Source organism: Hoplias malabaricus, chromosome 1 (genome assembly GCF_029633855.1).
Source record: "Hoplias malabaricus isolate fHopMal1 chromosome 1, fHopMal1.hap1, whole genome shotgun sequence".
In the NCBI taxonomy this organism is placed as follows: Eukaryota; Metazoa; Chordata; class Actinopteri; order Characiformes; family Erythrinidae; genus Hoplias; species Hoplias malabaricus.
Window position 1 is genome coordinate 48,584,034 of NC_089800.1, and position 142,779 is coordinate 48,726,812.

At 38.0% G+C, this 142,779-nt stretch overlaps 13 protein-coding genes and 1 long non-coding RNA gene across 18 annotated transcripts in view; 11 read left to right on the forward strand and 3 right to left on the reverse strand.

Moving 5' to 3' along the window:
* Positions 1–799: 799 nt before the first annotated feature.
* On the reverse strand, positions 800–4,985 carry nudt8 (nudix hydrolase 8). 2 transcript variants are annotated; one of them, XM_066665543.1, is made up of 5 exons: positions 4,834–4,985; positions 2,224–3,105; positions 1,942–2,074; positions 1,533–1,610; positions 800–1,443 (listed from the first exon to the last, which is right to left on the reverse strand). In XM_066665543.1, exons 2-5 carry the CDS (start codon positions 3,102–3,104, stop codon positions 1,258–1,260), a joined length of 1,278 nt encoding a protein of 425 aa, XP_066521640.1. In that variant the 5' UTR covers position 3,105; positions 4,834–4,985; the 3' UTR covers positions 800–1,257. The 2 variants fall into 2 exon arrangements, with proteins under 2 accessions (XP_066521640.1, XP_066521631.1); XM_066665534.1 differs by lacking the exon at positions 4,834–4,985 and adding an exon at positions 3,811–3,949.
* Positions 4,454–9,481, forward strand: ftr86 (finTRIM family, member 86). Its single transcript, XM_066665521.1, has 9 exons — positions 4,454–5,093; positions 5,210–5,305; positions 5,540–5,773; positions 5,970–6,129; positions 6,610–6,705; positions 7,070–7,168; positions 7,259–7,324; positions 7,736–7,938; positions 9,013–9,481. Exons 1-9 carry the CDS (start codon positions 4,569–4,571, stop codon positions 9,346–9,348), a joined length of 1,815 nt encoding a protein of 604 aa, XP_066521618.1. The 5' UTR covers positions 4,454–4,568; the 3' UTR covers positions 9,349–9,481.
* Positions 9,482–9,662: 181 nt separating this feature from the next.
* Positions 9,663–13,707, forward strand: cbln20 (cerebellin 20). Its single transcript, XM_066665555.1, has 5 exons — positions 9,663–10,156; positions 11,430–11,585; positions 12,060–12,170; positions 12,382–12,522; positions 13,044–13,707. Exons 2-5 carry the CDS (start codon positions 11,579–11,581, stop codon positions 13,469–13,471), a joined length of 687 nt encoding a protein of 228 aa, XP_066521652.1. The 5' UTR covers positions 9,663–10,156; positions 11,430–11,578; the 3' UTR covers positions 13,472–13,707.
* A 3,488-nt stretch (positions 13,708–17,195) lies between these two features.
* Positions 17,196–21,799, forward strand: cbln18 (cerebellin 18). Its single transcript, XM_066646870.1, has 4 exons — positions 17,196–17,298; positions 18,160–18,339; positions 20,709–20,840; positions 21,153–21,799. Exons 1-4 carry the CDS (start codon positions 17,196–17,198, stop codon positions 21,455–21,457), a joined length of 720 nt encoding a protein of 239 aa, XP_066502967.1. The 3' UTR covers positions 21,458–21,799.
* Positions 21,800–25,677: 3,878 nt separating this feature from the next.
* Positions 25,678–44,523, forward strand: ano7 (anoctamin 7). Its single transcript, XM_066680122.1, has 24 exons — positions 25,678–25,719; positions 31,013–31,163; positions 31,716–31,764; positions 32,134–32,276; positions 32,827–32,934; positions 33,463–33,599; positions 33,866–33,923; positions 34,085–34,195; positions 34,534–34,699; positions 35,102–35,192; positions 35,295–35,391; positions 35,516–35,659; positions 37,177–37,314; positions 37,412–37,510; positions 39,066–39,168; positions 39,251–39,362; positions 39,435–39,489; positions 39,591–39,688; positions 39,888–40,033; positions 40,472–40,677; positions 41,478–41,617; positions 41,786–41,876; positions 42,986–43,105; positions 43,504–44,523. The coding sequence occupies exons 2-24, from the start codon at positions 31,068–31,070 to the stop codon at positions 43,639–43,641; spliced, it is 2,646 nt and encodes an 881-aa protein (XP_066536219.1). The 5' UTR covers positions 25,678–25,719; positions 31,013–31,067; the 3' UTR covers positions 43,642–44,523.
* Positions 44,524–44,932: 409 nt separating this feature from the next.
* rnf168 (ring finger protein 168) lies at positions 44,933–48,635 on the forward strand. 2 transcript variants are annotated; one of them, XM_066680805.1, is made up of 7 exons: positions 44,933–45,021; positions 45,722–46,093; positions 46,678–46,748; positions 46,971–47,141; positions 47,313–47,407; positions 47,539–47,611; positions 47,755–48,635. In XM_066680805.1, exons 2-7 carry the CDS (start codon positions 45,757–45,759, stop codon positions 48,421–48,423), a joined length of 1,416 nt encoding a protein of 471 aa, XP_066536902.1. In that variant the 5' UTR covers positions 44,933–45,021; positions 45,722–45,756; the 3' UTR covers positions 48,424–48,635. The 2 variants fall into 2 exon arrangements, with proteins under 2 accessions (XP_066536902.1, XP_066536912.1); XM_066680815.1 differs by having other exon boundaries at positions 44,965–45,087.
* A 2,321-nt stretch (positions 48,636–50,956) lies between these two features.
* Positions 50,957–58,067, forward strand: LOC136692310 (transmembrane 4 L6 family member 19). Of its 2 annotated transcripts, none has more exons than XM_066665615.1 (6): positions 50,957–51,019; positions 53,124–53,277; positions 53,807–53,875; positions 54,252–54,406; positions 55,779–55,971; positions 57,129–58,067. In XM_066665615.1, the coding sequence occupies exons 2-6, from the start codon at positions 53,140–53,142 to the stop codon at positions 57,141–57,143; spliced, it is 570 nt and encodes a 189-aa protein (XP_066521712.1). In that variant the 5' UTR covers positions 50,957–51,019; positions 53,124–53,139; the 3' UTR covers positions 57,144–58,067. The 2 variants fall into 2 exon arrangements, with proteins under 2 accessions (XP_066521712.1, XP_066521704.1); XM_066665607.1 differs by having other exon boundaries at positions 50,964–51,019; positions 53,101–53,277.
* Positions 58,068–65,913: 7,846 nt separating this feature from the next.
* Positions 65,914–80,859, forward strand: LOC136664740 (P2Y purinoceptor 14). 2 transcript variants are annotated; one of them, XM_066642120.1, is made up of 2 exons: positions 65,914–66,008; positions 78,861–80,859. In XM_066642120.1, exon 2 carries the CDS (start codon positions 78,863–78,865, stop codon positions 79,919–79,921), a length of 1,059 nt encoding a protein of 352 aa, XP_066498217.1. In that variant the 5' UTR covers positions 65,914–66,008; positions 78,861–78,862; the 3' UTR covers positions 79,922–80,859. The 2 variants fall into 2 exon arrangements, with proteins under 2 accessions (XP_066498217.1, XP_066498207.1); XM_066642110.1 differs by lacking the exon at positions 65,914–66,008 and adding an exon at positions 72,454–72,552.
* Positions 80,860–87,223: 6,364 nt separating this feature from the next.
* On the forward strand, positions 87,224–92,914 carry LOC136710795 (P2Y purinoceptor 14-like). Its single transcript, XM_066686622.1, has 3 exons — positions 87,224–87,332; positions 88,680–89,084; positions 89,989–92,914. The coding sequence occupies exons 1-3, from the start codon at positions 87,319–87,321 to the stop codon at positions 90,677–90,679; spliced, it is 1,110 nt and encodes a 369-aa protein (XP_066542719.1). The 5' UTR covers positions 87,224–87,318; the 3' UTR covers positions 90,680–92,914.
* A 502-nt stretch (positions 92,915–93,416) lies between these two features.
* Positions 93,417–99,627, forward strand: gpr171 (G protein-coupled receptor 171). The gene is made up of 2 exons (XM_066665581.1): positions 93,417–93,552; positions 95,511–99,627. Exon 2 carries the CDS (start codon positions 95,665–95,667, stop codon positions 96,706–96,708), a length of 1,044 nt encoding a protein of 347 aa, XP_066521678.1. The 5' UTR covers positions 93,417–93,552; positions 95,511–95,664; the 3' UTR covers positions 96,709–99,627.
* Positions 99,628–103,652: 4,025 nt separating this feature from the next.
* clrn1 (clarin 1) lies at positions 103,653–109,938 on the forward strand. The gene is made up of 4 exons (XM_066665594.1): positions 103,653–103,743; positions 103,867–104,104; positions 107,479–107,658; positions 108,801–109,938. Exons 1-4 carry the CDS (start codon positions 103,693–103,695, stop codon positions 109,064–109,066), a joined length of 735 nt encoding a protein of 244 aa, XP_066521691.1. The 5' UTR covers positions 103,653–103,692; the 3' UTR covers positions 109,067–109,938.
* Positions 104,023–113,219, reverse strand: LOC136692323 (uncharacterized). The gene is made up of 3 exons (XR_010801934.1): positions 113,054–113,219; positions 107,490–107,639; positions 104,023–104,113 (listed from the first exon to the last, which is right to left on the reverse strand). It is a non-coding gene; the product is annotated as an uncharacterized lncRNA (long non-coding RNA).
* Positions 113,220–117,335: 4,116 nt separating this feature from the next.
* On the forward strand, positions 117,336–126,601 carry mindy4b (MINDY family member 4B). Its single transcript, XM_066665567.1, has 13 exons — positions 117,336–117,950; positions 118,169–118,275; positions 118,395–118,422; positions 119,484–119,660; positions 119,915–120,034; positions 121,453–121,550; positions 122,244–122,409; positions 122,548–122,613; positions 122,725–122,795; positions 124,084–124,156; positions 124,350–124,526; positions 124,665–124,845; positions 126,181–126,601. Exons 1-13 carry the CDS (start codon positions 117,834–117,836, stop codon positions 126,321–126,323), a joined length of 1,524 nt encoding a protein of 507 aa, XP_066521664.1. The 5' UTR covers positions 117,336–117,833; the 3' UTR covers positions 126,324–126,601.
* Positions 126,602–126,822: 221 nt separating this feature from the next.
* zmp:0000001236 (mastermind-like protein 2) overlaps positions 126,823–142,779 on the reverse strand; it is a 54,024-nt gene continuing 38,067 nt past the window's right edge. Inside the window, exons 2-5 of the mRNA XM_066678787.1 lie at positions 141,377–142,606; positions 129,857–130,012; positions 129,539–129,647; positions 126,823–128,963 (exon numbers count right to left, since the gene is read on the reverse strand). Of these exons, the coding sequence (XP_066534884.1) occupies positions 128,125–128,963; positions 129,539–129,647; positions 129,857–130,012; positions 141,377–142,606 (2,334 nt within the window). The 3' untranslated portion in view covers positions 126,823–128,124. The remainder of the gene's footprint in view (positions 128,964–129,538; positions 129,648–129,856; positions 130,013–141,376; positions 142,607–142,779) is intronic.

The window sequence follows — 142,779 nt, forward strand, 5'->3', positions numbered from 1 at the left end:
CAACTATAGTATTTGGTATATTTGAGTGTGACCCTGCCACCCTCCATGCAGCAAACTAGGACTTGATTTCCTGTTCAGTGTTGTACCAATGTAACACATTGGGCAATCCTAAAACTACATATGCCTACCTCTGTAACACTATTAAAACTGAGTAAGATATATTTTAAACTAAAGTTTCTCTCATACAATGTTCCTGCAGTGCTGCAATAATTTAAATTTTTTCACATAATAAAACCTCCGTATTTTGTAGAACAGGACACAGGATGTTGGCCTTAGACTGGGACAAGATTCCCAGTCACAGAAAAAAGCAGTTTCTTTTAATAGCCTTTCTGTATTAAAATGTATAGTGTAAAGTACTCTGTAAATATGCTGTAAACTAAAAATAATAATAATAATAATAATACAAATATATAAATGAACCTACTGCAATATCCAACTCCCTAAACATTAAAACATTCAATGGTGCTAAACAAATTTATTTTATAAAGAAATAAAACGGATTAGAAGTTTTAAATTGTGTTGTCTACATATCACCAAAACAAATCCATTGACAATCTACTCTAAACAACATGTTTTCTGATGTTGCATGCTCAGTATTTTCCTAATTGCGAGGCAGGCTTTGTTTTGTTATGATTTAACAATCTTTAAACAAAATTTGAAAGAAATTAGTTCATTGAAACTGACACAAAAACTATTTATGATTGATAATAATAATAGTAACAATAAAAGTAATTTAAAACAAACCTTTCACTTGAAGTGATGTATGAATTGAAAGTAACAAAAGATTTATTTAACACAGCTTTATTGCATTGTCAGGTAAAAAGCACCATTTCTTTAAGGTAGTACTTTTCCCACAAGTTTCTGGAAAAGTATTAAACCTCTGCAAATTCATTGCATTTGCAATGCATATCACCAATCAGCACTGTTTTTATTATTATATTTTGCCTCCTAAATACTTTAACTATATACTGGTCATTAAAAGCATTATTCGTTACACAGAAAGGAACAATTACAATTTCAGAAATTATGTTCTTAGCACAGAGACACAAATTGCATAGTGTGAGATGTATTCTGCCATTTTTGTGTGCATGATTAGATTCAAATGGAGACATCCAGTCTCAATCCTGACAACAGTTTAAATTACATTATTTTTTTTTATCTCATTCCTGGGGGAGGGGGGTTTACAGACTTCATCAAAGCCAAATAAATAAATCTCTATTATAGAACACATTGTAGTTGAATTAGATTGTGGAACTGCTAAACTGGAATAATGAGTTTCAGTGTGTGATCCAAGGCAACTGCAGTCAAGCCCCAGATTCTGTACTTAGCATTGTGAAACACAGGAAGTGTGTAGCCGTAACGATCGCCTGTGCGAAAGTGAGTGTAACCCCGGTTCCGTGGGTCATATACATGTGCTACAGTCAGGGTAAAGATCTCCTCCACCTTTGGGGCACACAGAATAACAAATAAATAAATAAACAAACAAACAAACAACTTCATTTGAGAATAAGCCTTTCAACAATAATCCTTACCTCTGTTGGGTTGGGACAGAATGTTAGAGCCTCCAGAGGTCCGAGGTTGGCTAAAACAGGTGCTATCAACATTCCTGACTAGAAGAAAAAACAAAGGAAAAGAAATGGATGCCTCTGTATTAAACCAAATCACTGATCTTTGTAGGAAATAACATTGGATTTAAATTAAGATTCATCCAAAATATACAGAAGGATTTCATGTGGTTACAGGCTCTCTAATGTGAGAAATGTTATATATCTCAATGTATAACAGATGTTTTGTTGTGCAGTTTCTAATTGCCTATTATTTTACAACAATTCTTACACTGCCTAGTTTTAAACTTCAAAATCTCAAGAGAAAGGACCGTTTAAGAAAGAAAAAAAAATAATAATAAAATAAAATAAAAAAAAACTTGAATGCAACACTCACTGAATCTTGCAGTGGCTTTAGCACACCCCATACTTCGTTTTCATTCACTGCAATCCCAAGTTCTTCCCTGGCTTCCCGCAGTGCTGTGTCCACAACATTCCTGTCTGAGGGGTCCCGTTTTCCCCCTGCAAAACTGCACAGAGAACAAACAGTTTCTGTGGACATAGTCAATTCAAATATTAACATTATATTACACCTCCCTAAAGCTTTTTTTTAAGGTATAGAGATGTAAAAATAATTAAAAAGGTCTTGATTTTGCCTGTTACTACACAGAAGTTGTACCTGACGTCTCCTTTGTGTCTTCCTCTCAGTTTACTGGACCTAAGGGTGAAGAGGAATGAAGGCTCTCCCCCAACTGTGCATAGAGACACCAGCACAGCTGCCCAGCTCTTTCCCTTCTCCTTCTCATACAGCACAGTGTTGGGCCGCAGGTGGATTCTACATCGCTCCATATTCTCAATTGTAAGACAGTCTTCTAGAGTTGGTTTTTGTGGGACTCTCTTCTCCACATCTTGTGTTTTGGTTGTCACATGTCCACAGTGGCTCCATCCTAATGGGCTTGAGGTCAGGAGGCTTTTGCTCCATTTATTCGGACAATAGAAGTTGCCTTTAAATGACGTGAAACTGGTGGCAGAGTGACAACTTCTCTGGCTTATAATACTTGTGTTTGTGTGTGTCACGCATATATTGTCTGCTCTTCTGAGCTTGCCTGCTTGCTTTTCAAGTAGAAGGCACTTACAAAGAACAGGGTCCCTAAAGGAGAAATGTGATATAGAAATGTGTGATAAAATTAAGCTTGAAGGGTATAGTTTAGAGGTATTTCTGAGGAACTTAGTAGTGCCACCTTTGAGTACCCTTGTCTCATGAGCCACATTGTTGGAGGGATGTGTGTTGACAGGACACCCTGAGTCAATCAGTCTTGAGAAAGGACTGTGAATCATTTCTTGTGAAGCAGAATTGCTGTTCCCCTGCCCATGCTTACAGTGATGTTTCCTCTGATGCCCTTTCTCTTTATAAACTGCGCAATTTAACTGTAATGAGAAGGAGCTATTGCATACTGTCCTTCCATGAATAGGCTTTTGTAAGTCTTTAACTGTCATAAGCAGTGATCTATAGGTCCCCAGGCAGCTTGCTGAAGACACAAACTGAGGACTCCTAAACATCCTGCAATAAGAACAAGAGCAAGATTCAAAGCAAAGATGGTTTGTACATAGCTATACAGATTTCAGGGGTGAACTTCAGCAATATCTTTCGGCCTGCTGAGGTTAACGGTTATCTAGATGTTCCTTTATCACACCGTATAGTATCAACGTAACTACTTTTTTTATATATTAAAAGGCAAACTGTGGAAAGGGTTAGAGTCTCGACTAGACGTTACACACATAAGCTAGCTATTTCTCCCTATATTCTTTTAATAATTCTCCTCCAGATATATATTACTAAAAACATGACTTCAAAAGCCCGCTGTTATTTATGATTCTAACGTGGGCTCATTTAACAGCGAGGAATCAACATGTCGAGTTGAGAAAATAATTGCGAACAAAAAATAAAGTGTCTCATTCCCAGAGAGAATGCCTCCAATATGCTGTACAATCTATATATGTCCAGCCTCATTAACATAATACACTTGCTGTAATACTAAGATTAAACCATCTATCAAAAGTACCTCACAGCTGTATTTAGCATTAGCAAGTGCACTGCTAACCGTCTAACCATCAACACCAAGAAAACGGTGTTTTGACAGCGATTACATTCGCTGTTTTCGGAGCCGAGGATACGACTGAATATACACCTTCAGAAGAACAACAACCAAGCACAAGCATACAATAATTACAAGAGCAGGAGGGTGTTATTAAATAAGACTCTCACCTTGAACAAGGCTGAAATACATAAAGCTTTTCCGGCACTGCTCGGGTTGCCAGTTGCGTAAAAAACCCTCATTCGGCTGAAAGAGCTTTGATACGACTGTTTACCCGTTTAACCCTAGTGCTTTTTTTTTTTTTTTTTTTTTTTTTTTTTTTTTTTTTAATCCGCTGAAATAAAACCACCAGTGGGCGTTCGAGCATATCTGCATTCAAATAGCATGTGTTTAAATTACTATATATCTACAGTAATAAATAATAGGTTATATTATTGTTTAAACTCAATGCTAAAAGCATTCTCTTGAACATAATAAAATACACTTTGAAAAAATATTCCAGTTGTTTCCATTTGTCTGATAGTGTGATAAAACTTCGTAGTGGAATTTCCCTATAACCATAATGACTCTGTCAGGATTTCCCCACTAAAAAGATCCCACCTTCCAAAACTACTCATAGTTATAAGCCCTGATTGTTATGGCTGGTCAACGCCATTATTATACATTCTTGGTATATTGTTAGATCATGGGTAACCAGTCGGTCTGCCTTTTTTGAATTCCTTTCAGCTGACATGTTTAAGCACAAGGCCTTCTCCTCCTGAAACTGTTGAGTCTTTTAACACCCAATCACGGTGATACATCTGGAAAGTTTTTCAGGACTTGTTATACCAGTCATTAACTCCACCTACTGCAGTTTAAAAAGAGAGGCTTTTGTGTTTGTACTACTCAGACGATTTCAAAACCATCTCCTTTTCAGATTTTTCCAGTCATGGCTTCATTCAGCTGCCCTCCGGAGGAGTTCTCATGCTCCATTTGTTTGGAGAATTTGTGTGACCCTGCTACAATTCCTTGTGGTCATTCCTATTGCCTTCAATGCATCCAGAAGCATTGGGACAAAGCTGCACCAAAGGGAATCTACTTGTGCCCACAGTGCAGGCGGGACTTCAAACCCAGGCCTTCTCTGGGTAGAAATAACATGCTAATGGAAGCTATAAAGAAGCTGAGGACACAGAAGCAGGATAAGCCTTCCTCACCTGTTCACCACTCTCTTACTCCATCTACTTCTGTAACTGTGGATACTTCTTCTTCAGCTCTAGGGATGGATGGAGCTGAAGGTGCCGCATTTCTGGGATCGTTATATCCTCAGCTCCCTTCCACCTCCCCAAAGCTGTGTTCACTGCACCAAGCGGTCCTAGAGTTGTACTGCTGTGATGATAGAGTGTGTGTGTGTGAAGAGTGTTGTCTCCTGGAGCATAAAGGCCACCGGGTGATCCACCCAGAGTTGGACAAGGAGGTATAGAAATGACCTTCCTATTTGATTTTATTTATTCAATATGTCTTATCTGTTTAGTGTGTAGGATCAGATATCTGGTTCATAAGTCCTGAACTGTGTTTTACCTTTTTTAACAGCAAGAGCTGGAGCAAAAGAAAGAAAAGATAAAAAGTAGTATTCAAGACAGAGAGAAGATTATTCAGACATTATCACAGGATTTTCGTGCTCATGAGGTAAGATTAAGATGTTTAATCTTCCTCTTACTAAGTGAATTAAGAAAAATGTTCTTGCTGCACATTGAAATACTTGGTGTTGAAATGTGTCCGTATCATTGATGTAAAAAAAAGTCATTGAACTGTGTAGAAATATTAAACATTTTAGAATATGTCTTTAAAATTTTTGTTTCATTTAACAAATGACCTGTGTCATCAGGGCAATGTCTTATACATTATTTATTTATTTTAAAGAATGTGGTTCAGGGGCTTCAGAGGGACAGTCTGGAGATGTTTGCTGATTTGCTGAAGAGTGTGGAATCAATGAAATCCCAGGTTTTGGAACTCCTTCAGACCTATGAAGCCTCTGCTTGCAATCACATAGAAGCCCACCACTTAAGACTACAGCAAGAGATCAGCCAGCTCCGCAAACAACAAGATGAACTGAACAGATTAGCTCACATACAGGACTCTATTCAGTTCCTAAATGTAAGTAATGCAACTGCCCATTGTGAGATTCCACTAGACTTTCTTGGTCAGTGAACAGCAGCTATAGTGTAGGAAGCTACAGAATATATTTTGTCAAAACCTATGTTAAAGGTTTTAACACAAACATACCTGTGGAAGGTACAGTGTGCTTTTTATCTGTAAATAATTCACTAATGTTTTCTTTTGCCATTTACAGGCCCTGGTTACTGTTGGTGATGTAGGCCAGGATCAGAATATCCACTTGCAAATTTCCTGCCCAGACACAGTGGAAACTGGGGTCAGATCTGCTCTTGAGACTTTCAGAGATGGGCTGAATAATCTTTACAAAGAAAGCCTGGCTAGTATTTTCAGATGTGGTGAGGCAATGTCCAATTTGACATTATTTAATCATAGTGATAACTGGAATTGTAAAAGTCATTTGGAGTGGGTTTAATATGAAACAGCTAATTGTTAAGAAATGTAGCTGTCTTAACATTTGTGATTAGAGGCAGGTCGCAAAGCCTTCAACAAAAATATTATTTTTTTTTAACGATAGAAAAAAATCCACAGAATTTTATAAAAAAAAACAAAAAAAAAAACATATGTAATACTCATAACGTGGCATTATATATCCATACACACTCTAAAGCTCTCAGACATAAGGCAGAGTATTAGTAAACATTTAATGTAATAAAGTAGCTGATGGAGCCATTTTAAATTCCCCAGTGTTCCCCCAAATTCCTCTACCCACAGATGTATGTTTCTGAGTCTCTATAAAAACATCACATTGCTTTAATGTTTTCCATTTTGTTTTGAAGAAAACAGAAGTGTTTTTTGTCTCTCTTTTTCTATTATAGTAAATGATATAGCAACACCAGCACCATCGACTAATGATCAGGCATCAGAGGCAGGCCCTGTCTCTAGCGATATACAAGCTGCTTCACAGCAGACAGGTTTGTTTATATGTTTCAGAGCCCAAATTATACTAATAATGATGGGAGGGGACTTGATGCTCTTATGGTGTTTGTTTCAATGAACAGGATGATAATTTTCAGCACAACACACAAATTACATGTAACCTAAAATAAAGCAATTTGCAACATGCAACAAAAGTACTTAGAATATGACAAGAACTAGGTATTGAAATAAAATTTTGTTGTGGTACAGACCATGTTTACCACTACCAGGTATTAAATGTTTTATTAAACTATTTTTTATCTGTGTCAAAATATTAAGTACAACCATCAACCCTAAATCTGACTAAAATGGCCTTTACTAGAGCATTGTTTTAAGTTGTTTAGCTCCTTTTTTGTTTAGCTCCTGAGATGACCCTTTCATCCAGGAACAGTACACCTGAAGACATAAGACTTCATTCAGCAACACATCAGCATCCTCCAGCTCCTGCTGCACAACCAGGTAACTGTACAAAATATATGTAAACTGTAAAAGAAGGACAGTTCATCCTGTTTTCTGCTTTGAGTCACTTGGATACTTTTTATTTTGCAGTGAAGGAAGAGGAAACCCTTAGTACAGAAAACCAGGCGCCTAAAACCAGAGAGGAAATGCTTAAATGTAAGTGCATATTTTGTTTTAATATTGAAAAAGTAATGGTGTCACGAGGGAGGTATTTGTCTAATATTTACCAGTTCACCTGCTCCACATCAGGAGCTTCATATTGAAAAATGGCAGAATAATTTAATTTTCTTCTTCCCAATTTGATCTTGATGTGGTTTTCCAGTGTAAAATTTGACTAAAAGGTTCTTGGTTGCCATTATTTCATTCTCAATTTTGTTCCTCAGTATGTTTATTTGTTACGAAAAAAATGTGATTTTGTTTTTCCACAATATCTTGCTGCAGTTATTACGTGAATAGTATGTAACAAATTCCCCATTTAGCTGCATATTGTATTAAAGGTATGCATCTCAGAGAGACCCGTTTTTATTAATAATGCAAGTAGATATAATGAATAACCTTTTGTTTTAGTCCGCTGCGAGCCCACGCTGGATCAGAACAGTGCTTACCGTCACATCCGTTTGTCTGAAGGAGATTGCAAGGCCACACTACGAGCAGAGAATCAGAACTACCCTGAGCACCCTGATCGCTTCCTCTACTGGAGACAGGTCATGTGCCAACAAGATTTGGCTGGAGGTCCTTACTACTGGGAGGTGGAATGGACAGGACAGAAGGTACTGTAGGACAAATTATCCATCATAAATCAACATGTTTACACACTGCAGTACTTTCAGGTGATTTCTTGCCAAGTAGTTTAAAATCTGATTTTTAGGCACTTATTATATGGAACAACAGTGGTAAAAGGACATTAATTAAAACAGATTTCTTTTTTATAACTTGGAATTCTTGAGATGTACAAATTGGACAGATCGTTTATTTAAAGTCCTCATTAAAAACATACATTCATATGTAAAGTAAAAATGAAAGGTGTATATAACTAAGAGTTAAACAATTTAATTGAATTTCAAAATGCCTTATACACTTCTTGATGAAGATGAATTTGAAATCCTCATACTTGTGGCATCAAAACCATGACCGTATTTCTATATAATCATTCACTGAGCTGGCAAATGTGCAAGTGCAGTGAATCTGAAAGATTCAAACATCAGAAATGGGCTTGAGTTCATGTTTTCCCCAATTTCCCAGTGGATTTCAGTCATAACTTAAGTTTGTTCCAGCAATGACTGCTTTTTGAATGAGGCAAAGTGTGTGCATGGCAGCCAATAAGGACAGAGGTCACTTACATAAGTATAAAAGACACTGCAGAAAAAATGTGATGCTTAACTATATAGAATAAGAGAAGCTGGAAAATGGTTCCAAATAAATGTTGTTTTGCTACATAGGACATCAAAGCATAAAGTTTATTTCAGGGATAAAATAAAATGGAAATTGGATACAATTTAGTATTTGGGCAATCTAAACTAAAAGTGTGATTCTAATTGGAGTCCACTGGATTTAATTCCTTAGCAAAGTCCTTATTTAAACAGCAAATCTCATTTGTTTTTGTATTAAATGCCATATAACTTTCTCTGGTGGACTGGTTGTGCAACAAGTCACTGTCATACTGCTCTAGGATTCCAAGAAAGTGGGTTCAAACCCAGTCTAGGGTCACTTTTTTGTGAGGAGTTTGGTGTGTTCTCCCTCTGTTTGGATGGGTTTCCTCCAATAGTCTCCAGGTATGCTCCAGACCCACCCGAACTTGGTAAAGCAGTCACAGATAATGATAGAGTGAATAACTTTCATTTCAGGTGACCATTGGTGTGGCTTATAAAAATATGCTGCGCTCTACGACAGATGACAGCTCAAGACTGGGCCACAATGAACACTCCTGGACACTGTACTGGTCAGGCACTGCCTTCTCTTTCTGGCACGCAGGGAAGGAAACCGCAGTGGCAGGTCTTAAAGCTCGGCGGATTGGAGTCTACCTGGACCAGCATGCAGGTGTATTGGCCTTCTACAGAGTCTCTAACAACCAGGCCCATCAGATCTACTGTGTAAAAGCAGAATTTAGCAGACCACTGTGTCCTGGCTTTCGCTTCTGGTCTGGAGTGGGTTCCACAATTACCATCTGTGATCTGGATTAAGAACAGCAGGAGGAGGACTAAAATGAGCTGGCAATGTGTATTTTAGTGGTTGATATGTCAGTTCGTGATGATCACTTGTTTTGTGAAATTTGATTCATGTGAACATAAAATATTTATGCAACATTTTCCTAACGTTATAATAAAAATAATTATAGAAAGCATCTTCAGTGAGTAAACTGCATGTCTGTCCAAAACTAAATTTAACCACTAGGGTGTGCTGTGAGCAAACTTCTTATGTTTGTCTATAGGGGATTTTGTCATACTCCAAGTATGTACCAAGAAATGAATCACTTACAGACTCTGGTTTACACCAGCTGCTGATGTCAGTGCTGGCTTCCTCAAAGGGCAGGACAGACACCGTAAAATGGCCAACCTTATTAGAAATAATTCCCAGATCGCAGACACATTTGGCCCCAGAAACAAACCAATCGTCGCCCTTTCTTGCTATTTTTTTTTTACAAATAAAAACGGGGCTTTTCAAAATTAAAATGGAATCCCAGCATATATATAACGTTATCCGTGGGTTGGCGGTTGGAGAAGCGAGCTTGAGGCTGGAGGGTCGACGGATCTATTCCCGGGACCGTCAAGAGAAAACTCATTCAAAGGCTACAACTGCCCTTGTGTGTGATGAGTTGCTCACTACGTGTGTGTTTGTGTTCACTACCACGGCTAGGTCAAATGAAGTGTTCAGACAAAACTCTGTCAGGCTGTAACAGCTGTTCAAGCATTTGATAACCGCTGACAACGCAGCCTCCCGTTTTCAGTGTTGGGGACACATTAGCATTTCCGAGGTCATTGTCGATAAAAGGTAGCACTTATATTCCTTCTCCACAGAACACTAGTTCTGTTATTTGAAGTGGTGATTAAAGACTACAAAGTGTATTAATTTGGTTTTGTCTGGTTGTATTGACTTGTAATAAGTCATGCTTTTGGATTTTTTTTTTTCAAATTTCTCAAAACTAATAAAGCAGATCCAGTACGAAACAAAAAACAACAAATAAACAAAACTGCTCTTTAATGAAATCTACCACTTCTCAGAATGCTACAAATTGGCGAGATTAGAGTTAGCATGAGCTTCCAAGCCCATCTGCAGCAAGTCCCTGATGACTTCCCTGCTTCAATCTCTCACAAGAATATATAATTTAAAAAAAAGTAAATAAAAATATCAGTTTGCATATCCATATCACATTTCATTTCTTTCTCTGCACTCTTGGGCATTGGCCTACTTTAGCTTTTTTTTTTCTCTCAGTGGCATTTCCTCAGTACGGGTTTTGTCATAGTACATTGGGAACAGGTTAACATATTACAAAGAAGACTTTTTTTCAGAGTAGAGTGGTGTATAGCCAAGTACTCGTCAGTAAACATCTGTTGTCATCAAGCTGACAGCATGCCTGAGTCAACTAATGAAAGTTTACTAAATGTTTCTATGGATCAATATTTTTACATTTTAAGCTGTATTTAATCACGAATACTTTATCCACCAGAATAACCAACATCTGATCTACTGACTCATACAATACTTTATTAGGAAAGTAATAACAAGCCAACCTGTAATATATAACTCATCCAATTTTTGATAATTTTACTATTCTATATATCCAACAGTCTTAAACACAACATTCTATAGTGACAAATATTTCTTAAATATATATTTAGTCTTAAGTGCAGCATAAAGAGATGTTCACTGTTCTGAGTTTATACGTATGTTCTGTGTCTGTGCTCCAAAGAGGGAAATGTTTAGGATAAGCTGCCAGTAAGGATAGGAGACTATATAAATTTCTTTCTCTCTCTCTCTCTCTCTCTCTCTCTCTCTCTCTCTCTCAAGAACCCAAAAGACACTGTTTCTGTAAATAAAGATGTATTTATATCTTTAAATGTGTCTGCAGAGATTCTTTTCCATCACCTGTCTTCACAATACAGTAAATAAACAACAAAAGCATCCTTTACATTCATAAAACAATTTCCCAGTGGAATACCCATCGGAACACTGATACCTGTACCTATTGAGGGGAGTGCACCATGGAGTAACATGTATGAGATTCCACACAACACAAATCCTGCTTATCTCTCGTTATCTGTAGGACAAAAGCACAGAGGATCTGCCCTTTCTCTCACCTAGAGGAAACAAAGAGGTGGAGTCAGCTAGACAGTTATAACCATGTCTCCCCTACCTGTTTTACCAAACGCCTTCTACACAGAGAATGGTCTATGAACATCCACACACAGCAGAATGAGAGGTAGGACTGACCACAGCCCTGTGAAATTTTGTAAGGAAAACTGTCTGATTCAGTATTAGATCAAAAGAAAGTGACCGAGAATTATTTCTGTGTTTTGTTGAAATTAGAAAATTTACTCAATAAACATTTCATGATATCATATGCAATGTTACAAATAAAAGTCTAACGTCAGGTTTATAGTTTATATTTCTGTATGTTATCGAAGAATAATTTTGTTGTCAGACAAAAACTCATGTCTCCAAAATGGTAAAGTTACAGGAGACAAAACATTGTGAACTTTCAGTGGAATTTAATATAAAATGATTGAGCAATGATTTGAGACAATGTATAGTGCCGCTGGGGTTTTCAAAGTATGTCAAACTTTAAAAACCCTCAAAAATGGACATTTGAGATTTTGATTGAACAGCAGAGACAAGTATGACAGAGGCTATATTTATTAACCCACCATTCCATATTTTTTCTTTCCTGACCCAGGCACGGTGTTACTTTTCTTTTGTTTGCTGGGATACTCCATTGCGCAGAATGTGCCATACTCTTGGAATGGCCCTGGAAATCCCAGCCAAACAGACCCCTCAAATGAAAATGGTGAAGTATACGAAAGAATTCTTAAAAACAAATTTCTTGGTGAACGTGCATTGAATCATTGTGAAGTAGACTTGAGCTGAATACAAAAATATGTTAAAGCCAAGATGTCTTAAACAGATCCATTTGTTTATTTACTGACTCAAGGAACTAATTGTACTATGCCATCTTAAAGACTAAATTTAAATCTGACCGTGTGACTTTCGATCTGCAGCATGCCTGACTGACTCAGCGACTTGTGGCTGCTGCCTGATGCAGAAACAAGCATGGAGGATGGAGACTTACTTCAACATGACCATGACTGAACTGCAGAGGGGTTTGGAGCGAGCTCAAGGAGTTCTAAACAACATGCGCTGTGAGCAAACTAGCTTTCCAAACCTATCCATATAATTTATAGCAAGTAACTTGTCTAAACAGCACAGCATTTTTATAAAAAATCTGTCCACTGCTAAAAGAGCTTATAAGAACAGTCCATTATTTCACTTCAAGAAGTAGCAAAAATATTTATCAATGTAATTATTATTATTTTGACATTCTGTTCACCAATAGTTAAATTACTTTGTAGTCTCTGAACGATGGTAATTATGCTCTGCAGAGAGGGTTCCATTAGGCAGTCAGCCATGTTTTAAATAAGCTCAGTATCTCAGTAGAATCTCTTGAACTTTCAGGCTACTGCCTGTCAGTATAATGGCTGTTGGATAACTTTAGAAGAATCAGAGAAGGAAATTAATGAATACATTTTTGAGCAGCTAATAATTTTGGACTTTATCACTTTTAAAATACACAGGTTTCCATTCTTTGTTATCAATATTGTTGCTAAACAAGAAGCCGGTCAGTATTCCTAAGTTACTGACCACATGTTCTCTTTCTGCTCAGCGAGCCGCAGTGCCTTCTCAGTGGCTCTGACAGACACTCGCCGATGTTTTGGTCCTAAGGACGTGGAAGCTGTGGTAAAGTACCAGGTCGTGTTCATTAACATGGGTGATGGCTACAATATAAACACAGGGGTCTTCACGGTCCCACGCTCAGGGGTCTATGTCCTGGCCCTGACCGCATACAGTGATTCAGGGGCCCCAGGGGCCCTTCTGGCTGCATGTGTTCGACTGCGGAGGAACGGTATTGTGATTGCAGCGCTTAGCGAGAACAACGCTCAGGACCAGGAAGACAGTGCCACTCTCGTTCTTACCACACAGATGCAAGCTGGAGACAGTGTAGATGTGGTTCTTCCTATAACCTGCTTCCTGTGTGATGATAACAGTCATTACAACACCTTCACTGGGTTCCTGCTCTATGCTACTGACTAAATCCTGAAATTAGGGTTTAAAATCAGTAGCATATGTCTACTCTTTGTTCCTTTAATAGTAAGACCATCTCCTCGGCATCCTCCATACGAAGGGCTACTTGTGCTATTCTGTTATTCCTAGGCTCCAGGACCAACAATGTATAGCTGTAAATGTGCATCTGTCTAAGCATTGGATTTTTTTTGTTTTAGCCCTCAAGTGCATATCTGAATATATACCTTGTTTGTAAAACCCACAAAATATGTTTATTGAAGTGAATCAATCAATAAAACTGAATGAACAACAGAAATGTGTGTTTTTGCATTTGCAAAAGTGGACAAATAAAATAAAGTGCATAAAACTCCCATGCAATTCAAACTAGTGACGTCGTCATTTTAGAAAAAGCATCGTAAAAAGTCTCTGATAAACCAATGAAAATTAATCATCAAAAAGTTACACATTAAAAACAACAAATGAGACAAAATTTTAAGAACAGATAAAATAATGAAGCAAATATTTAATACTTAAAGGTTTGTCCAATTATATGCAAAAAAGTGAGAAACTAAAACAAACAAACAAACAACCCCTCCTCCCAATCTATCTGAAATACTACAGGGAGTACCTCCATTCATTTGGACATATATGGATGCACTGCACATTTAGAAAACTTAGCAGATACTTATGCAGAGCAACAGATTTTAAAGGAATCTTACCCATGGACTTTTAAATGTTTAATATAGTGAGATTACCTGAGCATGGATTCAAACTCTACTACTGCACTGAGGCAGTGTTATTGCCCAATACACTACAACACACGGTACATCAGTCCTTCACAGGTTTTCTTGCTTTTTTGTTGTTAGAGTATTATAAGACATAAAGCTGATAATAATAAACATGACGATCAGCTTCCAAACAGATCTCAGCTCCCCCCAATCTCCAGTTTATTCACATTATACAATATTTGCTTTCCTGCACACACATAATGAATGGGGATGAATTGTTTGAGAATCATATTTTACAGTGAGAGCCAGGGATATTGTTGCCTATATACTAGGCAAGGCAGGTTTATTTATAGAGTACATGGCATACACTGTGGTCATTTAAAATGTTTTACAAATAAAAAATCTAATTAAAATGTAGAAACATTCATTATCTGTAAGCGCTTATCCAATTCAGGGTCGCGGTGGGTCCAGAGCCCACCTGGAATCATTGGGCACAAGGTGGGGAAATACACCCTGGAGGGGGTGCCAGTCCTTCACAGGGCAACACACACACACTTTTGGGTTGCCAATCCACCTACCAATGTGTGTTTTTGGACTGTGGGAGGAAACCAGAGCACCTGGAGGAAACCCATGCGGAAATCAAACCCACAACCTCCAGGTCCCTGGAGCTGTGTGACTGCGACACTACCTGCTGCGCCACCGTGCCGCCATGTAGAAACATGTAGGAGAATAAACATGAGTAAAATATAATTGAGAGAGAGAGAGAGAGAGAGAGAGAGAGAGAGTTTGCGTCACCCTGCAAAGGACATTAGACATAATTATTTGGGAGTTAAAATTGCCTGTGGCACCAGAGCTAGTTAGCATCAAGGTACATTATCAGATAGTGCTTATGTAGACAACGCATTATGTATTGAGATACAGTCAAAGAACCGTAGCTCTTTTATAGGCTGTTGCTTGAATGCTCTTTCTTCTTCAGTCATGTCTACAGCATTCATGGCTATTCTGAGTTGTACTAAAACACGTCTGAAAATATTGCAACGCCTCTGGGTGCTAAAGTTTGAGTTGTCTCTTTGCTTCTGTGACAGCCTCTGCTCTTCTGGAAGGGCATTACAGATGTTGGTGTGAGTTTTTAAGTGCATTAATCCACAGAATCATTAGTGTACAGATGTGAAGGTTTACTATTAAACCACAAATACCACTCCATTTCAGATGTAGTGGATGAGGGTCTGTCACTCAAGAGCTCACAGACCACACTGAGCATGGTGAACACAAACATGTGTGGCTCATAAACCGCTGAGTCTGCTCAGTTCCGCTCCGTCATATAACAAACTGGAGAACATTTCTTTATACTTCATGTTCTTTCAAACAATAACAAAACCCTGTAACCAATCTCAGTGGTGATTATAACTTCTTCAGTTCATTGCTCTGTCCCTCTTTTTGTAAATGGCTTTCACTTTTTACACAAGAACTTGTTGATCTTTGTGAATTCATTCTCTTGAGGGAGCTACTCTAGACCCCCAGGGAAAAAAGTACACACCCTGGTACAAAATCAAATCCTCAACCTACTTCAGAACTGCGTCTTCTGACCAAAGATAGAGCTGATCAATGTATCAGCAATAAAGGATGATGCTCAAGTTCCCACACAACAATGGCTGCCATCAAAAGCACACCCAGCCTGTGTTCCACACCAGGAACAAGATACTGACCTGATAAAGCATATTATATTTAAGAATAACAAAAGACAATTATGGTAAAAGCATCCTGCACTCCCAGTGGCCTCCATGGGTCAGACGAGAGGCATGGCAATGTGCAGGAAGTTTCAACCGTCCTACTTTCCCCTTTCTATTGTTCTCACTAGTCCACACAAAAAGCTAAACAATTCTGCCATTAAAACCACTGAATGCATAAGACAGAGTGCACCTCATTCCAGATAAAACTCATACACTCAGCTACTGCACTTTCCTCAGTTCATCTGCTACAGCAGGTTTCCAGATCACAGTGAGTATGAGGATAACACTCACAGACATGAGGTCAATATTATCACTGTCTGAACAAAATATTCTATCTCCATTTTTTTAAATTATATTTTATACCATTGAAAATCTTCAGCTGCACTAAATGCAGTGTCACAATTTCATGACGCATTGACCAAAAGAAATGGCCCAAAATGGTTTGCAATGCAGTCAGTTTAATTGAACATACATTGAAGGTTACGAAAGTATTTCTGTTCCTGAAGTTACCATTTTGGAGATAAGAGGTGTTTGTTCAACAGCGATGTTTATGCAGAATTAAATGTTTCAGTTATAGTCTCATAATGAATGCTGCACACATTTGGTCCATTTGCTTTGAGCATCATGATTATTCAGATGTGGGCATCACTACTGAATAGATCAAATATATTATATCAGTATATTTTCTCTTTCAATTTGTTAACAGATTTTACTTACTAATTTATTATTATTGGGATGTCATGTACACATTTGAACCTATTATTACTTTAAAGGATTAATGCATGTCTTCCCTCAGTGATACAATTTTATATGTAATAATACATGCTGCATTGATATATCTTGATAAAATTGAGTTTAAAAATTGGTTTATAAATGATATTACATAAATCTAATGTAGTCTGATCTAATCTAATCTAATCTAATAATGCTTATTTAATAATATTTAATTCTGGCATTAAATTATATGTGCAGATGTATTTTAATTATTTTGTGGAAATTAAAATGCATTCAATTCAATAATTACAATAGAAATTTAAACTTCTCAGAACTTTAATTAAGGGACCCAATTAGATGCAGATTTATGCAAAATTAAATGATGATGTTTATTGAATGAAGGTGTACAGATCAAATACCTAGTTGTAGTTATAGAACTTATCCAAAGAACAAATGCTTTTAATAACTTAAATGAATGCATGAATGCAGCGTATGTCCTTATAAAATCATGTAATATTAATGGAAAATATTAAAATGTATTTCTTGCACCACGAACAGAGGGATTCTGTTCATAAAAAGAGGATGAAGAGGCCTGCAGTAGCTGTGGTGGTCCTGTGGGGGGCTCTGTGTCTGTGCTTTAGGACAGAGGCAACCACTGCCTGGGATACACTACGCCAATCTGCAGGTGAAATACTACTCACTACATCGTTAACTTCCATATTATTACTAAGGGACAAAGAAATTATACAAACAATTGAAAAATTGTATGAAAACTATATATCGTCCAGTTAATTGTTTGGACGGAGAGTGAAATTAGCCAAAAAATATATATAATAATATAATATAATAATATAATAATTTCTTCTATTTTTTATTTTTATTTTTTACATTTTACTTGATGCACATGTATGGAAGCCTGTTTCCGCCACATAAAATAATACAAAATGGCACCCGTTTTTATTTTTCATTAATATGCAATTTGCTATCTCAATATTTCGAGATACTATCTCATTATTTTGTGATATTAAGTCAATATACTGTGATACTATCTCATTATTTTGAGATAATAAGTCAATGTATTGAGATTGTATACTATCTCAATATATCAAAATAATGAGATACTATCTCAATATATTAACTTATTATCTCAAAATAATGAGATAGTATAACAGTATATTGACTTAGTATCACAAAATAATGAGATAGTATCTCGAAATTTTGAGATAGCAACTTGCATATTAATGAAAAATAAAAATATGTGCTTTTTTAAAAAATTATTTTATCTGGCGGAAACTGGCTTCCATACACATGAGATGAACTGTTGTGTAGTCCCTGAATGAACCTCTTTATGCTTCACTGTGTAGGCCCCCAGCTTAGGGAACCAAGTATTATTTAGGTGCAGTACCAATTCTCTGACACATTCCAGCCATTAGGTGTCAGTGTAATGTCTGTTCAATAACTTGAAGAACGGTTAGAGAAAAATGACTCAAAAGAACATTAGCGTGTCGCTCTGCTCTACATTATGCTTACTTTGCTCTTCTCTCAGCAAACTGGACAAGCAGTCTGCCATGTGGAGACTGGGACTGTGACTGTGAGTTCAAACAGCCAAGAGGCTGCTGCTGCGTGGCTGGGCCATTGTTCCAGCTGGAGGAGGCCACTTTCAAACGGATGGTGAGCTTGTGGGAAGGCTTGTCCAATCTCAATGAGCAGATTGGTGAGGTCACAGGTACCAGTCATTTTTTTTCTCACCAGTCCATATACATATCCTTAGGATGGCCAGGCCCTTAAATTATTGACACTCAAGGAACTGGGTAAAATAATCTGGAATGATACAAATACAACCCTTGATGTTTTTAATGGTTTGAATTTATATTAATCAATCAACAATCATATATATATATATAAATTGTTAATTCATTCTTTTTTCCAGTCTCAGCAACAAAGAAAATTCCATTTAACAGAACATTACAACATTACACATAAGTCTCAACAAGAAAATATGATTTTTTTTTATTTCTGTCTATTACATTTAATTTGTCCTAAACATTTACTACAGATTCAATGATTTCAAAAGCAAGCATCTATCAAGTACTCTCTATCTGATTGTAGTATATTAGGTCTACATTTAATAATATTTTTTCCCTTCCTTCCCTTTTTAATTGGGTCTCAGATTCTGCCCGGTACACTAAATGATGACAATCTGTAGACAGCATTCAAGTAGAGGTAACAAAAACAAACGATCATTCAAACCTTATTCCGATGTGGTGAGACACATATGACCATATTTTTCTTGTAGTGTGAAAGCCAAAGTGCTGTGTCTTAATGCGTCTCTGACAAAAATAAGCACTGCTTGCATCAACTGTGTCACTGCCCCCAGCCAGGGTTTTCAGAATTAATTATGACATTTCAAGCTTTGAGGTGTGTATAGGTGGACTGGTTACTCAAGATATGTGTGTGAGCGAATATGTGAGTGTGTGTTGCCCTGTGAAGGACTGGCGCCCCCTCCAGGGTGTGTTCCCACCTTGCACCCAGTGATTCTGATAGGCTCCAGACCCACCGTGACCCTGATCTGTATAGGCGGTTACAGACATGAATGTTTTGTCCCGCCTGCTGGAGCACCAATTTCACAATGCCCTTCTTCAAGCAGAGATGATGTGAGAAATCAGATCACAAGTGGTCAGAAGAGGTGCATTTAAAAGGCTATGTGTGAACAACGATGCATTTTGGCAGTCGTTTGTTATCGGATCACCCGAGAGTGTCAGGTGTGAACGGGGCCTAAAATAAGTATTAAGTTATGTAACACTGAAACCCAGTCCATCACAGGGCACCACATAACACTTTTGAACAGACAATCCACCTACCAACATGTTTTTGGACTGTGGGAGGAAAACAGGAGCCTAGAATTGTGTGAAAGGAACACTACATGTGGTGCCATATAGCTGCCATTTTTTGTTGGATTATTGACAGACAATCAGGCTGCATGTACATGGGTCTAGCATATGGCTCCCCTGTCTCTTCAGGCAAAAGCCCAAGTGCCTGATCGGAAAGATTGACAACCTCCAGCCCTCATTGAGAGGCAGGCTCAAGTTTAATGTCAGTTGGGGGTACATCATGTAGTGGCTGGTGGGCAACAAACAGAGCCAGTGTAGTGTAGTTCTACATGTATCTGGCAAAAGGGACCTGAGAAAGCAAGGCCTGTTTTTGTGCCCCTATTACGACTGCCATGAGACACCCCAGTTTCTGGGTAATAAACCTCAGGACACATAATACTACCTCGAATGCATTTCAAAATATTGTATACATGTGCTTGCAGGCTTTGCTTGGGTAATGTAGCTGAGAGCTCAGAGAGGTGAAGCAGCCCTGGCATCATTTCCTGAGATGAACAGAGGATCAGTAACTGCAGTTGAGACTGCATCATCATTAAGAAAGTCCACCCCAAGGAAATAGATATCATTAGAGTCAGAGCAGTCGCAGTGGGTGGTGAGCTAACCAGGAGCTGTGCCTGCTGAGGCTGGAGCTGCATAGACAATGACTCTGTGTGAGCCATAGGTCTGTACAGGTGCTCTGCCTTTTTATGTATCTTCAATCTGTACTTAGACTCCTTTTTTGTGCATGCATGGGAATCTGGCGTGGAACTGTGTATTTCATTCTGCTCACAGTGCCTGGTGCTCCCAAAAGGAGGTGGGGGGAGGGGGGCAAAGCTATGAGTGGTCATTGATGGGTAGCTGGGGGCATGACTTGACAGTGCAGGCATGGGTCGTGTCAGAGTCTAGTGAAGGTGGCCGTCAATTGAAGCAGGATGGACCTTTAATGTAGCTGCAGAGGTGCTAGACAAAAGTTGCAATCACGGTTAACCATAGCAGCAACCCTGTGCCAGACAGATGATCATAAACAGAATAAGGACGTCTAGTGTGTATTGTGCTTTTTATAGAGTGGACTTGTTACACATGACTGGGTACAAATCTCAATCCACGCTATGCACAAGGGAACCACCCATCCGTAGGCAGAAGGCGCCCTCTGGCGGTCAGGAAGCATGTAATACAACAGCCTTCTAACGCCTTACTGATTTGTTTCCCTCCTTCTGTTCTCTACCAGGCGGACGTCACATAGCGTTTGCTGCTTCAATGTTTCCAATGTCTATATGTTTTGGACCTTTCACCAGGAACGTGTCCATTCCTTACCAGAACATCTCAATCAACCAGGGCAATGGGTATAATCCCGCACTAGGTGAGCAGATTATCAATTTATCAAAAAAAATGCAGCGCTCTGCACCAAAGTTGTGTAGGAAGGAGCACATCATGTGTTTTTAAATCACACTTATCAGAGCGCTTTATCATATTCTATTCCAAGCCCTTTTTAACATAGGGCATGCCAGAGGCCCTGTTGGTGCACTTCTTAGTTCTACAATTAGAGTGTAGTCTATGTGTTGCTCAGCATGCTGTGGTAGTCCATTTTTCAATGACATGGCAAGTTAATGTGTGTTCCACATATGGTATTAGTGTATAATAACCTGGTATTTGATACTGTGGATCTGCACAGGTGCTTTCACAGCTCCTCGAGCAGGACTCTACTCCTTCAGCTATTCTGTGTACAGCAACATGGGTCCAGAAGGTCAACGCATCAACCACAGGATCCAGCTGATGAAGGACGGCCAAGTGATTGCCTCATCCTGGGAGGACAACCGTGAGGACTCTGAGGACAGTGCCACACAGACAGTGCTACTGCAGCTTAGACAAGGCAACCAAGTGTATGTGGAGCTGATGTTGGGAAAGTACATTTGTGGAGACACAAAGGGCTACAACTCCTTCAGTGGGTTCCTGGTTTATCCACTCACTGAGCCATGAGGCAGGGAAGCGCCCAACACCTTTCACAGTCAATAATGAGAGCAGAGTTGTCACAAAACTGGCACCACCATCCCTAGAGAAATTAAAGTGTATGTTATATATATAAATATATAGGCCAACTTAATGTAAAAGATGGGGGGAAGGGGTGTATTCGTCACCTCTCAAAGAACTTTATGAATCTTAAATTTCTTTAGAACATGTATCACCAACTTCTGCATAAATCAATACTGACATTACCATAAAACCCATCCATAACACATTAGGATTAAATTATGGTTCTTCTCTCACTGTTTTCCAGTGGCAGTACATTGGACAGGTCTAGAACATCTTGCAATAACTCGTCAGTTTGTAAAATTGTAATGGCATGTATTAAAATGAGTGAATATATCTGACAGCAGGAATAAAACCTTTCTTTGGAACAAGCGATATTATGTAAATTATTTGTCATTTTAGAGTGGTTTAAGAGATTTATTGAAATACTGTTGTAGTATTTAAAGAGGCTACAGAAAATCAAGGTATCAAGCCACTACATCATGTTACCTCAAGCATGAAACATCACAAATGTTCTGCCGGTATCTTGGACTTTCCAGTTCCACCATAAAGAGCAAAAAACATTTACATCCTAGCACCTATGGCTACTGCAGAATTTAAGGTGGAACCGTTTCAAACCAAAAGACGCAGAATAAGCAGCTGAATTAAGCTTCAGATTAAAGTCCAGAAGCTCTGATTACACTGCAGAGTCGCAGCAGAGTAATATGCTTAAACAATTTTTTTGGTGTTACGATGACATATAAGGCCCTTGAGGGGTCGTCCCATTTTGTAAAAGGCACATTCTAAACATTAGAGCTTGTAAATCAGTTCCAACTAGCAAGATAACACTCAAAAACAAGGGGAAGGGTAAAATTAGGAAATAATATTCACCCATAGTCCAGCAATTCACCATCTAATGTAACTGCTCTAGTGGTTAGTCTTGATTCTTTTATCCAATTTATTTTTCATGAAAAATCATGAACCCAATATCATGAATCAAATGGACCAATTGCTTGAGTATATCCATAAACCTCTAACTGCTGCATAATCTAAACCAGTGCACTAATATATAAAAATATATATTTTAATGTCCATTTTTCTTGCTCTTAGCAAGCAGGAGATCCATGTATGCACCCTCAATCAGGTCCTCTGTCTTCACACCCAAATCCAGCATCAGTTGTTTGGCAATAGTAGCTCCTTCTTCTGTGCTCTGGTTTTCCTTCATAACTACCTGCAAAAACAGCATAACCCTGCATAAGTCAGAGTTTGAGATTCAGTAAGGTGCTATGTAAAAATAAACCTTAACTTGCCCTCATACCTCAAGCTCCATGAAGTCTCCTAGTCCTTCCACACAGTCCACATGCACTCGTGTCTGTCCCACCATATAGAGCCGTCTCTCTTTCTTTACCTCTCCAATTCTCCCTAGAGCGTCAGATAGGACCCTCTACATACAGCATAAAACACAGGACCCAGTAAGAAAGACTTCAAGTATAGTTTTGGCTGATTAATACAATAAAAAAATAAACAGTATATTAATTACTATTTACTGATCATTTATATAGTTTACAGAGGTATTTTAGAAATATATCAATGATTGTTTGTCTTTTCCCCCCCCAAAATACTAATAAAATGACTGACATCAAAGCGGCCGTTGTATTTTTTAAGTCCGTTTATGATCATGGTCACGTTAAACACACTTAAACACATAATTTAATAAACGTTTTTTCTGCTGATGTCTTCCATCAAAATATAAATGCTATTGTCAAAATAACATTAAATCTAGGTTGTGCTTACTCTCAGTCCTTCTGGATCTGTTGTGTGAGAGATTGAATAGTTGGACAGTTTGGGTCCATCCATGTCTGGTCTCTCATAGAATATGAGCTGCCCACTCCCATCCTGAAAAGCGTGATACAAGTGAATCTTCACAATCAGGCAAACAATTAGAAAAGTATGCCTAGCAACACTTATATAATTATGATACAAACTGCTACACTTCATCCACTGGGGTCATTTTACCATGAAATCCCTCAGTTTCAGCCTTCCCTTGGCCACATTAAAGAAAGTGTCCTGTTGTCTGATGACCACTCCGTCAGAACCACTCAGATCCTTTGCACGCTCAGTAAGAGACACCAGGTCACACACACGAGCCTTCACCTCCACGTTGGATGGCATTCCTGCAACAGAGTGTTTTAAATACCATTTTTTTGAAATACCAAGTGCCAAAAAAAGTTGAAGACATTGAAGAACAGATGGATGGTTCTTCAAAATACATTTTGTAAATGATAGAGACCTATGCTATTTAAATGAGCAACAAGTCATGTTTATGAATTAGTTTTCTTTAGGTTATGGCACAAGTTTAAACCTATTTTGCTCACGGCTGCCTCCATGTGTGTGTGTTGGGGGGCTTTTTTTTCCATGTGAGAGCATTTAAAAGAGAAAATGTAAAGTTATTAATTGCTAATTTTGATCAATATTATGTTAAAATAATTCCCTGCTCCTTTAAATAATGCAATGTATCAGAGTTACAGTAATCAACTGACACTACCAGTTTTGGTTTACCCATCTAACTGCTGATTACACCACTCCTACTGAAATTACACAAAGGTTCTATTCACTTTCATCTATTTTATATTGATATTAAATATTTAAACTTGAATTTCCACACTTTCATCAGTTAATATCGGTCACTAAAGTCAGTCGGGATGTGAAGGGATGGAATGAATGTTGTGCTGATGTCTCACTGCTCTGCTCTCTTAGTTTAGATGATGAAGCCTCTCACATACCGAAGACGAACAGTGTAAAACAGAAGTTAATCTAGACTCCGAGAAGCGCAGGGGTTTTTCAGAACAGACACAATTTCATTAGGAGTACTTCTGTATCCAGCGTCTCAGAAGATGACTTTGGCGCGTTTCTGCACTTCGACAAAAACAATCCTGCCTCCTTCGCTTTCATAATAAAAGTCTCTTTCATATATTGATATATTTGGGAAAACACCTTCTGGTAATATTAACTTTTCAACTTTGCTACATGTCCATGTGAAATATCGTGACACTAAACATTCTCTAAAAGGAAGTTTTCCAAAATCCCATACCTACATATTAAGACAGCCAGGTTTTCTTACATCATAAACCTAAGAGACCAATCAAAGTTTGGGTGGGATCTCAAGCAGCAGGCGAGTGGTGTAGAGGAAGCAGAGATAAAAGTGGGGACTAATTGCAGATTCATATATTCATATAGCCAACAGCCAACCATGTTGATTGAATGTGATATATATATATATATATATATATATATATATATATCACACATATGGACACTTTTGAGTCGCCAATCCACCTGCAACATGTGTTTTTGGACCGTGGGAGGAAACCGGAGCACGTGGAGGAAACCCACGCGGACACGGGGAGAACACACCACACTCCTCACAGACAGTCACCCGGAGCGGGAAACGAACCCACAACCTCCAGGCCCCTGGAGCTGTGTGACTGCGACACTACCTGCTGCGCCACCTATATATATAATTAACTTAATATTTTTATGATACAAACTTCTAAATATGTAGGCTTTATAGAAGTAATATTAATCCATAATACCTCATTTAATATATGAAATATTATTTCTGATGCATGGAATGAAAGTCTTTGTGGAACATAGTATCCAATGTACAGATCACTTGAAATTCAGGTTGGGAATATTAAATGTTCCATGACAACCACTTAACATTTGCTGGTTTTGCTAGTGGTTAGCATTGTTGGTCCTGACGTCTTGTTAGGTTGCTTTAACATTTGCTCACACCTATTTGCTAGGATAGTGTTCCATCACTGAAATAATCAAACTGGTTACAAGGCCCTCAGGACCCCTCAGGATGGAATGGAAACCCCCTGGTATAGAGTGTAACTGTAAATATTTTTTATTCTGCAATAGCAGTCTACTACATTATTTCACAATTAACACACTTTTCGTCATTCATTTGGCCTATGTTAGTGGAACTGGAACACTCCTCCTTAAGAGCAAACAGGAGGAACATTCTCCCCCTCCATTTTCATCACTAGTATTCCCTCCCTCCTTATCTCTCCTATGGGGAAGTGCTAGTCTGAGTTATATCCTGGAGAGAGAGAGAGAGAGAGAGAGAGAGAGAGAGAGAGAGAGAGTCTTGTAAAAATTCAGTTGGGAAACTGACTCACGAAAGACCTGAACATGTTGAGCTGAGGAAAGAAGGAAGTCAGCAACAGGTGAGCACTAAACAATTGCTCTTCTTTTTCACAGTGTTTAAGTGTATTTGAAGCAGTAAATCTCTTTTTGGAAAGAGCAGGAAATGTATGTAGAAAAAGGACTTTTGTGCCTTTGGTTCACATCCCTGGAATATAAAACGTATACAATCAAACAACAGCTGCACAAATACAGAGTTGTACAGTGAGATTAATACTACTATTTGTTCTGGGTGATTTCTGAAGAGACCAGCTGTGACCTGGGTGGCCAGTGTATGGGTAAATTCTGCCAAAAATAAAAATGTAAATGAAAACCATTAAAAGAAAATGCAAGTACCTTTTTGCCATTTCTTTTCAACAAACGTGTGCGCAAATATATAGGAATGATATATTGAATTGCAATTTAATTTTTCACTCAAACATGGGTCAGCACTATGCTGGTATTTCATGGTCAAATACAAATAAAAAAGTAAGTTAATTGGGAAAAGAATCTTAACATCACTTTGGCTTTTCTTATCCTTCATGAACTGAATATTAAGTGTCAAAATTTAAATGTAACTACAGAATGTAGCTTTTCTTTTCAACTTCAGTATGCAACAGATAGGACAAAATTAAAATGAAAGACTGTAAAATTAAAGTCAGTGCCCGTTCATGATTCTGTTTTCAGTCCTGAAAGTATTTGAGTGACAAAATGAAAAATACCATACTGTAATTTTCCACTTTTTCATTTTTCACTTTGTCATTTTCAGGCTCAACATGAAAATATATGTAGGTTAGCAGTGGGCACCAATAAACTGTAAATTCATAATTTCAGCAGTAGAGAGTCTTTATAAGCAGTAGTATATAAGATAATTTTATAGGTTATTGTTTGTTTTTTGAATATGAAGTCACTTTATGTATTTCAGAATGACCCTACAGTGCCCTATGCACAGTCTCCTTTGCTGTAGATTTGCTTTAGATTTCACTTGCAGACCCCCCAGGGTTGACTACTGCTTCCCACAATGGACTTAGCCTTTTAGTTCTGCCACACACCCACCGGTCCTGCCCAAGTGTAACCAAAATACTTTTGCATGTTCAGCCTGAAAATGAAAGAGTGGAAAATGAAAAAAGAAATTGTCAGTAGGTGATGCTTTTTCGTTTTCATTTTCTTTTTGTCACGGAAAGTGCGTTCAGGCCTGAGAACGGAATCTTAAACAATCCCTTCCACTTTAATTTACCAATCTTGCATTTCATTTTAATTTTAACACTTAATATAAAGTAAAAGCAAGTGGTGTGTGTTTTTTCAATTCCCAATTAGCCTTTTCATTATAGATTTGACCATGAAATACCAGCATATTTTTGAAAATTAAATGAAATAATGTGTTTACATTTTGTCAGTGCAGACTCATGCTTAAGTGAAAAATGAAATTATTCATTTGATTTTTCATAATGTACAAACGTTTGGAAAAAGAAATGGCTAAAGATATTTATGGTTTTCATTTCAATTATAACAATATTTAGCAGGATATACTCCCATATTCAACGTGCCTCAGACAAGTCACAACAATGTAATCACACTACATTTACACGTATAACCACACACTGCTGCCTAGGAATTTGAGTAAATCATCAATATGGAAATCACAGAGAGAAGCTCTTACACGGAGGATGCATAAATACTAACTGAAATCGCTTATCAGTTCACGTATTTATTCCTGGCATTTTCTTATTTAAACATGAGACAGTAAATAATTCATTGTAGTCCATTCTATTGTCCACACTAGTCTTCTCAGATCTATTTTGTCCCCTACTGTAAAAATGTAGGTGATGCTGGTGTAACCAGACATCAGTGGCCTATTGGGATTAAGTTCCAGTTATATCAAGAAAACACTCCAGAGGTAAATGTAAAATTTATGCCAAATAAATGCACAGGGACTCAGTAGAATAAGTAATTCAGAGTGGTCTCATGTGAATTCACCCATTGTCATAATCTTATGGTCAAATACTTTTCATTAGTTGCAGTTAAAAAAGAAGCATTGGCTGGAAGGTGTTCCGCAGAAAAAACTGCATTCTAGCCTATAACCTCCTGAAGTCCCTGAGGTTTGAATAACTTTAAAAATGTGAAATTTTCTTTGGGCCCCTATCTTGAAATGCCTGATTTTATTAACTTATGAAATAATACTGAGAAAAATTATCTAAATGGTGTAACCATAAAAATGCAGCACCAAGAATATAAAATGTTGAACAAATGTGTAATGATGTTCTAAACAGCCTTTGAAATACAGTGGCATAATCTTAAACAAGTAGTTTTAATACCAAATAATAATAGAGAAACATGGCAGTTCTGAACATTGCCATTAACATGTCTGCCAAGTCAAACCTCTGGTATGTCTGCTGGTATAACCACCCATTTTGGAGCAAATTTGAAAATTTTGAGCCAGAAGGTCAGGTGAAAGGATGTGATGTCAAACAGGACGTCTGAAGACCCCAACTGCCACAAGTCAAGGTTAGTAACTCTCTCTAGTATTTGACAAAATAAAGCATTTTCAGGTCATAGTCAGGTATGTTTAGAATGCATGTCAAATAGTATGACTTCAGTAAAATATTATTAAACACCATTTTAATCATCATAAAATAAGTGTTTGCATTGCCATTATTGTCGTCCACAATAATGGCTGCATATTCTGGTTTCAATTTGAAATGTCCAGTGGTGTACCTTTACTTCCTTTATGAAGTACACTTCTACTTTTGTAATGTTTATTATAATTATTATTATTGTTGTTGTTGTTGTTGTTGTTAATAATAATAATAATAATAATAAAGTGATTACAATGATTGTTGTTGTTGTTATTAAAATGTTAATATACTACAATGTGCAGCTTGAAATGTAGTCTAAAAAGAACTTTAAAATCTATAAATGAAATCTGTTTTTTTAATTACAAATTTCTATGGGATAATGCACGCAAGCAAGCAGTATGTAGGTGGAAACTTGTGTATGCAAAGAACAAACTCTCTCCTCTTCTCCTAACAGATGCCTCTTACAAGTAAAGAAAAAGTGGCTTAACACAGAGCACGGGTTAATATGGATCCTGCTGCAAGGGCAAATTACCTGGCTAAAAGAAGGCAGAGGCACACCACACACACACACACACACACACACACACACACACACACACACACACACACACACACACACACACTCTAGTGCTTCATGAGAAAGTAAAATCAGTGATGCTGATCTAAAAGTGTAGTTTTAGTGAGAGATGTGATGTTAAAATGGAAAATGAATTAAGGCTCTGGACGTAAGACTAACAGTTTTAGTCATCTTCATTATCCTTATTTATTTTTATTTTATTTTATTTTATTTACATTTACACTTATATAGTGCCTTTCTAGATGCCCAAGGACGCTTTACAATCAACATTGCTCAGAACACCATTCCATTCAACACTCAATCCACACACACACACTGGCAAGAAGTGGCAGCCAAATGTGCACAGCGTACTCTCGACCAGGAACGACCGTCCACCTGGAGGACTGCATCTAAAAAATCTATCAGAGTGTGTTCACAGTTATTGAAATATCGAAATAATTTTACTCCATGACTTTTCATTCAATTTCATGTGCCAATAACTTGTTGTTCTCTGTACAGATAGCATGGTCAGTTGGTGTAACCGATAAATGTCAATTGGTATAATCAATGTTTCTCCTAAAAGTTTGATATTGCACAAAAGGTTACTATGACTATGATTTTAGCACTCTACTACACTGTAAAAATGAAATTTAAAATTATTTTAAACCAACTGACCCAAGAATAAAGAGAAAACATTGTCTACGGCACTCTGACTTGCTCAGTACAACAAAATCCTATATTATCTAAGTTTAGAAATAAAATATTTTAAATATACTTTGAGATGGCGTTTCATAATAAATAACTTATTTTCATCAGTACACTTACATAACTTCTAGGAGGGTGAATTATTTAATACTGGCCATGCTTTTGTGGTTACACCATTTGACAATTTAATTGGTTAAAAATTGTAGGAATGTCACCAAAAATTGTACAATGACACCAACAGAAATGGAAACTATACATTGAAACAAACATCTTACATGTTGTTTTAACAAGTTTGGACATCATAACAGCCTTTATTTGTCACTGACCCCTTAAGTTAATTTCTAATAACAAACTTTCAAAACATGTATCGGTGCCTTCTACTCTCTCAACATATTATTACAAGTTCTATGAAGTTTTCCATTCCCCTTAAATTCCTCTTTATTAACTTAAACAATTTTAATAGATGAAATTGTGAATATGTTTGACATTACAGTTAACTGCTGCTAATGTGAAAGACAAAAATCAGTAGAATTTACTGTACATTGACTGTGTTTTTTAGGTTTACAGTGCACACACAGATTGGTGGTAACTTTTTGGGTTACTTTAAATATTGAACAATGTTTTTTAAATGTCTTTTGGGTTGTACAGGCATGATTATTTTCAGATGTGATATGCATAGCTCAAATTTACCTTTTTATGGGATGTCAGTATCAATGGATATTCAGACTTACGTGTTCCTCTGCTTTGTGTTAACAACTTTATGTAGTAAAAATGATGTAGACCAGGATCTTATAATGCAAGAACGTCTCCTTGTTTTACCAATAGGTCTGTCACATTTTTAACTTACAGTGCCGCACTGACACTAAGGTGAGTCATGGAGGGTTCACATGGACATATATAGACCTGAGAGAGAGAGAGAGAGAGAGAGAGAGAGAGAGAGAGAGAATCATGTCTGGGACTAGGGTTTTCTCTGTATAGGGAATAGTGTGTGATTGTGTGCTAAGTGGTGTTTCCTTTAGGGATATCTTTTTATTTGTTATGCCATCAGCGTTGCTAATTGAGTCATTTGGTCCAAGGTGTTGACTCAAATAGCACTGTACATATCATAATTACTCCCCTTATCGACAACTGCTATTTACTGTTACATTATTCCATCAGATTTTACATCCAGTGGTTCTTCTTCATGTTATGAAACAGCTGTTTTAATGACCTGTAGTTGCCAGCATGTGTCAGATATTCAAAGGTATAAACCTTCAATCTGTGGAGCATAGACTGCACAGAAATAAGTTTGTTTGTTTATTATACAGGGAAAAATTATAAAGAAATATAAAAATATACACGTACAATTTTCATAACATTTGGTGGTGAAACAGCATCAGTGATCAGTGATTCTGGTTGTAGGGCTACCACATTGAGAGGTGTCATTGGGTTCAGTTTGATTCACCTGAGTTAATTCTTACTTTACTGTAAGTTTGCTCTTCATCTCAATGTGTTATAAAGGCAGTAGTGAGGGCTCTCTGTGTCAGAGGTAAAGTGAAATAGAAGCAGGGGGACAATGATGAAGAAGAAAAGCGAAGTGGAGGACAGCACAACACTGATCACTCTGTCTGAGGTCCATGACCCCAACTACGGAACCATGGATACAGGCTTGGTAAGTGTGTTAAAAATATAAAATAATAAAAAAAAGTAAAATTAAAACTGGGCAGGACTGTGTCACAGCAGGTAGTGTTGCAGTCACACAACTCCAGGGACCTGAAGGTTGTGGGTTCTAGTCCTGCTCCAGGTGACTGTCTGTGAGGAGTGTGGTGTGTTCTCCATGTGTCTGCATGGGTTTCCTCCGGGTAACAGTTTCCCACAGTCCAAAAACACACGGTGGATTGGCGACTCAAAAGTGTACAACAGTGTGAGTGTATGAGTGAATGTGTGAGTGTGTGTCACCCTGTGAGGGACTGCCGCCCGATTCCAGGTAGGCTCCGGACCCACCGCAACCCTGAATTGGAAAAGTGGTTACAGAGAATGAATGAATGAAAAATTTAAACCTAAATTCCATAAGCATATATTGTCCCCTACCCACTTCCCTATTTTCTCACCAAACTGTTGATAATATTAATAGTACTTATTCCCCTTTTGGCTGAGTGATAATATAAAATATTATAATATCTTTTGTATTTTGTATATAAACATGTGTACATATTCCCCACAGTCCCCTGAGAAGAACAGAAATGTGTTTTGTGATGGGGTCACACGAATTGGTAAGTGAGTTTGTCTTTGAAGTAAACCAAAGGATTTTCAAGTTTTTACTGTCTGTGTTATCTTAGAGTATATGCATTTTTTTATACTTTATTACTTTGTATACAAAAAAAACAAAACTCCAGAAGGTAATTTATTTTAAGAAAATGTGGCTTACTTCTACTTCATTAGTGTTAATATTACTATCAAAAGCTTTACTAAAGAATGCAGCACAGTGTTTTCTCAGCTATTAATATTTTTTACTTATCTTCTGGCAGAGGTAAAAACTAATAATATGATATAATGCCAGAGTTTGTAATATTAAACTTTTTAACCTGTATGATATGTGTTTATTAATATAATTTACAGAGTGCAATATACATTTTTTGTAGATTTTGTCTTAGTGTGGGATGAGTCTGTAAATCTGCTCAAGCCAAGTGAAGAAGAAGAAGAAACTTCCACTCAGGCCACACAGAGGACGTGGAGGACAAATTTCCTATCTAAACTTCAGAAAGTGGGCCTCCATCAGGAAACGGTCAGTGCCCTTATGTTAAAGGGTCTGTGAGGAGTTTGGTGTGTTCTCCCTGTGTCTGTGTGGGTTTCCTCCGGTTTCCTCCCACATTCCAAAAACACAGGTTGATGGGTGGACTGGCTGCTCAAAACTGTCCTTAGGTGGAGGGTTTCCACAGAAACTAGAATTTATACACCCTCAACAGCTACACACTGTAAATAAAGGCTTTTACCTTTTAACTAGGCAAACATAAGTTTAAACTTCCAGCATACATCGTCTGCTTGCTATCACAAACAAATGGGTGTTTTTGGTCCAGAGGTCAAATATTTAGTGAAGTCAGGTGGCTGAGAACAAGCATTCTGCACAGCCTTTTATATATATATATATATATTGGGAATTATTAAAAACAAACAGTGCCATAAATATACATTGGGAACCTCTGGCCTAGAGTTACTTGAACCTTAGAATCAAGACATTATTAATTAATAATGAGCAGCAAAACCACTTGAGAGAGGGAAAAGAAAGCTCTACACATTTACTATTAAATTCTTATTTCTCATGACTCTTTTTCTAGAAAGAAGTTGTTCAAGGCAACACAAAAACCACATATGTGCTTCTGAGCGCCCCCTGGAGTCTGCTGTGTTATTATGCAGAGGAGCTTGGTCTTAGAGTTCCACTACAGGTGAAGTGCCACACATCTCAACACACTGAATACATTCCAAATATGAAATTACACTCTGGGAAGTCACGGCCTAATGTTTCCTGTGACATTAGAGGGTATTAATACTGAGTTTGTCCTCAATGCTGAAGTAGCAGCTTTCAATGTTCTAGGCTTATACTAGATGTTTTTGTAAAGACTTGATGGTATATATCCAACTTCTGTGTGATCAGATACTAATGTTGTTCGATTAGTTTTGGATCACATAAGTTACTCCAGCTCAACCCATATGTGCTGGAAGATGCTCTGTCACTCTAAAGGATGCCATTCCAGTGATGTGGGGTTTATACCTGTGTGGAGTACCTCAGTTCATTCCATGTTTTATATATAGATTAAACAAGCTGTGTGACCACAGATAAACACCTTTGTCCACAGTGGATGCAGAGTATATTGCTGAACTCACTCATTATAAGGGATGTCCACAAACTTTGGAACATAGAGTGTATTTATAGTGTATATAGAGTATATAAATAATGTGAATCTGCTTCACAGGTCGAGACAAATCAAGAATCCAACTGGTCAGAGAATGTGCTGCAGCAGTTACATATCCCCAATATTCTTGCTCAGCAAGTACCTAACCCTCCACCAGACTACTACACCTGCCAGTTCCGGAATAACAAACTGGAGAGGTGCAGTATGACCCCTGTATATTTGTGCATATTAATGTATGAGTCGGATGAAGCTGGCGATAGATGATAGAGATTACTATATTTGTTGAGCTAATTGTTGGACTTTAAAATGAAAAATTGTAGACAGGTAGTAATGAATTAACATCTAAGGCACTGTTCACACAGAGCATGTTGACATAGAGCAAACTGGTCTCCTCAAAGACAAACACGTACACACACTCACACATATTCAAATGCGGTTATCACATTCACATATCTGCTGGCAGGTTTCTTGGCCATGAAAACAAGGACACTTTCTTCAATGCCACACAAAGGCATCAAATCGTGAGTTTGGATGTTTTGTACTGAGTATTTTCAAATCTGTTAAAATTTGATATGCTTATGTCAATGTGACTGAGTAAAAATGCCTAGTAACTACAGCCTCTGCAAATGGGGTTAAGCCAACTCTGCAACATTTTGATATAAACGTCGCAACTGTCCCACAGCTGTATGAGATCTTATCTAGGACGCAGTATGGAGCATTGAAGAGGGGAGAGGTTGGAATAGCTAGGCTGGTCAGAGAAAAAGTATTCACTGCTGCTTATCCCTTACATGAGGTGAGTGTTTATTTTACTAAGGTGACAAAGGAAACAGTGAAAACAATCCTAATTCACATAACTATTATGTGTTTCTTGCAATGACTATCATAAATGTAAAGATTTATGAAAATCTACAGCTACTAATGGCTTAGAACTGTTATAAATGTAAATAATAACAATAATAAAAATTGAACATGCCTTCTTAAGTATCCCTGTGTATGTATATTTTTAGGAATCATCAGTAAGATCTCTATTAGAATCAATTTTTATATTGGCCCTTTAGCATTTCTGCACTTTCCAGCTAGGAGCTATGAAAAACTTACTAACCCCTTAGGCCATATACACTGTTCTGTAAGGGTCCATATCAAATACCCAGAGTTCCTGTTGATCCTGAATCTCTGAGCCTGAGACAGATTCTGTATCAGTACTGGGCGAGGTGGGCGTGCTGGAAGAAGTACCAGCCCCTTGACCACATTCGTGAATATTTTGGAGAGAAGGTGGCCCTCTACTTCGCCTGGCTGGGTAAGAACTGAGTTTATTCTCTCTGAACAAGCAGTAGCAAATAACATCCAAGTAGAAACAACACCACACGCCCCCTCCCCCCACCTTTTTTTGGTTTTGTGTCACAATCTCTTCAATAATGACCCCCAAAAAATGCATTACAAGCGTTATGGTTTTACATGTAATCAGCTTGACAGCAAAATTTTGAAATTAGATTTTTTCACACAACAATAGCTTTATGTTTGACTAAAACACAGGGGAGGCACCGATCTTTGTAAGGTGTGCCCGTTACATTTATAACCCTTATCTAGCTGTAAATATTGTTTGACAAGTTTTACACCACCCAAATTGAGCTCAGGCTTTTGTCATCTATATCTGCAAACATCCTAAGTCTCTCTCTCCCTCTCTCTCTTTCTCTCTCAGGGTTCTACACAGGGTGGTTACTTCCTGCTGCAGTTGTAGGCTTCCTCCTCTCTTTATTTGGAATCTGGCTTATGGTCACTGATGTCCCAGCGTGAGTAGCATGGATGCGTTTGAAGTGGTCTGAAAGATGTGGTCTATTTGTCCTGTTTAGGACCCTCAACATTTCTGATCCGTGTTAATATTTATCCCTCAGGAATGAGGTTTGTAAAAATGGGGAAAACATTGTCATGTGTCCACTCTGTGACATCTGCAGCTACTGGAACCTCTCCAGCATCTGCTACACATATAAAGTGAGTTTAAAGGTTGTCAGAAAAAAGAGTGGGCGATATGATATGATGAAACAACCCACATTTTCAAATATTCTGATTTAAAAAAAAAGTTATGGAAACATAAGGTGTTGTAAATTTTTCACAGGCTGGTTTACTGTTTGACAATGGAGGGACAGTGTTCTTCAGTATTTTTATGTCTCTGTGGGCGGTCACATTCCTGGAGTATTGGAAGCGTACCTGTGCTGTTCTGGCCCACAAATGGGACTGTTCTGAGTTTGAGGAGAATGAGGTACGAAAGACACGAAGGTTGTGGATAATTCTACAGTTCTATAGGATGTTGATATATAGATAATTACATATTAATATTTCTACACTGTGTTCTTTGTAGTTTGTTCTGGATTCAGCTAAAAACATAGTCTAAACTGAATCCGATCTGTGCTGGTATAACAATGTAGGCACATGACTGTGGCACTTGGATGTGGTTCTGAAAGATTGGGAGTGAAGAAAAGTGCTGTCCATCAAACATTGTTTAAGTGCTTCCGTGGTTTCGGAGCAATGTTTTCTTTATGATCAAAACAATAAAAGAAAAGGCCATGCTGTTATATAAATATCTTTTAAATTGACGTAGTTCTTTATAGCTTTCAAATACATCGTGACCGGAATCCTGTTTTCCTTTTGAGGATGAAGTATGTTGCTATTAATGTATTATGGTGTCAGTCTATGACAGATTGGTTTCATTATTAATCTTTGGAGGTTTTTTTCAGGTTTCAGTTTTTATTTTTAGGACATTGCAGATTTAGATCATTTAGTTCCTTTCTGACTGTTCAGTTTTATGGATCTGGTGAATTAATGGAAACAGTCTTGTTTCCATTTGTTAGTGTTTTAAGGAACTATAAGAACACTCATGGGCGGCACGGTGGTGCAGCAGGTAGTGTCGCAGTCACACAGCTTCAGGGGCCTGGAGGTTGTGGGTTCCATTCCTGCTCCGGGTGACTGTCTGTGAGGAGTGTGGTATGTTCTCCCTGTGTCTGCATGGGTTTCCTCCGGGTGACTGTCTGTGAGGAGTTGGTGTGTTCTCCCCGTGTCAGCGTGGGTTTCCTCCTCTGCATGGGTTTCCTCCGGGTGACTGTCTGTGAGGAGTTGGTGTGTTCTCCCCGTGTCAGCGTGGGTTTCCTCCAGGTGCTCCGGTTTCCTCCCACAGTCCAAAAACACATGTTGGTAGGTGGATTGGTGACTCAAAAGTGTCCGTAGGTGTGTAACTGTTCCCTTTTAAGTTTTACCAGTACCAGAAGGTACATCCATCCTATCTGTACACCCATATCTGTAAGCTCTTATCCAGTTCAGGGTCGTGGTGGGTTCAGAGCCTACATGGAATCATTGGGCCCAAGGCAGGAATACACCCAGGAGGGGGTGCCAGTCCTTCACAGGGCAACACACTCACAGTCACTTTTGAGTCGCCAATCAACCTACCAACGTGTGTTTTTGGATTGTGGGAGGAAACCAGAGCACCCCGAGGAAACCCACGCGGACACGGGGAGAACACACCAACTCCTCACAGACAGTCACCCGGAGAGGGAATCGAACCCACAACCTCTAGGTCCCTGGAGTGAGCTGTGTGACTGCGACACTACCTGTTGTGCCACCGTGCCACCCCCCAGAAGGTACATTCCTTTACTTATTCATTTTGTATTGAGGAGTATCTCACCTTCTATGCTTTGTTGTCTCATAAGGCTTTATAGGAGAAGACTCACTGCTGATACATTGAAGTTTCATCTTATTTTCATTTCATATGCTCTTGATTTCTAGGAAAGGCCTAGGCCGGAGTTCACTGCCATGGCCCCCACAACTGTCCGCAATCCTGTGACTGGAGCCGAAGAACCTCACTTCCCAGAAACTAGCCGCTGTCATCGCATTCTGACCGGCAACATGGTCATCATTTTAATGGTAGATCACAAAATGACATAGAACTGAACTTCCTTAATTCAACTTGTGGTAAAACACACATCACTTGTTTTTCTCAAACTGATCATTATCTCTGCAGGTTGCTGTTGTGCTGATATTTCTAATAGCAATCATCCTCTACAGAAGCATCCTGAGCATTATCATCTACAAGTCTCAGAATGCATTTTTCATATTCTCTGTAAGTTTGTTGAGGGCCGTAACTTTGTCTATATCATGATATTAAGGGGGCGATACAGTGGTGCAGCAGGTAGTGTTGCAGTCACACAGCTCCAGGGACCTGGAGGTTGTGGGTTCAATTCCCACTCCGGGTGACTGTCGGTGAGGAATTGGTGTGTTCTCCCTGTGTCCGCGTGGGTTTCCTCCGGGTGCTCCGGTTTCCTCCCACAGTCCAAAAACACACATTGGTAGATGTGGATTGGCGACTCAAGAGTGTCCATAGGTGTGAGTGTGTGAGTGAATGTGTGTTTGTGTGTCTGTGTCTGTGTTGCCCTGTGAAGGACTGGCGCCCCCTTCAGGGTGTATTCCCCCCTTGCGCCCAATGATTCCAGGTAGGCTCTGGACCCACCGTGACCCTGAATGAATGAATGAATGATATTAAGGAAACTGAACGTACAAGGAAACCCACCCAAACACTAGGCATGGATTGAACCCACAACCTCCAGTACCTTGGCGCTCTATGACAGCAACACTACTTGCCACCATGCTGCCCAAGACAACATTTATTTGTCAGTAAATTCAAGGAAATCCGTATGATTATTGCAAATATCTCCAAGCTAAGAGTGTCTGAAACATGTTAATTTTAGTAGTTGTCAGGTTTATGTTTTCAGAAGAAATCCTTTTATTTCTCTATTTTTGTTGATTTTTAATGCCTTTTTCAGAATATGAATATGCCTCTCAGCCTTTACATTGTGTCACTTTTTCATAATAAATTGATTAATAAAAACGCTCCTAAATTCCACTGAATAAAATTCTTGTTTTCTTAAGATATATTTAACGTTAAACTGGGTTTCACATGAGCGCTTCACCAGAGTGCTTTGTTATTGTAGTACACCTACCTAGCCACTAGATGTCCCACACCAATGTCCCTGACCACTAGTCTGGAGTGCAGTCTCCCAAAGCTGATTTCGTCAGGCACGGAGGGAACTTGTGCTAATGGCTTTGATAAATATTTTTTGTCATGTTCCTCACATTTTAAAGTATATTTGTACTAGCTAGGGTGGCACAGTGGTGCAGCAGGTAGTGTCGCAGTCAGTGGGTTCGATTCTCGCTCCGGGTGACTGTCTGTGAGGAGTTGGTGTGTTCTCCTCGTGTCCGTGTGGGTTTCCTCCGGGTGGTCCGGTTTCCTCCCACAGTCCAAAAACACACGTTAGTAGGTGGATTGGCAACTCAAAAAAGTGTCCGTAGGTGTGAGTGTGTGAGTGAATGTGTGTGTGTGTCTGTGTTGCCCTGTGAAGGACTGGCGCCCCCTCCTGGGTGTTTTCCTGCCTTGTGCCCAATGATTCCAGGTAGGCTCTGGACCCACCGCAACCCTGAACTGGATAAGCGCTTACAGATAATGAATGAATGTACTAGCTAGGAAATGAAAATCGTGCTCCTTTAAGAATCCTTTGCTCTGAAAACAACAAAACAACCTGTAGTAGTTACTGAATATGTCTCAAGTCTAATAGATAAATAAGCCTGCAGATTTATATATATATATATATCTCAAGTTCTTTCTCCTTATCTCTTCTTAGGCTGGGAGAATAGCAAGTCTTACCGGCTCTGTGCTAAATCTGGTGGTGATTCTGTTGCTGTCTAAGGTCTACACATATCTTGCGCAAATTCTGACACAATGGGGTGAGAAAGCATGGCATCACGAATCAGTCTTAATTGTTTTTGATAATACAAAGCTCATGTTTCTTTACATTTCTGCCAACAGAGATGCACCGTACTCAGACTAAATATGAGGATGCATTCATCCTCAAAGTGTTTATCTTCCAGTTTGTCAACTTCTACTCTTCTCCTGTTTACATTGCCTTTTTCAAAGGCAGGTGAGTGTTCAACAAATAATGTTTAGTGCATCGGTAAATAACACACAGTTGATTTGATCTGCTGTTTTTAAGGTTTGTCGGATACCCTGGAAACTACTACACCCTTTTTGGAATTCGAAATGAGGATGTGAGTAGGCACTAATTTATCTGTGTGCTTGTCTCTCTACCTTTTACTTTGTATAATTTTGCTGTTTCATTGTTTTTATTGTATTTATTTATTCCCCCTAGTGTGGGGCTTCAGGATGTCTCATTGAGCTAGCTCAAGAATTATTGGTTATCATGGTAGGCAAACAAGTCATCAACAACATTCAAGAATTTGTTCTTCCGTAAGTCTTCTACTTTTTTTTTTTTTTTACTGTGAAAACATTTTAAAAAAAAATCTAATCCACACTGGAAATGAAAATTTAATCATTTTATATCCAAGCCTTTCTTTTTCCCATCTATTTTACAGTTTTGAAAATAAAAAAAGAAAGAAAATGTATGCAAATATTTGTCTCAGAATATCCCCATTTTGTTCCTATGCAGTAAGATAAAGACATGGTGGCACAAGCGGAAGCTTCGTCCTGCGAACAGAGAGAAGGGGGCAGATGAGCAGCAGTGCGCGTCTCCTTGGGAAACGGATTATGGGCTGTTAGTGTGTGAAGGGCTGTTTGATGAATATCTGGAAATGGGTGCGTCTTCAAATATCATTATTAGAAATCACATTTTTAATATCTATATATATTAAGTGTCCATGTGAAATGTCATATTGCTTTAATTATCTTTAATTATTGCATAACTGTGAATAAATAGAACCAGTTTCTTAATTTAAGTGACTTATCTACATTCTGAGTCATGGGCCTCAGAACAGAAATAGTTGAATAAACAATGTCACATGTCATGAATGGTTAAAATAGGTGAGCTAAATTTGCCACGTGGTTGTAATACATATTTCATCACATTTGAAAATAGGTTAAGGGCTCAGGATGTATTCATTCCTTCTGGCCTGCCTTTGGCCATTGCTATAAAGTAAAGAGGTCTACGGCACTTGGACTCAGCTTGATTTAGTTGTAATTCAAATCAAACATACAAACCTTTTTTTCAGCCTCACTAACCATTTCTTTTCACAGTCCTGCAGTTTGGTTTCATCACTATCTTTGTAGCTGCTTGTCCCCTGGCTCCACTCTTTGCTCTGGTGAATAACTGGGTAGAAGTCCGTCTGGATGCTCAGAAGTTTGTATGTGAATATCGCAGGCCTGTGGCTGAGAGAGCACAGGACATTGGAATATGGTTCACCATCCTGCAGGTCATCACCTATCTGGCGGTTATCAGCAATGTAAGCATTTCTGCTTCAGCTGTCCTACAGATAATGTTTTTTTTATTTATGCATGGTCTTATGCAAAATATGGGTGACTACTGTTTAATTCATTCATTCATTAAATGTAAGCGTTATTCAGCTCAGGGCCTCAGTGGGTCTGGAGCCTACCTGGAATCATTGGGCGCAAAGCGGGAACACACCCTGGAGGGGACACCAGTCCTTCACAGGGCGACACACACTCACACAATCACTCACACCTACAGACACTTTTGAGGAGCCAGTCCACCAACTAATGTGTGTTTTTGGACCGTGGGAGGAAACCGGAGCACCTGGAGGAAACCCACACAGACACAGGGAGAACACACCAAACTCCTCCTCCTCCTGTTTAATGTTAATTTTTATACTTTGGAATGTTGCAGTGGAAAAACATAAAATGTAACTTGTGCAAAAATTTTTCTACAAACTTAGCAAATCAATAGAAATGTTACGCTAAAAAATCTTAATTTTGTTATTTAATTTTGGTTAACGTATTTTCTCACAAAATATCAGTAAAATATCTAATATACCCAGGAATGTTAAACAGTCAACAGTCATCAAAAATCCCCCATTGTTCTGTTTCTGATTGCAGAATGAGTCACCATGGTTTATTCTACAATGCTTTGTCAGTTTTATGAAGTTTCTCATGACATGACAGACAGGCTTATTTTAGAAAGTGTTTGTTGTGACATTAAAAAAGGTAAACATAATCAGTGTAGTGGCTAATGAGAAGTTTATGTGTCACTTGCTTGGCCATGTTTATCTTCCTGTTCCTGTGCTAGGCTTTCTTGATTGCTTTCACCTCAGACTTCCTACCACGCATTTACTACCGCTACACCACTGAGGGCAGTCTACAAGGCTACATCAATTTCACCCTCTCTGCTGCCCCCAACAACTTTACTGAAAGCAATTTGCAGTGCAGGTAAAGAATATCTTCAGTGTCCCACCTCCTCGTTTGGTAACGGTACAGGAGAAACAAAATAACATTAACTTTAATTGCAGCATTGGTGATGTAACGATAAGCTGTATAATATGCTGTAAATGATAAATGGGAATAAATGGTGATTTCTAAAATTATTGTCATCTTCAGATATCGAGGTTTTAGAGATGAAAAAGGGCATTTCACTCCTGAATACTATAACCTGCTGGCCATTCGTCTGGGGTTCATCATTATATTTGAGGTATTTTCATATAAGACAGTAAGCTATAAGACAGCATTTCTGAAACTGGGACATTAATTAGAATTTTAATTTAGTTTGAGATTTTTGAGGCTTTAGAAGTCTATGTTTGGTAACTCCATATGTTTAAAAAGATATTTTTGATGCTAAATTAAACTGGGCTTATTTGATGAATACATAAAGTTTTTTTACTTCTTATAAATTAATTCCAATGTTTGTATTTTTTATTTTTATTTTTTGCAGAATATCTAAAATGTGTGACATGCAGTATACACAAATCCCATGCTATTACATATCATAATAAATACAGTATTGACTAATATGAACTTGCCTTTAACTCTTACTTTGACTGTATTTTATGATATTTAACTCTATAAGAATACATGGTGCTTTTTCACTGCATGGGATCTTCTTGACTATACTCGCATTTAACTGGTCACTTTTCCACTAGCACATCTCTCCTGCAAAATGGAGCCAGTAATATTGCAAAACCTCTCTAATGGGAACCATGAGCTTTGAAATCCACAACAATGCCAGTGGTATTCACTGAACACGGCCACACCCCAGTTCTCACAGATCAGTTTTCCTTGTTGCGTGTTCAGCTTTGGCTGGAGACTCTGCATTTCTTGGTGATTGGCAGGCCTCTCTGGCTAATCCGCGCTATTCCGGGTTATACGTCATGGTTTAATACCTGCTTGGTTTCGTTGGAATTGTAAGTGATCAGGAACTAAAAATATACCCAGTTCTAGGCACTAGGTACAAGATTTGGCCAGTGGAAAAGCAAAAGAGCCAAGCGGAGTCGTCGTGTAGGTTATATGCAGTGGAATGCGTCTTTAGTTACAACAAATTAACTTTCATTTACAACCTGTAAAAAGTGTAACTTGGTATACTTGAAAATCATTCAATGGAGCAGATGAGCAAGAAACCATTGTTCACCTGCTTCATTTACATTTTCTTTGATTTACATTTAAGTAATTTGACCTTCATAGTGGGGTAATTGGGTAGTAAATAGTATATGCAAGGTCCATAAACCAATGTTTCTTATCACTGAATGCAAAAGTGAGTTCTCTAATATGGAATAATCATATGGTCATGTTTTGTCTATATTGTAGCATGTGGTATTCCTGATTGGTCAAATGATTGACTGGATGGTGCCAGATATCCCAGAGGAAGTGGAGATAAAAATCAAGAGAGAGCAGTACATGGCTAAACAAGCTCTGGCTGAAAACCAGGTAAGATTATTTATATGGTTAGGTTTAGAGCAACTAGAGTAACTGGGGTACGGATTGAAAACAAGTATGTAAGGTTAAGGAACTGTGATTGATTTGGAATTAAAAAGTATTTTGTCAATTTCCTTTCAGAATAGATTTGAAGCAATAAAAAAAAAGTTTTTTTTATTCAGAATAATGTAGATCAGGGGTATCCTGATCCTGGAGATCAACCATGTCTGTCAACTCCAACCCTGATTTAAACCTAGTACACTAAGGTCACCTGAATTTTAGAGCCATTTCTGTCATCCCTGGATTAAGCACCCATGGTTCAGAGTTTTTATAAGTCCTTTGGTCTGCCAAACTTAAACCATAAGGAGAAAACAATGTATGTTACATGTTTTTTTTTCTTTTACTTAAAGTCTTTAGAACAAGCAGTTCTGGAAGAGTCGTCAAGTCCTACCTCTGACTTGCGATACAGAGGAAGATCCATAGTCTCACCACGTGACTCTGACTCCCCTCCTCCAAGTCTGACACCTGTACCTGAGGACAACACTTAGACTGTTTAGAAAGAGAGAGACTACTTACCTACTTTTTGGGTTGTTGTTGTTGGTTTTTTTTTTTTTTATCAAAATCATGACTTATCAATTTCATTCAATCTAATACGTTTCTAGATACTGCAGGAACCTTCTTTCATTTTGGGAAGCAGAAGGATGTATTACATAGCTGAATAAACTTACCAGTATCTTCTTATCTCTCTATAGCAGGTATTGGATAGCAGGAAAATAATATTAATGTGGTCTGCATCAATATTATGAATATAAAAGTTGCTTACTAGAGTTGAAAATAGAGGCAGTGACACTAGTAATGAAAATGTGTACTATTCTGTCTCAAGATTAAAAAACATATTTTGTCTTGTGTCAATGTTAAGGGACTATTTTTTAATTGACTATTTACAAATTATAAAGCTCTTAGAACCCCATTTTTGGAATCTCTTGTGAGCACTTTTTACCACAGCGACCCAGAATGGATCACAGAGTGGAAGCTCTCCACATCTAGTGTTTGAACATTAATCAGAAAATGGAGAAAGAAATTAGTAGATTTATCAATTACACTAAGAGACAGGTAAATGTGTGACACTTTAAAAATGTGATGATCTACAATTTCAAAATGCCTGGGTCAACTGTAATCGCTAAAGCTCTTATACTGGCCTTTGTATTCTCAAAGCAGAATGAGCTTCACAAATGTCTAGTGATGAATATTCCAGAATAATTAAGCTGTTGCTGTAAATAGTATTATGAATATTGACTATTGTAAAGCAATGGATTGAGAGTGTCTGTCCAATAAAATGCAAGGGTCATAGAATAATGTAATTTTTGCATGACTCAACATTTAAATTATTCAGTCATATTGATTACCTACACAGTAAATATAATTTAAATAAACATTTGCAGAATAAAAATCTTTGTTTTTGTCTTTGTGTGTAAGTTAACTCTTGTGTTCATTTTCATGAAACACACAGTATTGCAGCTATCCTGGAAAATGCAAATTATATATTAATCAATTTTGTGATGGTGGTTAACTTACTCATACAAGTTACATTCATACTGGTGTCAGAACATAATCCAAGATCAGAACTTTACAGACCCACACACTCCCTTCTTCACTCCCTCCATTTAAATTGTTATTTTTCTCACAATAAATTATTTTAGGAAATAAATAAACTTGTCAGTAAATAGACTTAAGTGGAACACAAAAATATGACATAGCGCCAGTTTGTAGTTTGAAGCTGGTATTCAGGGATTTTTTTTCTGTTTAAGTGTCAGGACTTTTATTATGCAAACGTCTGTAGCCACCGCCATTGCGCTTCAATTTTCACCAATGGGAGAAGGGGCAGCTCCACAGATTTTCCCGGGGCTTCAGGCTCTGTCTTATTTCAGGTATTCAGCGAAAAGGATTTGTCTTTTTTTCACTTGTGTATAGTGCACTGTACGTTAATTATTGAGGTATGCAATTTTTTTGTCGAGTCTTTGTTTAAAAAACAGCTTTATAAACAGTTTTAGCGAACAGATATACCCCGGGCCTAAAGTTGACGGAGGTTTTGTAGCTAAGGACTGTTAAGACCCTTACATTTTATGCTATTTACTTGAGCAAACATTTTCACATTAATCAGTTTGACATTTTGGTACAGTGTCATGTTCTTAAAAAAAAGCTGTCGGGCTAAAATTGGCAGACATAAGTTAGCATCTCATTAGAATTTTCCGTTCCACCTTAAATAAAACAGCAGGTACATCTGGGCTCTTTGGCTGTTAAGGTGGAAGCATGGCCACGATGAGTGAGGCTTAAGCGTAATGCATATACATTGCGAAATATAATAAATTACATCCCTTTTTACAAACAACTAAATGTTACTGTGGGTTTCTAGTAAGTTTGTAATAAAGTTTGTCTCCCCCTTAAGGATTGATATCAAACAATATATCCTGGCGTTTTAACAAAAGTACCGTTAATGATTCTAGATATATTTCATGTTTTTCTAATGGGCTCTATCAAATGTTGTCCAGGAAAATATTAGCCTTTTTTTAGACAGCAAACTAAATTCCCCACAGCTCTGGTTGACTTACTTTTCCTTCACCTTAACAGGTTCCTGCCCTGGAGACTAAAATTATAGTACAGGGATGCCACCGGTGTCAGAAACGGAGCCAGAGCTAATGAAAGAGGGCTCTGGAAAACTCACTCGAGCAGATTGCTTGTGTCCTGTCTGCCTGGAGATATACCTGGAACCAGTCACTCTACCGTGTACTCACACTTTTTGCAAACCTTGCTTTCTGGAGACAGTGGATAAGGCTAATATCTGCTGTCCACTTTGTCGAAAGAGAGTGTCGTCTTGGGCCAGGCTTAATGGAAGGAACAAGACACTGGTCAATGTTGAACTTTGGAAACGTATCCAAGATGCCTTTCCCGCACAGTGTCAGCGGAGATTAAATGGAATTGATGATGAGGAGGATATGTACAGTATGTGTATATTTATTTCCTATATTAAGTTCATTGAAAAATAATGTAATGTTGTTTAATCTGCTGTGAGGTGTTTGGTGTGTTCTCCCTGTGTCTGTGTGGTTTTCCGCTGGGTGCTCTGGTTTCTTCCCACAGTGCAAAACCACAGCTTTGTAGGTGGATTGACTATTCAAAAAGTGCCCATAGGTGTGAATGTGTGAGTGTTTTGTGCCCTGCGATGGACTGGCACCCAGAGATTCTGTGTAGGCTTCACACCCACCATGACCCTGAACTGGATAGGAACTGACCCTGAACATTTTTTCCTCCATAGTATAGATCATGTTGACCAGTTAAATTTGTCTACCAAAACGTTGCCCATACTCTCACATTCCTACATGAGAGCACACAATGATATTTTAGTTTTCATTAGATGTATATGGAAATCATTAATCCACACCCCTAACTATGAAAACAATCTATAATACTTCAACTAATTAATTATTTCAGGAAAAATAAAATACTTTCTGTAAAGGCCAGATTCAGAAAACGGAGCAAAACGGAGCTTCAAATTTGGTTTAAATACTTATTATTCTGTGTTCTCACAGCATTGATTCCAAAACCCAAGGTAAGTCAACCAGGAGAGCTCAGACGAGAGTACGAGGACCAGGTTAGCAAGGTAAGAGATTTTGACTTTTAATTTTTTCAAGCATGCGGGGGTGTGTGTGTGTGTGTGTATGTATGCACACAAAATATGAGCCAATACATTTGCCAAAAAACTAATCTAGAGTGGTTTGCAGAGTTTTGCTGTATTGTGGATAGTTTTGACTAAAGACACACAGTGCACCAAATTTGGGAAATTGTCATCTACCATGAGTTCTTCTTTCCATTTTTAACACAGCTTGTAGAAGAGAAGCGAGCCTTGGAAGAAGCAGAGAGGAGGGCCAGTGAAGAATACATACAGCGGCTCTTGGCTGAGGAAGAGGAGCGTATAGCAGAAGAAAGGAGAATGGAAGAAAAGAAACAGCTAGAAGAAGATGAGAGATTGGCCAGAATGCTCAGCTTGGAGATAGTAAGGGCCACTGTAATATTTTACTGCAGAACAGAAGTAATACATTTGCATAACCCTTTGTGAGTAATGATACACCTGTGCTCAGCAGAGCGTAGCCTCCACTGTTCATTGGTCTGTTTCATGAACACAACCTTCATATTATACATCAATATTATGTTTCTGTTTGAGCAGAATTCTTCTCCAGTTGTGGAATCCCAGACAAATGTCAAACCTAATGATGCCACTTCTGTCAAGAAAAAGAAATCCTGTGTTGGACACATTGAGAAGTGATTAATTCTTGTTTTTCCTCCTGTTTAAGTATTTGCTTATATGAATACACTTGTTTGCTTATTACTGTTTCATTCATATTGAAAGTGTAAAGTAGTGGTTGATTAAGAGGAACTCTATCATTTTTTAGGTTTCTGTGCCCAGTGCCTTGTCGAAACCCAAGTGCTGAGACCATTCCAACTGCTAGGCTTTTGGACAATAAGGTACATTTATATGTAAAATATCTTGAAAATACTGCAGGAGGATGTTTTCTTCATTGAAATTCTTACAGTGGCATTGTTATTTGTGGAAAAAAATCATTGTCAATCTACCTGGCCTTTTTCTGTTTTTCTTTTAACTGTTACAGGAAAACATTTTGAATACCCAAACCACCTTCTGGCCTTGCTCTGTGGAGCACACCAGCCTTGAAATGCCTGTTCTGGACTACTGTAACAAACCTTCAACCTCAGACTCAGACCTGGACTGTTCTAAACATCCCTATGGCATTTCTGGCAGAACCAACACCTCCAAGAGGAAGACTATGGACAATGAGTTAGATGATTCGGACCTCAGTAAGAGACCTTGTGGGTCTGTATTGCCCAGTTCACCTAAACGAGAGGGACTTCTGCAGGAGCTGGCCCAGCAGGAGGAAGCTTTGTGGAGCCGTTCTCAGCAGGAAGAAGAGGACAGACTGCTGGCACTAAAGCTTCAGAAGGAGCTGGACCGGGAGATTTCCGTGGATCGAAGGAAGGGCTCTGTTGACGAATATTTACTAAGGCAGAAAAGCAACCGTTCTTCAACCAGCACAATACCAGGCGAGGATATACAGAGAGGTAAATCCAGTGATTCAGTAAGATCTAAGGCTGATGGAGCTAAAGGTGCCAAGAGAGTCTCCAGGACCATCTCACAGCCTGTAGGACAATTTTCTAAGACAAGCTCTGTCTCCACACTGGGGTCAAATTCCTCAGCCTCCCTGGTACAGAGGAGTTCTAAGCAGACCACCCTCACTGAGATGTTTCCAGGCACGGGGAGCTGACCTTTATGGTTTACTTGACTCTGCTGAACACACCTAATAATTTGTGCAAAATCAAACCTTAACCCTGAGTTGAGAAAAGGTGTGTGGAGTCTAATAGTCCAGCTGTCCTCACACTAGTCCATTTCAAAGGTGTAAAAGTGTAAAGAAAATGTTATTTTTATGCATGTTCCTAAGTTTTACTAGACATATTCCACTATATTCTTTTGAATAAAAACAGTAATGGAAAGCTTGCTTTGTGTTGTCAGGTCTTGTGCAGTTGGTCATTAAAGCAAGTAGAATTATAAAAGCACACTCAAACTACTGTTAATTTTGGCCGAACTGGTATTTAAATATCATCTTACAAACATTTAACACAATATTAATCACCATTTTTGGTATTAAAACAGATTGTATAATGCAAGAGAAGAAGATAAAAAAAAAATTAGGATGCATTCAAATTGTGGTATAATCACTGTACAGTGCTTATACATTTTATAAAAAAAAAATCTACTCTGGCATTCGTAAGTTCTCAGTATAGGTATGAAGTAAAGTGTGTGTGTGCTTTTCAAATTTCTGAGGAAATAAAATATTTCAGCATTTAGAAAATTTACCACTTTCATCAGAAAATCTCTTTCCACAGAAATCATTCTTAAAATCTGGGAAAAGTCTCTTTAGAAATGACTAATTTTTTGGTCCCCACTCATGCAAAGTGCAGTGCTCAATATTTGTCAATACACTTGCTACTAATAATGCTTTCGTTTTTGTAATTCTCAAAATGAGTGGGATTCTTTATATGCCCTCAAGTGTTCACACGCTAGAGCTGTTATGGAATTTCCTTCAGGATTAGCAGAATATGTAGTTACAGAGAACTTACTGAACATCTCTTGTAAATAATGAGAAAGTCCCTTTGAAGCAAGGTAGTTCTCCTTCTTTGGACTTGGTTTCCTTTTATGGAATTTAGTTTCTAATCTTGTAGGACAGTGCCTGTCAGCGCACTTGTGATCTTGTGCCTCTTCTAAAGTGAGTAATAGACCTTTTTTCAGCATTGTCCTAATAACCTTGTGACTGAAATACTTGATTCCACAAAGAATGGCAGTAATTGCAGTAATCACATAGACATGTAGATTTAATTTTGAACACCATAAACGTCCTGTGTTATTGTGTTTTGCCAGTGATCTGGAACAGGGGTGAAGCTTTGCATTCAGAATAAATCTTACATTTGTTCATATCCACAAACTAATGTTTCTCACATGAGCTCTGTCACTGAATCAACACAACAAATGAGATGTAAATAGAAGTTAAAACTAACATGAGATGATGCAGAATGCTGTTTTATATTCTGTTTAACAATTTTGCAGTGTTGACTGGTTCCCCCAAAAGCACTGCTAGATCCTGCACCATCAGCAAATCAAGTAGTAGCTCGGATATTTACTCTGTGCTGAATATAGTCAACTAAGTGTATTTCATTATACAAATGCAGTGGTATATAAACTGATACAGTTTGACTATTTCCTGATACATACAGGTTCACTGGGATGACAGTCTTACAGATTAAGTGGTTTGTTTTACTTTGTTCAGTGCCTCGTGGGAAGCGTGATTGAGTCATCACAACTCATTAAGAACCATGGACCAAATGGTTTTGTGAAGAAACAGCACTGTGCTCCATGGCTGAGGTACCCTTGAGTGGTTTGTGGCTTATCTTGTGGTTAATGGAGCATTGCAGCGATGTGGGGTGTTACATGTAGAGTTAAAAGACCCAGAGCTCTTATATTCTACATCTCTCTTGTTCAGTCAAATTTCTTTAGTCATTATTAGGTATTAGCAGGTAGTGTTGCAGCTCCAGGGACCTGAAGGTTGTGGCTTCGAGTCCTGCTCCGGGTGACAGACTCTGAGGAATTTGGTGTGTTCTCCGTGTATCCGTGTGGGTTTCCTCCGGGTGCTTCGCTTTCCTCACACAGTCCAAAAACATACGTTAGGTGGATTAGCAACTCAACTTGCACCCACTGAATCCGGGTAGGACCCACCGCAACCCTGAACTGGCCGACAATGAATGAAAGAATAAATTATTAACTTGTGTGAATAATAACATCAGGGTTTTTCTTGACACTGAAATAACACTATATATTAGATATAATATATATATATGTATGCATTAATGTGTTTGTGATATATATATATATATATATATATTAATGCATCTTAAGAGACACCAGGCATGCTTGCTTTCCCACAGCTTTAAAACATGTTTCTAACACTTATTATTTCCTTTCTGAGGTAACTTAATTTTTCCTGATTCAATCACGGATAAGCTTAAATCTTTGTACTTGTGCTCATCTGTATATAAGCTGCTGTAACACAAATGTCCATATAGGGGTTAATAAATTATGGTCATATTATACATTTCATGGACCACAGTAGTTCCTTCAGATTGTTTTGTGTGTCAGCATGTGTCAGAGCAGCAGAGGAAGGAAGATATTTGCTGTGCCTTCTCCATTTCCTCATCTTGAGATATATAACGTGTCTGTTTCCCCTTGAACGCTCACAAACTCTTGAGGAGATAAATCCCACAGCATCTTTATATCTGATAAACAGCATTCACCGTATCCCTCTTACACGGGTAAGCTTTTTTTCTTTCTGCTTTTCCTCATATTAGAGAAAAGGCTAAATAAGACTTATAGCTTATTTTTATATACAAAGAATTCCAGTATTTTCCAGGGAATTAATATAAAAAAATAGACAAGGCTAAGCCCACATTTAAATTTAAAATGCACTTTTATTTTTATAAAAAAAAATTTGAATACCACTACTGTAAATTAATGATTAATAGCTAATTAAAAGCTTAAATGAAGTCCATTCCTGTCTTGTTTGCTTTATTACTAATGACCCAAATAATCATTCTGTTACAAATTATTACTAATAATCTAAGGCCTTAGAAGCTAATAATCAAGAATTTACTGGGTTTGTTTAGAGCCTGTGTTTATCACAGTTCCTTAAATTTCTGTCAAGAATTGTTATTTAATGACAAATGCACAAAATGTAGATGCACATTTTAATGTAAAGTTTAAGTGCACATGATTCAGATCACACACCTGTTTATGTCACAACATTACACCTATTTTATTATATACTCTGGTTTCCTATAAAGCATCACTTTTAAACTCTTAAAAACATGGGTGCTACGAGAGGTTCTTTGTGCAATGCTATACAAGAACCTCTTTTGGTTCATTCATTCATTATCTGTAAGTGCATCCAGTTCAGGGTCGCGGTGGGTCCGGAGCCTACCTGGAATCATTGGGCGCAAGGTAGGGACACACCTTGGAGGAGGTGCCAGTCCTTCACAGGGCGAAACGCACACTCACACCTATGGACACTTTTGTTTGAGTCAGCAATCCACCTACCAACATGTGTTTTTGGACTGTGGGAGGAAACCGGAGCACCCGGAGGAAACCCACACAGACACAGGGAGAACACATTAATCTCCTCACTGACAGTCACTCGGAGGAAACCCACGCAGACACAGGGAGAACACACCACACTCCTCACAGACAGTCACCCGGAGGAAACCCACGCAGACACAGGGAGAACACACCACACTCCTCACAGACAGTCACCTGTAGCGGGACTTGAATCCACAACCTCCAGGTCCCTGGAGCTGTGTGACTGCGACACTAACCTGCTGCACCCCCATTCTGCCCTACTTTTGGTTCAATGACAAACAATTTTTTTACTGATACTTATAAATGAGTAAAGAATCTGAATCTGAGTGATGGATTCTAATACATTAAAAATGCCCCCCCACACCTCTTTAAAGTACCTTTATTTTTAAGAGTTCTTCTGCTCACATACCTTACAACCTTGCACCTTACCTTTATGATCTTTACAAACTACCTACATCCTCAGTTCTTCTTCAGCTGAATTATTCACTGTGCCTTCATCCAACTGCAATAGCTTTCATGATCGAGTATTCTCTAGATTTTCACCTCACCTCTGGAACACTCTCCCATCACATGTTCAACAGTCTAACAGTCGCTCCACATTCACATTCTACTTTAAATTATCTACTATTTGTCTCACATTCAGCTGTACCCCACCCTGATTCAGTCAAATATTTGTCATCGTCATTGTTGTAATATATGTATTATTAGGTTTCATGGTCAATGTTTTTTGAACTGCAAAAGTTGCTTATCGAAAAGTGTGGTAACACATTATAAGTAGCCGGTGTTTAAGAGTGTATTTTCACTGTACTTACATACAGCATGTAACTTCTCTATAAGAATCAGTGCATATTACTAAGTGGTTCCTACTTGTGCTAAAATGAATGTACAGTGAGCAAGATGAGAGTAACAGCTGGGGGCTTAATGTCTACCATTTAATTGCCCACCCACTAAACACCAGATGTCATCAGAAAATTTTTTTTTGTTGCTAAATCTGCTTGGTCTGTCACAGTCTTTATGTAACCCATATGTTGAAATATGTAAATAGATGTTGAAATTTGTTGAAACAGTTCAGAATTAGAGCACAATGAATCAGTGTTGGTGTCTGAAACCAACCGAGTGACCGATAAGCCTTTTTTCAGGTGAATCACAGCTAAGAAGAGGCGAATAATGAATGCTGCTGATGTTGCATGTACATCTTAATCAATTTGTTTATTTGTGATTGTCATTTTACATTGTCATGTTATTTCGCTGTCCTTTACAGATGTATTCTATCTGCTGCGCAAGGTTTTTGGGTTTTGCAATGGTTCCCATGGCAGTGGTCAGCATACTGGCCAATCTACTCCTGCTTTTCCCTGACCTAAAGCACAGCTACCTGACTGAAGGCCATGTGACACCAGAGGCTCGGTGGTGCACAGGAATATGGCTTTCTGGAGTCGTGGTGAGTGTTGTTTTTGGGGTTTTGGAAGTATGATTGTGATATATTCAAGGCATTTGGAATTTGACCAATGCCTCTAACTGGTATAGTGTGGTTTTCCTGCTCAAGGTTGGAACCGAACTCTACTCTGTTTTGTGGAAGATATTTTATCTTATAATTTACAACAGAAAGATTTTTCTTTTCTGAAATGTGCAGCATATGTCACATGAACCTGTTTGTTTGTACCCTCTGGTGCAATATGCACATGTTTAGGTTTGTGAAGTATCGGTTCCTTAATTGTTAATTTGCTGTTATCAGTAAGAACTGCCACATCCCCTTTGAAGATAAAAAAATCACCATATATGGATATTACCAGTGCTGTTAATTAGCCAGTATTGTTTCCTATGTTTTTGGACATACAGTCATCTGTTTGGTGGCTCTCTGGTTTGGTGGTTTATTGACATATTTTGTCATGTGGAGAGTCATGGGCTGCTGATTTTTCAAATTTTATTTATTTGTGTGTGTGTGTGTGTGTGTACATATGTTTTATCAGGTGCTTGTGGCTGCTCGTGGATTTGCCTCACGCTATACAAAAGAAGGCTGCTGTCTTTTCAGAGCTGATGTATGAGTGTTTTAATTTTGTTTCAGTCCTAATTTGATAGCACCAAAATGCCCCATTTAAATTTGGTAAATCCACCATTCTGGATCTATTATAATATAATAATTCCCAAAGTTAATGCATATAACATTAAAAATGCATATTGTTACTGTCTGACAATTTCTGTAATTCTGCTTGTCATGAAAGACCAAGTGGTATATATAAGTCATGCTAAAAAAATTGATAAATGGAGATAGAAGGTTTTGAGAGTGACAGTATGTATGATAATGTCCTTACTCTAGCTGTATTATGTCAGCATTACACAGCAGTGTGTAGGTGAATAATCATGTTGGCTTGGGAAAAAAAAAAAAATACTGACTTGACATTTTCTCTTGGTCAGATGCTGTGTCGGACCGCATACTCGTGTGTGGCCTTGTGCGCGGCTGCATTATGCTTTTTGTTCAATACTGCCGGACTGGCCAACGGACCACTGTGTTACTACAATGGAACTGACGGTCTCGAGTGGGGCCGGCCTCTGAAACTTCAGAATGTGAAGTAAGTCTTAAGCAACTCTCATATGTGTGAATCACACAGATAATGAACTGGTTCCGGTTACTGTTATGATCAGGTCAATCAGTATAAGCACAGGCCTCAGGGGCAGCTGGGCTCTCTGTCAAAATGCAGCCTTTCAACTTTTAATAAACAAACTCCATTAATCATTTAAAAAACAAAACCTTTACATTGCATAACAGCAGTGGGGGATGAGGCATAGGCTCACGTAGGTTCCCAAGCCACTAAAGCATTCTACTCTTGTGTCATGATGAGCAATGTGATCATGCACAGGAATGTGGCATATGTTTGAGCTGTGAAAAAGGAATGTGTCACTGTGACTGTGGGCCAAAAATGTTCAGACACCTGTTTGTTTTATTTTTATTTTTGCAGAAGTCAAGGATTTTAATAAAATAATTGGTCCCCACTTTTCTGCAGTTTTACAGTTGTGAGAGGACTTTCTCCTACATTTACAGATTGTCACTATTTCTGAATTGGTAACTTTACATTAAAGTAACGCTGTGTCATATGTAAACCTTAAAATTACAGCTTAAATATCATTGTGATGCTTCACTGAGCTGTAATAGCACACAGCACTGCAGAAACTACACTATGCACATTTCGGAGGATAGTAGTCCCCAATCCCTCCCCCCTGTCTATTGATTTCAATGCAGTGCTATAAAATGAATTACAATAGGGGGAGCCCAAGGAACATAAACCCCACTTTTACCTAGTGTTCCTTTAAAAGGCTAAATGCTATTTGAATGGAAGGTAATGAAATCAGATATTCAGAGGATTTCTGTTCATGCAATCATAATATGTTCACAACATAAAAATAAGCTGGTGTTAACAATTGAGGTAAAAGGAAGAAAAAAAAGGCACTGCATATAATGTTGCTTCCACACAGCTCAGGGGTCCTGAATCCAGTCTACTACTGGTCTATTACTCACTGAATCCTGAATTCTTTTTCAGTCTTCACATTAGGTCTCACTCTGTGTTCTCACTGTGTCTGCTTAGGTTTCTTCCAGGTGCCCAGTTTCCTCCTACAGTCCAAAAACACATTTGTAAGTGGTTTGGTTGTGTGAAACTTTTCACAGGTGTGAGTTAAAGTAAAGTAAAGTTTAAGTGTGTGCTGCCTTGTAATAGACTGCTGTTTATGACTTGTGTCCCAGGGATTCTGAGTAGGCTTCAGAATCAACACAACACGGATCAGGATGAAGTGGTTACAGAAGATGAATTAACAATTAAATAAAAACAATATCTCAGACATCAGGCAATGAAGGCAATGAACCAGAAATGCTATGTGGTGCTGCTCTACATGTTGGGATGCTGATGCTCTTGAATAAATAGCCATGTGTTTTGTGTGTTTCTGTTGTAGTGCGGTGAATTATATACATGATCCTCAGCGGTGGAACTCTGCCTGTCTGAAACCCCATGGTGTGGTAATGTGGAACATGGTTCTCTTTTCTACAATCATGGCTGCCAGTGGTCTTCAGGGTGTTATCTGCCTGGTGCAGATCATACACGCTATATTGGGTGCGATTTTTGGACCTGGCTTTTGTAAGAACAAGGTAAGAGTGTTACCCTGCCCTTTTCTATTAGTACAAAGCAGATGAACAGAAATGTTACTGTAAACTGCTATTAAGAGTTATTTGTATCTGTCTCAGAAAGTAAGGATCAAAAATTACAGGTAAATGTCTAATTACTGGCACAATGTCTGTGTAAATTAGAGATCAGAATCATTGTAACCTTACCATCATCATCAGGCATCATACCAAACACTGCAGAATAATCTAGCACAAATAAACCAAACAAAATCCTATTCTGTGGCCTTAAAAGGATAGGAGTCATTTTGAATATAACTCCAGTGTTAGTAGTATTTCACAATTAATAATTAAGGCTAGGGCTTCCGCATGGCACAACCATCTAATTATCATTTTATCATTGACATACAACAAGTTTAATCAATGAATAAAACATCTGTGGCCAGGACTGCTGGCCTCAGACGACAAATTTCCAGTGGTGTCCAATGGTGTTTAGTTTATTCATTCAGTTCAGGGTCGCGGTGGGTCCGGAGCCTACCTGGAAGCATTGGGTGCAAGGCAGGAACACACCCTGGAGGGTGCGACAGTCCTTCACAGGGCAACACACACTCACACATTCACTCACACACTCACACCTACGGTCACTTTTGAGTCGCCAATCCACCTACCAACGTGTGTTTTTGGACCGTGGGAGGAAACCCACGCAGACACGGGGAGAACACACCAAACTCCTCACAGACAGTCACCCAGAGCAGGATTTGAACCCACAACCTCCAGGTCCCTGGAGCTGTGTGACTACGACACTACACTACACATGATGTTTAGTGCCAGTTTAAAAAAAAAAAATAGAAAGTTTCACTGGAAACATCTGTTGGTCTATATACTTATTGCTCATCCTCCAAGCACCATGTGACTGGGGGGTACATAGCAAATGAATAAGTTAAGTAATGGTTCAGGATTAGGAAGAGAAAACAAATTCAGTTTGACCTAGGCTTAGACTTAGTCTGCATCTTGAAAATATACACTTTTTGTCTTCTTAGACAAACTATTATATTCCAGACTTGTTTTCTGCATCCTAATGATGGCAGATAAATCTGGATTAAATGTGTAGTTGATATTACAGCTGCTACTTAAGTGAGTAGCACAATCAGAGACGTTGCCCTAAACACTTTCATGTTTTATAGGTTGCTCCAGCTTGAAGAAATCAAAGACGTTTGGCTCCTTAAAAGGTGGTGTGGGCATTTCTTTATTGCAAGTTTGTCTTTGCTATTATAAAGCTACAGATCCAGCTTAAAGAATTTTGTAGGGTTGATATGCTGTAGTGCTGCATCAGGTGAAAATAGGATTTACGGTGCAATACAAAACCACTGCGTCATTCTTCCTCTTTGTTATTTAATAATTTCTTGCACAATTTGCACATATAAAATCTTTCCTAGAGAAAACAGGCTGTTTCTGTAGCAAAAGGGGAAGAACTGTTTTTAATTTAAACTTTTTTTTCATCAGAAATGACAGTTATTATATAAATGGCACATTTTATTTAATTCTTGTGTCCTTGTTGGTTATGAAGGTGATCAAATTCAGCATCCAGAACAAAGCACATCTAAATGTGTTTGTAGTAAATTCTGCAGAACAGGCAAAAATTAGCTTAATTACGTCCAACATACAAGGCCTAACATCTAAGGATTAGAAGACAATACACATGTTTTGCTCAGACACCAGGTCAGTGACTCATTAATGAAAATGCTCTTTTAGGTCAAGCTAGGCTTAATGTGGTGTAGGAAAATGGCCAAATTTATACTACTTCCTTAGTATCACATATCATGTTATTGTTAAACAGGGCACTAGAGGTCCCTGTAGCCACGTTTTCTTGTTAACTGTTTTTTTCTTTAGCAGTCTAGTTCTCAGGGAACAAGTGGATCTGTTGTCTGCACTTAACTGTGAATTTAGCAATTTTATTTAACTTTCTTTTTCTATTTTATGACGGTTTTAATCCTGACTGGTCTGTTCTTCCCTTAACAGTTCCAGTAGCTTCAGTATATTTTTATCCGTTACAGTGAATTTTGGTAATTCCCTATTTACCTGAGGTATTTGTGAACATGTTGTATTTATACAAACTATTCTATTGCATTTCTTATGTACTTTATGTTGTAGTGTGCAAAAACATGAATAAATCTAGTCGGTTACAGAATTTTTATTATGTGTCCTGCCTTTTGAACTTTCTTTAAAGCAATGGCCTTTTAGTTTTGGGGATTTGGGGAGATTAGGGTGTTTTCACACCTACCCCCTTTTGTCTGGTCCGTCAGATTTTGTGTTTGGTCCGAGCAAATATGAAAGGTGCCTCCAAAAAGACCTAAATTTGGTCAAAATGAAAGAGGTGGTCTTGGTGCAGATCAAACAGCTGTTTTTATTTGGGATGGTTCAGACTTTTGGACCAATTACAGGACCAATTGAGGCAGGCTATCACCCAATGAACAACAACATTGTTTTCTTCCACACTTCCATATAAATCTTAAACCGCGTTTGAATGGGACTAGTTTTGGGGAAGTAGGGTAATGTTATTTTACCCCAGGGCACCTGTAATGTTTATAACTGATAATACACGATAAGAAGTCTCAGTATAGTTATTTAAATTTTATTTAAATGTGTTTAAACCTTTTTAAAGAAACATTAATTTGACTGTAAATTGGTTACCTAATCATACCAAACAGTGCATAATCAGTGAGCTGTGAACTTTGTTTATCAAATAATGTTCATGAGTGTTTTATCATTCAGAGGTGTACACGAGGGGAAATAGCATATCTCTCCCTTCTCTCACATCCGACCACACACTTTCATCAGATGCATGCCTCTCTATAATCAATGTTCATAGAAAAGCGCAGTTCTTTAGTGTGCTCCTTAAATTGCAGGGTGAAACTAAAACATACCACTACAAATACATACAATGTAACACAATTATTTTCAGGTGTGAGAACACATTAAAAGCTGTGCATAACCAAGTACGTAAAACTTGTCCAGAAAAACCTTCCATTTTAAAAGAGCAATTGTGCAAAAGCACTCTGCAAAATGGTTCTGGAGGCAGTGCTGCCTTTGAGGCAGAAGGAATGTAACGACTTACCAGCCACTAGGGCAGAGATTTTCACATAACGTGCCATTAACAGGTAAAGCTCTGCCTAGACCCTCTTGGTTTGCCCTCTTTGACTGCCAGAAATTATTTTAAAATAAATGCACATAATACTGTACTCTTAGTTTTGTTTTATAATTTGTTAGAAGTGTTGTTGTAATTGGTAAATTTGCAAAAAATAAGTACTTTCCTGCACATTTGTGTTACACCTGCTGCCTCAGAGCAAGCTGCAGAACGTTATACAATAAAATGTGGTTGCCTATAAGCTGGATTCTAATCAAAAATACATTTTGCACACTTGATTTAAGACTGCTGCATCTGAGGAAGCTGCAGAATGACAAACAATACTGCTCTGCTTCCTCAGAGGCAGCAATCATATGCTACTCTACTTTGCTGCCTCTGAAGGAGTTACTAAATGTTATACAACAATGCTCTGCTCTGCCTCCTTTGTAAAGGAAAGTATTTCTTTAGAATCTGCCTCAGAGTCAGTAAAGCATTTGAACATTTTGCTGCTTCCTCTGAGACTTATGAGACCCATTTAACTTATTATCCATTTAATTAAAACAATATAGCAAGATTTATGCAGCACTTCCAACAAATTATGAAACAGATCCAAGTCTACAGTAATGAAAAAGAAAATTATGTTGTACATTTATTACTTCTTAAGTCATTTCTAGCTGTTAGAGCAGGCAAACACAAGGGTGTAGGCCAGGGGTCGGCAACCTTTACCACTCAAAGAGCCATTTGGACCCGTTTCACACAGTAAAGAAAACACTGGGAGCCACAAAACCCTTTTGAAATTCTAAATGAAATAACACTGTGCATAACAGGTTTTTTTTTTGTCTTTGTGCTATGTACAAACAAACTATACTGTGTTACATTTATGAAATCAATGAACGACTGCAGAGAAAATGAAATAACATTTCTGCATGCAACAAAACATTTTTAACTCCAAAAAAAGACGTTGTGTTGACGGTTAAGTAAAATACTCAATGTTTATTTGAGTCCTTGTAGTAATGGAAGAAACACCGAACTTAAATTATCCACTGGCAGCAAACAAAAATGCTGTCCTCTCTCTGCGTGCTGTCATTATTTTACTGGCACCGTGCAGTCAGCTGTCAAAAAGTTCAAGAAACGCTCTAAAATAAAGTACATTTTAATTAAATACTCATTAATTATTTTCAAAAGCCGCATCAGAGGGATCAAAGAGCTGGGGGATTGCCGACCCCTGGTGTAGGCAGAGCCTTACCGGTTTAAGGCACAGTATTTGAAAATCTCTGCCCAATCCATTTTAACCAGTCAAATTCATCCCTAAAAGAAATTACTTTTACTTTTAAAAGTGGTTTTAATAAAGGATACTTTGTACTCTCAATGCAGTCCATCTGTGAGGAAAAAATTTACATTACATTCTTCTGTTAGCGTCAGGTTTGTAAATGAGCATACTCAGCTAATTCTCCTGAAGTTAAAACACAAATGAACTGTTCTGAAATCCTGATATTTGTTTATTGAGATCATAATTACTGTACTTGGAGCTGGAGTAGGAAAAAAGCCAAAAGAACATCAGATGTCATTGATTTGCAGTAAACAACATCCACATTTAGAGCTGTAAAATGTCTTGGGTTAGTAACCTGATGTCCAGACCAGCTTTGAATTGGCCTCGTCATTTGTATGAATTTAATGGGGAAACATTTGGCTGTTGATGTTTTGGAGCTGTAAAAACATCTTCAGAACACTTTATTACTTTTACTAAAGTAACAAGGTACATGACACTGTTACTGCTACAGTATTTATACTTTTAAAGCAATAGCAGAAGTGCTTGAGTAGTTTTTGGCTGCTCCACCATGTATAACATTGTCTCCTACCAAATCAAACCTAGTCTCTGATTTCTGAACGATTTCAGGATTTACAGTGTGATCATATTTCTTTTTATCCCTTTGATCCCCCTTCTTTCAGTTTCACTAAAGTCTTATACTGAGCAGCTTGAAAAGTGTTGTATACTTTTGGCAGTGTAGTAGAATTCTTTTTCTGTATTTGGAATGGACCCATAAATGCCTTCATAATCATAACTCAACTAAAATCATAACTAAAACTGAGTGTTGTTTTATGAACAAGTATCAAGGTTTGTCCAGCTGTTTGAAGAAGGTGAATCCCCAAGTGCTGTGTTGTCAGGATGCAGCTCATAAATTTAGTCTCTTTGATTAGTCTTTTTTTCACTTCCGCTTGTTTTTAAAAGTTTGTTTTCCCTCTTTTCCCCCAAGGACTCCTTTGTCATGTTTCTCCTCTCTTTCCTTCCTTGACTATCCTTTATTTGAAGTGAACATAAACACACATAAAAAGACACGCGCACTCCACTTGTCACAACACATATGCCTCAAACTTGACTTATTTTTACTTTTTACATTTCCTAGGCCTAGTTCATACCCACTTGGGTAAATCTGAGATTTGTGTCCTTTCTATTTATGAAAAAGCAATTGTCAAGGAAATGTCCAATTTATGTATATTTGCATATTTACATGAATATGTCAATCTGTGTTTGCAATAGGGGATGTAGTTTTTACATCAATCAGTGACATTAAAATGGTCTTAAATGTGTGTACACAACACTTTTGAAACTTGGATTTATAAAGAGTTACTTAGCTGGAATATAAGAGTAAATTTGTTTAACTTTGTTGGAGAAAATTTATTCTCTGTAAAACAGAGAATTGCACCTGAATACACAAACCATCCTTACGTGTTTGATGGTGAAGCCAGCACTGAGGTCATCAAACAACAATTTGTTTTGCCACAACCTCAGAACAAGATCTTCCACATTCTCAAATTTCTCTTTTTTAGTCTTTTGTTCCTCTATTGTCGCCACTATTCCACTCAACACTGAACGGGACCACCCATAATTAAGGGTTCATATCCTTCAGGTCATTTGAATGGACCCTTTATGGGTGTGTGAGCGGTAAGGAGGTGTGCAACATGAGGTATGTTCACCTGCGCATATTTATAAAACTGTGATTTATGAAGAGGAAACTGTGCTGAGGTGTGTGTAAACAACTTTATGTTAACCAGAATTATTTTGGGTGCATGTCCTCTACTGTTTTCTGTGCGCATGCACAATTCACTCCAGACCCCAAGCAGAGTTCTATAAAGTTCCACTCACTATATAGGTGCATTTCCAAGTTCTACACTTAGACAGTAGTCTGCATATGTTTTTTGCCTCTTTCACCCCGTTGTGACACTGACGTGGTGGGGATATGGTACAAGTGGTTCAGACACAGAAGTGCTGCTAGAGTTTGGAACACAGTACCCACGCAGCAGTCAGACTTAGACTACTTTGTAGGTAAAGCTTTATCCAGAGCACTCACATTTATATAGATGGTTATTACAGATGGATATAGACAAAAAAATATGCAAATGCAAATAATATTATTCACATGTCCATCACGTAATATTACAGTTAAAAGAATTATTAAGAACTAGAGAGAGATAAAGTCAGACACTGACACAGGAAAGCCAAGATGCTATGTTTATATATTATGAAACAGGAAGTGCTTAGGGTCCTCAGTTATGGGAAAACCCAAAGCTGTCATCTAGATGTGTTTTAAAGTGAGATGGAATGTTAAACACTAAGTTGAGTGGTCACCCTCCAATTTTTCGAAATGTGTGATGCCCCAGATAGCGTTTACTACAGTTAATCTACAGTCTTTGCACCAAATTGATTGACAATGTATTCTTACCCAAAAACCTGTTGTGCCGATGTACTTTGCATCAAATCCAACGCATATGCCATATCAATCATGACATGTCTAAACCCAGCAGATCCTTGTCCAACGCACTTGTGTTTGTCCACACCTTTCTCAAAACAGCAGAGAACCTGCTCTTCTAGAGACAAAGATGATCACTGGATTAGGAACACCTGTCAGGTGGCACTGATAAAGTTCACCCAATAGGTAGTTACAACCCAGTTGGTTGTAACTGGACAGCAGAAGGCAACATTTACCAGCTGGGGGTAAATGGAGCAACTTTGATAGTGGACAGAGAGTTGGAGCGTGGAGATGTGGCACCATCGTTCCATCAGCAGCTGGGTACCACACTGTAAACCCTAGTATTCAATTTAATTAACTGGATTGAGTGATTCTAACTTAAAATATATTGAAAAGTTGCACTCAATTTAACATTTCAATTATTTTCAACAATTTCCTCTTTCTGAGTTTGTGAAAGTTTTTGATTGAGCAGAGTCCTGTTTGTGCTTTTAAGTAAAAATAGCTGTATATGATTGAATTAACTGAACTTAAATGTTATGAGTTTATGCAGCATGACGTCTGAAGTCACAGACATAGGGCCAGTGCGGTAATTTTCAGTTGAGATGGTGGATGGGCTGGGGTTCACTGCTTTAAGGGAATGTGGACAGGTTCATGTGTTAATTTCAGTGCAAGGGGCAGTGGCACAACAGGTAGAATCACTGTCACATAATTTCAGAGTCCTGGGGTCGTGGGTTCAAGTCCCACATCAGGTCACTGACCTGAGGAGTTTGGTGTGTTCCCCCACAGTGCAGAAACACACGTTGGTGAGTGTGTAATGGACTGGCACCTTGAGTATAGAAAATGAATGAATGTATTTTTAGATTACTTAATAGTATTGAGTACCAGAAATGCATATTTCTTGAGTGGTAATAAGCAATAAATGAAGTTGTAGACATTAATTCATTCATTATCTGTAACCGCTTATCCAATTCAGGGTCGCAGTGGGTCCAGAGCCTACCTGGAATCATTGGGCGCAAGGCGGGAATACACCCTGGAGGGGGCGCCAGTCCTTCCTAGGGCAACACAGACACACACACACATTCACACTTTTGAGTTGCCAATCCACCTACCAATGTGTGTTTTTGGACAGTGGGAGGAAACCGGAGCACACGGACACAGGGAGAACACACAAACTCCTCACAGACAGTCATCTGGAGCGGGAATCGAACCCACAACCTCCAGGCCCCTGGAGCTGTGTGGCTGCACCACCGTGCCGCCCCAAGTTGTAGACACTTAAAGTAAATGTGTGTGCATACTTCTGACATTTGAGTTTATGAACTTAAAGAATTTATGTCAACTGCTTACCTTACCTCTTTTTGAGTTCTGCACTTATTCAGGTTTACAGTGCACTGTATCACAGGTGTGCCATAAATGAAGCAACCATCAAAAAACTCCCAGCCAAAGGTCACACAGCATGAGACAAGTGTGGCATGTCATAACTGGTACTGCAGTAATGATGTGCCACTGTGGAGCAGCTCACCCACAAGTGCAACAGTGGGTAAGCACAACCAATTTTAGTGATGACCATGGAATGGTCACAACAGCTGTAGACCACCCATCTTTGCATCCAGTGCCTCATACTGGGCAAAGAAAGGCATTAATGGACCTTGGACACATGGAAGACGGTTTCCTGTTGAGTCTCCCTCATGGACAGATGCGCATCTGTCAGAAACTTCACAGCTTTTTTAGTGTAAGGGCATTTTGAAGTCCGTCCAAAATCTGTAAAACAACTTTTTTTTGATGCCAAAACATAGCATTTACTAAACTCTGCATATACACATACATAGAATGTTATAATATAGGCATTAAAATAAAAATAAAAACTAAATATAATGTTTTATGCTAATATTTTTACAAACTTTTAATGCATTTCATCTTCATAAATATATTACAAGACTAGTTTTTAGCAACCTACCTAACCTAGGCTCAACACCCCACGGAGCTTACAGAAACTAAAATATGAATTTTACGTCATTTAAGCAGGTATTTTATGTAATGGAGGAATCTAGTGGTTTAGATTATTAGTTCTTCATCATGATCATCATATATCACAAAGAACTGAGAAATTCCCATTAGGCGAGTTACAACCTAAGGTTTACTCCGAATGACTATAGTCTTTAGATACTGGAGAATTGACGCTTGATGGGATATTGACCTTTAAAATCTACTAATGCTTGTTATATATTATGACTTTACGGAACAAGCCCATTGTGGTGACTCATTCTGTCATGCTGACCATCTTGACAATGTAATAATTATGCTGTTGGTATGGTTAGTAAGCTATTAGGAACGTACTAATCCATGAATAATGTCTCTCTTCTGTTCATGTCTTTCGGAGGATTGCACTTTGCCTGAGTGGTATAGTGTAGTGGGTAACTAGGCCTGCACACCACGTGGGAAACAGCTTTACTGTTTTAAACGAAAAAGGTAGATGATGTAATAATTTATAAAGATCAAGATTTGACCAAGGATGACCATATTGTGCATATGGTTTTATCATAAAATAAAGCTGATACGGATAATAGCAGGGTGTCTGACTTAAGTTTTATCCTGTAGTGAAACTGCATTAATGGAGAGGAATTAATTTTATGTGCCTGACGTACACAACTTCCAATTCTAATTGTGCAAGTAAAGAACCTCTTCTTGGAAAAGGAAGGATAAAAAAGGAAATAATCTAATTGTTCTTACAGTGATCCTCCTCCGCATAAACCCAACAATGAGCTCTGCAGGAAGGGGGAGGGGGTGGAGAGAGAGAGAGAGTGAGAGAGCGTGTAGAGGACTAGTTTAAAACTAAATGAAACAACACAGCAGAGCAGCTGGCGTGAGAGAGAAATGAGAATGTTTATGTTGCTCTGTTGGACAAAAAAGCGCACACCAGGGATTTTGGAGGAGGAAGGAGAGTTATAACAGGAGCTCACAGACTGTTCCTGTATGTCAGTATCAGTGCAAACATCACCATGCTCAGTGCTCACTACTACAGAGTCCAACCCACAAAGAAGACACTGCAATCTTCCTGTCCTGCTGCATCCTGTCTTTTAGAGTCTTCAGTGAGACAGTCAGAGACAGAACCAGTCTCTTAACCCCATCACACTCACCTGCAGACAATCACTTTCATATCTGGACTCACTCCTGAAGGTATCCCAGCTCTCAAGGTTAGTCCTGATTTTATTGACATTTATCCTGTTTATAATTTTCATCCAATGTAGGAATAATGATTTACAGAATTATTTTATTGTAAAACAAATCCTTTTTTTGGTATTTGTTCCATTTAGTCTTCAAAACATCTAATAGATATTATATTTAAGACATAATACACAAGGGGAAGTGCTATAACATGAGATATTGGCAGTGGTGCTCTATGCTTATGTAAACACAAGGCGGCAGGCAATTATACCACAGTTCAATTATCTCAATTATATCTATTTTTGGTAGATATTAAGTTAAAATTGCAGAAAATATATTTGTTTGTTTATCAACTGTCTGCACGGTAATTGCTTTTGAATCTATCAGGCCTCCACTGCTGTGTTGTAAAGTGTCTTTTATTTTCCTCAAAAGTTAAAAAAAAACGTTTTCAAATGTCTTCTCTGATCAATTTAATTGTACGTTCTAAAATACAAACAAATGTAGCAACTGATGCCTGTCACACACTCCAGAAAGGCTGGATGGGAGGTGTGTTCACCTTTTCCTTTTCCTTACAATTTTATTCATTTGATGAATGATGATACAAATTGTGATGAGTACAAATTGTTTGCAAGTGAAATTGTTTTGTCCATTCTTGTTTGATATAAGACTTAACCTGCTGTAGTCACTGTTGTTAGATTCCCTACATAATGATGTACAACACAAGACAGATCTGGACAGTAGGCAGAATGAGGCCTGCCATTGACTTGCTGAAATATTAACAGTCATTTCAGGAATAGATGTCACCTGGATGGCAGTATATATCTCTGTAAAATACCAAATAGACCTCCACATCAATGGCACAAACTGTAAATATCTACATAAGCAAGTCACAGATGCTTTTGACACTGATGCATCCCCAAAGCAAGACAGATGTGAGTGTTTGGCACATTTTGCTGTTAAGAGTCTGGATGGTCCTTGACCTTGACATTCTTTTATTCCCAAAACATGCTGAAACATGAACTGACCACAGCACATATATCCACGATGAGCTTGGGCTCAGAGAGCTCAACAGAATTTCTGCATACCATTGCTGTTTGGCTTCCTCTATTTCAACATTGCATAATAGTTTCAGTTTGCTGTGATAATGACAACAGTTTCCAAAACTATGAGGCTATATTTATCATAGAATAATGGTTTCTTATGAAGGGCCATTTGAGGGCTTGAAAATACACGTACATATTCAACAGTGTTTTCTGGGCTTGCTCCAAACAAAATGACATTTCTCCAGATTCCCTGCACCTTTTCACAATATTATATATACTAGGTGGTGAAAGACCTAAACATCGTGAGAGAATTGTCAAAATGTCCCAAAAGAGAATTCTGAAATATCTTTCATAAAGTGAAACTAATTTTGGTTTGTGACTTAGTTTTTTGTGGATGCTTGTTTTATTCACTTCAAATTCACCTGTTTACATTCTTATAGAGGAATGTTTAAAAATGTTTTGGACAATTGTATACTTCCAACCTTGTGGGAACATTTAGAGGAAGGTGCTTTATTTTCCAGCATAAAAGTGCCCAAGTGCACAAACAGGATCCATAAATGTATGAAAGAGCTTAAGAAGCCTGTACGGAGCCCTTACCTCAGTGTCATCAAACACATTTGGGATGAAAGTAAAATGAGACTGGAGGTCATACACTCTCCCCCAACATCAGTGTCTAACTTCACAAATGCTCTTCTGGATAAATGGGCAAAAATTCTATGTGTATGCACCCCAGTACTTTTATTCATACAGTGCATAATTCTTAGTCATACAACACCTGAAAGCAAAACTGACATCTGGTTATTTCTGACCTTTTCAGTTGCAGTTCCACATTGTGGTTTTCAGTGATCTGTTGACAGAGCAGTCTTGTTTATAAGACTACATCACTAGACAAGAGTTTATAGGTCAACTGTGGAAGATTACAATCTTTCAGAGTGTCTGACTGTGTTATACCTTGTCCCTGGCAGGCCAAAGTTCTGCAGATCTAAAAAAAGTTCTGCAGATTTATGTGTAATCAGCAGGACAAAATAAATTAAATTAAATTAATTAAATTAAATATATGAATCATTCTGAACAGCGTTCCTGCTCAAAGTCTGGAATAGCCTGTGGTTCACCCTAGGCAAATCTGACACATATGGTCTGAAGGGGATTTAAGAATGTACACCCACTAATGATGTCAGTCTAGATAAAGGGGGTTTCGTTGAGTAGTAGCTGAGGTCAACCAAAGCATAAAGTTTAGTGGGAACAGCTTCAACTTTTAGTGATCGGAAGCTTGATTCACTGACCCAGTTCTTCGAAAAAGTCTATTTTAATAAATCACAATAGGTTGTCTCTCAATTTCATCTCCACAGATAGACAGATAAATCACCCTTTAAATGTGGTTGTTATTGTTATATTAGAATTTCTGCTTATCTTCTTATTGGGTTGGAAGGTAATTTAATTTTGTCCAATTGATTTTCATGAAACAAACAAAATAATCTGTATTATTATTATTCATTTATTCACCTTCTGTAAAGCATTTCATCCAGATCAGGGGTGCGATGGGTTATGGACTCTACTGAAAATCACTGGGCACAAGGCACTACACACATTAGACAAGACATCTTCTATTTTTTAATTATATTTAGCAATAGAATAAGACAGTATATAAACTAAAGGGGGAAAGTTGTGAAAAAACTTTGAATTTTGCTTGTCACCTATTGCTATCATTGTTGCAACATTAGCATATATACTACTTAATAGCTATAACGTTAAATTTGTAAAGCAATCAATCCAATACCACATTTAAAATACAGCCAGCTTAAAAGACTGCCAATATATCTTGACCACCACCTTAACTGTCACTCGGGACTGCCGAGTCAATGAATCACTGGCCGCTGGGCAGGGCACCAATCCTTCACAGGGATTCTTCACACATTCACTCACACCTAGGGATAATTTTGAGTCGCCAGTCCACGTACCAACGGTCGTTCCTGGTCGAGAGTACCCTGTGCACGTTTGGCTGCCGCTTCTCACCAGTGTGTGTGGATTGAGTGTTCTGAGCGTTCTGAGCAGTCTGGATTGTAAAGCGTCCTTGTGTGTCTAGAAAGGTGTTATAAGACAGTGCTATATAAGTGTAAAGATACAACACACCAAACTCCTCACAGACAGTCACCTGGAGCAGGGCTTGAACCTGGGACTGCGACACTATCTGCTGCGCCACTGTGCTGCCCTTGATAAAAATTTCACCTTTAAAACATTTGACCATTTTATTTAGACTTCTACATTAAATAAATGACCACTTAAAATAAACCTTTAATACATAAAAAAGCCAATATATTTTAAATGCCATCTTAAAAAATGTTCACATTAAAATATACTTAGGCTTCCACCTAAAATAAATGACCACTTCAAATAATCCTTAAAACCTTTAAATGACTGCCAATATATTTTTAGACTACCACCTTAAAGTTCCACATTAAAACATAATAACCTTAATTAAATGACCACCTTAAAACACATGCCACCTTAAGAATACAGCCATTTTATTTAGACTCTGACCTTAAAGAAACTTCCAGCTTAAATAAATGACCAACTTTAAAAGATTGCAATTATATTTAGTCTGCCACCTTAAAATCAATTCCACATTAAATTCACTGGTCTTATGTACCTGTCCACCTTAAATTTTCTGCTAAATGTACTGATCAGGGGCTGGATGGCCCATAAGCTTCTACATGTACAGACAGTACTGCAGGACTGAAGGAGAAGAAGGGAGCCGGGCACATTCTCTCCCTGGTGTGTGTGAAAGGTGCCCACTGTGACATCATTATCCGAACATTCCACAATGCTTTTCTGAGTGGGAACCGAACCTCGGGTTGTTCCGAAATGTGACATGGTGGGACACAGTGTACCCAGGTATCACTATCTGAAATCACGGGGCTGTAGCATGAAAATTGACCAAGTTAGAGTAGTTGGCGCAATGAGTTCTTTGGGGGAAAATTCCCACTTTGGAAAGTAGGCTCACTCCAAAAAGCACAGGCAACCCGAGCTGGCATAGGTCCTATGATTCTGTAGGAGGAGTAGTATTTTATATTTTCAGCATACAATAATAATAATAATAATAATAATAATAGTAATAATAATAATAATAATAATAATAATAATAAAAATATGATCTCATAGAACAGTAATTTGGTTTTGAAGTATTATGAAAACTCCTACGGAGAACTGTTTAATATAATGAATGTGTTAAAGAATTTGCTCTTAAAACAGCACGATGTCGCAGCAGGTAGTGTCGCAGTCACATAGCTCCAGGGACCTGGACGTTGTGGTTTCAAGCTCCGGGTGACTGTCGGTGAGGAGTGTTCTCCCCATGTCTGTGTGGGTTTTCTCCGGGTGCTCTGGTTTCCTCACACAGTCCAAAAACACACATTGGTAGGTGGATTGGTGACTCTAAAGTATCCGTATGTGTGTGTGTGTGTGTTGCCCTGTGAAGGCCTGGTGTGTTCCAATGATTCCGACTATGGTCTTACCCCACCGTGACCCTGAACTGGATAAGTGTTTACAGACAATGAATGAATAAGTTATAATTTTGCTTTATGTGATTCATCCATGTATTCATAATACAGCATAGGGTACAAAGATGAAGTGTACTGAAACACAGTGTTGCACATTAACATGGTTTGTTTGTTTCACTATTTAAGCATTATTCAGATATATTTTGCTTAACTTTGGATTAGTTATGACTGAACAGGATATAAGTGGGCAGTTTGCTTCCATACTTCACACCATGATTTTACATGTGTCACTTTACCACATTAGGCACTGCTCAGTTTGAGGCAACTTGCAACACAAATGACACTGTGGTTTGAGGGGTGCTTTTTTCATATACTACCTATCTCTACAAGCTCAGTGTTCATCATCACAACTAAGTGTTTGACATAATGAAAGAAATGATATATTGCCCAACTAACTCCAACACTTCAGTACACCACTGATATTCATATCTCCAGTTTTGTGGATTTTAAATTTTATTACATTTGAACACTACAGCAGTCCTTCACATTGTGTGATTTTTTTTTACATTGAATTCCATTGAAATATAAGAATGTTTTCCCTTCTCATGTAAAGTTACTATTTTGAATGTTTAAATTGGAGAGCGATGACATGTTTAGTATTATTTGTTTAAAATGATCAAATTACATATTAATGCATGCTAGCTACCAATATTTGTGAGCATATTGTCACTGTTGAAACAAAACCAAAATAGTAACAGAGAAGAAAAAAAATCTTTTATTCTTTTTTAAATTGCATGCTCTCCCGAACATTTTGCTTTCAGTGCACATTTGTACAGCAAATATACTTGGAAGAGAACGCTATGACCAGTTCTCTTTTTTATCTAATGGCTTCAGCATTAACTAGCATTGTGCTGAGTAATTGGGAGAGGGTGCAGCCTACTCACCCAAAAACAGCAAAGTCAATTTGGTTCTCTTGGACTTCCAACCAGGGACGTCTGAAGCAAAAAATAATAAAGGGGATAAAAGGTTCTGACAATGTTCCACCTGGTGATGGGGATGAGTAAACTATCAGAAAATGAACTCTACAGAACTGTAGACAAATGTCACATTTATAAAATCTTCATGAAATCTGGGTAATGTAATGTCTGATCTACACACAACCACTGCCAAATTTCCTGACATATTTAATGACTTTCAGATCTCTGAAGTTAATATTGAGTGCACAGCTGTTCTCTCTATAATCCACCTGACAGCATTGAACAGCATTTACACATATCCTGTTTACATCATGGTTACATCCAATTACCGTTTACAGCACAAATACACTTTAAATTGCAGTATCTCTCTCCCTCAGCCCAACGTACTTATGGTTTTTGTATTGTCTTGTATTATATGTATATTGTTTTGTATTTCCTTAGCCATGTCTTCTGCACTTTAATGTGTGTGCACTGTTTTATGTTTGCACTAGTTGCACTTTATGTTGTGTTTTGTTTTATGTTTTATGTCTTTTGCACTTTAATGTGTGTGCAGTTTTATGTTTGCACTAGCTTTGCACTAGTTGCACTTTAATGTTGTGTATTGTTTTATGTAGCACCTTGGTCCTGGAGGAACGCTATTTCGTTCCACTGTGTACTGTAAACACTGTATACTGCTGAAATGACAATAAACTTCTTGAACTTGAACTTGACAAATCTGAAAAAGAATATTACATTGATATGACAGCTTCAATGTTACATACCACTTAACAAAGTTTGCTTTGCTGTGTGTTTTTGTTTCATTATCTATCAATAGTTTCCTTTCCTTATTAAATTCTTATTAAATACACAAATGCCGTTTCAAACAGAATTAGTCAAATTATATTACAACAGTAATTGCTATAATGCACTTTAGACCAGAACTAACTATGACTTTCTTTGTTTGGTATGTTGTTATTCAGCAGAAGCTGGATGACTGAATGTGAGAAGTTTCATTTCTGCTGCATGGTTTCCCTTGAAGCTTTTAAAGGAAGTCAACAGGACTGTCTTAAAAACCAATGGGTAAAGTGATTTCAATAAATAGGGGCACACTTGATAAAAAATAGGGGGAAAAAGGTCATGAAAACTCACTGAATATTATAACATCAGTGTCAGAGGCTCTGAAATATTTGATGACTGTGGAGTACACCTGACATAGAGGGATTGTTTAGTTCAAAACTCTGTGGTCATTTAACCAGTTTGTTTGGATTTGAAAGTATGGTTTGTGTTATTCCACCGCGAGTGCTCTCTATGAACCAATTTTAGTTTTTTTGTTTTTTTTTTTCCTTTAAAATATCCTAGTATTTTATTCTACAAAAGTCAAAATTCAAGCTCACTGTTGTTTATTTTTTAAATATCTCTTCTGTTAATAAACTTGGACATGGAAACTGCAACCAATGACACCTTTTATTTATAAATACACAAGCAGGAAGTACAGGTGACCACAAGTGCTCCCATACACTCAGGCAGACTTTAAAAACGGAACTATACGTGACACTGTGATTCAGTTATCTTAAAGGACTTTTAAAGTTGAAATGAATATTCTTGTAATGACTCAGTGAATTTGTGCTAAATAAGCATAACCTCTCATGACCATTTCACCCTTCCTTCTGTTTTTCAATGGATAATTTCAGTTATTAAACTTTAGCTATATGAACATTTAAAAAATACATTTTAAATTGGTAAACCCAACAGCAGTTTTCTGTTAAATTAGCATAATCATACCGCTAATAAAGCACGGTGGCGCAGCAGGTAGTGTCGCAGTCACACAGCTCCAGGGACCTGGAGGTTGTGGGTTCGATTCCAGCTCCGGGTGACTGTCTGTGAGGAGTTGGTGTGTTCTCCCCGTGTCCGCGTGGGTTTCCTCCGGGTGCTCCGGTTTCCTCCCACAGTCCAAAAACACACGTTGCAGGTGGATTGGCGACTCCAAAGTGTCCGTAGGTGTGAGTGAATGTGTGTGTGTCTGTGTTGCCCTGTGAAGGACTGGCGTCCCCTCCACGGTGTATTCCCGCCTTGCGCCCGATGATTCCAGGTAGGCTCTGGACCCCCTGCGACCCTAAATTGGATAAGCGCTTACAGATAATGGATACCGCTAATAAACTAATACATTCAGTAAAATGTACATACTGTTGTTGCTTATTTTACAATTAATTCCTTCCAAATACATGGAAAAATACAAATGTAACAACATTGTTTTACTGTAAAAGTCTCATTATACAACTGTCTTTTCACAAAATATTTGTGCAAATTTCACTTAATTATTTTATATTTTTTATTGTCTTTTACAGTATTAATAAACACATTTACAGTAAAACAATTTAAATACTGCAACTGAATTTCTTATATTCTTTAGCATTTAAAAGCATATAACCTGTTCAATGACTCTATTGACTAATATCAAATTAATTTAAACTGCAATAGCTTCGTATAGTTCCTGACCAGAAATGCTAAAGCATTTATAATTGGAAAAAAAGCAATGCTAAATAAACTGTACAGTAAGAAAAAGAAAATCCAATAATATGCCTTTCCAAGGATTTATTAACCTAAAAGTAATTAACAAAACAAACACATATATATATATACACACACACACACACACACACACACACATACATACTTAATAAACATTAGAATACAGAGCATGTGACATTATGATCATCTTACTGGAACAAAATGACAAAAGGATAAAGAATGAAAGAAAGAAATATAAAGCAGGAAAGGAATTTTTAAGCATTACTGTATTTTCGTAATAGACTAGACAGTACAAAATGTACCATTAACTTAAAACTAGCATACTAAATTGAGCCATGTAAATAAAAATGAATACAAAAGCAACTACAGAAAAGAATTTTGTAAAAAAGTGTTTGAAACCAAGGTTTTGCTAAGGTATCGTAGGGCTAAATGCAAGGCTAAGGCTGTTGCTAGTGTATTGAAGCTGTTTTCTAAGGTATTGCTGTGCCTGTGTGGTATTCCAAGTGGTTGCTCAAGTTTGATAGGTTGTTGGTGGTTCATAGTTGCTTATTTTGGTACTCCATCTTTGTTACTATGGTATTGTGGGAGAGTCTGAATGTGGGGTCGGAATGTTTGTGCAGTCTGTGATAATCTGTGTAGTATAGAAGTCAGTGTCTGTGGATGAGTGTATAATAATAATACATTTTAGTCTATAGGCGCCTTTCTGTCACTCAAGGACACCTTACAAAGAGTATAAAGAAAACAATCACATAAATAATACCGAAAAACACACAAGTATACAGTATTGGGGGAAAAAAATACATAAATAAATAAAATGAACAATGTAACTGAGTCTTTTTTAAGGAAAGGCAATCTTGAACAGGTGGGTTTTGAGTGAAGACTTGAATTGTGTGAGTGAGTTTATGTTCCGTATGTCGGGGGGTAGAGTGTTCCAAAGCTGGGGAGCAGAGCGGCTGAAAGCTCTACTTCCCATGGAAGTGAGACGGGCAGGGGGAACAGTCAAGTGAATGGAGGAGGAGGATCTGAGGGTGCGAGAGGGAGTTACAACATGGAGGAGATTGGAAAGATACGGTGGAGACAGATTGTGGATGGCCTTGAATGTTAACTGAAGGATCTTGTAATCAATGCTTAACCTGACTGGAAGCCAGTGGAGCTGTTGCAAGACAGGAGTGATGTGGTGGATGGAGGGGGTTCTAGTGATAATACGGGCAGCTGAGTTCTGGACCAGTTGAAGCTTATGGAGAGATTTGTGGGTGATACCAAAAAGGAGAGAGTTGCAGTAATCAAGGCGGGAGGTGACAAGACTGTGGACAAGGATGGCAGTGGTCTGGGGAGTAAGGGAGGGTCGGAGACGGTTGATGTTACGGAGATGAAAATCCGGGTTATAGACCGGGTAATGTTATTGATGTGAGATTGAAAAGAGAGAGTACTGTTGAGGATGACACCCAGACTCTTTACTTGTGAGGAAGGGTGAACAGAACAATGGTCAATGTTGAGAGAAAAGCTGTCAGTTTTGGATAATGTTGATTTAGTACCAATGAGAAGAATCTCAGTTTTATCGCTGTTGAGTTTAAGTAAGTTTGAGGAAACCAAGATTTTATTTCCGATAAGCAGTCAGTAAGAGAGGGGGGAGGTTGGAAGTGGGCTTACAGGCAAGGTAGAGCTGGGTGTCATCCGCGTAACAGTGGAAATTGATGTTATACTTACGAAAAATATGGCCAAGGGGAAGAAGATAAATGATGAAGAGGAGGGGCCCCAGGACAGAGTCCTGGGGCACACCTGAAGTGACAGAAGAAGGCTGGGACATGAAAGTTTTAAGCTGGATGTACGGAGTGCGGCTGGAGAGGTATGATTTGAACCAGTTTAGAGGGATTGGAGGATAGTCTAATGAGGAGGGTGGTGTGACAGATAGTGTCAAATGCTGCACTCAGATCAAGGAGGATGAGGATGGAGAGTAAACCAGAATCAGTTGCCATTAGGAGGTCATTGGTGATTTTTATGAGAGCAGTTTCAGTGCTATGGAGAGGGCAGAAGCCAGATTGGAACAGTTCATACAGTTTGTTTTGAGAAAGATGAATATGAAGTTGAGACGCTACTATTTTCTCAAAAATTTTGGAAATGAAGGGTAAATTTTAGATTGGACAGAAGTTATTGAAATTGGTAGGATCAGCACCAGGTTTTTTTTAGAATTGGAGTAATTACAGCAGTTTTAAAGGATGGAGGAACAGTTCCAGTGGAAAGAGAGGAGTGGATGATGGCAGAGATGAGAGAGACTAGAGAAGAAAGACAGGCTTTAACCAAAACTGTGGGGAGAGGGTCCAGCTGACATGTGGATGGCTTTGACTTACGGATGACATCAGAGATTTCTGAAGTGGAAGGAAGCTGAAAGAAGGAGAAAGAATGAGCAGGAGGAGGAAGTTCAGAGTTGATACAGGAGATGGGTAGTAAACTGAGATGCTGGTGAATCTTCTGGATCTTATCAACAAAGAATGTCATGAGTGAATTACAAAAAGCAGTAGAACACAGATGAGATGGTAGAGAGTCCGGAGCTTGGGTGATATTCTTATACAGAGAAAAGAGTGATTTGGTGTTCATGTGTGGCATGTAAATGGTGTGAGAAATAAGTGAGTGTCTGGTGTATGTAGTATGTGTGTGGTGTAGGCTGTATGCATTTTGTGCTGTGAGTGTGTTTAATTTAATGTGTGTGGTGTGAATTTATGTAAAAGCCTGTCTGTAGTGTTTGTTGTCTATATTTGTTTGCCAATGCATATGTATGGCTTGTGAGATGAGTGTGTGGTGTACATGGTTTGAGATGAATGCAAGAGTCTGGCTGTAATTTATGTAGTGTGTGAGAATGTGATATGTGGTCCGAGTTTCTTTAAGTGGGGCTTGAGGTGTGCGAATGCCTGTGTTGTGTCTGTCTGTCTGATTTGGAATGCTCTTGAATGTGTGTGGTTTATGCAGTGTGTGCGAGTGTCTGTTGCGAGTGGCCTAAAGCTGTGTGTGTGTATTTATATGAGGTAAGTTTGAAATCTGTTTTTAGTATATAACTATCCATCCATCCATTATCTGTAACCGCTTATCCAATTTAGGGTCGCGGGGGGTCCAGAGCCTACCTGGAATCATCGGGCGCAAGGCGGGAATACACCCTGGAGGGGACGCCAGTCCTTCACAGGGCAACACAGACACACACACATTCACTCACACCTACGGACACTTTGGAGTCGCCAATCCACCTGCAACGTGTGTTTTTGGACTGTGGGAGGAAACCGGAGTACCCGGAGGAAACCCACACGGACACGGGGAGAACACACCAACTCCTCACAGGCAGTCACCCGAAGCTGGAATCGAACCCACAACCTCCAGGCCCCTGGAGCTGTGTGACTGCGACACTACCTGCTGCGCCACCGTGCCGCCTAGTATATAACTAGAAATAGCTAACTAAAAAAAAAACTAAAAAAGGAGCAGTCTTCAGGATGTTAAGTATAAAATAGTTATACTAACAAATTACTGTTTGCAAAGTTAATAAAACCGAGAAACAATTTCAGAAGAGTTAAGCAGATAATCAACAGAAACTGTGAGTAGAGCACATCAATTGCCATAAACCTTACAGAGTTTAGTCCATAATCAGACATCAAGCCACTCGTGATCTGAAAGCTCCTGGATCAAGGTAAGGAATCTGGAAATGGAAATGTGTTTTATACTGGTGAAGTCCTAATATTTATGGACCTAATTAAATCTGTAATAATCTCTTTTTCATCTATGTATCTATCTATCTATCTATCTATCTATCTATCTATAATTTCTTTTATTTAAACACATTAAAGCTACCTGCTTTTGTTTGTACACTTATTGTCCACTTCATCATTTCCATTAAAAACATGTATTTTGTAAATTTACACTGTAGTCTGTTTGTTGCTTTGCATACCTCCACCCACTTTTTCAATGTTCAGAACCCACTCACAACATGACTTGGGTGGTGGATCATTCTGAGCACTGCAGTGACACTGGTGGTGTGTTACTGTGTGTTGCTGGTACAAGTGGATCAGACACAGCAGTGCTGCTGGAGTTATTAAACACTGTGTCCACTCTGTTAGGCACGCCTACCTTGTCTGGCCACCTTGTAAATATAAAATCAGAGATCGTAATTATCTTGCTCCTTGGTTTGTTTTGGCTGTCCTCCAGTCCATTCATTACTGCCTGTAGGATGCTTTTGGCTGGTTATTTGTGGTTGGTGGACTATGCTAGCAGCACTGCTTTTTCTGATCCACATTAAGACACCACCACCACCACCACACTGTACTGTTATGATCCACCTGCTCTGTTGTGGTCCTGAGTATTGAAGAACAGGGTGAAAGGAAGCAGAAAAAAAAATTATACAGAGCAAAAAAAAGAAAAAAATGTTATGGCAGATCAGTGTAAATCAGTGTTTTTTGTACAACCTGAAAATTAACATAATACATCTGTAAAATGTAATACAGATTTTTTCTGTATAAAATAAAAATTACCTATGAAAAGTATTATTTTAATACCACCATGCTGTAATTTTTACTGTAGTTTATTGTATACATGATTACACTTTTTCTATGTTTAAACAACAGTAAACTCTAAATTCAACAAAAGTTTGTGATTGGTTTAACATATATTTATAGTAAAATTAACAGTTTTGTTTGCTTAATCAATTTACTACATATTACTGTCAATCATACATTGCATCCTTGTTTTCGACTTTTCATTGTTTTTTTGTCATGACTTTACATCATTTCACTGTTAATTTCACTGACATTTTTTACAGTGTGTTTATAAACATGCATTACAGTCTTTTCTTCAAATTAATTCCTTTTATTTATGTTCCTTAGGAATGAATTACGTCAATGTTACCCCAACCCCTGGCTGTGGAAGCCAGCAAGCTACCAACAGAACAGATTTCCATAGTATGTTCACGCGGCAGGTCCTTCCAGTGCTCTACGCTTTGATCTGTGTGGCTGGTCTGGTTTTAAATGCATTGGCTGCTTGGATCTTCTTCCAACTGCCCAGTACTTCAGGCCTGGTGGTCTACCTAAAGAACATGGTGGTGGCCGATCTCCTGATGCTGTTATCTTTCCCATGGCGTGTGGCCAGTGACCTGGGCTTAGGTGGCTGGCAGATGAGGATGATTGTATGCCGGTACACAGCCGTGCTCTTCTACCTCAGCATGTACACAGGTATTGCGTTCATGAGCCTCATTAGCCTGGATCGCTATTTCAAAATTGTACGGACCTCCACCACATCCTCATCCTCATCCTCCTTGTCTTGTCTTGGCTATTCCCACAACTACTCCTCCCTTCTACAGCATGTGCCCAAGGCCAGGGCTTTGGCCTTCCTGGTCTGGGCCTTGCTGCTGTTATGCATGTTACCCAACACCCTGCTGACAAACCGCCCCGCGGCTGAGGGCTGCTCCTGCATGGAGCTGAAGAGTGAACTGGGCCGCCGCTGGCATGAGGTCTCGGCTCATCTCATTGTGGCCATCTTCTGGTTGACTCTCGCTCTTATGGCCTTCTGCTACACATCCATCGCTTGCCATGTGTACCGCTCCTACAAGAGGGTGCACCGGGATGGCAGCGAGGCGGGTCGCAAGTCCAACCGCAGCATCTTCAGCCTTCTGGCAGTGTTCTTCCTCTGCTTCGTGCCTTATCACGTGTGCCGCGTGCCCTACACAATGAGTCAGCAGTCAGTCTTTGAGTTCAGCAAGCAAACACGTTTCCAGCTCTTCCAAGCCAAGGAGGTCACACTGTTCCTGTCAGCCCTCAATGTGTGTCTGGACCCCATTATATACTTCCTCATGTGTAGGACGTTCCGAGAGTCACTGCTGCGTAAGCTGTCTACTACAGACAGCAGGAGGCCCTCTGTAACCAATGGACTTAGTGTCAGTAATTTGTAGAGGAGAACTGACTAATCTGTGCTAGATTCACAAAAATATTCTTTTGTAGCAACCATTGTTAGTTTGGGACAACAACTGATTCAGCCGACATCGTGTCCTGTTGTTTTGGAAAGTGTCTGAAAGCCTGCAGGATGTCTCCACTGGAAATGTCAAGTCTGCGTATCATCTGAAATGTTCTAAATTAATATCTAATATCTAATTTAGCAAATACTAGCTTGCTAAATTATTATTACCCTAGTTCATAGAAATGCAGTAATTAATGCTAATTAAGGACCATGGACCTCTATTACGTTTGGTAAATGTATATAAGGAATATATCCTACTTAGATGTAATTAGTAGTCTTAACTCACAGATAGTATAGTTTAACATTATACCACACTGCTTTGTTTTAATTGCTAGACAACAATGTCACTTGGCAAGCTGGACAGATATCCAACTGCACCATTAATTAAATGCAATTCTCTTAGCACACACTTTCAGAACTGCAGTGAATTACTTCAGTAAGGAGATGAAGTGACTGATAATGAGGCACTGATACTGTGATCTCACACCCTTGGACCCAAAATGCGGGGTAAAAAGCACAACTTATTTTCTTAGCTTTATATCTCATTAATGCCTGAAGGTATCTGTGTGCTCCATATACCGTTAGAAACCGCAGATCCTACCGTTTCTAAAAATAGCGGCCTCATCCAGTGTGAAAAAAATACCTAAAAAACAAGGCGCTCCTACAAATTCTATGTTTTTATTTTGCTCTCATAAAGGATTCTAATCTAATCCTAAATGATCTCCCTTCATTTTGACTCACATGACGTCAACCCACGCTGTCTCCAGGCAGAAAAATATCAGTCATCAGCAAAAACATACTCCTAATATTGATTTACAGTTTTTAAAAGTTTTTGTAGGTTTCACATCAAAATATGCATTAGATCACCAAATATAAACTAAAAAGCTTAAATAATACTTCATTGTGTATATTATAAATAAAACATATTATTTCATCATATTTTTAAAAGATTATAATAATAATAATAAATGTTACTATTATAAGCAGCTGAGAAAACTGCCAATGTACAAAAACAATTTTTATTTCTCGGGATAATGTCCATATTTGCCCTGAGCTAAATTCCTGAAAGTCTGGGCCTGCTGTGACTGTCAGAGCTTTCTCAGTCATACATCCCAGAACTTAGAATATCAAGAAAAATAAGTCCGTCTGATGCTAATAATTCGTTTTGTCAGTAATATGCCATGTAATAAATTAAAAAATGATTATGTTTTCAACTAACAGACACCTCAGACTAACAATCTGTGCAAAGATATCTCAGGTGGGAACATGTTTTGAAGGCTGTACATTGAGAAATATGCAGAAAAAAAAAAAAACATGGTCAACACATGGCCAGTTTCAAGAAAATATCAAATGTCAATCAGCATGTAAACCTCAAATGATTACATATTTGAGTAGCCAAGGGTCTTTAGAAAAGAAAATAACATATTCCATATAGCTATGTCACATAATTACTGTTTAAATGCTGAAAGTGGCACTGACAAAAAAACGGAATAGCAAAATAGCTATATAGATAGGGTCCAAGGAGTTCAAATAAGTGTTTTCTTTAAACGTTAAGTGAAATATCTATTTTTCTAATATATGAATATGAATATGAAATGTGAAAATCTATTGTAGCAAACTGTCTAACCCTTACTCTAACCCTAAACACACCCAACCTTTCATGTTCTCATCTGAAACTGCCATAACTTCCAATGGGAAGATCGACACAATGTGTATAAACATAAATTAGTCCAAACCTGTAATATATCTGGAGATCAGCTGGAAGTAAAGTACTCATTCATTAATTCTTTTCTGTAACTGCTTTCTCCCATGGTGGGTCCACAGCCTACTTGGAATTATTTTGGCGTAAGGCAGAAACACACCCAGGACAGGGTATCACTCACTCACACATTCCCCCACACACTCACACCTATGGAGCTAATCTGAATTGCCAATCTATCTACCAGCATGTTTTGTCCCACTGTGGCAAAAAACAGGAACATCCAAAGAGAACTGTACACGGACAAGGGGAGAAGACATCAAACCCCTCACAGACAGTGACCTGAGGTGGGGTTTGAACAGACAATCCCAGGAGCTGTGTGACTGCTACACTACCTGCTGTGTCACTGTGCCACACAGGGGTAAAATATGAGATGATTCAAATTAAATTCCTGGTCTAGGACAAAGCATGATTTGTAAAGATGTGATTTACAGCTCTTCACAAAAAACAGAAAATCACCAAGGATATGACTGGCATTGATAGATTAGATTTATTTTTATAATTTTTTCATTAGTCAGGGACTGTTTGACGTCAGAGTCTCTGAGTTTCAGCCCAGCTGTGTTGACAGCTGTGTAGACTAAGGCAGAGGTGGCCAAGCGAGCCACATGGGGCTTTTTTCCTGTGCAGTTCTTCAATTCATAAAAACAAATATAGCTGTTGGGTCCCTGTACAATTGGGCCCAAGGATGCAGAATAGAGTAAAGATGATAGGGACACGTTCCTACCAATATTCAGCAACTACTCAACTACTGAATTGTCCTTAGCAATAATTCAGAATTGCAATGCAGCAGTCAATGTCTAGTGAATGTATTTGTTTCACAAATGGTAAAGATGTCCTTCTCTACTACGAGTCCTGCCTTGCAAACCCACACTGTTAACAGGATTTCTCTTTAACATGTGAGAGACTGTGGCTTCAAGGAGCTCCAAAGCCCTGGAAACACAAGGCTGTGTGAGAGACACCATCCAAAATGCATTTCATATCGTCTGAGAAAGGGGCAGTGTATTTTATTTTTAAATGTGAAATTATACAGTCTATCAAATTAAAGATGGATATTATAGTACGAAAACTGATGCTCCAACCCCAAATCTCCTCACAGACTCACACACACTGTTCAAGCCCAAGTCTGAAGCTGCACTGTCTTAAAGTGAGACTCCACTCAAATGGATCGTACATAATACAAACAATGCACACCATACATCTATTGCACTTCACAAACTCTTTGGCTCAAACAGCATATTTATTTAACGGTAAATGCCGATTGTAATGTGTAATGTAAAATATGTTAATAAACTATTGAATTGTCAGCATTTACCAGTCCTGTCTTAAGGTTATTTATTTATTCCTGACTTGTCATTGATTTCCCAATAAAGCCATATTTGTTTAAATGCATTGTTTGTGGCTCCTGTTTGTTTTTCTGCCATTTTGTTTCTGATGGGCTGGCCACCCGTGATCTAGGGTGTTGTCCATGACACAATATTATGCTATAATGATGCATACAGTGCATAATATGCTAAGGACTGTGCTGCCAATATTAGTTTGCACAGCATAGGTCTTTTCAAAACTGTCATGGACTCAAAAGTGTCCGTAGGTGTGAGTGTGTGAGTGAATGTGTGTGTGTCTGTGTTGCCCTGTGAAGGACTGGCACCCCCTCCAGGGTGTATTCCCGCCTTGCGCCCAATGATTCCAGGTAGGCTCTGGACCCACCGCGACCCTGAACTGGATAAGCGGTTACAGATAATGAATGAATGAATGAAAACTGTCATGACTCTGCCACCTTTAGCTTCCTCATTAGAACGAAATCTAAGGTTATGTGTTAAGCTGCTTTGTGGGTATGGGTCAGTGGCGATTGCTCTAAAACTGCAAGGGAAGCTCAGCTTCCCCTAAAATGTAAAAAAATAAGGATCAAATATATATTGTTGTGTGTACATGTCATTGTATAAATATGTACTACAACACGCTCAACATTTGTTCAGAATCAGCTTCTTATTCCACAGAGTTCAATAGAGAAGCAGCGAAGTGCAGCGAAACGAGACGAGCCATTGGATAAATGCTGGGCTTTGTCCCGCCCATCGAACGCTCAGTGTCTCTGGGGGTCTATGGGGCAGTGGGCTGGCCTCAGCTGGCCCGGACGCTCAGCTTCTGCCTGATGATTGGATGATCTGTCTGAGGCTGAATCCCTATTTGATTGACAGTGAAATGAGGGAATCAGCGATCCTTTGGTGTAGAGATCCGTGGGAGCACAGGCAGACACACTTCACATGGGCCAAGGCCGTTTAAGCAGCCTAGCTCTGCTGGCCATTGAGAGGACACTAGTCAAGTCCCTGGAAAAGACGCCTTGTTGGTACGACAGGGTCACAGATCATTTTCTTGAAAAGGAACGGAGGGTAGAATTTACGTATAAATAAACCGAAACATTTTATGATGTAGGCCGAAATTGAGCTTCCCCTCCTTGAAAGACCAGCATCCGCCACTGATATGGGTTGTTAGTTTGTGACTGAATTGTGCCTCTTAAAACAAGTATCCAACTCAGATGGTCAAATTCAAGACTGCTGGAGTGGATCAGTCACCAGTGATGCTGGCCTGGAGTGGACAGTTAGTAATATGGCAGAAAATGAGAATGAAGCACAACACTGCTGTGTGTGCAGCTTTCTGTCATGTGCAAAGCTGCTCTCACACAAAAAGGAGAAGCCAACCTCTTAATGAAAAACCACAGAAGCCAACAAGGAAACTCGTCACCTTGCTGTTCTCAAGACTTGTATAATAGTCATCACTGTACAGAAATGAAAAACTTTGTAGCAAGTCTCATCTAAAAAGTCAAAACAGATAAGTAACATTTGTGGTACAGCTGGTGATTGAGCTCCTTATATTTTTATCTAATCAGCTCACATTTATCCACTGGAGACTGATGTATTGAGATATACTCAAACCCTAACCCTACTAGAAGAAGAATAATAATAGGAAAAAAAGAAACACCTTTATTGATCCCCTTAGATCGTAGTGAACACACACACACATCCAGAGCAGGGGTGCTGCCAACCACCTCCGCGCCTGGGGAGCAGTATGGGGGTCGCTCGAGGCCAATTAAGCCGTGAATACATTTTTCCTTGCCGGTCCCAGGAATTGAGCCAGCGACCCTCCGGCCTCAAGCTTGCTTCTCAACCCCAAGGCCACAGCTGCCTCTACTACTTGCCTAAATTTAACATTTCCCCTAAACCTAATATAAGAACAAGTCTCCATGTTAGAACTGAAGGATTTGGGTTCCCAGAAGGAAACAGACCCCCACTGTGAGAGTGTAAACAGACTTTGGTCCCTGCAGTCAGGGTACAATCATATTTTATACTTGATACACACCATATATTACAATTGAAATGATCTGTTTTTTCATATAATAGTATCTAGTGCTTACACAACAGTCCTTAACCAGCATTATATTAATGTGTATTCCACAGTGATGAATAACTTGTATTTTTATCGGTTGTAAGTCCATTAATGATGACAACAATGACATCTTGCGTCCTAGGGCGTAAGTGCTATTGAAAACCAGATTTTTTTTTTCAGATTAGATCGCATTCCACAAGGGGGCACTATTTAGACACATGAAGGAATGTTTGTTCAATGTTGTACAGCTCAATAAAATATGTTTACCTAATCTGTTCTAATTTTAATCAGTTGCATATATGCTTTTTATAAGCTGGCATTCTGCTGGAACCTGGATGAGTGATTTGTTTGTGTTTATAAGTTAGTGGTCAAAGAACAAAATTCAGACCTAAAGGATTCATAGTGGTTTTTATTATTATTATTATTATTATTATTATTATTATTATTATTATTATTATTGAAAATGTACAATTAAAAACACTCAAGGGTGTTAAGTGACTCAGTTCAATAGAAGTCCAATAGGACTTGATTTCTCATTAGGACTCACACTATAGGTTTGGTTTCAGTCCCAAGGTGAAATATTTAATAAAGCTCCAATTTACTATAATTTTTTAGTTGAATATTTGTGTTATTTCACATCATCAAATTAAACTATGCTGTGCCCAAAGGAAAAAGCAGGCTTCCATCCAAAATATGTAAGCAGGAGCAGGTCCACCAAGTGGAAGAAATTCTGAAAATAGTAGTCATTGATTATTATTTATTAACAATAATACTCTATGCAACTTACTTCAACTCTACTTTTTTTATCTGTTTGTTGCAACATTAATCAGATTCATGTTTCAGCAACATTGCAAATGTAATAGATAAATAAATAATTAAATAAATAAATAAAGGTCCACCCAAGTGTTGCAAAAGATAAAAAGCTACAGCTTGCCTGAGCTATATATAGCAACCTGGGTTTTACCAGAGGAAAAAACCAGAAAGCTTCATTGCGTCTTGTCAGCATACATTCGCAGCACATAGACCACATAGACCTAACATAGCCACATTACCTTATTATTACTACATATATTTCAGCACAATTCTGTAGTTTTAACTGAATCTATTCATTATACATCACCGCATATTGTACAAAGACATTTCAAATAATAACCGGAAAAAAAAAACCCTGAGAATGCGTTTTCTGAAAAATATTCTTAAGATTTGGGAACTGCAGAGACAAGTTGCTGAAGATGTGAAAGTGAAAAGATTTCTGATTCTTGCTTGATACAGGATTTTTGTTGCTCAAGAATTTGGTTCTCTGTGATAGTATTGTTCAATTTATAATGTGATTTTTAGTTTAGTGCATCATGTAAACACAGCAGCTGTCCTTCACACCATGTAAAAAGTTCACCATGAATGGACCAATAGAAGTGCTCCAAAATCCTTTTACATTCACATCCACTGAAAGATATAAAGGCTATTTCCTTCTCCTGTAAAGTTACTGTTTTGTGAAATACACGTGTTTAATTGCACAGTAACAATATATTGTTCTGGACTAATTGGACCGTCACAGATTTGCAAGTCACCCATGCCATGTGCACTAATGCACTCCATATCATTACTGGTATTTGAATGATGAACTTATAACAAGTCTCTCAAGTGTCTAAGCCCATGCAGTGATTTTCACTACAGAACCAAGTGTAATCTTAATGCCGTGCCACCTGAGAGCACAAAGCCCATATCACAGAAAAAGTAATGCAAACTTCTCCATATTCTAACAGTAAACCTGGTCTGGACCTTTTTAAACAAGGACCTTAGGCCCAATAAAGATTTGCATGCATTTGATTCTCCAGTATGCAAATATTGTTGTGTGGACATACTGTTTCCGACTTAGAGAAGTACACATGTACTTTGGCAATATAAAGCATACACAGACTTCCCAATGTGTGTTTACATTCTGGTCAGAAAAAAAGGGAAAGGGCACCATCACTCACACGTGGCATACATTTTGACTTGCAAATTGTGTATGTCACCAGTGACAACAACAAATGTACACCACAGTTTGTCTACACACCACAATATCTTACTCTAAGAGAATGTTTTTTTCTTCTCCACAAACACATATAGAAACCCCTTTCTTCCTTGTGTGAGTGCACAGAAGGAAGCAGGTCTGAATAAGACACTGTTAAGTGGTGATATTGCTCTACACGTCAATGACTAAGCCTGGGTAAGTCGACCTAAATACTCTCTAGAATTATGAACAAAGTTAAAATATTATAGACATTTTTTAGATAAATTAGAGATGTTAGAAAAATACTTTGCACTTTTTTAAAGGTTCTGGCCTTTTTGTTTACATGTAAAACCCTGGATTAATTTAGAGACACAAGAGTGTGGACTTCACTGAATGTCAGAAACAAAGGATGCCATTTAAAGTGGTGTGTAACGGACTTTGAGTTGATACTTGCTTTCTTGGTCCAAGGTATTAGCTGAAGATCTACAGACCAGTGGTTCTAGTACATTATTTTCTAGGACCTATTTTGGGGGGAGGGGGGAAACTATATAAATAAATGCTGTGATAATTTAACCTAACTTGTCTTCTACACTACTGAACACAAATGGATTATAAAGTCGTGTAAAAGTCACTTTTACCTCCAAAGAATTGTATTTGAAAAAAGGTGCTAGTACTATAAATATTTTAGTAATTATTATTGTGTCTCCAAACACTTACAACAACTACTACATAACTATTAAATAACTAATAGCTCCATTAGTTTTAAGCCAAATAACAACTATGGCCAATTAGCCCACTCATGCAGCTGTCTTTTCATCGACAGATAGATGTGACTTGCTGGCTGTAAATTAAAAAGGCCGGATGGGTACACTTTAGTCAGTGTAGTCAGAGCAAATATAGGACAATTTTAATTACTTAAAATACACAATAAATCGGTTAATCTATGAATCCCAAGATGTCCAGGTTGTTACAATAAATATTACATAGAAGACGCTGTAATGCCCATGTAGACCATAAAGCACTGTAATCATATAAACGGTTAAAATAGGTTTTATGTGCATTTGCTGAACAGACAGTATAGGTTTCAGTACATCTTTTTCATCTACAGTATGTTCAGTACAGTCTGACTCTGACTAGTTGTGAGTCATATATTATTTTTAACTGTCTTTGTTCAACTTGCAATTAAATTGTGCATTTGCATTTTGTCCATCTGTGGCAAAACCCACACACACATACACATACACACACAAGTGCAATCGAGATGGTAAGCACACACAAACCCAGAATAGGCAGTTAACCCATGAGGAGAACTTGGGGTTAAATGCCGTGTTCAAGTGCATGCCAGTTCTGTTAAGTGAATAGAGCCTTTGTCCTTCCAGTCCCAAGCTCCTTTCACTAAGCATTAGGGCAGTAAATATTAATTTTGTCTTTAAACTATACAAGCCTTAGCTTTTCCACTCTGTGATCATATTACGCTCAGTTAAAGGCATGTAATCCTTGATTGCATAAGTGTAGTTTAGTGAACACTGCCTTATTCTGATTTCTCTGTCATTTATGATATAGGTGGATGTCCACAATGGAAGCCACCAATCTGACCACTGCTTTGAATGGCAGCTGGATGTCAAACACAACTAATGCAACATCATCTTGCGTCCGCAAAGAAGTGCCATCCCATCCTTTCTTTATTGCTGTGTATTGCCTGGTGTGTCTTGTTAGTCTGGCTCTAAATGCCGTCACCATGCGAGTGTATTTCTGCTCTTCACAACGGCTCCAGTCCAGTGTCACTGTGTACCTGAAGAACTTGGCTGCAGCAGATTTCTTCCTGTGCCTCTGTTTGCCTTTACGTATAGCCAACTATGCCAGCAAATCTATAACAATGCGGCGCATTTACTGCAGTTTTGGTGCCACAGCTTTCTACTACAACATGTATGCCAGCATTCTCTTTATGGATTACATTGCTGCAAACAGGTAATGTACAGTGGAAGGCTTTGTGAAAGCATCTGCCACAAACTCAGTTTCTGTGACTTAAAAATATAGGTCAAGCTTGGTTTAGTCACATGCTTCAAAACCACGTTTTGTAACTGCTAATAGGTCAGTGATTGTGTGCCCTTAAAATGAGTTTCTTTTACAGTTCTTGATATATATACACAACTATGGCAATCCAAAAAAACATACAAATTGCCTAAATTATTTGCATGGTTATGGAATGTTATTTCCATAACATTCAAAGGACCCTTTTAGAGTGCTTTTTGCTAAATAAATTTTGTTATTATTCAGTCATTATTAAAACAATTATGAATCACTAAGTTTGTGATGTTAAGGAGCTGATGTCTATGTGTATGCAAAGTACAGAGACAAAAGTTCATCTACAATATATCTGCATTATGTTTAAGTCAGAATGCATTATGCATTATGTTTAAGTCAAATGTTTAAATTGTGCAGCTTTTGTCAGTACTGTTTCTGACTGCAGCACCAGTTTTGGGTAGAAGTCTTTCACTTGTGAACTATTCTTAGCTCAGCAGTGATATTATAGTGTATAAAACCTCAGCGCTATGGCTGATACTATAGTTGCCACACAACAGTTGCCAGCAAACAACTACCAAGTCAGTGTGATGGCTGTGTTGTATGAATGGTGTGTAGCAGCAGATATACAGAGTGATAATGTTATCATGTTACTATTTTAGTTCTGAGAATTTTATTTGAATAGTCTCATTATGCTTTCCCAATCAGACACTATGTATTATATAAATAGTGGAATAAATATACATACTGTGCATCAACACTTGTGCTAGAAGATTTAATATACTCTATATATAATATAACATAATATAATAAAATAACATCAATGTGACTACTGTCCATGTTTCTGTAGGTATCTGAAAATCGTCCGTCCATTGGAGACTCACACCCTGCAGACACCACGTGCTGCACATTACATCTCTATACTGACGTGGGTTTCTTTGTCTGGAATGGCTATTATTTACCTTGTTGTCTTCCTCTGTACAGCTTGGAGTATTGAACCAAAGCCAGACGTCATTGGCTGTGAGGCCTTACATAGCTCACATATCAACACAATCTACAAAGTTATTCATAGCTTTTCTTTTGTCATCTTCATTTTTGTTTTGGTGTCTTTAGTCCTGTTGTATTGGGGAACTGTCCGAAGTCTCCAGCAAGCTCAACATAGCCAGAACAAGCAAAGTGACCCTAAGCTCAATAAATCTAAGCGCAACATGCTAGTGTTAATGGTGGTATTTTGCGTGTGCTTTGTGCCTTATCACTTGGTGAGGCTGCCTTATGCTTTCCTGAAACCACTGCTGAAGCACTGCAGTACAGCTCAGGCATTTTACACTGTGAAGGAACTTACAGTTTTGCTTTCGGTGCTCAACGCTTGCTTGGATCCACTGATATATTTTATCTTCTGCAAGGCCTTTAGGGCCCAACTTGGCCTCGGAAAAAGCTCAGTCTCATCAAGCAGAAAGCAGAGTGAAATTCCAACTGATTTGAGAAGACAAAGCCACTCAGACAGCAGGGTTTCTACACTGAGACGTCAAAGTGTCATTTAACTCAATAATACTTACTTGGGCCAGTGCATTTTGGCCTATAATTTGATGATAATTAATTTAATTTCAGACATAATCCCACAACAATGATGACTTGAGAGTCAACCCTAGAGATTTATAACTTTCAGACGCATGTACAGAATATAGTGTCATGCAGCAAATATAAAAGCAATATGCTTAAAACTATCAATAAGGTAAAAACGACGGTGTGCATTATAATGTGACAGTTTTTTGTCTACTGCCGTAGATCAAGAAATTTGTGATGTTATTCTACATTCCTTGTAACATTAAGGGCTCTATTTTCGTGGTGAAGTTGGCAAGTGCAGAAATAATTAATAAGACTCGTAGGAGAATGGAGAACGTGTTAATTGGTCTTTTGGTATGTGAACACAGATAAAAAAAATTTCAATGCAGAGCAATGCAATTCCAGATAATGGCTGATTTCATACTGAGAACCACATTGAGTCTGTGCAGGCTTTAACCAGATTCAGTCATCTCATCCGCTTTAAAGGGTGAGGGGCACCAGCAATATATCCTCTTGGAAGCATGTGCAAACGATCAAAACAATTCACAACTATATACATGTTCAATTTTGCTTACTGACTGCTTACTACTACTGCACAATAATAATAACAGAGTACCAGAATTTACAGTTACTGTAGTATCTTATATAACTTACCTAAGCATTTATTTAGTCCCATGACCAACTGCATGTGACATAAGTGCATAACTGCACCTGCATTAAAAAAAACAACAACAACACAGTGAAGCTAAATTTTGATCTTTAGGAGATGGGGACAACTTCTTTGCTCCTTGACAGTTGAGTACTTAGTGCACAGAGAGAGTTGATCCCACGTCCCACCATGGCACTAGCACCATATTTCTGTACACCAAACTAACAAATGACTTAAACAATTCGCTAGAGCATACATTTGATCTCAACATTGGAAGGGACTCAAAAAAAATAAATAAATAAATAAAAAAAGAGGACTTATAATGCTGATCATTAATAGTTTATTAACATACTTTACATTAAGATCTGTATATACATTTAATATACATTTAATTAAACAGTGTCTGAGCCAAGGTTTTTGTGAAGTGTGACGTGTGAGTCGTATGTTTGTAGTTTGTATTTGTTTGTATTATGTACTGTCCATGGAATTTTTTATAAATGTCATTGCAATTTCTTTTTTTATTATTATTTTTTTTGTGATTTTTGAGTGTAACGTCAATTTAAGGCTGTGATATGGACTGTTTTCTTAATATCTACCTATCTTTTTTTTTGTATGCCATCCAGACCAATGCGCACACACACATTTTCTGTTGCCGCCATTTTCGTATAAAAGCCTATGGAATTGTTTTAAAAAATATTTTAAATTAAATGCACTGTCTCTTACTCAGAAAATACAAGATGAGATTTGCATGGCGTCTCTCACTCAGTCTTATGTTTACAGCTTTAGAGCTATTTAAAGCCATGTTAGTGAGAAATGGCACAACCTTCATTTAAAGGAAAGGCAAGGCAAGTTTATTAATAAAGCTTTCATGCATGACGCCCATTCAGTGTGATTTACAGAAACACAGGGAACGTAGAGCAATTTAAAAGCAATAAATAAAATGAATCAGTAAAACAATTAAAAATGTAAAAGATAATAAAATATATAAATTGTCAACAATACTGGACTTGCCACCCCAGCCACTGAACTTCTCTCACAGTTATAAAGTACAAATCGTCCCTTACAGTTATAAAATATGAGACTTCACTCACCTGATGGGATAAGAGTAAACAGTTATAAAATAAGGGTCTTTTCTCACTACTGGTCTTCCCTCCCTCGAGGAGACAACAAGAATAATAAGCCAATCCTTTTTCACAGTATAAACTACAAAAGACAATAAAACAATTAACATTAAAGCATTTTGTTTTAACCTGTCTAAAAAAAGGCCCATCTTGTTTGCCAAATTGTATTCTCTGGGTATGTGTCTAATTGCAGTGTGTTTAGTTTAGTTTGTGGACTGAAAAGCTTGTTTCATGGCAATGACAGATTCAGAATTTGATGTAGTGCTATTGTCACACTTGAAGAATATGAATGGGTTACATGTCAAATGTTAAAGTTGTGTAATGCATTTGTTTCTGTTTTTATTTTCATGTGCTAAAGCAGGAAATAACTTATTATTGCAATATTAAGGCTGCACTATAAAGTGATTTGTTGCTTAGCAACTGGGTTAAAAAAAATAAAAACATGCAGAATGTGTCAATTAATAAATAAAGTTTCCACATTTTTATTTCATGTACTTTTTTGAAGAAACTCTTCACTGATTTTGTTCTTCACTGTACTTACTGACAGTGGCTTCATTGCAAGAAATATGAATAACCAGGTAATGACAACATGGGTTTGAAATGAAACAAGCCAATAATTGAGGTGATTTCCCCAGAACAGCTTTGTTTGCTTCCCCAAGTTCAGTTAGATCAAAGCAACTTCCTTTCCTGATCGACCACAGTGTGAACAGAGCATACTTTATATTCACACTGACTTTAAAAGTCAAATAGAGCTAAAATGATCTTTTTTGTTCTTGAGTGTATGGTGTAAGAGTTTTAAGAAAAGAGCGACAGGTGGTTTGTGGGCTTCCTCTTGTGAGACAGTCTGGAAAGTTTAGTTTTTCCGCAACGTCACTGCACCACTCTGGGGAACAAGTGACTGACACCCGCTTCGTAGAATGTCATTACAGCCAGACTCAAGGAAGTTAGGTTAATCTGTACAGATAATCAAGGCACGGAAAAGGTAGGGTCATATCTGCCTGGGTGGGATACATGGGCCGAAAACCACTTCATGTAAAGACTTTTGTTTAGAAGATGATGTCCTAAGAACAGCTAAAATGTGGTGAGTCTCTTTCTACAAAAAGTTCTTAGCCTGAAGAGCACGTGTGTGTGTGTGTGTGTGTATATGTGTGTGCGTATGTATGCATGTGTCTGTCTGTGTGCATGGGTCTGTTTGCTTCCTGCTTTAGCGTTTATATAATTAACAGCCTGATGGTCGCTTTGAAACTTCAAGATCTACTTTACGGTTTTAGCTTTTTAAAAAAAACCATGGTGTCCATGGGTACATCCATGTTGTAAAGAGGTTCTAAGGCAGACTCAAAAGAGATGTGGGAAGTAAAAGTGTCTGGAGGGAACAGAATCCTGATCTAAATCTTCATATCACATTCTCGATTAGGATTCATCCTTGTACATTAGACTGTGAGATCAAGCTCCTGCTCTTTTCTAACCTTCAAAAAATATCATCTGTCAAACAAAGAATACACAGTCTTCCACAGAGCACTGTTTAAAAACAGACTGCCCATAAACTGAGGTAAGTTTATATAGTCATCTCTTTTCTACAAGTCATTATGATTTATTTATTTATTTATTTTGAAGGAAACCTGGCTCTCACATCCACGTGGAAGTAAAACTGAGACTCTGGGCAAACCACATTAAATTAGACCACCACCATTAAAGTATTTTCAGTACTGTATTTCTTAAAATATGAAGCAGATCTCTTTAAATCAAAAATATTATTTATTCTCACTGAGGATAGAGAAGGTTTGTCTCACTGAATCTCAGGCTGAATAAAGTCAGAAACATAACGTTTAGCTATTAACGTGTTGTGAATATAAACTGAAGCCTGAGAGACCAACTAACTAACAAGGAAATGAGATACAGGAGAGATAAGGAATTCTAAAGAAGCTTACTCAGAGCACACTGTAGATATAGATATACAAAATCACTCACATATATTCTAAATTAAGCTTATATGATGTATTATACAAATTGCTGGTTTCCATAAACATATGCAATGCGGTGTTTACTGATTACTTCTTCAACCCTTACATATTAACTAAATTGTTCTGTATTCCTACACAAATGAAACAATAAAACACGAGGTTATAACCCACATCAGTTCAGATTCTATTTTACATCTATAAGGTATGTATCATGCAGAAATCACTATGCATTATTAGTTGCATTATTAGTCATTGCAAAAGAAAACCTCTTGACTAGATTGCAGTTGTGGTTTTCACCTGGAGTTTGTTGTTGTTTTCTCTCCATATGAGGAACAATGAAGCATCAATGGTAATACATCAGACCATCACATGGCTTGAAAAATCTGAATAAACCAATCAGAGACATAAACAACAACTTCAAAAGAACTATGGTTCCCTGTTTATTCTTTCATGCATACGATTTCAAAATGTTTCTAGCAACAGATGTGACACAAATTATAGAAGCAGGTTTTCATTACTTGTTAGCTATATTTACTTAATATTTTTAACACTAAACTAAAAAGGTACAGTTTGTAAAAAGAACATGTCTGTGTGTGTGTATAAGTTGTATAAACATGATGATTAATTTAATTAAAAAGCAAGAGCATACAGGAAATGTTGCTTTAGAAAACATCCAGTCAGATCACAGGTTAACAGAGCAGCAAAATGACTGAAGTACACCTTTAAATCCTGATACAGACAAAGGTAAATATATCAAATACACTACCCAGGGTGTAAACTTAGCTGTGTCGATAAATATTTTAAAGATTTCAAAGCATGCAACCTCACATTTTCACAATATAGCAGATGTTTCTTTTGGCTCACGCAAGTGTATGTGTGAATGTACGTGTGTGTGTGTGTGTGTGTGTGTGTGTGTGTGAGGGGGTGGTGAATGACCTAAGTGCGTGACTAAAGCTACATATTTAAAGGTAATTACTTGAGAGCAAACCTTCTATACTTTAACTTTGTACCTCAAATCCTATGTGTTCGAAGCCAATAATATGAGTGTGTTTAATATATGATTTCTTTGTCTTTGCAGTGGTTCCTGCCTGATGTATCAACAGATCTGTCAGCTGGCTGGTCTGAATGAATAGAAAATCCTAGGTAGAAAAAGTTCATAGGAGGGGAAATACTGCTTTTCTAAAGACCTTCTCAAGAACTTGTTCTGGAAGTAGTTGATCTAAGGGCATTCTATGGACGGAACTACATCATTTGCCGTGATGATAAATAACCAGTCTGCAACAACACCCAACATGGAGCAGAAGGAATGCATTGTCAATGACAAAATGATACCCTTTGCTTCATTTTACATCATCATCTTTCTGATTGGCTTGGCTGGCAGCCTGGTGGCACTCTGGGCCTTCATCTACAGCAAGAACTCTAAGCAGTGCATGAATGTGTATCTGATCAACCTCCTGACCTCTGACTTCCTGCTCACATTGGCTCTGCCATTTAAGATAGCCAAAGACCTGGGGGTGCAATCTGAGAGATTAACCATTTTCCACTGTCAGGTCAGCGGACCACTCATCTACATCAACATGTATGCCTCCATCACTTTCCTAGCCTTCGTCAGCGTCCACCGCTACCTCCAGATCACCCACAGCTCCAAACTGTTTCGTCTGCAGGAGGTGGGCTTTGCTTTAATGATGTCAGCTGTGGTGTGGATGCTGGTGCTCTTCATTAACGTCCCAAATATGGCCATCCCAATCAAGGAGGAGATTCCTAGTCGCACTTCACTAACCTGCTCTGACTTGAAGCAGGAGATTGGTCAGCACTGGCACACACTATCCATCTTTCTGGGTACAGCCATCTTCCTAAATGCCTCAGTGGCTGTACTCCTCTCTAATGGCTTGGTGCTTAAGCAGTTGTGGGGCAAACGTGGAGGAGACCCCAAAGAACAGGCCAGCGCCCACCATGCCACTTTAAACATTTCTATGGTCACGGTGGCTTATGTGGTGTGTTTTGTGCCATACCATGCAGTACGTATGCCTTACACATTCACACAGAATCAGATCATCACTGACTGTGGTGTAAAGAAGCACCTCTTCTTAGCCAAAGAATCCACTTTGCTTCTGGCCATTCTAAACCTGTGCTTTGACCCGGTGCTCTACTATTTTTTCTGCCGCTCATTCAGGAACCAAATCACTCAGGTGTTCTCTAAAAGGACCATATCAGCTGCAGATGCCACTTATGAGCCAGAACAAGACATACAGCTACAGCCAGCAGAGAGTATTTAAAATACAAAAATATATAATGAAAAACAGGAAGTCACATTTATTAACTTGACATTACACTTGATGCTGTACTGTATGCAGTGGGATTGTCATATAAATATAAATATGCTTGTAATTCAAGCATCACTTTGCACATATTAGATGCCTTGTTCACACGTACATGGGTATTTTTAAAAACACAACTATTTTCTATGTGGTTTGACCTTCGTCCAGATGCAGACTGTATTTTAGGTCACTGAAAATAGACCTTTGGAAAATGTTAGAGTGAAGAAATTCAGAATCTACATGTTAAATTTCTTAATGTAGACAGGAAAAGAGAATGTAACGTCCTATCCACAGGAATCTAGATGATATGCAGAAAATAATATTCTGTGTCTCCTGAACACAAGAAAACACAAAATTCACCAAAAACAATCAGCAAAAACAAAGCTTTTTGAAAATGCCTTTAACGGCAGAGATATTATTAAACCCAGTTTTCAGCCTAGACGTGTGTTCGAGAAAACCTGGCTTTTTAATATAGACACCACGTGCATGTTGGTTTCTGTATTTATTAACTGTGCATGCATCTAAACCAACAAAGCAAGCCACAGGTTTGCCTGTGTGCTCTAAGATAAAGTGATTAATTACATGTTTGCAGCTGGATTTCACTCACTATCACATTGCACTGTAGAGCAGAGATGCCAGATAGCACAGCTTAGCAGTTTTACACAGGCCCAGTCAAACTAGCAGCTGGGGGAACAATTTTAAGAAAAACATGTTACTGCCAAGTGGTGAATATAAATTCAAAACAATGCCAAGGGCATCATTCATGTCTTTGCTCTGGTGAACTCATGTGAGCGGTATATGATCTTTTTTGCATATTTATAGGGTTTAGTGTGTTTTTTCAAAAAATTCCGACGGTGTGGATGAACATGTTTTTGAAAACGGAGAAAAAAGTAAAAAAGTAAAAATATCCAGGTACGTGAGGACAGTGCTTAAGACACTGAGAATGTTCAAATAATAAAACATAAAAATACTTGAAATAAACACAGACCAAAAAAAACTGGTGATCAAAAACCATTTACATGTGATAATAACCAACATGTATTGTTACATAATGATAATTGAATGCATCTTATTGTTTGTACAGTTTGTAGGTAAAAATCATTTCATTTCCAGTAGAAACCTGTGTATTTACCTAAATATAAATGTTAATATCTTGTGTTATTACATCACCTCCCACTCAAACAAACTGAAATGCACGTGAGTTTATCTATTAGTTTTAAACATAACTCATTTGAATCATTATTTGGTATAATAAAGCTATAATAATAAACAAAATGTCAAGAAACTTTACACACAGAAGAGTACTGTTTATTTATTTCATTTCTAGGATTAAGTGCAACTTTGTCATGTACAAGCAGAGGAGAGGTAACATGACAACCGTGCTCTCAGTATATCAAATATACAGTGCTCAAGACTTTAAGAAACAGGAGAAAATCAAGATGTACTCTTGCTTTAGATTTGAAAATATCCAAAAAACATATACTGGCCCCACAGAGACCAGAACTCAATAAGGCTTAATGTGTTAAAACAACTGTACTTAGGTTGTGGGAAGTAGGAAACCTCTAAGACTAAACTGTAAAAGTGTGAAAGAAAATGTCCTTTCATGCAAAATAAGTTAGGAATATTGAACCTGACCTTCACAGGTCTAAGTGTTTAACTTTACAATGTTCTCATAGTTGAAAACTGCTTTCAAATTCATTCTGCTCTCAATGCTACTGCTTCATGCACAAATATGTAAATATTTAAATATATAGAGCATCTATATAAATGCACTTTTGCACTGAATAAAATATCTCTTTATGTATTGCAGCTTATATGATCTTGATATGACATTAGCCTTGTTGGAATAGTAACATATACCACTACTTACTGCTTGCAAAAGTAAAATGACTGATACCAGCCTTAGATAAGAGTGAGACTGAATAAATGAAACAGGAAAAAGTTATGGGTTTTGGTTAGAGTTACATCCTGTGTGCTGTTTTTTTTTTTTCGAAGCCTCTTTATCTTAATGTCTGTGCTTTGTTTCTCTTTGTTTTTAGTCTTAACAGTCTCTTTAGTATTTCCAGTAAAATGTAATGTAAATTGAGCTGTGGGCAACCTTAAAAAAACAGACAGTGACAAATCAAAGACTTGTCTGTGAGTCATGCTCATTTACGCATCAGATGTTGGAGTTTGTGATAATAACCGCTGCTTATTTTCCCAGCAATGGTCTAGATGAATTATGATTGGTTAAAAAAGGTCAGTGAGTTATTTTAGCCGTAACATGGGCTTTCCCATTTCATAATCTGAACTGGTTTTTATTTTCATTTCCAAAGAAGTGCTGTTGCAAAATCATAAATTGTGACACATCCTTAAAAAATTCCCATCCTATGTTCATCAGCACAAATGACTGGGCTTTAATCAACATCATTAAACATATGGGACCTCCCCAGCTGTCAGCGCATCAAAACAACCTCTGTGATCTCAAACATTGCTAGATTAGTTAGATTTTAAGCAGCCATATTTGGCAATGAAACATCCTTAGAATATCTTGTCGTAATCACGCCTGAGGGGTGACCTGTGTGTGAGGATACATGTGATCGTCGGTGTTTTATGCTTCTCAGTCAGAGCTTTGTGGAGCCATGTGGAGTGGATTGATGGCATGTGTCAAAATAATACACACTCATCCATTAACTTTTAAATTTAGTTTGTACTGAAAGCAAGATGCAGTAATAACATGAAATAACGTGTGCCACACATAACTTTACAGTGCAATGTTTAATACAACCGTTATTTTGTATTGCTTGATACCTCTATGCTATTTCTGCTACAGTATATATGAGTTTTAAAATGGTATGTTGGATTGTAAAAGGACATGCTCTTGTCACAGTTTATTAAAAGTGGAAATGCAGTGTCTCTGTTTTGTTAGTTTGCTCCCTGTATTGACAAACAGTACACATTAGCATCTGAAGACGAAATGTTTTAACTACAAAGCGGTGGGAACATCTTGCAAATATAAATATATATATATATTCCTTCCTTCTTCCTCTTTTATACAATTTTTATATTATATATAAAATTATTATATATATTAAATTATATAGAGAAATATATAATTTATATATATTAAAGAGCCATTATATAACAAAAGGTGTAATTAAATACATTTATTTGCCAAAAAAGGGCATAATTAATTAAAAATTTTGAGTGTATTTCTACATTCCCATACATTATATACATTGTTTCTTTAGTGTAAAATTTTCTTTTTCCACCTTACACACATTTCACATTTCTGCATACATATTATTTGTGAATTTTAATATTTCTACATTATATATACACATTTTTTACTGTTATATTTCTAAATGTCTACGTCTATAAGTAAACAGGGTCGGTGGTCTCAACTTCCCCTTAAAGCAGGATTTGTAAACTTGGCAAATCAGTTAACAACCCAGTGCTCTTGTGTGAAGGCATTAACAAAGGCACAATGGGTCTACACAGCAGAGATGTGCACCACCGTGCTTCCTATTCTGTCCCCGCAGCACTTGGCTGTATTTAACAAGTAAAAACTCTATTCATGCTTTTAGATTTTTACAGTTTTCAGTCTTTACTTCTGACTCTTGCTGGTGCACAAAGGTAAGTGAAACAAGCATGCCTGGTTTGACATAGGTACCAATATTAATGTGTTTTGAACAGTTTAATACAGCCATGTATCAATGTGCTACTGAGATGGAACAAAAAGCAAGACAAGGACAAGGTCACCATGTCAGTATTACTGCTCAGGCACAAACCACTGAGGCTGTTTACTCGTCTGTTAAACTGAGCAATCCAGCTTCTGAGTGAGACTGTGTACCCGATGTACATAGGCCGATAATCGCAGAAATGTAAAATTGTGGAAATACAGAAAAAATAAACATGGAAATTAATAAATGTGGTAATGCAGAAATTGCCCAAATAATAGTTAATATTAAAAACATTAATAGTAAATATAAATATTAAAAGTAAGTACTAATATATGGGAATATAGAGATAAATCCAAACCACTTACTTATGCCTTTATTACTAAAATTAATGTTCTTATTTAATTCATGTATTTATTTATTTATCAATTAATTTATGCTTATTTGTTAATTAAATAACATATATATTTCCTTTATTTTTTTATATTCATGTCATTTTTACATCTTCCATAGTGTGTTTCTGTGTGTGAGAGTGACATGTGAGAGATAAGAGATCTGAGAGATACTGACACAAACTAATTTGAGCCTTTTCTTTCAAAACTACAATAAGTAGTACAGCCAAGGAACCACACACAAAATGACACATGAAATTGTTGAGTATCCTGACAGTAAAGAAGATATATTACCACTATATGCTGCAGTTTTAATCTGATTTTTATTTATGAGAAATTTTATGTTTATAGATCTAGTGTGAAACCACAAGCCACCACAGCTCATACTCTACAGCACTGTTGAAACTGGAACACACTTTGTGCACTTTGGCCCTTCCTTGTTTATGAAGCTTGACACTCTAACCAGTATGCATTGCTCCTATTGACGCTGGTCGTACACGGCAGACCACCAGATGCTAAGTAGAATATTGTCACTATATCATGCACCCAATATTAAACCCTGTAATAAACAACAAAAGTTGTTTCCTTTTGAAATAAAAGACCAATTGTTCTACTTTTGTTTGTAAAAGATTTTGGAAAAATGTATAAGTGGGTGAATGATGACACAAATCTAATTGTCATTTGAGACCATATCACTGGAATAAAAACAGATAATACAGAGTAGACTTTGTGCTGAATGTACTGATTACTCGAGCCACAGAAACTAAAGAACAATTCCCCATGACAACACATTTCATATTTAAACTGATTTTCTTCAGTTCTTTAACATTTGTGCGAAATGCCTTCACTCTGTTGGGATGGTGTGCTCTAACTGTCTTCATGTTTGATTTACTAAAGCACTGACTGGACTGTGATAAACGTGTGATCATATGTCAAATATCAGCTATAAATGAGATAAGGTCATGCCTAAACATGCCATTTATTTGCTACAAATAAAAGTATTCTTTCTCAAACCAACACCCATGACAACAATAAAAAAAAATTCTTCAGAATACTGCACTACCTATCCTTTTATTCTCCTGTGATGCTATCCTGTTGGTATTAATGCTGTCCTGAGGGCTGTGCAAGGCCAAAGAAAGCTTTTTCATGGAATAGCCCTTCAGGATTCATAAGATTAACTATTTAACTACCAACAACCAAATAAATATACTCAGCGCCCCTGTGTGACTAATCACAGACCTGTATACTCTGCAACAAATACCAAACAGAATGGCCAATTAGGTTTATGTTTATCTTATGGGCATGGCTTGGATATTAAAAGGTGAATACGAATGCATTTAATAACTGACGTTTTCGCTGAGATTGATTATATCTGTAATTTAAATTGAGCCACTGTAGACAACTAAATTAGTTTGTTTAAAAATAAGTACAAAAAGGAACCTGTAAAGCCCGCAAATCGCACCAGTCCTACACTCTAAAAAGAACCAACTTAATTGAATTGCTTCAATTGGTAACAAGCAATTCAATTAAGTTTATCCAACTTAATTTTTTAAGTTTTTGAAGGTTGAACTTAAAAAATTAAGTTGGATAAACTTAATTGAATTACTTGTTACCAATTGAAGCAATTCAATTAAGTTGGATCAACTCTTCTCTTTTTAGAGTGTATAGTAAGCAGCTGTGCATGCTGATTTCACCAAAACGTCGACATTGAAGAGGACCATGTGGTTTAGGGCTCTATTTGGCAATAAGACCCTAAATGGCAGCAGAGGAACGCATATAATGTATTTGATGAATTGGGGCACAGAACAACTATGAGGAAGAATCCAGTCCAATTAAACCACGGTATGTGGGGAGATGAATCAGGTTTGACTACACCCACTGGGATTTCTGTTCTCACATGCTTTACTCTAATTCACTCAGAGTGTAAGCTTGACATTTACGATTCTAATAGACCAATGAAATGAGGTAGCCGCTAACATCTCTATCTTATAATTAACTGGATTTATAAGGTCACAGAAGGAGAGGCGTTCTCATTTCGCTGTTGCATTGATCTGCCATGTCTACTTGATCTACACTTCTCATCCATTTTTCTACTGAATTGGTGAGGTGGGCAGATCAGTACTGATGTATTGATACTTTATATATGATGTCACATCCTGAAAATTTTGCCCCTCATGCTGGAAACACACTACAGCAGTGTTATAAACAGATGGCGGAAATGTTGGAAAAAAAGTATTACAGGAAATAGACCTATAGTATAAGAATCATATTCTTTCCACTCTATTTTATACACATTAGCACAGACAGCCAAATCAGAAGATCTGAAATCTGTAATGTCAATGTTGTGAGGTATTTCCTTTTTAATTTACACCAAGGCAAATGCTGTCAAACAACATTTTGATGACCAGATTGTAGCTTTATTTATTCTAGCTGTAGCCAATTCTAACATAACTATACAGAATAACGAAAATGAAATAGCCAATGTCTCACACTAATATTATGTGAGGGAAGCCAAATATGTGCAAATATTTTTTTAGTCAACGTTAAATGTTCCTTTTTTTTGTTAGGTTTAATCTAAAGTTGGATACTGGAACAATAAATTAGTGATAATTCATACGCGAGAGAGTACTACTCATAAAGAATATAAAACAATCAATTTAATCAACGGGTAGGTTTTCTAGCCAATCACAGCGCAGTATTGAGAGATAACAACAGCATGTTGCAGGCCAATTAAAGCTGAGGTCTCTGTAAAACAGAACCAGTGGAAAGCGTGGACCGCCAACCAATCACAGCGCGCAGCGCGTGTATGAAAACGGGTGTGAAAAGACAACCTAATTTAACGGTCGCCCTGGAGACGAAGACGCGGAGCCGTAACTTTATCCGGAGTGGACATGATACACCACAATCGACGAACTCTCACTTTGAGGATTAATCACGTTTCGGTTAGGCTGTTTTAATTATATTATGGGAAACTGTATATTACCTGCTGCGGGGCGACTCTCTGTGGATAGCAAGTTGTGTGTCCTGCTGTGTGCCTCAGACCGTCAGTAATGTCCTCTCTGCAGAAAAAGGCTGTTTTCTCGGCCGGAGGAGCGCTGAGTCTGGCCGCGGTGCTGTTGCTGGCAGCGGCGATGGGCAGCTGCTGTTGGGTTAAGGCTGGAGTTCTGTGTCAGACCGGAGCTCATCTCGTCAACGCCTCGGGCTCTGAGCTCGACAAATTCACCGGCTCCGTGAGCTACGGGCTGTTCAACGGTCAGAGACTTAAACAGTGCGGCCTGGGAGGAAGACCCCTCTCCTTCTCCTGTGAGTATACTGTGGAAAACAGACGGGTTCAGCTTTAACATTTCAGTAAAACGTTTCCCTTTTCTACACAACCCTCCACAAGAGATAACTAGGATATGCTTTCTGATATTCTCAACGAAACAGTATACTCCAATCAGCCTTAACATTAAAGCCACCTTCTTGTTTTTGCACTTATGGTCCATTTATGAGTTCTACTTGGCATCTACAATTGCAGTTTTGCTCTGCATACTTTGTTAGAACACGTTCGTCCCGCCAGGGCCCCCAGAGGACCACCACTGAGCGTATTATGTGGGTTAGGCATCACTCTCAGCGCTGCAGTGACATGGCGGTGTGTTTGTGTGTTGCACTCGTAGGAGTGGATCAGACACAGCAGTTGTGCTAGAGTTTTTAAACACTTCAATGTCACTGTTGGACTGAGAATAGCCCAACAAAAAACAAGGCAAATACTCTCAAACAATTTTCATAACCAGATTTTAGCTTTATTTCTTATAGCTGTAGCCAGTTGTAACATAACTATATCATAAAAATGAAACGGACACTAAAATTGTGTGGGGGAAGCCGTATTGGTAAAAAACACAACTTCAGCCAATGTTAAATTAGAAAGCCATATTTTCCTTTGTTTTCTTGTTAGGTTTAATCTAAAGTCAGTTACTGGAACAATAAATTAGTGATAATTTACAATGATGGCCGACCTAATTGATTTCATTTTGCATATGAGGCCCAGCACCTCTTCTGTGGATGTACTTCTCACCATATTTCTCATAAATGTTTTGCAGTCTTTTGGTCCCAGTATTTCATTCATATTAAACAGACACCTCTTATAGTGAAGCTAGGCCTTGATTTTGATCAACTTTAGACCTTATCAGGAAAGCAGGACTTTTAGTTTTAAGATTGGAATATTCTTCATCTCTATAACAAATATCACCTGCAGAGTCCCTGAAGGATCCTATTTTATATCTATTCAGTTCTCTGCAATGAGGGCTGTCACGGTGAAAAATATTCTATTGTGATGATTTAACAGGGCTCAATAATGCAATTAGTGATATTTCTGCTCAAATTACTTAATTTATCCGTATTCTAGTGCTGGAAACGGGCCGAACTGTTCCTTTTAAGGCTGCTCCACGGCTTGGTGGATGCATTTCATAACACTTAGACACTCAGCCGTTCAGCAGCAGTTCAGAGTCCAACAGTTGGGAAAAATCAAATCGCGGCTGTGGTGGTTGCTTGCCATTTCCTGCGGTTGGCAGGTTAATAGCGCTGTATTACAATATTGCGGTTACTGCGAACACTCTAGCTTGGGTCCATATAAGCCCTTATCAAGTACAACATCCCTTATCATTGCTATGCAGATAGCATGCAGTTATACAGCTATCTTTAGCCATGAGATAATAGCTTGACTCACCTTGTCCCAAATCAAGACAAAACAGCGTTATTTTTGGCAACCCTTTTTCTAACAGTATTATAGCCTTTGGGACCATTATCCAGTAATGTAAATACCCACAAAAAAAAAAGCATCTTTTTTTATTTTAGAGTAAATTAGTAGCATTGTACGAGTCCGGCCTGTCATGTCTGCAGCTGATTCACTCTTCTGACTGGCACAAAGAAGAGGGAGAGCATTATTTCTGTACTTGTCATCCTGCACTATTTACCTGTGAGATTCTGGATCAAATACAGGGTTTTATTGTTTGTTTTTAAGGCCCTACATATTGTATGGCACCTAACCACATATCTGACCTGCTCTGCCTTCCATCCTCCTCTCCACCACTGCAGTCATCAAAGCAGCTGAATGTAGTCATTCTGTGTTCCCGGCTGAACCAGCTGTACCTAAACTTTGGAACTTCCATATTTCGAGTCTCCTCCCACATCACACATTTTTAAGTACAATGTAAAATCTCCTTTACTTTTGACCTTTTAATCCCCTTGCATTTAAATCCCCTTAGAGGTTACGTATGCTTTAGTTGGTTTTATTTGATTCTATTCATTCTTTTTTTTTAACAGCTCTATCAAGCAACATTTACATACATACATACATTTTATTTTTTCCGCTTCTCCATTTCAGGGTCGCAGTAAGCAACATTTAAATACTGGAAATTTGCTTAACACTAAAAAGAACATTGAGTATTTTAAAGGGAAGTATGTTTCTTCTTTCACTAGATGAAGGCAAAATAAGTCACACCAGTCCCTCACAGGGCATCACACTCATCCAGTCTCCTCAGACTATTTTCATATGTAATGTCTTTTGTTTTAAAGTTTTAGGCCAAAGGCTTTGTTGTAAACTGTTTTTAAATGACGTTACAGTCATTAATACTAATTTGGTAATTATAAACAGTGTGGTTGGTTATAGAAACATTAAATATTTTACATGTCTGATCTGTGAAAAAGTCAGACCCAGTATCTTTATCTATAATGGTGTACTTAAAAATTAAATGTCACTGAATAACTGCCTACATCTCAGTCATTTAATCATGGAGAAATTGTTCTGGGGGTGTGGTAATGAAGAAAAAAAATACAGACAGAGTCAGTATTATATTTTCATAGGAAGTAAAGTCAAAATGGCTCCTGTGGGGAATAGTGGACATGCATAGGCTTCAGTTCTGATTTTATGAAGTGCAATAAAATTGATTGTTTTGGGGACCAATGAGATGCTTTGCCTTAATTGAGATGCATGGGAAGCTTCAAAGATCCAAAACCTCTTGTGTTTCACCGTGAACATGTGATAACCCAGAATTCTTCCCTAATGAGCTCTGGATGTGACCCAGAATAAGGCCATTTGGCTCCACTCTGCACTTGCTGCTTCTAGTGGAGATTTACTTAGTTGGGATTCTTTACACTTGCATCTTTAATCCAGAAATAATGCCTGTAAATAAAGAATTGACTGTAGACCAACATATTGCTTACAAAGTTGTGTTACATTATCATTCATTCTCAGTATTACTAACATATTTACTGATTAATTTAATTACAGTGAACAAAAATATTATTTTTCTATCCACATAATTCAAAGTATTTCAGGACAAAAAGCTAAATTAAATATTTTTAAAACTGCTCTGTGGTGGTGGGGTTCTCATGTGCCCCCTCGCATGTAGTGAAATTACAACTAGTCGCACAATGCCAGATCCCATGAGAGTCTGGCACCTACTGTCAGTTAACGTGGCCAAGAACTGCCTACTGCGGCAAAGAAAGCAAACTGACTGACACGCAAAAGGACCAATCACTAATCTGCAATTTTGTCCTGATGTGTATCAGGAGGCAGAATCAGAATGCAACTGGCAGAAACCTGTGTAGTAGAGGAATTTATAGTATTAGTCTTAAAGTATTTGTTGTAATGGAATAGCATTTTATGTTATTTTTGCTCCCTCTTTTTTTGTTTCTAGTTTTTCCTGACCTGGTAACTGTGATCCCAGCAAGTCTTCACGTGAGCGTGATATTCTTCTGTGCAGTCCTCATCCTGTTTTCTTCAATATGCTGTGGATTCTTCATGTACAATGCCTTTGGTCATCCTTATGAGACCCTGCATGGACCGCTTGGCCTCTATCTGTGGAACATGATCAGCTGTAAGTCTACATGCCTTCCTGTATACACACACACGCATACACACACACACACACACACACACACACACACACACACACACACACACTTGATTTAATGTAATGTCAGCATTTGAGAAATCTTTTTGTTTGCCATTCCAGTTTTAATAATAAATACAAGAAGAAATAATGCTGATTATGTTAGCCATTTTTGGGGTTTGTCAGGCATTCATTTTCTGTAATCACAGTTTATGTAACTGCAATTTTCGGTAATTTATTTTAAAAATAAACACTTATATTTTGGTGTCTGGATGCATAGATTTTCTCTGTTTTTATTTTATCTCTCTGCTTTTTTGAAGAACACACAAACATGCACAATATTTAATCCTAGAATGTTCTTCTGAAGCTCTTCGTTGTGAATCTGAGACTCTACGATTTATTGTTCAACTCATTCAAAATGGGAAAGGTTGAGATTGGCTTGCATAATAAATAAATAAAGGCATGGAAATAAATGTACTGGGGCCAACTCTTCAGCCCATCTCTAGTGTCAGATGACAGTGCTGTTAACATACTGATGGACAGTACCATTTTAATGGCCATTTTGACCTGTCAGTGCAATTGATCCCATTAAGACGCAAAGCAAGAATTAAGACTGTATTATTTACATCAGCTTTTGGTGCAACCTCTGGGTCATGGTGGCAAATAAGGACAAAGGTATACTTTTCACACTGCAATTTCCAAGTGACCAAGTCTGTGACAATACAGACACATTTGGTACATTGTTTATAAAAAGTAAAGGCACAGAAATGTATGTGTGATATGTGGCGGAAAGGTAAAAAAAATTGTTGTGCTCTGAAAAGAAAAGTAAAAAATGAAATGAACAATTAAACTGAATATGTTCAGAGGTCAAATTTGAATCAGACATAAAACCACATGCAACAGAGGCTTCAACCAGACCGGAAAAACTGTCTGAACCAAGCCAAACTTTTTTGTTTAAACATTTTTAGACTCATCACTTTAGTGCAATGTTTAATAAGCAACCCTCAGATGTCACCCATACCTTGGCTATTTGAATATGTCTATGGGAAAACTGAAGTACAAGAAAACTATTGTTTTAAGATCATGTTCTTTGTCCAGTAACCAGAAAACTTTTCCCCCGTGGGCAGGTCTGTGTAGCTGTCTCATCCTAATCCTCTACGCAGCAGAGGTCAAACTGCATCGACTGTCTGAAATCATCGCTAACTACAAAGAGGGAAGCTTCGTGTACAAAACACGCAGTGAGACTTTTGAGCGCTCCTTCTGGCTTGTATTCCTGGTCTTGGTTTTACACTGCTTTAACATCTTACTGATTCGCCTGGCGGGGGTCCAGTTTCCATTCCAGGGGGCCAAAGATTCTGAAGCCACCACTGGAGCAGCAGATCTCATGTACTGACCAGCGCTATTGTTCACTAGGTCTACCACCCCGATGTGACATCCTATCACGGCCATTAGCTCTTCTCAATAGGAGTCTTGCATCTTGCAGCATCCGTTGTTTTGTTTTGTTTACCGATGAACTGACAAGGCACATCTGAGCCTCCTAAGCTGAACTCATTCACTTTCAGAAAAGGCAAAGCCCTCTGAGTTAGTTTTATGGCTGTGTCTGTGAGAGATGAGTCTTATCTATCCCGCTGCAGGGAGGCTAGTGGAGGCACCCAGTCTGTCAGCCACACGCCCTGATTGTGCATTCTGTTCATTGCCACTGCAATTAAGGCTCAGTATTTTAAATGAATTGCTGAAACGTATTCTCAGCTCTGTTTCTTCCACAAGGAAATTATCTTTGTGCTGCGTATCATTCAAATCCTAACACTACCCTAATGCACAATGTTCCATTACTGGGTAACAATTTATCTTGGAAATACTGCTGTTTGGAAATGCCCTTATTGTGCCAAGAATTATGACTGTTATAAACAGCCAACATTCTTTAAAAAAAATGAGAACCTTCGATATTTAACGTGCATATACTTATTCATATTTTAAATGGAGTATAAGCAATTTCAAGGTGGGTGTGTAAGATTAATTCGTAGTGTTAATCATCAAAATGAACCATGTTACTTAATATGTAACATGCATTTTAATATAATAAAATCTATAGCATCTTTTACATATTTTAATTTAAGGATGTTACCAGTTACACATTGTAATGTTGTATTGGTCTATGTCCCGTTTTTTTTTTTTTTTTTTTACTTAAATGTAGTGGAATCTGTTCTTCCAGTTGCACTAAATACTGATTTAACTAATTAATGTTATTTTGTTTCTGATTTAGTCTGCATCTTGTCAGTGATACACAGTAGCTATGAAGTACATTGTATATATATTAAACAGTTCTGAAAAACATTAAAACTAGTGTATTGTTTGTGTTGCTTCAGTTGTGTAAAAGGGTTCCCAACAAACATACATGGTGTCTTGCATATTCTATTTAGACCAGTCATGCTAGTTTGTGTGACTTTTGTCTGGTTTTCTTCCACAAGCAAGAAAAAGAAAAAAATGCTCATAGGTGAACTGTTTATTCAAAAGTGTTAATAGGTGTGAGACAATGAGTAAATGTATGATACTCTCTGATGGACTGAAGCGTGTTCCTGCCTTGCACAATTATTCTAGGTAAGCTTCGGACCCACTACAACCCTGAACAGGGTGAATCTTTTACAGAAATTTAAGGAATAAATAAATATATATATATATATATATATAAAACAAAATCATATGTAGTTTTATAAAATGACTTCTAAACTTGCCAGTAACAAATCATTCAATAATAAACTGGCCAGGAAAAATAGAATATAAACAAATATTATTAAAAAAAACAAAACATTATAAACGCTTCATGAGTTTATGCTTAATTTTCTAATTTTTAAAGACTTTACCCAATGTACCTCTTGTACTGTTTTCATAGACTTGAAAACACATTACTCCACCCAGCATCAGAAGAAAGGAATCTGACACTGAAAAAGTCACGTCACCACTTCCACCTGCCTCATTAATACTTAGCAGCAAGTGTATATAAAGAGAGGACTTTGTTGAGGTTTACTGAGTGGCTTGGGTTTTTGAGTAGGAAAAGAGTAGAGTTAAAGAAACTCTAACATGAGTTTATGACTGACTGCTTCAGCCTCACACTTATCATCAGCAAGAAAACACAAGGTAGGTTTGTAAAACTTATACTGGGTCAATGAAAGATTGTTTTCACTGCAGATTCAACTGCTACAGGTTAAGTCAGTTGTAATAAAATAAATGCTGTTAAAGAAATTGAGAAATATGCATATTATAATAGCTGTAGTATATGAAAATTAGTATACATAATTGATATAAGAAACTGCTTTTGAATGCACAAGTGATCACAGTCATGAAAAGATACCAAGAGCCGAGATGAATATATTTATGCACTTATTGGAAGATGTTTTAGTTTCAGCATTTTTTCCACTTCCAAACAGAGCATTTGTTAAAATTTTCCAGAATATTCAGAAATTTCAGTCATGATTTTTTCTGCATATTAAGAATCACAAAATAACATTCACATGCTAAAAGTTACCTTTGTATTAATGCATACAATTATTGATAAAGCGGAGTATCATAATGAATAAAAACATAACTTTGATTTTGACTACGACATCGTAGTGCTTCAGAAGAAAGTAAGAGCGCCTTTGGTCAGCTTATCTTTAGTTAAATATTTAGTATATTTAGTTTAAATTGCCCATTGTTATTAGAGATGCGATACACTAGCGACTAATCTAACTATGTACGACTTATAAAGTGGTTAAAAAGCCGTCTGTGGCGCCCTCTAGTTTTGAAGACTATGTCCACTTCGACTTTGATAAAACGAAGAAGGATCTTCAAAATAAAAAAAACAGACAGGATTCGTATTTGGTGAGATGTTCTGAGACGTCCCTCAGAGGTGAGTATAAACTATGAGAATACAGTAGTAAATCTGTCATACATTTATAACTCTTTACAATATACAAACAACAGGTGTAGAAAAGGGGATACCAATTAAATCAGGGGTGGGCAATCTTATCCGCAAAGGGCCGGGGTGGCTGCTGGATTTAAGTCCATTCAGGCTCAAGCACACCTGATTTCACTCCTTTAATTAGTTGGCTTGAGTAAAACAAATGATCATGTGACCTCCCGGTTGGTTGGAACAAAAACCAGCAGCCACACCGGCCCTTTGCGGATAAGATTGCCCACCCCTGAATTAAATGATTCCATAAATAAAGCTTATGTAGTAGACGACTCCTGTAGTTTTTTGTAAGTGTTATTTACTCTTGTCAACACCTACAGCCCGCTGCCCATGGCCACAAAAATGCCTTGACTTTTTATTTATTTATTTATTTATTTGTTTGTTGCATCTCTGAAATAAGCCGAATTTATTTCTATGGCATATTTAAAAGACAATAGTTGTCATCCAGTGTGCTGCATTGTGTGAGATATATCTATTTTGGGAATTAATTAGGTGAAAAATGGGATAATGTTCTAAAGTCTTGGAGCAGCCACAGATAAGACTTTAGATTGCAGTAGAGAGCATGAAACATCAAAAACCTTCTTATTTAGAGATATGGTTTAGAGCAAAGTAGAGGTTTAAACATGAAGAATAAAATCTTAAAATCCACCTCGTGTGACTATTAGCTCCTGGGACGTTTGTGACTGGTAACAATAGAAAGAAGGTAAAGGTCTAATGCTCTGTTTTCTTGGTGCCTGTCAGGAGTCTGAGAGCTGCACAGTGAAACTCCTATTTTTGTGATAAATTGGACTTCCATCCATCCATTATCTGTAACCGCTTATCCAATTTAGGGTCGCGGGGGGTCCAGAGCCTACCTGGAATCATCGGGCACAAGGCGGGAATACACCCTGGAGGGGACGCCAGTCCTTCACAGGGCAACACAGACACACACACATTCTCTCACACACTCACACCTACGGACACTTTCGAGTCGCCAATCCACCTGCAACGTGTGTTTTTGGACTGTGGGAGGAAACCGGAGCACTCGGAGGAAACCCACGCGGACACGGGGAGAACACATAAGTTGGACTTAAGTAAGATCATTTTGTTAATGAAATTAATTGTAACATTGGAACAATCACTGTATTAGGAACACCTACCTTGTAGTTACATTCATTGTCCATTTCATCAACTCTTCAGGAGCACTTTGTAGTTCTACAATTACAGACCATAGTTCAACTGTTTCTCTGCATACTTTATTATCCTCATTTCACCCTGCTCTTCAAAGGTCAGGAGCCTCTCATGACCCCCACACAGCAGGGAAGACTTGGATAGTGGACTATTCTCAGCGCTGTAATGACACTGACATTGTGCTGGTACTAGTGGATCAGACACTGCAGTGCTGCTGGAGTTTTTAAACACTGTGTTCATTCACTCTGTGAGACACTCTACCTTGTTGGTCCAACTTGTAGATGTAGAGTTGGAGACAGTAGCTCATCTGTTGCTGCACAGTGTGTGTTTGGTGTCCTCTAGTCCTTCATCAGCGAGACGCTGTCGGCTGAATATTTTTGTTTGGTGGACTATTGTCATTCCAGTGGTGTCTGGATGACCCACCACTCCAGTCATACCTGCTCACAGAGATACACAGAGACTATATATATAGAAATATACACAGAGAAACAGTCTGTAAACGGTCTGGAGCTGATAAAATGTAGAGTGTGTGTTGATTCAAGGAAGTTGTTCCTAATTCAGTGATCATTCAGTGTCCACAATAAGTGCACCTTAAAATATACATATATTCACTAATTACAAGGGGTGTTGACACACTTTTGGAGGTACAGTGTATCAAAAACTAAACAGAAACATGAATGATTATGAATGATTGACAACAATCCATTCAATAAGACAATTGTTCACTAGTCAAACAATACTTTTCTGGTCCTTTCATGCCCAGGTCCCATCAAATTTCTACACCACAGGGACCTTATCTTATCTTATGTCTCCTCTTTGCATTCTTCTCATTCTAAAATCTCTGCAACTTCTGTGTCCCCAGATGTTCTTATCTTTCTCCTCACCATTTTGTCTTCCGCCTTTTCCCTTATGTCTTTTTTGGTCAAATTTATTGTAAGCTTCTGCTTCTTTTCTCCTCTACCTTCATGCATTCACATTTTTCTCTCCTGTTCAGCTATTCTCGTTTTGCCCACCCAAATATAACTCCAGCACCTTATTCACTGTCAGGTTTTTATACTTCTCATACTCTTTCATATCCTTACTTTATTGCTTACCTCACCTAATTCTTCTAGGCGTTTGATGCATTCGGCAAGGGGAAAAGGCTGTTGTTTGAATGCTGTGTGCTACTTTGTTAATTCAGTTTCCATTTCCTCAAGTTTATTACTCTTCCTTCCTGTTTCTAAATATATTTCTTCTGGTTTTGAGTGTATTTCTCAGCATGTCCAAACTGATCTGTACAACCCTTTTGCCCACATAAACTTACTTGCTCCTTTTTTTTTCACACTGACTGTATCAGTCCACTGAACGCTTGTTGCTAAATACTGATTCAGATTATTCTGCAGTTGATGCAACTACAACTTCTAACATGCATTAGCAAAGATGTCACATGCGACAAACACACTTGTTTGTAAGACAAAAAAAATGTATACATACTGTCCTTACTTCTGAGTAATTCCAAGAAATTGCCTTACAATGTTTAAAAAAATTTGATTTAGTGAATTGTCTGCAAAGTTGACAGGATTAGTTCCTTATTTTAATGACATAAGAAACCCTAGCTGTCTTAATCCAGCCGTTTGAGACTCTTTATAACAAAGCATTTGCAAAGTCATGATGCTGATTGCTTATTTCACTTGTTATGTTTTCTAGCTTATAAACAACTCCACATGGGCTTGTTAACATTGTGAAAAATTTGTTTTTTTACTGAAGGGAGTCTTGCGCCAACATTAAAAAGTTAACAGCAAAATCAGAATGAAAAAATACTTTACGTTCAGTCCTAAAATTAAGATTCAAAAAGTAACGTCCCTTGTTTTTTGGTTTGCCTTCGACTAAAGAGCACCACAAGATGGCGGCAGATGTGCTTCTTGGCTCAACTAGAGTCAGAAACCCCCCGAAAAACTGACAAGAACAAACTTGACAGAAATATTGGCTTTTGTTTATTTTTATTATTTTTTTTACAAGCTGTGAACCTATCATTCGCTTAAATAGGAGTGTTTTGTAGACCAGCTGAAGTCCAATATCTATTTAAAGACACTTAAGAGAGGACTAGGCTAAGTCAGTACTGAATTATTTATCATTACGAGCTCAGTTGTGTTAACTTAGGAAACCCGTAGGCCACCACGCCCATGGCCGAGAGATGAGCAATGCACTTAAGCTTTCTCCTCAGACTAAAGATCAGTGTCTCCTAACGCTGTGAGGTAACGGCCTCATTGATACATTCATCCAGGTTTTATAGCTGTTACGTGCACACGTCTCCCGCCTAAACCCTCGCCATTATCGACCTCGTATCCTGTATTTTACTTATCCCAGAAACTCTGGGTGATTGTATATAAAGTAGACGCAATTACCTTTCTATTTATTCAGCTTACAGTGTTATAAACCTAACTTAAGAAGCAGTACACTGAAACAATGTACGTGTGAATAATGCAGAATGGGCTCACCTCTGCTTAATGTATGTCTGACGCATTATAACTGCTTATTTGGGAAAGGTGAGCCGTTAGACTGTGATATGTGTAATGCTAACCACACACTAGAGGACTTGAAAAGACAGTCTGAAACCTAGTCATATATAAAGGCAGCGTCACGGTGTTGAGTTTTAACTCAACAATTTTTTGGCAGATTCTTACAGGGTCACATCGTGGATCTAGTACTGCGGTTAAGTCAGCCGCCGTTTGAGAAAACACGGTTAAACTAGCCGCACGTCAAATTTTAGTGCGCGTATACTAGTGACAAACCGGTAATACTCAATGCGCGTGAAGACTTGAGCTTATGCCCTTCATTTTAAAGCAAAAGTAACGGCATTTAAGCGGTTTATATATTGGTAATTTCTAGTAAGCATTCCATACAATCAACAGATATCAGTTCAGGGTTTACTACACTATCTATCTATGAAGTATGAGATGATTTTTCTGTATAGTTTTTATGTAAATGACATTCAAAATCCCTATAATTGTCCATTGTTTTTTAACATGAGTCAAGTTCACTGCTTTATATGGTAATTTCTAATAAGTAGTCCACACAACCAACATATATCAGTTCAGAGTGTACCACACTATGTACCTATGGATTTTACTGTATAGTTTTTATGTAAATGACATTCAAATTTCCCATAATTGTATATTAATAATTGTATAATTATAATATGGTTCTTTCTAATAAGTAGTCCATACAACCAACAGGTGTCAGTTCTGTGTGTACCACACTATGTACCTATGAAATATGAAGTGATTTTACTGTATAGTTTTTGAGTAAATGATATTCAAAATCCCTATAATTGTCCAATATTTTTTAACCTGAGTCAAGTTCACTGCTTTATAAAATGATCATTTCTAATAAGTAGTCCACACAACCAACAGATATCAGTTCAGAGTGTACCACACTATGTACCTCTAAAATATGAAGTGATTTTACTGTATAGTTTTTGAATAAATGATATTCAATATCACAGTAATTCTCCATTGTTTTTAATGACGACTCAAGTTTACTGCTTTATAATATGGTCATTTCTAATAAGTAGTCCATACAACCAACAGATATCAGTTCAGTGTTTACCACACTATGTACCTATGAAATATGAAGTGATTTTACTGTATAGTTTTTTCTGTAAATGACATTCAAAATTCCCATAATTGTCCATTGTTTTTGAACATGAGTCAAGTTCAATGCTTTATAATATGGTCATTTCTAATAGGTAGTCCATAAAACCAACAGATATCAGTTCAGAGTGAACCACACTATGTACCTATAAATTGTGAAGTGATTTTACTGTATAGTTTTTGAATAAATGACTTTCAAATTTCCCATAATTGTCCATTGTTTCTGAACATGAGTCAAGTTCAATGCTTTATAATATGGTCATTTCTAAGAAGCAGTCCATACAACCAACAAATGTCAGCTCAGGATTTACTATACTATGTATCTATGAAATATGAAGTGATTTTACTGTATAGTTTTTATGTAAATTCCCATAATTGTCCATTGTTTTTTAACATGAGTCAAGTCCACTGCTTTATATCATCATTAAAAACAATGGAGAATTATTGTGATTTTGAATGTCATTCACTCAAAAACTATACAGTAAAATCACTTCATATTCCATAGGTACATAGTGTGGTACACTCTGAACTGATATATGTTGGTTGTGTGGACTACGTATTAGAAATTACCATATTATAAAGCAGTAAACTTGAGTTAACATTAAAAACAATGGACAATTATAGGGATTTTGAATGTCATTTACATAAAAACTATACAGTAAAATCACTTCATACTTCATAGATACATAGTGTAGTAAACCCTGAACTGATATCTGTTGATTGTTTGGACTACTTACTAGAAATGACCAATATATAAACCGCTTAAATGCTGTTACTTTCTTTAAAATGAAGGGCATAAGCTCAGGTCTTCACGCGCATTGAGTATTACCGGTTTGTCACTAGTATACGCGCACTAAAATCTGACGTGCGGCTAGTTTAACCGTGTTTTCTCAAACGGCGGCTGGCTTAACTGCAGTGATCTGAACATTTATAAGAGAAACGGTTGAACAATGGAGCGGAAACAAAGCAGCGTTTGGCCACAGCTAGCTCAGAAAATCATAGTATTCTCATAATTTGTTTTTACAACACATCTCACATGAATCAACAGCTCTAGGAAGACACGATTTTATTCAAAAATTGTCGTTTGTCTGCGACTGAAATCGTTTGAAAAGTCGTTTGGTTTAAAGCCGACAAAAATGTGTGTGGGGTGATGAAGATAAACATGATTCAAGAAAAAAGAAACCGTTAAATGATTTTAAAAATATATCTAAGTTACTGGATCCGGAATATGTTAAAAATGCTACAATTTGTTACAAAATTATCAAAGCCCAACACCAGTCATTGTTTAAACTCCTAAAAACTCAACTCTGTTCATTCAAACGACGTATTTAAAGTTCTTCCCAAGAACCAATCTTCTAATGCCTTAAAAGTGGCTTAAATGTAACTCTACACCTTTAGCTTCATTCAGCATGACTTTGAGACTGGAACACAGCGGTTTTAAAGCGGAAATGCCGTCCGTTGACTACTTATTTCACTCAGGTCTTCTAGTTGATAAACACCGCTGCCCGGACATGCTAGATAACAAGGTAAAAACTTTTTACAGGAAGGGGGTTTTAAAAGAGGCTTTTGGTAAGTTAGTTTGCATATAGTGACAGCAAGGACTATGGGTTTTTAAAGTTTTGAAACTCATATCAAAAAGCTATAAATAAAAATAATAACAATAAGGAATGAAAATGTAGGCTGTAATGATTTCGAGCAATTTTAGTAATGTGTGTGTGTGTGTGTGTGTGTGTGTGTTACCCAGATGGAAGGCAGCCTTCAGGTTACTGAACAAGTCAAAGCGGAGCTGGACGACATCCACAGCCAAATAGCAAAACTTGATAAATGGAGGGAAATATTCAATGCACGAGGGTGAGAATAACACAAGTGTTTTTGAGCTGTTTTGCCACCCGTATTGTCAACTTAATGTTTTTTTTTTCTTTTTTATATGATAAATAAGTCTCTCTTTATAATTTATTTGTATTTTACAGTTTGGAATTGCAAAGCTGTTTTGCCAAGGTAAGTCTTAGTATATATTTTTAATTTGTCTTTAATTTCACGTGACAGATATGCAACAGTTTTTCCTGTTTTCGAATGACCCTTAATCAAACTTCTTCCTTATGTGGTTAAGCCTGACCATATGATAACTGATCCTTCAGACTGAGTGGGCTCAGGTAACTCCGTTTAATTTCTATGCAGGCAAAGGGGTGTGTGTTTATTGAGTGTATGTGTGTGTGGCTGTGATACTTGCCACCAACCTGATATCCCTTGGGGAGATCTGGGACTACAGCAAAGGGGTGGTCATTCCTGCTTCATCTCACTGGCAGCATATCTTTTGTTACCTTATTTTCCACTGTCTTATTGGACCAAGTACTGGAACGATGTGTGAGAACGAAGGTCTGTGTGAACACGAAGTGCATGTAGTCAAAGCAGTTGTGGACTATGAACAGCTACTGCAGAGTATCAGGACTCTACAGCCTTCTAGGCTCAGTTACATAGAGCTACTACAAGAAGAGGTGAAGAGAAGCCAGGATGTGAGTGGTCTGCTGAAATTGTATTGTAGTTGGAGTTGACACCCTCTATTTGGCATGGTTTTTACTTCTTTATTATTTATGCTATCTATGCTTTTGTCAGATGTATCTGTGGCTGTCAAGTATAGGACAAAGAGAGAGACCCAACTGAAATAGGAAAAGGAAAAGGAATATATGTATAAAGTTGAATATATATATAATGAAGTGTGGTAGTGTGGATCAATCTCACGGTTCTATTTGCTCTTTGTTGGACTGGTTTCATGGATGAGAATTAAACTGAAATGTCAGTTGGGTCTCACAATTTGAAATCCAGTTTAGTCTAAGCTAAACTAAGGAACTGTGGGTAATGTTGTTTAATTTAGTCTTCTCTGATATGAATATAACAAAGTCAAATACAGCTGTAACCGTTATCAAGCAGTTTATCTTAAATATATAGATCTCGTTTTTAATCCAGTTGTTATCTTTACACATTTGAATCAAATCCAGTTTCTTCAAATTCAACAGCAGTTTTTACCTTATTATATTTCCTTATACTCTCTTTTACTGTAGAGGCCTCTTGAGAGATTTAAAGCAGAGGAAGAGACTGAGGATGCCTCTAGGTCTCCTACCTCAGCCCAAACACACCAGGGCTCCATTAACCACCTAATGGTGCCCTACTCCGTACCCTGTTCTCTTGCTGTCTCCCCGAGTCTGGGTGGACATCCTGTCTCGCCTGAACTCGCCATGGTGAGTTATGGAAAACGAGCCTGCTATTTGATCCTAGTGGACCTGCCTTCCTGTGTGTCTCAGCAGACATGCTTCTCAAGTATGTATACCAGACACAAAGAGGAATATATGTTAATAATTTAATAATTAGGCTCCAGTGAGGTAACTCTGGCTAATTTGAGCCGTAATGTGATTTGAATATAGTTATAGCCAATAGACAAGGCAAGCACTAGACAGCTCTAATGTTGTGATGTGTGATTTTATTCTTTATACAGAGTGTGAGAAATATTTTATTTGGAAACACATTACACATCTTTAACTATGAGTGGAAGAAGGCTTTCTTCAAGTTCCGGGAGCCCTACTCAAACCTGTCCTATGCTCTGGAGGCGGACAGAGTAAGTAAAATCATATTCAGTGTGTGTGTGTGTGTGTGTGTGTGTGTGTGTGTGTGTGTGTGTGTGTGTGTGTGTGTGTGTGCACAAGACAAAATGTAATAAAACTTTCAGGGCAATAATAATTCTTGATGTTTACGGTTGTGTCAAAGATCTATTACTAACCAAACAGATTCTTGCAAATTAGACATTATAGAACAAAAAAAGGAAACGCGCTCTCTAAGTTGAGCATCTCATTAAAGGTATAATTGTAAGGTATAAACATTAAATTTAGGGTTGAGATGACATGGTACTTCTTAGTTTTGGGCTTCTGCTCATAAGCCTAACAATTTGAGAGATTACATGCCTGTCTCTTTCAATTTAAACACTGCATTAGTCTTTTATAAACCTGTCTCTTATCTTCTGTGACAGAAAAATACAGAAAATGTATTTGAGATGCAAGTTAATGCTTATTTAAAAAGCACAAATCAAGCTTCCTCATCACTGACACTGACTCATTATTACTCCGAAAATCTTTGCTTCTTACTTATTAAATATAAACAGAGACAGAAGCTCATATGTCAGTGAGATGGAAGGTCATATGTCACCTCATGCATATGTTCCAGTAATCAGTCAGATAACTTCATTCTTGGCATAATACTTAACGGCGCAAAAGAGAAGAGAGGTAGTGTTGCACCTTTGAGTGGACCATCTCTTCTCTTCTTTCCCTTTGTGATTGTTTCCCCATTTATCTTGATCAGCTAATCAGACTAACCCCTTCTAGGCCTCCTAATGACTCTATTCACCTTTATTATTTTTGGATGAATGTAAAGTGTTACTGTACAGCTTAACTACACAGCTGCAGCATGCTCATGCTGAAGTGTGTCTAAATACCTTTTTCATTTTGTATGGCACATTTGCATGACTTTGCTGTGAAGAAAAACATAATGAATTATGTGAATATGAATTCTTTATAGCAGAACTAGTCTGGTGTGGCAACAACTGCAGTTTCTATAAATATCTTATTTGTTAAAGCTGTGGTATTATGACCATGTTCTTCTGTAGCTAAGCCTCTTCCAACCAGAGTAGAAAGATGTCATGTTAAAGTATACAGGTAGAACCAAAAAGTTGGCTGAGTAAAATTGTGTTAGTTATTTACTATTACACCTCTCTCACAGTAGTATGCATAAAACCTTAAATTTGTATGTAGTTGCTTTATGAAACATTGTATTTTAGTGAGGTAGGAATAATAATTTATGCTATTCTAAACTCATACAATATAAGGGCAAGCTGCAAGGGACACTTTAGGTATTCAGGGCATTATTGTGTACAAAATAAATAAGGGCATCCAAAATGTACACATGGGACCTGATGAATATTTTTAAGAATAAAATTGTCTCAGGTATACAATACAATTTTAAGATCATTGTTTACCATCTTAGGGGGGAGCCCGTGCAATTCAAATGGCAGTCCAGGCCCACATTATCAAATACCTCCTTTTCACATGTCCAGGGGACTTAGAAAGCTGCACAATGAAAAGGTGAGTTTGAGTCATCCTGAATATGCAATGAAGCAAATATACAGTGTGGGCCATTTATATGAATATATCTTAATAAAATGGGAATGGTTGGTGATATTAACTTCCTGTTTGTGGCACATTAGTATATGTGGGGGGTGGGGGGGGGATTTTCAAGATGGGTGGTGACCATGGCAGCCATTTTGAAGTCGGACATTTTGAATCCAACTTTTCCAACTTTTGTTTTTTCAATGGGAAGAGGGTCATGTGACACATCAAACTTGTTGGGAATTTCACATGAATAACGTAACTTTATTCTTTCATGAGGTATTTACAATTTCTGACCACTTATAAAATGTGTTCAAAGTGCTGCCCATTGTGTTGGATTGTCAATGCAATACTTATCTCCCACTCTCCACACACTGATAGCAACACCACAGGAGAAATGCTAGCACAGGCTTCCAGTATCCCTAGTGATATTCTTGTGAAATTCCCAATAAGTTTGATGTGTCACATGATCCTCTTCCCTTTGAAAAAAACAAAAGTTGGATCCAAAATGGCCGACTTCAAAAAGTTGAAATTTTCCCCCCTCCCATATACTAATGTGCCACAAACAGGAAGTTAATATCACAAATCATTCCCATTTTATTAAGGTGTATCCATATAAATGGCCCACCCTGTATAAACTTAATTATTATCTTATACTCTGTAATTCAGCCTGGGTGAGGTGGGGGAGAAAGAACAGGAGAGGGCATTGGCTGCTGCTTTGGCTGATATTTTATGGACAGCTGGTGAGGAGCATAGTGCCACCGTCTCCTTGGTTACGTCTGAGCGCTGTTTTACCCCCCACCTGGACTACAAACTGGACAACTTCACAGAAAAGGTAGGTTGCCCCGCAGTGTCCAATTTCGCATCTCTCAAACAACATATGGTCTGTGAGTAACATAAAACCCAACTGTGATGTAAATGAATTTTACTATAAGTCTTAAGGCGTGTGCTTGGGTCACCCTTTTTTTTGCAGTTGCATCTGTTTACCTTCAAAACAAAAGAAGAAACCAGGAAATTCATTTATGAGCATATTCAGTGTGTGAGTATTTTGTGTTTTGTTTTCTATATTTGTGACTTTCTCATAAAGTTTTGATTTAGATTTACAAAATGCTGTCTTAATAAATGATTAAATATTCACTCTTTCCTTAAGTTCAGTGAAGAGGGAAGCCATGGAGTCATTCTATTCCTGTATAGCTTAATCCTCTCCAGGTCCATTGTTAGGTAAGTGCATATCACAACCAGAGCACGGGCCTACGTTTTATTATTATTATTATTTTTAATGGTAGCATTGGGAAGCATTTATACACATTTTGTGTGAAAGCTGAATTAACAATAATAAAGTTCATGTTCACTGTACTTTAGATATATATTAAATTATGATGCAATGCATAATACTGTAATATTGTATCTCAAAAATTCTGTTTGGATTGAGTATGGATGACTGTAGTGTTGCAAATGGGTGGAAAATTTCCAATAAATTTCTAGTGATTTACAGGTATCTTTCCATGGGAACTTTAGCTCTTGAACTTTGGAAATATTCCAAAATGTAAATTTTCATGGAAATTTGGGAATTTATTGGAATTAATAGGAAATATTGGATAATTTAAAGGAACTATATCATACACTATCTTCAATGTATATATATATATATATATATATATATATATATATATATATATTTTGTCAACAGCAGACATGAAGGCATAACAGTAATAACTATGTAATAACTAGGACACCTGTGATGTTACAGTTGATGCACGTGGCATTTTTCGGTTGAATAAAATGACAAAGTGTAAAAACACTAAAGCTAATGGTCTTCAAAATGTCAAAAAAGTATTTATTCTTCATTACAGAAACCCATAGAGACCAATAAAATATAGGTAGCTAGCCTTGGGAAGCTAACCTCTGGCTAGCCTTGGTAGACTAGTCTATTAAATGAAATTGCTCATTGAGCTTTTCTAATTTACCAGATAGCAAGCAACTGTGAGATTACACCTTGATTTAATATTTGCTTAAATGTTTCAATGCTATTTCTGTCAAAACAAATATGAACCTTGTCAAAACTTAGCTTTAGGTAGTCGTTTGGTCCAAATGTGTGCTTTCAGTAGTGGTGAGTGGTGGTTTCTAGAAATCATCTGGACATATGCTGTACATGTGATGGAGGAATGAACAGTGCAGGGTGTGTGGTCTCAGTAGCCCTTCAGTGTGTAATGTGTAATGTGCCTGGGATTGAGGAGCAGCTTTTGGCATCATATCTATTTATTTAAGGGAAGATTATGCTTCAGTATATTTTCTACCAACGATATGCAAGTTTCTCACCTTTAGCTTTGAATATTCCCATTTTATTCCCATTAATTACCATGGTAAATTTCCCAAATTTGAAAATTCCTGGAAATTTGCAACCCTAGATGACTGTGATAAAATTAACTTATTAAAAATAACTCACATATTAAGAAACATATTCAGTGTATGTATGTAGTTATTTATTGATTGTCTCTAATTATCCAAGGTTGCAACAAGACTTGGATTTCACCACGACTCATCTCCTGCACTTGAGCTTGGGAAACTTTGGTTGTCACCAGGTAGGTAAAGTATCTATAGGGACAAGTGACAAGTGCATTTGTACATTTGATGATATAGAAACTTTGCTGAAATAAAGGCTTGCATGGATTTGTGGTAAACTCTGTTAAAATGACAAAGTCCTTGAACATTTGCATCAAGGTCTAAGCTGTCTTTCCTTCTCTAACCATGTCAGTGTCACTGTAAATGTTTTAGGCCCTTTTAAACCTTCTGTTGACGGGTCGTGCCAGTCCTCATGTCTTTAATGGAACATTGCTGAATGATGAGGACGGCAGCCCACTGCAACATCCTCTTCATGGGGTTCTGGCTCGCAGCGATGTGGGATATCTGCACTGGAGCAGAGAGCAGGCAGAACACGACAAGCTGCCTGAGGTACGAAACGTGAAACTCCTGCCCTGGGAAGTATCCATAATGGCATTTATGAATGAGAAACATTTCAAATGAACAGTAGTCTATAATAACATGCCTCTAAAGCAGTGAATGCTTGGTCCCATTTCTCTGTTGTTTTAGGTCGGAAGTATGCTTAAGACCCCCAAACTGCCTATTTGGGTTTGCAGCATCAATGGCACTTACAGCGTTCTTTTCAGCCCAAACCGATCTTTGCTGTCTGACTGGAAAATGGAGCATCTCTTTCACCTCTACTTTTATAATGGCCAACCAACTCAAGGGACTACTGCTATGCTCACAATAGGTAATGTGACTGGGCCTATGTTACACATTTTTCATGAGTATGTCTTGATCAATTAAAGATGGAGTGTGTAACTTATTCTAGAAGCGTTAGTTTATTATACTGTAAAAATCCAATAATTTATGGTGGATAAAAGCCTCTACGCACCCGTGTTATAATGCTAGGTTTTTGTTATGTAACAAAATCAGACAACGATAAATAATTTCACATTTAATGTTAAGTATAATCTGTGCAATTCTGTTGGGAAAAAGCTGAAATCATTTAGAGGGGAAAATTAAATATAGAAAACTAAAATAAAGTGGTTCTTATATTTGGTGATGTGGCTGCGTTCAGAATTATTCATTCATTCATTCATTCATTGCCTGTAACTGCTTATCCAGTTCAGGGTCGTGGTGGGTCTGGAGCCTACCTGGAATCACTGGCCTCAAAGCAGGAATACACCTTGGAGGGGCACCAGTCCTTCAGAGGGCGACACACACTCACATCAATGGACATTTTCGAGTCGCCAATCCACCTAATAACGTGTGTTTTTGGACAGTGGGAGGAAACCCATGCAGACACTGGGAGAACACTGTTAAACAATCACGTACGAACTTACGTTAAAAATTAGTCATATCAGTACAATCAGTTACAGTGACTCTGTTTAGCCCCATGTCTAGGATTTCCTGACATTTTGGATGTTAAAGCAAAAAAATATATTTCCAAGGCACTAGATACACCGTGGAAAACTGAATAAATTCATCAACAAATGCATAAAATATGGCACAACTGACTTTACCAAGTACTGGACATTCCTCCATAACTGAGGAAAACACAGAGGAGTCTGGGAGGCTGCCAATGGGTCTACAGCAAAATTAAAAAAGCTGCAGGAATTTCTGTTAAGGACTAATTTTGTACGACGTAACAGCAACCTCTCCTAGTCTTTGTATGTCTGGACTATGTGGTAGGGAATGTTTCTTACAAAGAAAAACACCCAAGCCTTGCTATATTTAATGGTGTACAGGAGATGCTCTTGAAATTGGACAACTTTTGTGCACTTGTGCAAGTAAGAGTGGGCAAATATTTCTACATCAAGATGTGCCATGCTGATGGTCTCCTCCCCTAAGAGACTGACTGCTGTCATGAAATCAAAAGGTCATATCCACTGTAATTTGAATGGAATGAAATGATTGGTTGGTCTTTGATACACGGTTGACTACAGTCTAATAGACTCAATATTTCACAACAGGTTGCAGTTTCTCTATGATGTAAAAGGGCCTAGTTTATCAGAATATTAGTTTCAGGAAGAGTACTTTTTATGTGTTTTTTTTTTATGTTTTTCTAAATGCCTTGTTTCAGACACCCATTCCCATCACTGGGAGGCTGCAAGTGGAGATAGTCAAGGAGACCCAGAGAGAAGGTTCCCTTCGCTGGAGATGACCATCAGAACCAAGTGGGAGGGAGCTGCAATTGACTGGAATGGTACCGGCCCCTTTTACTGAAGAGGCCTGTGTAGTTCAGAAGCTTTGTTATTACATGCCTTTAATCCCAATGTGTTTGTTTATTTATTTATTTACATTTTGTTTTTTACTGACAGTAAAAGCTACATTTATAGTTTGAACATTTCATAGCATTATATTGCCTCTCTGAGTTTTTCTGATGTTGGAAAAAGTTGATAAGCTTGATCTGAAGTAATCCTGACTTTTCTATATACATATGTATGGCCAGTGAAGAGAGAGCACACTGTATTTTGATAGTGTTTTGTTTACATTTGTGTACATACGCTTGATCATCAGAATAAATACCAAATACCATAATGTAGAGTCACATTTTTTTCAACCTTACATCGAAATACATCAGTAAATATTACTGTTACCCTGACAAGATCTCCCAAAATGTGTATCAACCAAAAGGGATTTGCAGTTTAAGAATTATAAAGGATTTGCTGAGGACTGTGAGTGAATGTTCATGAACAAAATAGTCAGTAAATCTGCATAACTATAGTTTATTGTAATTATTTGTATCCAAAGGCTAAACGGACATGGAAGGATATACAGCTTTATAGATCATTATAGAAAAGACTATCCATAGAAAAACATTAACAGGTTTATAAATACAGTATTAGCAAGAGGACTTAGGAAAACACGTTCAGGACAATTTTTAATAATTAACTGAGCAGGTGGAACAAGCTAACCGTAACAAGCTCAGTAAAAAGCCTGAATATGATAGTGTAGCACACCATTATGTCCTAAACATCCATCTCGATATTCCACTGAACCACAGCCAAGAGTGTTTCCTCTTTTTTAAACTGATCTCTGCTCAGAATACTGAGATGCCATGGTGCTGTAATGGGGCTGTAACACTTTTGGTTTTCATTCATTTCATTCAATTATGCAGTGGTCTTACACTAGAAAAAAAATATCATAAATAGTACAGCGCTGAGCAAAACAGACAACCCTTCATTCAATTAATTCCCAGTACAAGTTACTAATTTTCACAATCTTTCAATTATTTAACAGAAGATCACTCACATGCCTCTCTACTAATCATCATCATCAGATTTAGTTGGTTCACTCTTGTCTTGGTCAGGTATTGATTGTATGTTATATTTAGATTTTACAGCCATTTTTTTCCACATTGATGATGTTGGTTATAGAGAAAAATGGCAGTACATTATCTCTATCTTTAATTTTCCCTTTAATAGGGTCTTGAAAGCTACACCTCCTTTCAGACCCATTGTGTTAAGTTGTGGTCTTACAGTGGGATGATACACACATCCTGTAATGACCATTTTGGCTAGAAATTAAACAAACGAAGGGTAGTCTCTGACTTGCACAGTGCTGAAGCTTTGAAGTTCGGCATTATATCATATGGCTGCTGCCATAGTGTTCATTAACCCATGAGCACGGAAGGATGCTTTCACAACAGTAATAGAGTTTCAACAGAGCAACATCTTGCCGGACTGTTTTACACTACAGAACACTACACGATGCTAACTGATCACATGGGTTTACAAAATAGTTACATGACATATCATCAAGACCATAAACCTTGTGACCATGGATATTCAGAACAGACTACATTAAATGATTAAAAGTTAAATCTATGCATAATGACACCTGTAATACATCAGTTGTTCACATAAATACAAATACAGCAGAATAATATGATAGTTAACCAGAATAATAGCTTTATGAAATCTGCTATTTACAGTCAGTCCATTACTGCAGGCTCTAATAAGCTTCATTTACTAAATAGCAAAATAGTGATGGCGGTTTTCTCACCAGCGCTACAGTCTTGTGTTCAAGAGTGACCACCCAGAATCTCTTCTAGGTTAATGTCTTTCATCCAGTCGTCATTGCCTGAACCTGACTTGAGCAAAGAGTCAATGAACTCTGAGTCTGCATTGATCCCTGGTACCGTGTTATCCCCATCCTGCAGGAAATCAAAGGTTAGCCGGCCCACCCGGCTGTTCTGGTAAGGCCCTGGGCTTTGGGCCGGGTTCATGAAGGAACTCATGCACGCTTGCTCTTCGGGAGAGGATTGGCTCAGGCTGCTAACCCCAGGAAGTGGGGGTATGTGTGGCTGGTTTGCTCTGGGAGCAGAGCCCCTAATCGCAGGGTTTAGGGGAATCAATCCAGAATGTGGTGCTACCTGGTTTGGTGGACCGATAGGCCTTGTTGGGAAATGACCATCACTATGTCTTTTTATATCTAAACCTGGCAGTCCACCATTTTGTTTTGTAGCACTCACCCAAATCATGCCGTTATCCCTACTGGTGTTGGTGGTCATTCCGCCCAGTCCCTGGCCTAAGAGAGCATCTTGATTCGCTGCACTGGTCCTTATGTGTTGTGTAGTCGGGACAACACCAGATGGAAAAGTAACCTGTGCGTTTGCTCCCTGGAACTGCGGTTTGTTTGGATGCATCCCAATTTGGACCTGGTTGGTTGGTTGTTGGTGAAGTTGGTTTCCACACGCTGGTACATCTGCAGGTCCAGAATGTGGGTCTGATCTAGTGTGGAACCTTCTGTCCCCAGAGTTGGGCACCATTTTGGATCCCTGTCCATTGGATAAATGGCAAGTGAGGGGTGGGATGTCGCTCTGATCCGAGCCGTTGCTTGTCATCGGAGAAGATGCCAAACCTGCAGAAAGAAGAAGTGTGTGACTGAAACGGTCTTAGAACATGTAAAAAGCCACAAATAACATATAAGAATTGATGGAAAATAAGACCATTGATTACAAAGATGTTACGAGGATCAATATTTATTAATTAATTAATTAAATAATTCAGATAAGATCTGTTGTGGAGTTTTAGCATGTGCTTTGCTTTAAATAAGAGTTCCCCTGAGAGCTGAGTGGGCTTTAATGCTTTGGATGCCAGGGTCTTTTCTCCACCACTGGGAACGATTCTGGTAGTTGTTTCTAGAACGTCACATTTCACATAAACCGTGTAGAACGTCTTTACAAATCAATTATTTAACTCAACGAGATCTCAAATATCCTTTTGTCTTCAAGATCTGTATCAATAAAAATAAGAATAATATACTAAATAATAATAAACAATATTTGTTTCAATAAATACATTACAGCTGCCTCTAAATAAAGATCATTTACTTCATGACTCTAACCAGAACCTGTTCATTCAAGAAGGACCGGCAACAGTAGCATTTCATTTCATAGTATAACTGTACAAAAAAACCCAAATCCAAATGTGTACCTGAATAAAGGGTTGGATGTTGCACTCCAGCAACACCTTGTGGTTGTTTGTAGTCAGGTGGAGGCCTTGTCAGATGTCGGTTAAACTGATCTTGAGTGTTAAATTTCTCCTAAAATACAGATTAGAAAATGAAGAGTAGGAATACTTGTAGTGTACATCATCTTTGAACTGAAATCTAAAAATCCTGATGCATTAGAAAGACTGGGTCATGGTTAGGTAGAGGTGTGTGTTGGGGTTAGACATAGCAGGGGTTTATCGGTGCTAGAAGGACTATGATTATGGGTATTTTATGTTGTTCAGTTTGCTGGAGTTACTCACTGTGTCGTTGGTGTGGTGCTGAGCTTGGTTCAGTGGTCTCTGGCCTTTGTTTGTAGTTTTCTGCTGAGTGTTGGGGGCAGGTGACCGCTGTTGTTGTTGCTGACCAACACCAGAGAGGCAGCCGTTTGCTGTTAAATGTGGTCCTGGTGACATTGCCTATGGACAAGTACGGTAACTTATTGGCAGTGTAACAGTAATAAACCATAAGAGAAAACATTATTATTACACATTATTAACCTGAATATACAGCGGACACAGTGATTATGTACAGTATTCAGGATACTGTAATATTGCAGGTGGGCCACTAGATGGCAAACTAACAATATTTTGAAAAGCGTTTCTCTCTATAACATGCTTTGGGAATTTTCATAGATTTTTGCTTCACTTTATTTATTTATTTATTTATTTATTAATTAACAGTTGTAGGCTCACAAACCATTTTAGAAAACTTTAAACTGAACTAACTAAACCGGCCTTGGCTAACACTGCTAATACTTATACATGCTAACATAAGAACAGTTTGGCTTTATGAACGGGCTCTAATGAAAGCAGTGTCTGTCAATGAAAACTCAGTATTTCATGCTGTAACAGAGCTGGGATTACTGTATGACTGATGGCTCTGATGAAGCCCTGCAGCATTTCTCCCGTCATACCACTCCTATGGGGCACAACCCAATTGCTTCCAGCAAATGACAGATTCTCTCTACCACAGTGCTGAACCGCATAGTGAGGGATAATCTTAAAGGCTTTCGTGGCCTTTTATCTTTCTGAAATGTGTTTTTAATGCAGACAGTGAGATTGTTCAAGTTAATAAAAGTAAACCCTACAATATTACATGATTCATACCGTTTTATAAAAGTACTTAATCATATCCCTGTGGCAATCCACACGACTACAAATACCAGAAATCCATGAACTAATAATGACTTATTAAGCAGAAGATTAAGAGTCAGGATTACTTGTGAACTTGAAATAGCTCAGCAAAGGCTAAGAAAGGTCTATCTTTGCTTGGTGTAAGTACAGAGAAATCATTTAATATGCTCATATATATTGTAGAAATTGTTCCCCCTTTGCTATGTGGCTGTCTAAGATTTTCCATTTTCTCCTCACCAGTTACTGATATTGCCCCCTGAACCTGCTCTGAATACCAATACCGCCAACTGCAGCTGGAGCCCCTATTGCCTCCTGCCTCATACAGATCAGCACTCACACTAGCACTCAGGCTTTTCACAGGAGCACTGGTTTCTCCTCAATAGCATCTTTCTAGACTTGAGTCCATGCGATTCCATAAAATTTCAGAAGACACAGTGGCTCATGTCAGTGAGAAATATCATCAAACAGACATCTAATTGCCTGTCAAAGGTCTTAAGCATGTGCTGTAGTATCCTGGATAAAAAGTTCAGTTCCCAGTTCTGGCAGAAACACAGACTCAATACTACATTAGCACATTCTGTAACCATTCACAGGTGTGTGCTGCACTGTTTACAAGTAGCTGCCACTAATGTAATGTTAATGAAAGACCCGTCAATATTTTTGGGTGTCAAAACGTAAAAGTAATTTATATTCATAAAATCAGACTGACCATATTGTTTCTGTCCAATTAAAAACATGTACCACACAAAATAGTAACTTTATAGGAGCAGGAAAAAATCTTCAAATTCAATGGCAGTGAATGTAAAAAGATTTTATACATTATATATGATTAATTTTTAGGGCGGCACGGTGGTGCAGCAGGTAGTGTCACAGTCACACAGCTCCAGGGAGTTTGGTGTGTTTTCCCTGTGTCCGCGTGGGTGTCTTCTGGGTGCTCTGGTTTCCTCCCGCAGTCCAAAAACACACGTTGGTAGGTGAATTGGCGACTCAAAAGTGTCCAAAGGTGTGAGTGAATGTGTGAGTTTGTGTTGCCTTGTGAAGGACTGGCGCCCCCTCCAGGATGTGTTCCTGCCTTACGCCCAATGATTCCAGGTAGGCTCCGGATCCACCGCGACCCTGAACTGGATAAGCGCTTACAGACAATGAATGAATTCATTTTTTACACAGTGTGAAGGTGTTAAAAAGCGGTGTTTATAAAATGTAGTAAACTAAAAAGCCCAAAAATGGAGATTTATGTTTTTAATTGGTATTTAGAAAGAACAATTACAAAGTGATATAAAATACTCCTAAACCTTTAAAATGTTTCTTACCATTACAATGGACCACAGTTAAAATACCCACACTTTGCAAATAAATAGCTGCTGTCTGAAAAGTTAATAAGTTGTGGTTTACATTCCTTGGTGTACACCAATTTTCCTTTTTGTTTAGTGCCATATTAAAATGGACAGTGAGTGTGGATACATCTTGGGTATACCTAATAAAGTGGCCAATCTTACATATGTTTTTATATTTGTTCACACCTAAATTATATCTGATTGTTAACCAAGTATCCAAGTGGATGATTAACCATTTACTTCGGTTATAGTCCCCAGTTTAAAAAAATTAATAGCACCATTTTGTGTACGTAGCATTGTTGAGATTGTTCTGTAAACACAGCCGTTGAGCTGCTCTGGTTGATCATTGCAAGCAGATATACCTGTACAAAATCTATTTAAGGACATCCCCTGAGCAGAGTCAGCTTTCAGACATTAGACAAAACAGCTTCTGGTTTTTCAGGAAAGAATGAAAGTGTATAAACATCTCAGCAGTTTGCTGTAAAACCAGGTGAAATGTCCTTAGACACAATGACTTCAGAACTGCATCAGCTGTGTTCTTTGATTCTACAAACACCATTTCCAAAAATGTGGGGACACTGCAAAATGTAAACAAAAAAAATGGAATGCAATGACATCTTATAAACCCTGCATTGACTTGAAAATTATAAAAACCCATTATTTTAAATGTTGAAATTGAGAAACTTTGTTTTCTGAAAAACATATGTCTGTCTTGAATTTGATGTCAGCAACACATTCCAAAAAAGTTAGGACAGGTTTGTTGGGACTGTGTTGCATCACCTCGGTTTTAACAACACTCTGAAAAAAATTTGGGAACTGAGGAGACCAGTTGCTGTAGTTTTGGAACTTCAATGTTTTCACATTGTTGCTTGGTAAAGAATTTCAGCTGGTTGTCAGCATGGGGTTATCATTATAGTATTTTTATACATAGTGATTCATAATGCACCAAATGGTTTTCAGAAGGTGACACGTCTGGATGGGTTTAGCACCCAGACTCTTTTACTAAGGAGCCATGCTGTGGTAGTCCATGCAGAATGTGGATTTACTTTGTCTTACTGAAAATAAGCAAGGCCTCCTTGGGAGAGAAAAAAAAGATTTTCTGAATGGCGGTGTATTGTTTAGAATTGTGTAAATATAATGGCTCAGTATTAACAGTGCTTTTCACAGATGTGCATCTTACCCGTGGCATGTGAACTAACACACCATTTTTAGCTTGGAGGAGGAAACATCCATGATTTCCAAAAATAATTTCAATATTTCATTTGTCTTACCACAGGACACTTATCCACTTTGCCTCAACACAACTTAAATGAGTTCAGGCCCAGAGAAGGTGGTGGTGTTTCTGGATCCTGTTTATATATGGTTTCTACTTTGCATAATAGTTTTAACTTTGTATTTGTGCATGGAGTAATGAACTGAGTTCGCAGACAAAGGTTTTGGGAAGTGTTTCTGAGCTCACGCAGTGTTTTCCACAACAGAAAGGTATCCGTCTTAATGCAGGGACTCCTGAAGGCCTGAAGATCACAGCCTGTCGATATGACATTGGGCCTTGTCTCTTTCAATTAAGGATTTCTCCAAATTCTCTGTATCTCTCAAGTACGTATGTACTTTCGATGATGCAATCTCCAGGTACAGAAACATGATTCTTTATTTGTTTCACTATTGGTCTTTCACAGGGTGGTGAACCCCTCCCCATCTTTTCTTCTAAAAGACTCAGCTTCTCAATACATTTTCTTATAAAAATATAAGTTTGAGATATTGTCTTCATAGGATTATCAACTAAATAAAGGGTTTAAAATATTTGCATGTCACTGCACTCTGTTTTTATTTATATTTTGCACAGTGTCTCAGCTTTTCTGGAAATAGACTCAATTTCATGGCAAAGTTAAAGACTGTAAACTCTTTCTACTTTTAATGCAATTGTACATTTATTATGTTCTTCTGCTAGCTTTTCATTTCCAGTGTCTACTTCATAGCTACAATCACTGAATGAAACCATTATTATTATTATTACTATTATTATTATAACCTGATACATTGTAATCCTTGACTGGAGATATTTGACACCGTTTGCCAAATACGAGGACTCATTACTGACATTTGTCTAGCTGAGATGTTGTAACAGTGAAATTCCTAACACAGATCTCCTCATTACAACATGCACAGTACTGTGAGTGCCTGAGAGGTACAAACTGGAGCAAGAGCTTTGCAAATCTGTAGACCTTTCCCTGAGTAAACTCAGTTCGAGTATGTAATCCCATTCACTCCAACACGTTGTGTATATACTGTCAATCACTGTGTTGACACAAAACATTTCCCAGGGCAAAATGGATTCAACTGCAGCATAGCGAAGGGCCATTACTGTGAGAACAGATGTCTAAATGAGAAACTGCCTCCAAAGCCCCACTGTGGAGGTCCCATAGCGAAAGCACTAAAAAGGACCTCCTCTGCCACGGGAGGAATTCCCCGCTTTGACAAGCCATGATGAGGGAGGGTGTGAGAGAGAGAGAGCCTCACTGCAATAGACACTATTCAGAAGTAGCGCTATCTACAGAGATGCAGACAGCTCCATAGAGGAGCTGATTAGGAACTAGCTAAGGTCACATGCTGAGATGGATCAGCCCTGTAAAGTCCAGTAATTAATTAGAGGGCAAGTGAAGAGCGTCGTGTCCCTGCTGTGAGTTCTGATTAACTTCCACACAGAACGTGAGCATGGAGCTTTTTATTCAAGAACCTTGCAGTGAAATATGTACAGTGTATACTGTAGATCATCATTTTTATTACTGCATTAGTGCACAGTAGGTGGGGTCCAAAGATCCAACACCACCAGTGAAACATGGCCCTATTCTGCAATCTTTTCTGACTTAAAAGCAAAATAAGTGTAAATTACAATGTTATACATTTTTTAAATCCAATGAAGCAAAGCTAAACTAAGCTGGGAGGACTCTTAAGAAAGGCAGTCTCTGGTGGTAGTGTTGGGGAGGCCCTTAGGGGGCTCTCTCCTTGTGTTCTGTGTGGATCCCAATGCCTGGGTGCAGTGTTGGGGACACTGTATTGAATAAAGGGTGGCACCCTTTGGATGAGTAATATAACTAAATATCCTTGGCCATTTCTCTCACCTCCTCTTTACCTAAATAAAAGATGTGGGGAGAGTGTACTGCTTTCTAAGTTAGGTGTCTAGAAAAGTTTTAATATCATTTATTCTTTCTTCAGAAATCTGACCTTCAGTATAAAGTCTTTAAACATGGTCAGTGATTAACTTGTCATTACTTGTCTTCTCTCAAAATTCTTAAACTTCTACAACTTTGAATGTTTTCTTTGAATTCAGAACCCTTCTGTAGCTACATTATTAATTGTGAAAGAATGTGATGAGATTGCTAAGGATTCAGTGCATCTCAGGTCACCAAATATGGAATGTAATGAGCTTCTTTCAAATACTACATGGATTAGGCCATCAGTTTTCGAGTAAATCATCTGGTATTCTGTATCTAGTTTCTAGAAAACATCATGTAGTAGGTGACCTAACACACATAGTATTTGAAAGAACCTCAACACATTCCATTAGTTGTGTCATCAGCAGACCTCAATCCTCTGAAGCTCTGGATATTCTAACTAGTTTATAGACGTTGGGAAGAGAAACGAACTCATACATTGTTTTGTATTATATCCAGTTGTAGCCACCGGCCGAAGTGTGGCATGTTCCACTGGACTGAGCTTGTACGGCCGGTGTCTTTGTTGTGAGCTGAGTGAGAAGCAGTGCGAGTTCTGTTAGTGTGGACGGCTGTGTAATCCACTCTTTTGTCATCCCGATGTGTCATAAAGCTGTTTTCCATCTCAGCCTCACTCTTCCCTCTTCAGCGTGTTGTTAAATGAATACCACATGTGGCCGTGGACTCCATAAAGGAGGGCTGTGATTTAAGCTTCCATTCTGCCCCGCATTACAAGCAGCTGACAGGACTCCAGGCCCAGGCCCTTGCTTCCCTCTCTCTCTCTCTCTCTCTCTCTCTTTCCCTTACAATACTACAATACTTCCTGCAGTCTGGAGGCAGGGCTACCATCCCCAGGGAAAAGCTCGGCATCTGGACTTGGCCCCAGATCGCTTTCCCAGGAAACAAGTCCTTGCCTCACTGTGGAGCTCCAACAACCTGGCACCCCCAGTGTGCACGCACACACACACACACTTTCTCACTGAGAATACGGGTGAGGGTGAAAATGAGGGGGAAAACTGGAAAATGACAAAGCTGTGAACTGTGAATATTCTGGACAGAGCTGAGAATAAACTTGGGAAAGTTTGAAGTCTAAATTAGCCGAAAGGAAACAAAGTAAACAAACTTTGAACCTAGAACATTTTTTTATACAAAGAAAATAAAGGTTCTACCCTAAGCTTATTACTCAGTAAGTAAAGTAATCTGGAATGTCTGAAAGGGCATGTGTGGCTCATTAATGTTCTGTTAAGACCAGCTTTAATCAGTATATCTGAGTAATATGAACAATAACATGTGGCATCAAAATAAGGCCAGAGGTTTTAAAAACCAAAACGCAGGATCCATGACCAAGAAAGTATTTTCAAAAAGGACATTGAGAGTAATAATGAGAATTTAAAAACAGGTTTGTAAACACAATATTTACTCATTTATTAAGTATTTGCACTTTTCATTTGGCTTTGGCTCAGTTATTTCTTGAAACAATGTCTTGTTTCTGAGCTTTGGACCTGTTTTGAGGGGGTAGAGGGTGGGATCTAGCCAGCCACTGGCTGCTGGACATAAGCTCCGCCCACTATTTGAACAGGAGTGTGTGAGTTAACTCTTTATACACACACGCACACTCTCTACCAGGAAATGTAGCATCACCAGCAGCCAATAGCTGACTAGATCCCACCCTCATGTCAAAATAGGGCCAAGGTTTTGGAACTGAAAGTGAGACTGAGAGGATCGTAAAAGTTCAAACACAGTTTTATTTAACTCTCAGTATAATAACAGTCCTGTCATATTCAATGTTTAATTTGACAGTTATGGATTCATATTCCTATCCTATCCTATTCCTATTTTGAAGCCATACGAAATTTCTAAAATCTATCGCAATATAAAGTGTTTCAAAAACAAGCATATTTTTTTAAATGCATTCTCAATATTTCATTACACATTATTTACAGCATTTGTCACTGACTGACGTTCATTACAGAGCCCTGTCATCAGTTCATTACGCTCAATTTTAAAGTTAGTTTAAAAATATTAATATGGACAAAGCCAGTATTATGTTACTTTTAGTTATTGGCAGTTTATCTGTGGCTTTTTTTCCAATTGTTCATATCGTTATCTGAATTATATTGTATTGACCAAAATTAAGAAATATATTGTAATATAAATTTTGGCCACATCGTCCAGCTCTAATCTACACTCAGAGGTTCAGAGAAAACATGTTAAAAGATTCCTTATAGACAAGGTGCTGTACAATTGTGAATGAACATTAGCAAAAAAGTGAGTGTTTGACTCTGGAAGCAGATTCATGCTGATGACCCACACCAGTGTTCACAGAGCAGATGGAGGGTTTTGTTGAATGCTAGATCAGCACTGACTCTCAGATTCTTCATGAGTCACAGATCTCACCTTAAGTCTTTTCAGGCAGGAAGGTGGGTTAGATGTCAGTTCTAACCCCTTCTCCACTGGTCTTTTATGTCTAAGTGCTGTGCACTGTTCTGCATGTTTTAACGTCAGTTCATTTCAAGTCGTTTAGATTTTGATAGATTCCATATTTCAGTCTTATTATTGCCAGTTTAATCCTGTAAAAGGTGGTGCTGAACCTTGTGAAGGGCCATGAGAGAGAGAGAGAGTCCTCTCTCATCCAAACCAAGAGCACACGAAGCCCTCATTCAGATATTGACTTGTCAGCATTTCATAAGAAAAACCTTCATCAGAAGTATCAGAGATCTTGCTTTAAAATATTTGAAGTTTTTAGGCCACGCAGGACTCTGTGTGCAATACATCACACTGTCAATGCACTTTCTCAAGCAGAGACTGAACACAGTGCCTTCCCTCAGGACTAAAAATGATTTCTATTGGATTTCCACGATAGGCCTGAATACCACAGAAAATATGGATCTTAGTTTTGACATACTTAAGCTGACGGCCGATTACTAGGCTGTGAGAACTAGAAAACAAGAAACAGAAACCACATCTTGGTCTCTTTAGAGGCACTCTGCGAGTTGCTCCCAGTGGGAGGAAGTTCAGTGCTGCTTGTGAAGGTTCCACAGGGATCGTGGCACCATTTCTGGACCTTTATTTCCATGGTATTACTAATTCAGTTGACTGTGGGAAGAGTCTCAGCACTCCCATTTTTCTCCCTATTGTAGCTGAAGCTCTGGCTTTGTTTTCATGTCTACAGTACGCTTAACACTATCAGTGCTGTATCATTTCTATCATCACTGGTTCATCTATGGTTTCACTCCAGAGCTTCTGAGAACTACTGCTGGTTTCACCATGATTTAGGTGTGCAGGGTGTATGCAATCTTATATCACCAGAGCAGAACAAATCCTTGTATCTCCACTATTTAGTTTATCTTTTAAAATATAATTTGAAAAGAAAAGCCTTTTCCAAATTTCATGTCCAGTGGACTATTACAAATTGAATCAAATGCATTTTATATCAACTTTCATTCAAAATTAAAAATATTTTTTGGCCCTCTTTACATGTCCAAGGTTTTAAACTAACCATGACAATATTCATCAACCACTTTTGTCCTTTTCAGGGTTGTGGTTGTTCCAGAGCCTACCCAGAATCACTGGGTACAAAGCAGGAACACAGCATGCATGTAGTGCCAGTCCATCACAGAGCATCACACACAATCACAATCACTCAAACCTTTAGACATTAGACCAACATAGAGGAAACCCACACAGGTGGAGACCATTAAACTCTTTTCCAACAGTGACCTGAGGTGGGGATTGAACCCACAACTCCATGATGGAGTTATGTGACCACGACACTACCCGTTACACCACTGTGCTGCCCTACTGTGTTATAATAGGCACAATTTAATTCATATAATATGCTGTTTACAAAATATAATTGAAATGTCTTTACAAATTTTTCATTCAGGTATTATTAACATTTTTTTGTATGGATATTTGGATTTTTTTGAAGTGGAACTAAAAGCATTAAGGATTGAAAACTCATTAAATCTGAACACTATTTAGTAAAAGAGTAAAATCTATCACTTCATTAAAATTTCCAAAATGAGTTCTTTGAAGGTATGAACTTTATAATGGCTCTATGTGGCTGGATTCATAATTTGAACAAAAAATGAGGCATGAGGAAGATGGTTGTCTGTACTGAGGCAAGGTGAAATCAGGTGCTGTTTAGTGAAGTGTAGCAGGGGAACTTTAGAGACATTCCAACTACTTTTACAGTCAGTATTGCAGCAAATCTTGTTAATAAGAGGACCATTTGTTCATTTATTTTTAAGCTATTAAAACGATATATTATTTAACATCCCTTTTCTTTCTTTCACTGAATCTATTTTTATTTGGAGGTCAATGGTTTAAAAACATAGCTGTAAACTACTGCTGTATTTGTTGTATATTTATTTCTGTTATTTGAACTGCAAAAAAAAAAAAGAAAGAAAGAAAATACTTAAGGCAAAAGCAATAACAGACCTAGTGGATGTTCTTTGGGTTTTACTTGTACCAACACATAGAAATGACTTGATTCTGAAACCTCCAGAGAATGTTCTCTACTTGATAAATCAGCAATTTATCAGCTGAAATATGTTACTGAATTAATCATTAAAAGTGACTAACAATACTCTTATGTAGCTGCAAAAAAAAACTCCATTTGAAGCCACAAGAATAGTATTTCTAAGTGCAGAGGTTTTAGATAAATATGTACTCAATTGCTGGGGAATAGTATGGGAAATATGTAAACAAACAAGTTGTAGCTTCTGCTCACAGTGTCCTGTTCACCGAGATCTGTTTATGGAAATGGGTTACCAGAGCCCCTCTTGTGTGGTTCATGTTATCGCTTCACACAAAGCTAGGCGAGAGATACTGTTTGTACTAAACTGAAAAGGGGGATGTTCTAAAGCTCCCCAATCATAACAAATCAGTGGTTCAACCTCCGGCACCGGGCTAAGCAGATTACTGTCATTTTCCACAACTTGTCCCTTGCAGCTAACAACCTCCAATTAGCAAATCCCGCTGTGCACATCTATGCCCTGGCGCTGAGCGACTGTGACAGGCGGAGAAATTAGAAGTCTTGCGTGTTAATCCACCACACTCTAGCAAGCCAGGACCCTCGTCAAATCGCTTTGAGGGGATATACATATTCAAGATGCTGGCATACAAACAACAATCACAGCAGAAACAACAGGCTAACAGCACAGTTACAGCTTGGAGTTACAGCTAATAGGCAGGCTGCTAACAGCTAGCAACTCAAACATGTGAACCCAAAAATGCATTTCCCCTACAAAGACGTGCCAGTTTAAAGCAGACAGATCATGCTGAATCAGTGTATGTGCTAGTTCTTAGCACCGCAAGAAAAAGTACTCGGGATACTGGGATTCCATTAGCTATTCCCACAATGGTTTGCCAGCATTACTTGAAATACAACTGATACTGTCAAAGTAGCCTTCAATTAACAACAGCAATTTAATAATATTCCCTTTGTCTCTGGAGACATCCTACAAAAATAAACAATAGAGGAGATCGCCTACAGGCCGAAACGCACTTAAGATGCAAGAAGATACTACTAGCCTCCTGACAATGTGCTAAAATAATATGCTTGACCGCTACTACATAAGTGCACTGATCATTTTATATTACTTGTAAAAACAAAATTATTTTTCTCTGAAAATACTGAATCAGGGTTATTAGGTTCACACTACCATCACAGTCAATTAACAAGTTCTGACAAGAAGCACCATAAGGGTTTGGGCAATATGATGCTATTTATTAGTACCGTAATACATTTTATTACTTAATAATTATCAAAAAGTTATATAAGTTGTGTTATCTCAATCTCATTCAAGAATATTATGGATATTATCAGTAGTTTAAGAACAAAGATACTGCATTTTTTATATTACAAAGGGAATAAAACTGGGGCAATTTAGTTACCTTTAATGTTATTTATTAGGAGCATGTTTATTAGTGGTATTACTCTTAAGTCTTTTCCAGTTCAATTTCATGATGCATTTTTTTAGTTTTCCATATTGCCTACTTCAAAAAACTAACAAGAAATATCCACAACAAATCAGCAAATATACTGAAAACTAATCTTTCCACATGACTTGTCACCAAACAACATTAGGCTTTCTTACCTGTCTTTGAGCCATTTTGAAGTTAATTCCTGGAGCATGCTGGGTGAGAGCAGGCCTTTGGTTCAAAGGTTTGGGCGGTAGACATGATGGCGACTGCATAGCCAACTGGAACCTCAGGTTCGGACCACCCGTAGACGGCTGCTGCTGAATGGCTTGTTTGCTTTGTGACCCTGCCAAGTGGGGAATTTGTTGGCTTGTTGTGGAAGATGCTGCTTTAGGGGTGAAATGCAGTATGGGCTTACTTTTGAGCATCTTCATGTCTGTGGGATTTGATGGGTTGTATCCACTAGGCTTGAAGATGCAGTTGGGTATTCCTTTGCTCTGACCAGTGTTCTGAGGGCTTATTCTGGGCTGGTTGCTGATTGCTTCCTGACTAAAGGAGGTGGAATTGGAGTGTCCACCTATGGTTGAAGGCCAGTTTCTCACACTTCCAGCCTGGCTGTGCTGCTGCTGGTGGTGGAGGAGAGAATTGGGCTGCTGTTGGTTGGCTGCCATTTGCTTTAGCTGCTCTGCATGAGACATCTCAGGCCATGGTGGCAGTCCTCTAGAAGGTGTCCCTGATGTTTGCGACACATGACTATGGTTCATCTGCCCAATGGGAGATGTTGATAAAGCAGTAAATGAAGGTCCAGCAGATGCTGGCCTAAGTTGCGGAGAGCTTCCAGAAGACTGGCCATAATCAGGCGAGTACTCGGTCTTCACTGGTTTATCCAAATGTGGGCAGGGCTGGGCTGCCCCAGCCGAGCTGGGACGAAGATCTAAACCAAAGTCGTCATCTTGCTTCAGCATCTTCTCCAGTTCCAGGTCATTGAGAGGTGGCACTGACTTGGTGAGTTCATCAAAGAGATCCTGAAGTTCAGGATCAATCTGTCCCCCACCTTCATCTTTGAAGTCAAACACCATCATTGCAGGATCTGATGACGACTGGCTGCAGGGTGGAACATCGATCGGCTCTTTCTTCATCTCTCTGAGAGTCATGTTGAAGATATCATTTCCTATACCGTGGGGCATCCAGGGGTCCTTCCGTCGAAGTGTGTGGCCTAGACCTACAGACTCTGATGAGCTTGCAGAATTCCCAGAGTTCAATGCACAAAGTGCAGGATGAGGAGCACCAGCCTCAATGCAAAGACGCTTGAAATCTGGTGCCGCACCAACGCACGAGGGGCCATTCTGTTTAGGAGTGAATCCAGAAGGCTGTCCCTCATATCTTCTTCTCAGTGTACTCTGGATCTGGAAAGGCAAGGAATCAAGTGTTAATGGGGGCATTTGTTGAACTTGTTTTTGGAGTAAAGTGTCTGCTGCAAATATGTTTAAACAGCTCTATAAGGAATGATTGGCAATTAAAGTGGAAGAGTGCACCGCTGGAGCATTCTTCAAAAGCTTTTGGTCTTGCTCCCTCCACT

Excerpts from the sequence above, each read along its gene's own strand:
- nudt8 (XM_066665543.1), bottom strand. The coding sequence starts at position 3,104 with ATGTTTAGGAGTCCTCAGTTTGTGTCTTCAGCAAGCTGCCTGGGGACC. Across the intron at positions 2,075-2,223 it reads AGACACAAAGGAGACGTCAG|TTTTGCAGGGGGAAAACGGG; the intron begins GTACAACTTCTG and ends TTCTCTGTGCAG. Across the intron at positions 1,611-1,941 it reads TAAAGCCACTGCAAGATTCA|TCAGGAATGTTGATAGCACC; the intron begins GTGAGTGTTGCA and ends TTTTTCTTCTAG.
- rnf168 (XM_066680805.1), top strand. The coding sequence starts at position 45,757 with ATGCCACCGGTGTCAGAAACGGAGCCAGAGCTAATGAAAGAGGGCTCT. Across the intron at positions 46,094-46,677 it reads TGATGAGGAGGATATGTACA|CATTGATTCCAAAACCCAAG; the intron begins GTATGTGTATAT and ends GTGTTCTCACAG. Across the intron at positions 47,142-47,312 it reads GAATGCTCAGCTTGGAGATA|AATTCTTCTCCAGTTGTGGA; the intron begins GTAAGGGCCACT and ends CTGTTTGAGCAG.
- ano7 (XM_066680122.1), top strand. The coding sequence starts at position 31,068 with ATGATGAAGAAGAAAAGCGAAGTGGAGGACAGCACAACACTGATCACT. Across the intron at positions 32,277-32,826 it reads TGGGCCTCCATCAGGAAACG|AAAGAAGTTGTTCAAGGCAA; the intron begins GTCAGTGCCCTT and ends CTCTTTTTCTAG. Across the intron at positions 34,196-34,533 it reads CTGCTTATCCCTTACATGAG|GGTCCATATCAAATACCCAG; the intron begins GTGAGTGTTTAT and ends CTGTTCTGTAAG.
- gpr171 (XM_066665581.1), top strand. The coding sequence starts at position 95,665 with ATGGACGGAACTACATCATTTGCCGTGATGATAAATAACCAGTCTGCA.
- mindy4b (XM_066665567.1), top strand. The coding sequence starts at position 117,834 with ATGACTTTGAGACTGGAACACAGCGGTTTTAAAGCGGAAATGCCGTCC. Across the intron at positions 122,796-124,083 it reads CTCTCCAGGTCCATTGTTAG|GTTGCAACAAGACTTGGATT; the intron begins GTAAGTGCATAT and ends TAATTATCCAAG. Across the intron at positions 124,527-124,664 it reads AACACGACAAGCTGCCTGAG|GTCGGAAGTATGCTTAAGAC; the intron begins GTACGAAACGTG and ends CTGTTGTTTTAG.
- ftr86 (XM_066665521.1), top strand. The coding sequence starts at position 4,569 with ATGGCTTCATTCAGCTGCCCTCCGGAGGAGTTCTCATGCTCCATTTGT. Across the intron at positions 5,094-5,209 it reads ACCCAGAGTTGGACAAGGAG|CAAGAGCTGGAGCAAAAGAA; the intron begins GTATAGAAATGA and ends CTTTTTTAACAG. Across the intron at positions 7,939-9,012 it reads TGGAATGGACAGGACAGAAG|GTGACCATTGGTGTGGCTTA; the intron begins GTACTGTAGGAC and ends CTTTCATTTCAG.
- cbln20 (XM_066665555.1), top strand. Across the intron at positions 12,171-12,381 it reads AGACCCCTCAAATGAAAATG|CATGCCTGACTGACTCAGCG; the intron begins GTGAAGTATACG and ends TTCGATCTGCAG. Across the intron at positions 12,523-13,043 it reads AGTTCTAAACAACATGCGCT|CGAGCCGCAGTGCCTTCTCA; the intron begins GTGAGCAAACTA and ends CTTTCTGCTCAG.
- clrn1 (XM_066665594.1), top strand. The coding sequence starts at position 103,693 with ATGATACACCACAATCGACGAACTCTCACTTTGAGGATTAATCACGTT. Across the intron at positions 104,105-107,478 it reads AAGACCCCTCTCCTTCTCCT|TTTTTCCTGACCTGGTAACT; the intron begins GTGAGTATACTG and ends TTTTGTTTCTAG. Across the intron at positions 107,659-108,800 it reads TCTGTGGAACATGATCAGCT|GTCTGTGTAGCTGTCTCATC; the intron begins GTAAGTCTACAT and ends CCCCGTGGGCAG.
- cbln18 (XM_066646870.1), top strand. The coding sequence starts at position 17,196 with ATGAAGAGGCCTGCAGTAGCTGTGGTGGTCCTGTGGGGGGCTCTGTGT. Across the intron at positions 18,340-20,708 it reads GCAGATTGGTGAGGTCACAG|GCGGACGTCACATAGCGTTT; the intron begins GTACCAGTCATT and ends GTTCTCTACCAG. Across the intron at positions 20,841-21,152 it reads TGGGTATAATCCCGCACTAG|GTGCTTTCACAGCTCCTCGA; the intron begins GTGAGCAGATTA and ends GGATCTGCACAG.
- LOC136692310 (XM_066665607.1), top strand. The coding sequence starts at position 53,101 with ATGTATTCTATCTGCTGCGCAAGGTTTTTGGGTTTTGCAATGGTTCCC. Across the intron at positions 53,278-53,806 it reads TATGGCTTTCTGGAGTCGTG|GTGCTTGTGGCTGCTCGTGG; the intron begins GTGAGTGTTGTT and ends ATGTTTTATCAG. Across the intron at positions 54,407-55,778 it reads CTGAAACTTCAGAATGTGAA|TGCGGTGAATTATATACATG; the intron begins GTAAGTCTTAAG and ends TTTCTGTTGTAG.
- LOC136710795 (XM_066686622.1), top strand. Across the intron at positions 89,085-89,988 it reads GATTACATTGCTGCAAACAG|GTATCTGAAAATCGTCCGTC; the intron begins GTAATGTACAGT and ends ATGTTTCTGTAG.